The sequence below is a fragment of the Thermobia domestica genome, chromosome 2, assembly GCF_964235325.1.
Source record: "Thermobia domestica chromosome 2, izTheDome1.hap1.1, whole genome shotgun sequence".
Classification (NCBI taxonomy): Eukaryota; Metazoa; Arthropoda; class Insecta; order Zygentoma; family Lepismatidae; genus Thermobia; species Thermobia domestica.
In genome coordinates this window covers 327,044,071-327,188,249 of record NC_137455.1, presented here as the reverse complement: position 1 = coordinate 327,188,249, position 144,179 = coordinate 327,044,071, and the positions used below count along the sequence as shown (strand labels likewise).

At 36.2% G+C, this 144,179-nt stretch overlaps 2 protein-coding genes and 1 long non-coding RNA gene across 3 annotated transcripts; 1 reads left to right on the top strand and 2 right to left on the bottom strand.

Moving 5' to 3' along the window:
* Positions 1-15,947: 15,947 nt before the first annotated feature.
* LOC145678684 (uncharacterized) lies at positions 15,948-32,254 on the bottom strand. Its single transcript, XR_014130425.1, has 3 exons — positions 32,176-32,254; positions 26,329-26,410; positions 15,948-16,779 (listed from the first exon to the last, which is right to left on the bottom strand). It is a non-coding gene; the product is annotated as an uncharacterized LOC145678684 (long non-coding RNA).
* Positions 32,255-35,619: 3,365 nt separating this feature from the next.
* Positions 35,620-112,343, bottom strand: LOC145679518 (aminopeptidase Ey-like). The gene is made up of 11 exons (XM_081750097.1): positions 111,771-112,343; positions 110,755-110,910; positions 100,667-100,972; positions 94,226-94,412; positions 88,928-89,084; positions 70,995-71,260; positions 66,519-66,735; positions 57,512-57,789; positions 48,735-48,934; positions 38,630-38,797; positions 35,620-35,837 (listed from the first exon to the last, which is right to left on the bottom strand). Exons 1-11 carry the CDS (start codon positions 112,235-112,237, stop codon positions 35,693-35,695), a joined length of 2,547 nt encoding a protein of 848 aa, XP_081606223.1. The 5' UTR covers positions 112,238-112,343; the 3' UTR covers positions 35,620-35,692.
* A 19,398-nt stretch (positions 112,344-131,741) lies between these two features.
* LOC145679517 (uncharacterized) lies at positions 131,742-132,116 on the top strand. Its single transcript, XM_081750096.1, has one exon. It carries the CDS (start codon positions 131,742-131,744, stop codon positions 132,114-132,116), a length of 375 nt encoding a protein of 124 aa, XP_081606222.1.
* The last annotated feature ends 12,063 nt before the right edge of the window (positions 132,117-144,179 follow it).

Genomic DNA, 144,179 nt, shown 5'->3' with positions numbered 1-144,179 from the left:
AGGAAAAGTGGTCACAGTGGAGAGGGAGATGTCAGAGTGAGGTCTTTAAAACTTTTTGAGGCAGACTGTAAATGAGAGTGGCATTACACGCCTTTTTGTGCTTGCAATTCTCCACAAAGAGTTACCTACAGATAATGGAAGTCTCATTATGTCGAATAGCTGTATATAGATGGTTGTGATAGGCGCGTTGAATTTTATGAAATGATGCTTGCATTGCATGAAGATCGTCCAGACTTGTTTGAAGAAGCTATGGAGTGATGAATAATGATGAGCAAATGCAAGACCAAAACCAAGACCCAGGTGGTCTTTGTTTTGCACATCCGGTCTTGGTCTTGGTCTTGCACTGGAACCCTTGGTCTTGGTGTTGATCTTGCTTGCAAGAGTCTTGCAAGTCTTGCTTTTAAGAAATCTTATGCTTTTCATAGGTAAATTTTACTCTGGATATAAAGGATAATAAATTTTACAATGCGCCAATAGTAACGGAAATAAAATGTATGTTTCCAAATGTAATATAGTTTACCTTATTGTAAGTATGATGATAGTGTATAACATAGGCAATGACCTTCATTTTTTCAATAGGTGCCCATGCCTCACTACTTATAAAATAAATCAGAACGTTTCGTAATCTTTTTTATCCTTTTTTTTTAAAAAACGGATCCAATACTGCACTGGTTCCCAAGCTGAGGAGGCTACCCCTGAAACGCATGGAAGAAAATCAAGACGGCACATATTACTGTAATACCATGATTTTTAAAATTATTTTTACATTCTAAAAGAGTCAGATTTTTTTCTTTTCAACCACAATTAGCTAATCTTTGTATTGAACAAACTTCCAATTAAATATCGAGATTTACTGATTCCAATATGTACTATATGGGACAGAAACATAGACATTACGCAAAAGTAATGAAAAAATTGGAGGATTTCGAAACGTGGGCATGGAGAAAAAATTAGAGTTAGCTGGGTTGAACGGAAAACGAATGTGAAGGTGTTACAAATAGTAGCAGTAGGGGAGAAAAGAACAATTTTTGATGTAATTAAGAGGAGGAAGAGGAACTGGTTGGAACATAAGTAAGCTGCGGAGGAACTGTATTATAAGGGACGTGTTAGAGGGTATGTTGAAAGGAAAGAGAGGGAAGGGACGAAGAAGACTGTAGTTGAAGAAATGTATTAAAACAGAAAATTGCTAAGTCAACATGAAGAGGCTAGCTGAGAACTACCGTACATCGAAGCTTCTCAGTTGCAGCAAGTAACGTGCCAATTATGGCAGAATAGCGATGATGATGATGATGATATGTTTAATAATATTGCCCAAAAAGAGAGAAAAATAATAAAATAATAATAATAGTTACAATTAAACGTCAATATTTTAGAACAATTTGAGTGAAAACTGAAAACGACTCAACTATCTATGTCTTTTGTGTAAATTGGATTTATATAAATACTTTTGACTTACTTTGCACATCAGGGGTTACTTTGCACAAATTATGAAGAGTTTCACAGTCCTCTGTCGGTAAAACCATGAACTATAAAAAGGAAGTTTCAACTGCCACCGTAATATAGAACATCTAACTGTATTTTGGCTATAATGTTGGCGGGTTAACAGCAGTTCTAATTACCCGGAGGGTTTGTTGTTGTAGAGGTGTGGAAAGCAGCCATTGTGAAGGCCGACAAAATTTGAACGTTATCATCTACTCAGTCAATTTAGTAGAATACTACTGCGTATAATGGGACTTTGGTGTAATGGTTGGAATTGAAATGTGAAACGCTTTAAAGTCAAAAAAGTAAAACTGGAAGAAGGTGGTTTCATCCTCTAATCGGGGTTACTTTGCATCGGTCCCAAAGACCCCTTAGATAGGAAATGATTACTACTGAACCCACTGTATTCTAACTTTAGATAAATTTAATATTTAGATAAATGCTGGATTGAACTTCTTGTTGGAAAATAAATTATGAACAGTGGTGAATCCAGAAAAATAGTTTGAGAGGAATCACACTCACAAAGGCTTCATTTTCTTAGAAATCACTAGTCTTTTGGGAGGCTTGAAACTTATACGCATAGGAATGACTAATATTAAATTTTGTAAAAGGAAATCATGCAATTTGGGTGGGCTTCCACTGATTATGGTTGGGATGATATTCTTGGACATAAAGAATAACCAAGGCAAATTAGGTCACAGGGATTTTTTTTTTGTTCCTGAGGCATTTTTGTGGGACATATGCTAAACTATCAGAATGTGGTTCTTGTGCCGGTACCAGAAAATACATAATTTTCTTTACAAATATTGGTAATTCATATTAAGTATCGATACCGGTACCATCATTCTAATATCAATATTTGTAGACTGCATGCAGTTTTGTGTAGAAAGAAAAATTTATAAATACTGAAGGGAAAATATTGCACACAAATGTTATGTTCATATGTTGAACATACTTTTTTGTATGTTGTGCAAAGTATCCTCGCCTATGGGGTTGCTTTGCACCAAAGTTTATATTTCAGTAACTATGGTCATACTGAATGTTTACTAATGAACTTGCACTAATGTTTTCCCTATATATATCTAGCTACTATATTTAAAACTGAAGCGTTCTAAATAATTACGTTTGTAAGTTACATGCGATTTACTTTAAAATTCCTTTAATCTGGTGGAAAGTAATCCTGTCTTACGGTATATTAGAAATACAAAATAACGACATAAAACTCCAAGTTATTTGAAATAACTGTACAAAATCACTCACACTTGGGAATATGGGTTATTTATTATTGTAAATGTTATATCGCTCAATCCACGATGTGCCATGTACCTAAGGAGGCTAAAAGTTATACTGATAAACAATTATTCAACGTGTAAGCATCACCCCATGAAATCAAACTTGCGGTCACATGCACTAAGTATTTGATGTGATGAAAATGTTATTTCGGCCTTAATTTTATGAACACACATTAACAATTTCCAATAGATGTTTGAGCCTCGAAACCATGGCCATACTCATATAGTCGGTACCTATGGTGTACGGAATTACCGATGTTCAATACTACATTTCTCTTTGTTTTTGGGAGATCACCGCTAATGTGTTTTGAAATGAAATGAAATATATAGTTTAACATTTCACGTTCATGCACCGAGGCTAAGGGAGACGATGATGATGAGAAATGAATGAAAAGGTGGAATGAAGAAAGTAGGAGAAAATGGGAAAACCCCAAGAAAACCCACGCCCATGGTGTTTGTCCACCGAAAATGTTCACATTGCGCAAGATGACACCTGTGTGGCTTGAAAACGAGTAATAACTACAGAAAACGGGAGCCGATTTAGAAAGCGACATACTGTAGCTATATGCTACAGAGGCAGATCGAGTCACACGGATTGCATAAACTACTGGGAACACATTCAATCCAGCATCTTTTTTTTTATTGAAGCCAAGAAATTCAAGTGGAAGATGTAATGATTTTTTTCTTTTTTACATTCTCAAAAAAAAAATAAATAAATAAATAAAAAATAATATAAAATAAAATAAGTAGTACTGGCACTTGTGCAAGACTCTTGGTCTTGGTCTTGCAGGTATGGTCTTGGTCTTGGTCTTGCATCGCGATTCCAGGTCTTGGTCTTGGACTTGCATCGGGATTCCTGGTCTTGGTCTTGATCTTGAATGCAAGACTCTTGCATAAACTTCAAGACCAAGACTCTTGCGCTCATCAGTGGTGATGAAGTTGTGTTTCTTGTAGGAGAGTTCGTTAATTATCTTAATAGCCATTATTGGGCAGAAAGTGATCTCAAAGAGACAGTTGAAAAAATACAAGGCAAGCCTAAAGTGACATTATAGTATGGATTAAATTCTTCCAACATTATTTGACTCTATCTATTGAAAGACACTATGAATGTCGAAAGATATCTGGAAATATTAGAAAATGTTGTATGACTTAACAATTTATGAATGGGACAAGTCACATGACCTGTTATTTATGCAAGATGCAGCTCCCCCTCATTACACCTTGCCTGTAAGACAATGACTTGATGAACGCTTCGCAGGACACTAGATAGGTCACCGGGGTTCTACAGAATGGCCAGCGCGAAGTCCAGGTCTAACCCCATGCAATTTCTTTTAATGGGGGTTGGATAAGGAAGAAGTGATTCGCAGCAAACCAAAAACCCTTCGCGAACTTGAGAATAAAAATTGTGAGGTCATAAGTGATATTCCTGCTGAGGTCTTGAGGAAGATCGTAGCAAAGGTACGTATTCGTTTGAGACAGTAGGGCCTATCTAGAAAATATGGAGCACACATTAAGTTTAAGTTTTGAAAATGTACTGCTAAGGTATATAATAAACTAAATGTGTGCAAAAAATTGAGTTTATATTTACAATATTTTAGGAGAAAAGAAATATTTAAAACATTGAGATACTTTTTGCTCATCCTGTAGTTTAACGAAAATGTCCGAGATAAATCATTCTAGATAAAAACGTAAACGATTGAATCATGTTTTTCATGTGTTAACGCATATTCTGAATCTGCACAGGTTATATAAATATCTTACTGTACGAAGTATCTCAACATTTTTTAAATCATAATATCAAAAATAGACATATCAAAAATCGACGAAGAACTAACATATAAATACACATTATGAAATTTTTGTTTTCACCGTTTTCGTAGAAGAGTTATTATCTCTAACTTTGATGCTTAGAGAGTGCCATATGCTTACATTTATTTGTTTCATTAGCACTTAAAAAAGTTGAGTTGAGTTGATTTTGAGTTTAACGTCCATTTCAGCATCGAGGTTATATGAGACGGGACCTACTGATTAACGAGGAATCCGAACCATATGAGCTCCAGCCGAGAATCGAACATGGGTTTCCCACGCAAAGGTTCGTACGCTAACCGTTTAGTCACGAAAGCGCTCTATACCATATTTTGTATATCAATCCTTCTTTACATATGATGAAAAATATTTCCACGTTTCCAAGAACTGCTTTTATCCGAAAATCTTGTGGTATAATAATTTTAGTGATATGTCACTGAGACTGGTGCATTATGGAAGACTAGCAAGTGAAAAATGTCTCATGCATGATTGGACAATTGCACACTTTAGAGGTAGAATTTTCTTTCAAAACATGTAACTTTTGTTACTGACAATGATAAGTTCAGTGGCGACTCTTAATTTATTTCTTTATTCATACAAATTTCTGGATATTATATTCATCCATGGTTTTTAGCTCGTCACGTATGAGATGACATCCCTCAGCAAGCACACTATCCGGGTAGGAGGGAAGGAACTAAGGAAAGGCCTGGGACCTGTATGTTAGCTACCTCCTGGTATTTGCTTAATGTGAATGAAAAAAAAAACAGGAAAAAACTTCATTCAGGATGAAACCAGAATCAAAACGACCAAATCTCCAATGGAAGCATCCAGGGTCATCACCACTAAAAGAATCCAAGGCAATCCACACAAGTGTAGGAAAGGTTATGTTGACTTTCTTCTATGACCAAGACGGCCCTCCCTTCTGATAGACTTCCTGCAGCATGGGACAACAGTGAATGCTCAGCGTTACGCTCAAACATTGACCAACATTCGCTAATGGGGCGTTTACACTTGGTCGATTTAGTCGCACGACTAAATCGACTCGCTGTATTTGCCACTAAATCGAAGCAACTAGGCCGAATCAGATCGATGGATGTGTTCAATTATTTCAACCACAGAAAATAGAACGTCTTCCAATTCAGTTGCCAGTCGATTAGTCGCCTTCGATCAACAAGCGATTAAGTTGAAGTCCCGTTTACACGGTCGATTAAGTTGAAAGTGACTTCAATTCAACTGAATCGAACGCAAATCGACTAAGTGTAAACGTCCCATAAGCTATCAAATCGAAACCACCAGGCAAGCTCGCCCATGGGGTCATTTTGCTCCGTGACCCGAAAAAGCTGTTAAACGTTTTCGACCAACCATCCTCATCTCAAATTGTACCCGGGACCGCTCGCATCAAAGAGCAGTGACGGCTCTTGAGGGAAATCACATAGGTAAAAACAAAAAATAATTCCTTATTGCTTCTAAGGAATAAAACTCAGCTAATATTCTCATTCTTGCATACAACATGTAATACATTATGTAAACGCTGTTATGTTAATTATTATATATGTGAAGTAATAAAAGGTTATTTTTTTTTTAAAACATGTGACTTCTTTCAACTGTAGCTACTGGATAAGTTTATATAAAAATGCAACAAGAAATGAAAATGAGAAAATCATTCTATTGAAGTTAAAGGAAATTACTTTGATCCCATGTGCAAAAGAATTTTGATTGTTAAATCTAGAAAAACTCTAGAAGAAAAAAACGAAAGAAGAAATCACTTTCTGAATGTTCCTTCTATCAAAGACAGAAACATTTCTTGAGAAACTATTATTATTTCACCACGTCACTAGAAACAAGTACAGAATAACAAAGATATTTTTGACTGTAGTTCGTCGTATTCGGCCATGAATTCCTGATAAAATAAAAAGAAAAAGAAAAAAATGAATACATGATGTATTGAATTTATATAAATTTGGATACAATTTTGAATGAATGTCATTTACCAATGTTAAGGAAGTCAATCGTTTGAAGAAGAAAATAAAAGAAAAAAAACTTTACAAAGAGACCCCTTTTTTCTTTTGTTTTTCTTTTGAGACATGAAGGAAGCAGAATTTTTTAAAAAATATTTTCTTCCAGTTTTATAAATAGACCGGAAGACTAACATGGCCACTAAGTCTTTTTTTTGTCTGTTTTAGAAGTTTCTCAACAAGTGTGTGTGTGTGTGTGTGTTTGTATTTGTATATATGTGTGGGTATTTGAGTGTTCGTCTATATATGTGTGTGTGATGAATGGATGAAGAAGTCCTTCTGCCATTGCGAGAAAGAGGAAGAAGAAATAAAAGACCTCCCAAAAAAGATGCATGACGTCCAAGTATATTTTCATTTGTGCTGTTGGTCGTTTGTCTTGCTCCATTAGGCATCTTTGATAGCAAAACAAGAATTTCAATGAGGAAAAGGATACGACGAGCTTCATGAGAGGAGAGAACCACAACGGGAAAAAGGAAAATGAAAAAGAAGAAAAAATATTTCTCCGGATCTCTCGTAAATTCACACACACAGACTATGAAACGAAAAAAAAAAAGTTCTATTCATGAGTGAAAAGAAGCGTCCGAGAAGAACGAAGTAAAGAAAAAAGCATTATTCGAATAGCCTGTGGAAAAACAGAAAATCCGAGAAGAATGAGGTTTAGAAAAAAGAAGTATTGTATTCGAGAGAGTAGCTTATTTTTTTTCTTTAAATATACGTATTTCATTTGTCTTACAAATCGTTCCACTGTGAATCTTCTTTAACTTCCGTTCTATACTTATATTTTCTCTTTTCTGTAGCCTTCTGTTATGTTTGCATATAGATGTTACTCTTGTTTTACTAAGCAATACATTCTTCCTCCTCTTTTCTCTTCTGTTCTTTACACAGAGATTTAAATAAAGCTAGAGTGCTCTGTGAGAAAAAAGGAGAGAAAATAATAGGAAACAGCAGAAGAAAAGGACGAAGCCACACCACGAAACAATAACATATTTCTCTCGGAAATTCTAGGAGCTCAGAACAAAAGTGTTATAACCACACAAAATTCAAAATCTTGGATATTTTCTGCAATAAAATGTCGCAGCGCGGAAAATGTTCCTGTTTCAGTTTCCAAATTCCTTTTTTCCCTGTTGTTGTTTTTGTTTATATTTTTTATGGCAAAGTACAATATATATATATATATATATATATATATATATATATATATATATATATATATATATATATATATATATATATATATATATATATACAAATGTTTATTTTACGCATATGATCTCACATATTCGTATATTCGTCTGTGGAAGAACTTATTGCTTGGGAAAAGTGTAATTTTCGCCACTTTGAGCAGAACGATCTGTACAAAGCCAGAGCTAAAAAGCTATTGAAGGCTGCAAAAACGAAGCTCAAATAGCGCTGGAATTTTTTTCTGTATTATTTTGTTTTTAAATTGTTTCTCTTTTCTTTCAGCAATTCAGTGTCATTATATTCTTTTGAGATCCATACAAAAATGATATTTTCATATACCAGGAAAAGAAAATCATAAGCTCATTGCTTAGGGATGCAAATACATCGACCCGTTTTATAAACAAAATAATTTTAAAACCATTGAAGGTTAAGGAAAATTGAAAGTTCTGTATTTTAATAAATACAAAGGTGAAGAGATGAGTGAAAAGACAAACAAAAATAAAAAGTTGTTCAGGATTCCACTGACGATTCAGATTTATGACTGTACTATATTGCACGAACTAAGGAAGATCTAAAAACGGATAGAAATGTTTCCTATTGGTGGAATTACTTTAATATTTGGAAAACTAGATTGGTCATATAAACTTATTGTAAATTGACTAATTAACTTGAAGGACAACATTTATTTAACTGATATAAGAAGTTCCTCATAGGCATAATAGGTATTGGCAGATCACTTGCTGCAACTTAGAAGCTTCCATGCTCCACAATCTTCTGCTAACCTGTTCGTCTTCACATACAATTTTTCTGTTTTGATATCGTCGATTAATTATAGTCTCCTTCGCCCCTCCCTCTTTTTCCTACCACCATACCCTCTAACACCTCTCTCATGATAAAGTTCCTTCTTAACCAATATCCCAACCAGTATCCCCTCCTCTTCTTAATAATATTTAAAATTATTCTTTCCTCCCACCATTTTCAACACCCTCTCATTCATTTTCCGCTTGACCCAGCTAATTCTCTCCATTCTTCTCCACACCCACATTTCGCAAGCCAGTTGTTTTTCATCATTTTTGCGTACTGTTCATGTTTCTCACTCATACATGGGCTCTTCTCTCAATCCACCTTTAATCCTCTGCTCTCAATTTTGCCAACAACGTATTGCATTGGTATTTGTATCCTGAAAGGTTATAAATGGTTACCAATACATGGTTAAAACACAGAATAACTACCTCTTTAGCGTACTTGTATGTTAATTTAACACCAATTTTTTTTAAGGCTAGCCGAAGGCTAGCATCCTTTTAGAGGGCTACACCCTCTTTTAGGGAAGGGAGTTAGGAGAACCATTATGGGAAGAAGGTATGGGTGGTGGGCTATGGGTTATTATTTATTATTATAATCTTTATTTCTTAAACATGTTATTGGAAGGACATTATGATCTTTACGATCATAAACATACTTGTAGGCTAACATAAACCATGGAAACATAAATCATGGTTATACGTGAAAAAAAATACTACATATATAATATACGAAATATAGGATACATAATACTACATATAATATAGCAAGAATGGTAAAGAAACATACATAATATGGCAAGCGTGAGAAATCAGACAACAAATGTGAAGGTAGTGATAAGCGATATGTGGAAGTCATGATGAAAATGAAAGATGAGATGAAGTGCACTTGACGCCACAACACGACACAAAGTGTTAGAAAGACGAATGTGGTTATCTTCTGCCTAGGGGCTGCTCTAGGCTAATGGAGACGTGGTGAACCCTGTTAGTGAGATGGAATTACTGTGCATATGATGGAAAGACATGCGGGAGATGAATATGCAAACGATAATCTTGGAGAATCTGTAGATCGAGATGGTTGGGAGGGACTGTGTAGCAATATAAAGTAAAGAGAAGGTGAAGTGGGGTATGATAGTACCGTGCAGGAGAGGAGTGGAGTGCAAGATGATGCATAGTTTCAAACAATAGAGGATGGTGATGTGTGTAGCGTTGAGTAATGAATTTTAAACGGAGAGTTTCGAGATGGTAGGTAAGAGTAGGAAATGATATTAAAGAATAGAGGTCCCGAGTTGGACTCGGGAGAGAAATACGGAAGGCGATGCGGAAAGCATGTCTCTCAAGAATGGCTAATTTCTGATAATGTGAGTAAGGAGTAAAAATCCAGGCTGGAAAACCGTAAGTAAGAACTGGGCGGAGGAAGGCCTTGTATGTGTTAAGAACTATGTGTGATGAGAGACCCCAGGTTGTGCCAGTTAGTCGTTTCAAGAGGTTGAGGCGGTTGTAAGCTTTAGTTTTCACACGGTTGAGATGCGGTTTCCACGTTAAATGATGATCGAATAGTATGCCTAAGTATGTAACGGTTCGGGTTGGAACGATGGCTGCATTATGAACATGGAGTGACAAAAGAGATGGATTTCGGTGGACCTTGGTACGTTTTCGGGGCGGTATGAAAACAATAGCTTGGGTTTTGGTGGCATTAATCTTAAGTTTCCACTTAGAACACCAGTGCGTGAAGCGATTGATGGCTATTTGTAATGAATGATTGATGTTGTGTATAGTTTTGCCAAGTGCGAGAAAAGCTGTATCATCAGCGTACTGAAAGAGATGGACGTCAGGAGGAAGATGTGGAAGGTCTGCAACGAAAAGAATATATAATAGTGGGGAAAGGGCGGAACCTTGAGGAACACCGCACATGGGAAAAATGGGATGTGAGAGTTGTTCGTTAATGGAAATATAAGATATACGACAGTAGGGCGTGTCGATTTTTTCAATTTTCAAAATCCTAAAATGAGGGCTGCTAAAAAGTTGAGACTTGACATTGTATTTCGAAGCATATATTTACAAATTCGATATAATGTGGTTTTGCTAGGTAAATATCAGTCCAAAGTTTTGTCATTTTCGTTCCTTTTTTTTACAGATTGACTTTTGTCGTTCATAGATGGCGCCAGCGTTGTATTTCATTTATTAAGCAGAAATACATGCTTGTTAAGATTAGTTTTATCTATTTGCACCTTGCTGAATTACAGTTTTAATATTATGTCAAATTTATATTCTACAATTATTAAATTAGATACATTTTCAATTTTAAACGGGTGCTAAAGTTTTTACATTTATTATATATTAACTCCAAGGGTATAAGATTAAGAGCTTCAAATTTGAGTGTAAACTTTTTCAACTAGTCCTTATATTAGTGCTTATAGTCAACTAGTCGTGGTTTCTTGATGTTTCTTTACAATGACTTCTAAGACAAAAACAAAACGTAAAACATTTACACATATGAGTAATTTAATTGGAACCGGCAGAGAATTGTTACCCTCTGAACTTCCCGTCATTAAGCTATGTTGTCATGCAGAGCATTTGGTATGGTATCGGCTTGCGTGCCATAGCTGCCATATCTACTGCCGCCCTTATGGATGTTGGCTTGATGACCGACAAAGACCAAAGGCTTGTGATTAATTACAATAAAGTGAAGAGAGCACAAGAAAAAAAATAATGAAATCCGTAGACCAAGAATTTGATTAGATCTGTCAGCAAGGTATAATCGACTGCATCTTCTTTGACGGCCGTGAATATATTACGAACATTATGTTGGTAGCAGAAAATTCAAATCACCAGTTCCCTGGGATTATATGAGAACAACACTATTCTGTTTACAGCGAGCCAGGTGGACGTTATCTTTATCATTTCATTCCTCAGAAAGATTGTGACAATAAAAAGCAAGCTGAAATTTTTGCTGATAATCTTGGAAGATTTTAGAAGGGCATTGATAAAATCTTACAAGCAATTGGAGGTGATTCTACTAACGTCAACACTGGTTGGGAAGGTCGTACTATGCATTGGGTAGAAGTCAAACTCGGTCGTAAGCTAAATTGGTTAGTGTGTGCTCTTCACACCAGCGGGTTACCTTTGCGACACAGTCACAACATTGGATGGCATAATTTTGTCTAGCAATCAGTGGATAGGTACTATTGGAGATATGCTAGACGCAGTTACTGGACTTGGAATCGATCCTTCATAGCAAAATCTCTCAATTGGAGAGCCTCTTATTGCGCTGAGTGAAAATATCGTAAAAGATTTATCTACAGATCGAGCATACGGATATCAGATTACACAGGCCTTTCTCACTGGAAAACCTCCATGGGATCTGGCGCTTCTTGAAATTGGTCCAGTCAGTCATTTAAGATGGACGTCAAATATCTCATAAGTCTTAGGCGGATAGTGAAATACATTGTTAGTGTCTATTACCCTGCGTATTGAACATCAAAGTCAAGCATTGCTGATAAAAAGGGCCACGCCACATCTTGTTTCAACTGTAGTGACTTAATATGCAGAAGAAGATTGTTGTGGATGCTGTACTTCAAAAGATACTTAACTTAAGAAGTGAGGCAGTACACGGAAATCTCTCTGTACGTCCGAGGAAAACACCTACTATCGACCCCAATGCCTCGTTCGTGCTAGAGATGATCGACTGGTCTAAAGGTATTTATGAACCTCCCTTGACATGCAAACTTTCAACAGTAGTAGTAAAGAAAATAGTAGACGTTCCGATGTAAGTACCACAGTGGCCAAATCACGCTCAATCTATAGAAAGGTGTATGAAACAAGTCACAAAGGCAGCAGCAAAAGTCTATACGCATGGGAAACGTGAGGAGTACATGATAGTTCAAGAAGCAATGCCACAGATGATGCCCTAAAATGAATCAAAACAGGACATAATGAAACTTTTTTTGTGAGTAATTTGCGCGTTAATAGTATTGCTTAGTTGTTACTGTTTTTTGAATACATCTATATTAAATAAAACAATTACAGCTTTATCACAAAATGTAACACAGATGTAGCATATATATAGTAATACTATAGTAGTATGTAAGAAGTGTATAAACTGTATGATGCAGCAGTTACAAAATAATTCATTATAATTGAAAATTAATAGTTCGTCAATGTGGTTGAGTAAGGTATTTAAAAATCAATGGAAAAAGTGTTTCTCAAAATTTGTAACAGAAGCTACACACTTCAAACATGGAGAATGTTACATGTTTTTACTAAAACAACTATAAAGTATAATAATACGTAATCAAAATAATGCTTTCTGTTCTTAGTAACTGCAATGCAATAATATAGGACCTTATGCAGAGACGTTCTGAAGTGTGATTAGTGCCATACTAAAGAATCCTACTAACATATGTTTGTTGCAGTAGTCAAGCTTTTAGTATGACGCTAGTCTTATGTCAAAACGTCTGTGCATAAGGCGGATAGAGTCTAAATACAGTATTTCAGTACGTAGGTCTATGTGTGAAGAAATTTTATTGAGTGTTTTCTCAAAGTATTGGATATGTATACTCTTTCTTACTGTACCTCTAGCATTATTAATATGTTTGATGATTAATAAAATGTTTCGTACGGAAAAATAATTTATTTTATAGCATTGCATGGCATTTTCGAAAGTATTTCAGTATGAAATTCCGAAAACTGCTATTGTGCTGTATTCAAATCTTGATTTACCTAGCTAGAATTTATTTAATCACAAAACTAAGTACGGATTTGAATTTCTCATACCTAAAAACATACTTTTAAGACCCCTCATCATGAAAAATTGCAAAAAGTATATTTCACCCTCAAAAATGACACGCCCTAATACGACAGACAAGAAAATGATAAATGAGGCGAATGTATGTCATCGGAAACTGAAATTTTATGAGTTTATAAATTAGCGCCAGATGCCAAACCTTGTCAAAGGCTTTCTCAAGGTCGAAAAGGACGAGACACGAGGGTTGAATGGAGTTGTAATGGTTGGTTATGAGCGTGGTTAGTCGAAGGAGCTGATCATTAATGGAGAATGAGGGACGGAAACCTGCTTGATGAGTCGGAAGAAGTTGGCGGTCTTGTAAATATGGATGGAGGCGTTTCACCAGAATGCGCTCGAATATTTTGCTCAGTGTGGATGTCAACTGGATGGGTCGATATGAAGAAACATCTGACTGTGGTTTACCAGGTTTGGGAAACATGAGTGTTTTCGATACTTTCCACTCCGTTGGAAAAAACCCTGTGCGTATTAACACCAAAGACATGTCCTTCCTAGCATATCAGAAGTAACTAGTATTTGTAAGTGAGAATTTTTAATTAGATGTTATTGTTTGCAACGAGCAAAGTTTTACGCAGTATATTTGATATTTTCGCAGTATATTTTTCCTAACGAATAACGTAACATGTTCTGCTGTAATCATTCACGAAAATAGTTTTGTAAGCCTATGAACCGTCTGACAACAGTTACATGAGTAGCAGTGCTGCCACCTGTTGTTCTTATCTCCTAGCACATAAACAAACAGATGAGAACAACAGGTGGTACAATAGTTCTCGGCTGACGTTGCCGAGTTCTCACCATTATTCAGTGGTCATTCGTCGAAAAGTCTCTATAACACCGCCTGGCGGAAAAATGACAACTGCCATCTAACGTTACGACGGTGACAGCCACTTCGCTTCCGCTTCGGTGGCCTTTCGCTTGGAACCGAGAGCGCACCGATGCCGGCAGTCAATTTTCCTTCACTTCGGCGGCTATCCGCCAAAAGGCGACAGCGGACCAATGATAGTTGGCGGCACGTTGAACAGGAAGTACAACACTCCACATGAAGCACTTTATAAGTCTTTTTTTTTTCCTCAACTCTTTATTCAAGGTCCCACAAAATAGTATTTTCTTTAGTACTGTAGTTCTAAAATTTTCAGACGCTGTATTGTGTTCATGTATGCTTGTCATAAAAGACAGAATAAATTTTTATTGAACGATGTAAAAGGCAGATATTAATTCAATTAAAATATAAATGATTCATTATACTTATTTATAGTCTTAAAGCATTTCATGCTATTTTCTTGATGACACTTCTTACTTAAATCACCACTTCTCAATGGTTCTATCAACTATTTACGGTATCATTCCATCCATTCCTGCTGGGTGCGTATGCGCTTCACTCCTCCGTCCCATGGCTCCGCGTCCGTGCGTCTTAAAACCACAAAAATCCATTCGTTATAAGCAGGTCATAACAAGATTTGCATCCAAAAAAGCAGACCACATCCGAGGCTTATCTTTCTACTGTGCTCGATGGTAAGTTTTAAATACCGGATGATCGGCCCGGCAGAACCGCCAACCTGGAAGACCAGTGGCTGCCTGCAGTTCCGAAGAACTGGGCGATGGGGACCTCACATCCCCAGGCCAGGTTATCTTTGGAGTCATGACCCAATTACATAAGCGGGGCCGCGGTGGCTCAGTGGTAGAGCGTTCACCTCTGGTGCTTGGGGTCCAGGATTTGATCCCAGCCTCCGCCAAGTGAACTTTGTGGTGGACAAACACTGTGTGCGTGGGTTTTCCCGGGGTTCTCCCACTTTCTTCATTTCACCATTTCATTCATTACTCATCATTACCGTCTCCTTTAGCCTAACCGGCATAACCGCGGGACGTAAAACTCAAAGATTTCATTTCATTTTTTTTTCAATTACATAAGTATAAACAAAACAAAAGTAGAAAATACACTTTAATGAATATTACGCTTTGAAACAGAAGGTACACTCTAATGACTAAGAATAAGCAGAGGGTATACGGCGTGTACCCTCGACTACAGCCCTGATTTTCTACCTCCTAAAGGCTCTTTGCGCCATTCTTGTTCTTGCTTTTATTTCATTGTCACAATTCATATCATCAGTAATAATACTAACCAGGTATCGAAAACTATTGTGCTGCCAAAATGTCTTGAGCCGTGGCAAAAATGCGAACTAAAGCTCACACCCTCACACGCCCACACGCGTTGAGCCAATAAGGGTTCAGCTGTTGCTAAGCGAGAGAAAGTGAGTGGAATTCCTTCATTCTCAGCAGCGCTTGCGACGGAAGACTAGGGATCAAGTCAATGCGGTATATTTATAGTCACCTGTTGTATGGGTTGTATAAGAATGTTAGTACGTTCTTTTCCCCATACTTTCAGACGTTGAGAAGGTATTCTATATTGAGATTTTGTAAAGGGCACTGTTCCTCAAAAATTGGATCCTTACTATATATTAGAATTAGGTATTACAAACAATTAAACACACAAAAGTATTATATTAGATTTTGAAATTTTATTTGAAAAACCTTGAGGCTACAAAAATCTAAGAATATAAACATCTAAATGCTCATAATACAGATACCTGACAAAATACAATTAGAAATAATCATATAAAAACGATAAACGACGAGTTATTTTCAGTGCATAATGTACACTCATGTCCAAAATGATTGTCTCTTATCTATAATTGTCTTCTTGTAAGAATATAATTTGATAATGATTTTGCATGGTATTTTTAATACTGATACTATGTGTATAATCGGGAAATATATATTTGTGGTAAATTTCATAGAAAAAGAATTATAAATACGAAAATTAGAGCGAGTGAAACAAAATGTTGCTAAATGGACAAGAAAGTTTTATTTTCGTTTTATTGTTCTTGTTTACTGCTCTTTTGACATGAAATTTTCCACATACAATATATTTATAGACTTGCGACAATAATTTTGGACATGACTATACATAGAAATTTTAATATTAATACTTATTTACAACAATATAACTGACAAATGATCATACTATTACTCGTAAGATAATGGGTTATAAAATACAATATACAGTACGTCAAGAGTAAACAGTAATAAGAATGGATATCCCTTAACAGCAACTAACATTAAAAAAAAAATGGAAATTTGCATGAAACAGAACTGCTTAATATGCATGTTTATGCTTGTAGATACTATGTACTCTTCCTAGACCAAACACTTATGGTCTATTCTCACAACGAATTTTGCAGTGGCTGAGGAATTTTATTTATTTGAGCTTCCAGCCAATCCAAAACAATCTGATAATTCTTATTCATCCAATGAACTTGACTTTTCACTCGTATAATGTTCTGCTGCATTAGAAACGAACCCAGAGCAAGTATACGTTTGTTGTTTGATGCGAGACTCTCAATCTAAAATGAAAAAAAAAAAAAAAAGACAGAATTAAAAATTTTAAGTAATCTATATATTATATAAAATTGAAAATCACTTTGTTTGTGACTCTAAATGTCCTGAATCGCCCGACCGATCTCGATCAAATTTGTAACATGGATGACGTTCGAGGCTGGGCTTGTTATAGGCCAGTGGTGTCCAATTGTAGTGAGCCTGAGGGCCATCACCGCCTTTACTAGTAAGATGGAGGGCCGCAGCTAATAATAATAATAATAATAATAATAATAATAATAATAATAATAATGACAATATTATTATTATTATTTTTATTATTATTATTATTATTATTATTATTATTATTATTATTATTATTATTATTATTATTATTATTATTATTATTATTATTATACTACAAAAGAAAAGAATAAAAATGTATTTGAAATATTACATAGGCCTATCTATTCAGTGTGACAAATGAGGGTGACTAGCAGCGATTACAAGGACTGGGATATCTACATCCATTCCTGTTGTTGCGAGTCGAAGGAGATTTAGAGAAGAATAATCTACAAGACAGCTTCTGAAGCGATTCTTGATGCTGGAAAATGCACTTTCACAGAAACAAATGCTACCAAACATTGACATTGTTTTCCGACCAAACTCACAAAATTAAGAGAAACGTGTTGCCATGGATGCCCGCACCTTTCTGTTGTACAGAAACGCTAAATGAATGCCTTATTTCGAAAGAATGGAAACATTAAAAGAATGAATATACGAAAATAGTATCAGTAATAACAATCGTAAATCGCGATTGCTCTGTGGGCCGCAGTAAATGTTTTGGCGGGCCGCCCTTTGGACAGCAGTGTTATAGGCTATTCACTTTGATGATAGAACTGAGGAGTGGAGAAGACGACCCGCTCGGGACAGTAATGCTCCCAGATGTATGTTTTTTTCGCGCGCTACTCTAGCCAGCTGTTTTACGCGCTATCCTAGCCAGTTGTTTTAAGTTGGTCACAAAATTTATATCATGGATTACAAGGGAAACAAAACGAGCCCTAAATCATGGAGTACAAGGGGAACAAAAGGAGTCCTGCGGGGCTTCTAACCCGTTCCTACTGCCACTACTACTTATCTGTACAAAAGCAAGTAAATCACCTTCTTGAGTATTATTTTCATATTATTTTAATTTAAAACGTGTTATAAAAATGTAAAAAAAAAAAACTTTCCTCGGGCCGGGTTTGAACTCACGATAAAAGAGACTTTTGTTACTAAAGATATGCCACATTGACTTGATCCCTAGTATTCCGTTGCGAGCGCTGCTAACGGCTGAAGGAATTCCACTCGCTTTCCCTCGCTTAGCAACAGCCGAACCCTTATTGGCTCAAAGCGTGGGTGTATGAGGGTGTGAGCTTTAGTTCACATTTTTGCCACGGCTCAAGACATTTTGGCAGCACAATAGCATGTAACGCTAACCCACTCGGCAACGAAGACCGACAACAATACACCTTTGATTTCCGCTATTTGAGTGCAACGTGGCAAGAAATGGATAACACCAACCAATCAGAACTGTGTTTTTCGTTCCTACTTCCGGGAGCATTACTCTCCTGAGCTAGTCCTGTGAGGAAGGGGGAGGGGGTATTAAAATAAATAAAACTTAACAACTCCTGAACCACTCGACCGATCTTGATCAAATTTTCAACTTAGATGAGGTTCAGGCCTGGGATCGTTTCTATGATTTAAATTTGAAGGAGCAACGTAGGGGAGAAGGAGGAGGGGAGATATATAAAAATCAATTTATATAAGACTGAAAGTTATTATTTCTGTAACTTAATAACTCTTGAACCATATGACCGATCTTAATCAAATTTTCAAGATACATGAGATTCGGATCTGGAAACATTTCTGTAATTTCATTTTAACGGTAGATACTAGGGGAGGGGTAAGGGAGGAGGACGTATAAATAAAAACTAATAAAACCTAATAACTTTTGACCACTCAACCAATTTCGATCAAATTTTCAACATATACGAGGGCCGGGCCTTGTATGTTTTTAATCGTTTCACTTTGACGAGCCAATCTAGGGGAGGGGGAGGGAAGATATGCGTTAAAAAATTAAAATTAAAATGACTGCCTTTGTGACTTCATCACTCTTGAACCACCCGACCGATCTCAATGAAAGTTTCAACATACATGAGTTTAGGGACAGGGATTACTTTAGGCTATTCACTAAGACGGTGCAACGTAGGGGAGGGGAGGGGTAGAGAAATTTAAAAATGATAAAAAATGATTGATATTAGTGTTGAATTCGTAGTTTTTGGGGTCGATGAGAGAAACAGTGACACATCTGATGTTGTTTCAATCTAAGTTCAGCCCTGGTTCTTGGGGAGGGGGAGGGTACAATGGAGGGGAGCGGGATAAACATTTAAAAATGATCGAAAATGACTAATATTAGTGTCGAATCCATAGTGTTAGGAGTAGCTGAGATTAACAGTGACAATTCTGATCCGTGTGCCGCAGCACGGAGGATGGGGAGCTATATAATAATAATAATAATAATAATAATAATAATAATAATAATAATAATAATAATAATAATAATAATAATAATAATAATAATAATAATCGAAAATGGCCAATATTAATGTCTAATCCATAGTTTTCGGGAACATTCAAATGGACAGTGACATTTCCGATCCGGTTTGAATCCAAAATTAGCCCCGCCACTTGGGAGAGGGGAGAAAGAGATATATAAAAATGATCGAAAAAATCCACTATCGGTGTCGAACTTGTAGTTTTCTGGGTCGCTTAGATGAACAGTGATACTTTCGATCCCGTTTAAGTTCAAATTCAACTTCGCAATTTGGGAGAGGGGGAGGAAGAGATATTTAAAAGTGATCGAAAATAACCGATATTACTGCTGAATCCACATTTTTTTGGGTCGCTAAGATGAACGGGACACTTTCGATGCCATGGCCAGTAACATGGGGAGGGGGAAATCTCTCTCTCTCTCTCTCTCTCTCTATATATATATATATATATATATATATATATATATATATATGATCGAAAATGACAAATATTGGTGTAGAATCCATGGTTTTCGGGGTCGCCGAGATGATCAATGATCTTTCCGATGCCGTTTAAATCGATGTCATTAAAAATGAAAACAGCATATTTCACGGGTACTAAAAACATGAGATACGAAGTTGTGCATTTAAATTTTCATTTCAACCCAGCGAAGCGGCTAATTATATGCTAATTGTTTCTAAAAGAAATAAAATTTTAGACCGGTAATGACGGGTTACACTTTATTTTAAAATATTTATATATTATCATTATTAACATTATAAATAATTTCAAATGTATTGTTTTTGTTTATGTTTACATAGCAGTAAATAACTTAACATACTTGCGAAAAGAGCTTCAAACACAAACGGTAAGTTAAATTTCAACGACACAAACTTAAAGATGTTCTGAATTTCAATGTTTGATCACTTGGTTTATGTTTGGTTTGGCATAGGATACCATTAACAGAAGACACTCTTTTCTCTCCGAAGTTGAACATTTGAGTTCCATAATTTGTATAGGTGTAATAAGTTGAGAAAATGTCAATTTTCTACGTTCATTTAATTTAAAAATTGTAAGTTATCCAAAATTGTTGTATACATAATATACTAGCATCAATTACCCACCTCGTTGGGTTAAAATAAGAAAAAAATAGTAATATGTTGTTAGTCAGTCACTTTTTATTATTACTAAAGCTCTCTGATATTGGTTATTTTAGATCATTTATATATATATATATATATATATATATATATATATATATATATATATATATATATATATATATATATATATATATATATATATATATATATTGCATATATACAGGGTGGCCCATTTTAATCTTTCCACGGAAATATTTCAAAAACGGTTGAACATAAATGATCTGAACAAAAACTCAAATAGGAAATACCATGGGGCAACGCGGTGCCCTCCAGAGCCGCTCTTCAAGGAGCCACGGGGCTCTTTTAAATGGAAACATGGAGCGAGTAACACCTCGTTCGATAGATCTTTAAAAACTAAAAGAGCGACGTGACAAAAGATTTGTCATAACGATCACCGTATTCAAAATGGCAGCCAAGATATGTTACCTATATCAGATAAACGTCCAGTACCACTAATATGAAAACGGTTGAACATAAATGAACGAAACAAGAACTCAAATAGGAAAGCCATGGAGTAAATCGAATGATGTTGTCGCGGTGTCCTCCAGGGCCGGCTTTTATGGGGGCCCAGGCCCAACTTAGAAATTTTACACGAAAATATTGGTCAAGTGATACCAAGTTCGATAGATCTTCATGCACTTAACAGCGTTGTGGCAAAATATTTTTCATATGGGTCACCGTTTTCAAAATGGCCACCAAGACATGGTGTCTGTATCAGATAAAACATCCAGTACCACTAATATGAAAATTGTTGGAGATAAATGAACAGGATAAAACTCGTATAGGAAATCACAGGAGGTATTTATCATTTCACGCTCGAGAATAATCCAACGGAGAAAAAGATTATTAAAATATAAGTGACATAATGCTAAAGAGGAAATCTAATTCTTAGAAAATTATCTTTCCGATCTCCCTCTGTAAGTTTGTGAAGCGGGAATGAATGGTAAAATCTCAAATGAGAACCCTACTTATACTTGCAATAGGTATGGTTTGTCTGAAACACTTGGGTATACAAGTGACTGGTACTGTAATGAACCAACATTGTACAGACGGCTTTTGACCAACGTTTGTACACATTGTTCTAAAATTGTATTGTTCGACAAATTGGTTTCCCATTGCAGTTGTTTCATTTTTGCACAAATCATTGTCAGTAATCAAAATGAAAGGTACCATTTAACAAGAATTTTACCTACTTTTTTCCATTACAGACATCTATCTCTTATAAAAACACATTTCAGATAATTTTGTTGTGTAAATACAATTTGAAAACACCTAAGGTTCTCATTTGCAATTTCACCGTTCCTTCCCGTCCCACTTCCCACTTACGGAGGACGTTGGAACGATGATTTTTTAGGAATTAGATTTCCTCCTTTGCGCTATGGCACATTTACTCTAATCATCTCCTCTGTTGCAACATTTTCGAGGCGTGGAATGATAAATACTCTTTGTGATTTCCCATAGGAGTTTTATTCTGTTCATCCGTTATTATCTTCAAATGTTTTTATATTAGTGGTACTGGACGTTTTATCTGATACAGACACCATGTCTTGGCAGACATTTTGAGAACGGTGACCCGTATGAAAAATCTTCTGCCCCAGCGTTGTTTAGCGTATGAAGATCTATTGAACGAGGTATAACTTGATCCATATTTTTGTTTAAAATTTCTAAGTTGGGCCTGGGCCCCCATGAAAGGCGGCCCTGGGGGGTATCGCGGCAACATCATTCGATTTGCCCCATGGCTTTCCTATTTGATTTTTCGTTTCGTTCATTTATGTTCAGCCGTTTTCATATTAGTGCTACTGGACGTTTATCTGATAGACCTACAGGTAACATATCTTAGCGGCCATTTTGAATACGGTGATCGATATGACAAATCTTTTGCCACATCGCTTTTTAGTTTTTAAAGATATATCGAACGAGGTGTCACTCGCCCTATATTTCCATTTAAAATTTTAAAGGTGGGCCCCGGTACTTCTTGTAGAGCGGCTCTGGGGGGCACCGCGACCTCACCATTCGATTTGCCCCACGGTATTTCCTATTTGAGTTTTTGTTCAGTTCATTTATGTTCAACCGTTTTCGAAAGAAATATTTCCGTGGAAGAATTAAAATGGGCCACCCTGTATATATATATATATATATAAAATATTTCAATGACCTTGTCAGAGCTATATGCTCCATTTAACAAGTGGCAAATAAAATAATCGATGAGCTAAATTACAATAAAAGAAAGTATGCAAAATTCTAAGAAAAATTTGCAAATACCAGACAAATTATAAGAAAGATATGTAAATACATTAATATAATGCAAAAAAATGATGCTAGGAATACAAAAAGTAGAAAAGAACTAATACAGATAATACAAAATATGTGTAAATACATAGAAAATGAAAAAAATGATGAGGCAATGATGGAAATACAAGAGTGAATATTGATATATAAAGTTTAAAGCACATAGCTACATTGAACATTGTTAACTTACAGTAATTTCGAATTATAGATACATATTGAGCATAAGGCATAGAAAAATCAATCTTTATACCTTCATAATTAACTGATTGTGAAGATTACACAATCTAATTGCTGGCGAATGTTATATTGAATGATGTTTGACCTACTTATAGAAAATGGTATATGTAATCTTAAACATACAGATTTAACATTTAATTTAATATATTGCAAAAAATCTTGCACATCGACAAAATAATTAATAATCTTATACAATAAAATATTTTGTGTCTGCAATCTACGAGTAATTAGCATAGGCATAGAAAATTCTAACAATAAAGCAAAATAACATACTCTATTTAATTTAGCCGATCTATTATACTTTTAAAAATAGAAACAACAAAGAAATTTATATTGAACACGTTCTAAGTCATCAATGTGAGTTTGAAAATAAGGACTCCAAATTTCAAAAGCACATTCAAGTTTACTCCGTAAAAATGTGTAATACAAAATTGTGATTGCAGAAACGTCAGTCATAGATTTTGTTGTTCTTATGATAAATCCTAGACTTTTATATGATTCAGAAACTAAACATTTCAAATGTAAACTAAATGACAGTTTAGTATCAAATGTAATGCCCAAATTAACAACAAAATCATTATTACCCAACAGAGTTACATTGATACTATAAGCATGTTTTCTGAGCATCTTTTTCTTAGTAAAAGTAATGACGGAGAGCACTTATTAATATTAAATGGTAAATTGTCAGTTACACTCCACTGATAACAAGAATCAATATCTTGTTGCAGATTGTCAGAATCTGTAATTGAATTAATCTGCTTGTAAATTTTTAGATCATCAGCGTCTTAGCCCCTTCCCATCCCCAAGTTGTGGGGCTGTATTTGGATTTAAACGGCATCGAATGTGCCACTGTTTATCTCAGCGATCCCGAAAACTATGGATTCGACACTAATATCGGTCATTTTCGAACATTTTTATGTATATATACATATCTTCTCCTTCCCCTCACTTAGTTGCAAGGCTGAATTTGGATTTATCCGGCATTGGATACGTCGCTGTTCATCTCAGCGACAGCGGAAATTATGGATTCAACATTAATATCGATCATTTTCGATCATTTTAAAATATCTTCCTTGTCCCTAGATTGCAGGGCTGAATTGGGATTTAAACGGCATTAGAAGTGTCATTGTTAATCTCAATGACCCCGAAAACTATGGATTCGACACTAATATCGGTCATTTTAAATCATTTTTATATATCTTCACCCTCCCCAGATTGCGGGACCGCATTTGGTTGAGTTGAGTTGATTTTGAGTTTAACGTCCCTTTTCAGCAGCGAGGCTATATGAAACGTGGACCTACTGATTAACGTGGAATCCGAACCACATGAGCTCCCGCCGGGAATCGAACCCAGGTCTCCCGCGCCAAAGGCGGGACCGCATTTGGATGTGGGCAACATTGGAAGTATCACTGTTCATCTCAATGAGTTTGAAAACTATGTATTCAAAACTAATATAGATCATTTTCGATCAGTTTTATATATCTCCCCCCTCTCCCAGATTACAGGGTTGAATTTGGCTTTAAAAGGCAACAGAAATGTTACTGTTCATCTCAGTGACCCCAAATACTACGGATTCGACACTAATATCGGTCATTTTCAATCATTTTTATATATCTACCCCTCCTCATCCCCTACGTCAAAGTGAAATGATAAAAAAAAAAAAATATTCCAATATGTTGAAAATTTGATCGAGATCGGTCGGTTGATTCTAGGGGTACGAAGTCACAAACATAGTGACTAATTTTTACGTATATAAATCGTATTTTTACGTAACGGCAAATTGTGGAGGCGTTAAAATATTAAATAATACTTTTGATAAAGTGGATACTTTCAAATATTTAGGATCAATATTAACAGACGAAAATCATATTCACGAAGAAATTAAATGTCGACTAAAAGCAGGGAATTCGTGTTACTATTCGGTTCAAAATCTCTTGTCGTCGCGAATTCTGTCGAGGAATTTGAAGCTTAAAATATATAAAACGATAATCATGCCTGTTGTTCTGTATGGTTGTGAAACATGGTCGCTTACTCTGAGGGAAGAACATGGACTGAAAGTATTTGAGAACAGGATCCTGAGAAGAATATTCGGACCCAAGAGGAACGAGAATGGGGAATGGCGGAAGCTTCATAACGAGGAACTACATAGTTTATACGGTTTACCCAACATTGTTAGGGTCGTCAAGTCTAGGAGGCTTAGGTGGGCAGGTCATGTAGCTAGAATGGAAGAAAGTAGAAACGCTTTTAAAGTCTTGACTGGTAGACCCATAGGAAAACGACCATTAGGAAGACCTAGGCGCAGATGGGAGGACAATATTAAGATGGATCTCGCAGAGATAGGAATACAAAGTAGAAACTGGATGCAATTAGCTAAGGATAGAAGTCAGTGGAGAGCTTTTGTGAACGCGGCACTGAACCTCCGGGTTCCATAGGCCATAGAGTTAGTTAGTTAGTTATAAATTATACCTAAAATAAATGAATAAATCGTTTTGAAGGATACAAGGATTATCATATTCCTCGATCTTCTGCAAATACAACAAATACTAAACAATATTAGCCCATCAGAATACAATTCAAAGACCTAGAATAAAATGTTATATGAAGTAAATGATACATTAAGACATTAATTTTCAAATGATGAGTATGCAGCATTGAAGCATGCTTTTACTATAATCAGAGAAATGGCAGACAGAAACAGACAGAGCAAAGAAGGGGAAGAGGGGAGACAGAAGAATGATCTAAAGAAGTGTTGCCAATGTAAGTGGAAATAAAGTTCCACAAGTGAAGACTATGCAAAACTACCGATGTTACCACCACTTTTATTAACGTCATGTATTGCGCCTGCTTATGTTAGTTTTTTTTTTCCCAAGTGCTTTACGAAGAATGGGAAACACAAACTTACATCAGAGTATCCAGTCGGTAATAACAGTGTTGAGGTCTGTATAATCATTTCCGACCAGCCGTTGTATGAAGTAGAAGTACAGTCAGAGAGAAACACAAGAGGAAAGGAGGAGAAGACATGAGAAAGGAGGATCAAATGAACAAGTGTTGCCAGTGTATGTGTACTTTTGAATCTACGTGTAATTGTGCCTACGAAACCAGCGACAACGATATCGATGTTCTTGTCTGCTTATCAACACTGTCTTTTATCAATGTCAAACAACCAGCATGCTCCTTCCCCTCTTTGTGCGGTTTATTGATAAATGAGAGAAGAAAGCAGTTATGTTATAGACCATTCAGTTGGAAATAAATTATCTCACATAATAATAATAATAATAAACCAAAAACCTTTATTGCGCCTTAAGACTTACGTACCTCTTGGAATTCGTATTCAGTATTCAAGAAATCCGCAATTGCATTGAAATACTTAGCTATGATTTCTGAATCGGAGTCAAAACTGGAAAAGAAGAATAAAAATAATTTATGAATTTATCATCCACAATTACACTAACCCATACATAAATTTACGAGTAACAATGTGAATTAACGTGCGAAAGTAAATTCATGTTTAATTGAATCATAATCACCCAGTTCTTGCACATTATGTACCAATAAATTGAAAAGGGGTGAGGGAAAAAAGTCATGCGCAAAGAGAGCGCTATAATAATGTAACGTAAATTAGTCGTGAGTGGGAACCCTTCAATCATTATGTAGATATTCATGAAACTACAAGCTTATGTTTATTCATATAGGACTATATCATTAATTTGTTAATCCAGAACATAAGGTTCAACCAAAGTGAATAAACTTTCATATCGGACTTCCGAAGAGAAATTAATACAAAACGAATGACCGTGTTTGTATAACTAGAATTCCCAGTCACGACTCCCTTTTCGGTTTTATTCGAAATAGGAAAAGAAAAGATAAGGAAAGGGAGACGAAGATAGGATAGGAGGAGAGGAGGAAAGATAAGGAAGTGAGAAAAGGAGAGAAAAACTATTACTGGATATTTTTTAGGAATACAGTGAAGAAAAATGAATGGTTGTTGAATCGAGAATTCTTTACAAGTAGGGCCTACTATTGAGGATCTATTACGAAGGGGATCAGAGACACAGGTTCACTCATACACCCCAGACCTAGATCCAGGTGGCCTCGACTACTGGGTTATACCAATCCGGCCCTGAGAGAGATAAGAATGTTTAATTTAATGGTTTATCTGTTATTTCCGAAAAAAACTCCACTAGTGTCCAGTACTTGATGTACAAATCCTGAGATCGATCGTATATTTAAATTGGCCGAAGAAAAAAAATGTTGAACTAACATATATTCTTTGTAGATTATGGATTCGGAGATTCCCAAAAGATGATCGTTTGTTCCGGCTCTTTCTGTTCTCTTTGCTTCCCCTATAGAACCGATTTAAGTTAAGTTAGTATTCATCTTTAGTAAGTGTGATTGTTAACTACTGTTTATCACAGACAATTACACATATATTACGGAAATTAGTACAATGAATTAATATCAGCGTTACAACTTAAAACTAAATCTACTATTCAATCACACACACCTTTACACAGGACAATGTATAAACCGAGTTATATTCAGTTAAGGTAAACTAAACTAGCTACTTTTTATAAACATTTATTTACATCTATTTAAAAAAAAATTGAAATAACAAAGAAAACAGAAGAAAATTATGGATACATGAATTGTTAAAATTTATATCATTAACATGCACAGAAATGCGTTATTACGCAATAGTATCATGTAGTACATTTTTATATATATTAATGAGTTTAATTACATTAATAAGGAAAAAAATGACATTTTAGATATTCTAGATTCAATTTGAAGTAACTACATATCAAAGAAAAGAAAAAAAAATCCATCACGAATTTATAGTTTTATTTGAATAAAAAAATCTTTAATAGAGATTTAGTTGAGTCTCTGCCTCTTAAGAAGAAATTTCGACATTTGAGTCCTCTCTCATACGTCGACAAAGACGTTATTAATCAGTAATTTCATATGCACCATTTATAGTGTTCATATTCACTTTTGGTCGGTCGTCAGAAAGAAAAACATATGTATCTAAGGGAGAATATATATATTTATCTCGTTGCATCACACAATACACTCCACAGAGATTTAGTCCATATTCACAATTACCAAATAAATATTTGACACATTAAATCTTTAGATCAAAGTTTATACCTAATTGTAGGGAGCAATCTTTCGTTACGAATCATTTTGGCGAATTAAGTCTTCGGACCAAATCCTAGATCCTTTATACTATTTGGAAATGTATCGAATTAGTTATAAATCAAATTCGGGAGCACCAAAATTTTATTTCATTTTCGAATCATAGAGATTTGGATCACTGAACTGGTAAGAGCCAATAGTTATATTTTCAAGTCGTATAGGGGGGATTTGGGGCACACTGTTCCATAAATTATTAGGTGTATTATTCCACAAGAGAACTTCAATTCCGGATTTAGGGTTATTATCACGACCTGCCATCTATTTTATTTACATGCAATTTCAATAAAACGTAAACAGTTAATGGTTACATGCATTATATTACGAAATCTACAAAATCTTACCGTTTACATATTACGCGGCAGTACGCTACAAGTTATGCGTTACTCCTATCGGGTTTTCAAAACTATGACAACCTCTAAACGTCCGGGGTAGATACCGAGCCCTTCATACACATAACTTCATATAACTTCATTTACTTAATTTCACTTTAATATCAATTTCACATTTCGTCTATAATTATCTTTTAGCACATATATTTCTTTCATATTCAATAAACTTTTACACTTTTTGGCTCCATGACCCCTACAAACAAATTTTTATAAGGTTGCTACACTACATATACAGTCCCGAAATTTTGTAATAAATTGAATATATTATTGTTCGCGTGTAACGATCAATTCAACATTTCATAAATTTACATCGAAAATGAGGTTTAGATGAATATAGCAGGCACGTAACATCCCTATATATATATATCTATATATATCTATATCTATATCTATCTATCTATCTATCTATCTATATATATATCTATATCTATATCTATATCTATATCTATATATATATATATATATATATATATATATATATATATATATATATATATATATATATATATATATATATATATATATATATATATATATATATATATATAACAGAGGTTACTCTAAATGTTTGGGCCCAAAAGTACTATAACACCATTACTATTTAGGAAGGTCAATAGAAAGAAAATAAGAAATTGTAACCAGTTAAGCGAGAATTTTCAACGGTCAATGAAAGAGAAAACACACACACACACAAACAATAAAAAAGAATTTAGAATGCAATGTTATAGTGTACCGACCCATCCATCACTCCCGTAGTGGGTCAAAAGTTATAGAAGTTCCTCAGTTGCCGTAAAATACTAAATACCTCCACGAATTGTATCTCTCGATGTCTCAGTCGGTAATTTAAGTTAAAATATTTATACTATATAGTCTATGTTCATGAATCTTAGAACTGTGGGGGGGGAGGTTGAAAAAAATCTTAAGGTAGAGCGGAAGAGAGGGCAGATAGAAGAATATAGTGGCGCCAAAGAAGAGAAAATTAAGGCACTACTCACTACACAGACAAGTGGTCGACTCTTAATATACAACTACTCGTAGCCAAAATATTCTTACGTGCCGAAAGGGGGTTGGCTCACTCAAATGATTAGCTCATGGAGAGCCTTGTTGCCAAGGTGCAAGTCTGTGGGCCGCAAGATCCCAATCCCAAAGGGTCCGCTTGTAAGATTGAAATCCGACCTCTGTATCCGGCCCAGACCAACAAGGTAAGAGGAGAGGGAAAGGGGACCAGGTAACTGCGTCCCCAATATTGAAATCTCTAAAAAAAAAAACATCCGACCCCTCAGAAGCTAATAAGTTCGAGGACAGTAATGAAAACTAAGGTAAGAGTGATAAATAAGATACTCCTAACTAATGATTTGCCAAAATTAAAAAAAAAAGCTGAATTTTGTACTGGTGATTTATTTGGCAAATCTCACCAGTGGCGTCCCCATTCGCCAGGATGCCAAGTCTTGAGATGTCGATTAATTCCGATAACTAACTAATTAAACCAAGAAATAAAACGAGAAAAAATACTTAAGGGGACAAGGAAAGTTCGACATCTGGGTACGATACAAAGTCTTCCGTACCAGTTAATTTGATTTGCATTATCCGACCTGCCGTCTTTATGAACACTGTATGATAATCCAAGTAAGTGACGGGAAAAAAAATCTCGTAATGTCAATGGATATTATAGCTACAGCTAACCGAAACGTAATTTTCAAGTCCCAGCTTTCTCTAACAACCGTTTTGTTTCGTAATCAATCAGTGATCCTTTAGAATCGATTTCTGTATGATGCTACCCCCCTACTGTCAAACGAGATTCTTATGAGCAAATAGTATTGTTATGAGATACCTAACTACGAAGCAAAATATAATCCAAACTGCGTATTACTGTCAGATAACAAACATGGTCGCGTGATGCCTTAGTGTAGGGGTCGAAACGCAAAAGGTTTATAACAGCATATTTATTATATATATATATATATATATATATATATATATATATATATATATATATATATATATATCACTCCACGGATAAAGATACACTGGGCTCAATACGTAGGCATATGGGTGTCCCATCATATATTTACTTTTTACTACATTATATTCATGTAATATCTACATTATCATTTTACTCATACATTTATTCTTTCTCACGACGCCGTACTTTATAGACACCCTATTTCCTATACCTATGCGCAGACTATACACACGTTACATTGTATACATTATACTTCTTCACGCCTCGATCACTACACAAAACACCCTCGAACCTAAGACTCTCTTATCACACACCATATTATATTACATCGCAGTAAAAAAAAAAAAAAAAATCATATACACGTTCACTGAAAGTAAAATTATTCACGATAATACTATTTAAATTTGATAAGCGTATGAAAGCAACAATGGAGTTTATACTACAGCCACGGGAAAAGAGAATTTAATATTGTAATTCCAGAACGGAAAGTAGCATCATGCAGGCTGACTTTAGTTAACGATAAGGGTATTCTTTATTTATCAAGAAATTTCAGTTTCCAAACAGAGCAGAATGTTATAGCTTTCAGAATGGTTCAATTTCATTCCATTTTATATAAATGTCTATTTATTTGGACTGAAAACTATGTCTACTTGGTGTAAATTAGGAATAAAAGATCAAATTTAAACAAACTGAATCACTAATCCATATGATGACGTAACGTAACCAATTGCTAATACCAAAAGTGAACACAATGGCGCTGCTAGCGAAACAGTTTACCCGTGTACTATAAATATAACCTTTACACTACGATTGAGGATACGATATTATGAATTTTAGTTAATTATAAAGACTTTGAGTATAGTAATATGGTTGTAATAGATTCACAGACAAACGATACACTGTCCTGATACCAGTAAAACACTCATTCAAACAGACACTACTTGCTATGCAATCATTAAATCACACAATACATATACTAAAATATTAAGAATTAAACAAACACTAGTAAATGAACATGCTGGTTACGAACATTGCCCTGTATATTTAGGTTTCACTATTTTATACCGGCTCTATTACACTTCGAGGGGAAAAATGGAAGAGAAAACGGGTCCAACTGACCCTGCCGAAAATCAAATCATATTTATAAATGTTCAATGCCCAGGGGCACGTCAACAACTGTTATTAAGGGGCCCCTTTCCTGAAGGGGAGAAGGACCCTAGCTAAAACGCTATTTACCCCATCACCGCTGGAAATAAATCAATTTGGAAGGAAATAGGAGCCCTTGTTTTTAATCTAAGCGTGCATGTTAGAGTCACACATCACAGTATCCATCCAAAACTACTGAAAAGCCACGCTAATACTAGGTGTGAGCAATAACCCTAATACTACAGAAAATTCTTTGCCGTCACTGTCACTCACACTGTTTGAAAAGTAATGATAATTTTGAAAGAAACTGGCCTTGCAGATATCTCGTAACACTATTAGCAAGACATGGCGTCCAACAGAACTCACATATATATTTCACTGATTTGGATTATTTCCGGATGTAATCTAGTTCCTCCAGGCTCCTATTTACTGCCACTCAGTGTATATTTTGAATAAAACTAATGTTACCTTATATTTAATCTATATTCCGGTGATTTTTCCCAAATCTTTCGGACAAGCCACTATATCCTGTTCTCCTCAATAGTTCAGCTTCTGGGACGAGAGTAATTGCGCCCAGAAAGATAACATGGGTTGATTCCTCCAATCAGAACAAAGCATTTCAGCCCCGGAAATACAAAACGAATAAAAAAAATAGTAAAATCTGGATATAACCGGATCTGTAGGTGAACATGGAATCTTAAGAGGGGTGAGAAGGGTTTAAATTACCTTGCCAAATTTTACATTGGTCGGAAAATCCGAAAATTTATATCCAATGGTGGGACTATGTTTCCGTATAACGTCAGAGCGGTGTCAATTTACATGTTCAGAGGCGGGATTTACGATTTATTAAAATGTAAATAAAGATATTATTGCCTAAAAATATAGTTTCTAATGAAATATTTCAATTCGTTGTTTTAATTTTGAATAGAAGAAGATAAATACGTAATTTAGTTAAACCGAAAATAAAACTTAGAAACTTCAATAGGTACAGTACTTAAAAAAAAAAAAAAAAAAAAAAATTGGGGTCCTCCCGACAAAAATTTCCATTACACCGACTGTAATGACACATTACAAAATTATAAATCTTAAAACAAGCGTGTCAAATTCGTGGGCCGCATATCGTTCTTAATTAAACTTTTCTTGCCTTCGGTTCACTCCGAGAAAATAATATTTTACTTCACAAGATCTCATGATATTAACCTTCAAAATTTTGACTTTTTAGAGTCTTTAGAAAGGTTATATTCTCGGATTCTTTATCATACAGAAGTGCTTTGTTATCGTGCTTCACCCTTCTAGAAATGTTCTAGAAATTTGCCGCAAAGATACTTTAGAAATCAAATAACAAACACTAGCTTACTGCTGGATCCTTTCTGGTTACGAAATCTTTGATTTATGTTGATATTGTAAGATTTCAATTTAAAACTACAAGGAAATTACATAAGTATTACGATCATAATTGCTTAGCTAAAAACTTCCGAATGCTTTGTAGAAAAGCAGTTATAAAAACGAAGATTTGATATACTTATCAACTTGTCCTAACACAGTAAGAACAAAACAAGTTCAAAAGAACTTGTTTTTATGGAAAATGTTTGGCGACAAGCTTCAGTGTTTGAAGACTGTATTCGAATAAATATTCCGTGATTTTAGTTTTTATGAAAATGAGCTTCCCTTGCTTTCTGTCATTTTTTTTTTCAACTGACGCGGAGAAAGTGCCAACTCATTTACAAATTGAATTAATATAGATTCAACTCTTAAAGCAAAAATTCATTGAAGTGGGTAACCTCGAATTTTACAAATATTTGCTTGCGTGGTTGCCAGAAACTCTCAAAATTTGCATCACTCATGCTTTCCATGTTCGGTACTCGCATCAATGTGAACTACTATACTCGCTTATGAAAAGGAATCAGCTCCCAGCAAAATCTAACCTAACATACATCTATCTTATGTTCTTAGGATCGCAAGCGCAAGTAGAATGTCTCTAGACATCCGAAAACCAAAATGAAGATATCAGGTGTTGGGTAATAAACAGTAGGTATCTGTTTACTACTTGAATTTCCTTATGTTCCTTCTATTTTTTTTAAAAAGAACTTAGTATTTTATGTATTACTCATTTTTTAAGTAGTTAGGCACATCAATAAGTATGAAAATGGCTCTTATTCTCTTGTGGTCCAAACTATTGTCCAACGATAACAGTTTGGTTCGCTTGGGATACTGAATTTAACACGACTGTCTTACATTATCTGTTTACTTCAGTTCTCTAATTTTCATACATGATTTAGAACCACAAGAGAAAGAAAGAAACTAGCAACCATACTATGTTGCAAAATATATGGACAACCTGCTTCAAGCTTTATGAGTACAAATAATAAAAAAATTATGATAATAGTATAAAAAGATGTATAACAGATTGAACATATCTTATATATTCTTCTTCCATTGTTAAAAATGATAATTTAACAGCTTGAGAACTACGAATATTTTAACTCTAAATTCATCTTAAACATGAAACAATGTACGAGGAGGAAACACCCCCCCCCCCGAAAGAAAAACGGACTGAAAGCGCGCGGCCGTTCTTAGGTGTAGTAGAGAGTTCTCAACTGTTCAACTGTTCTCGTTTGCCGCTTGCGAAATTGTTATGAGAGATTTAAAAGAGCAAGAACTAATTATGTTAGAAAATTTGTTTCTTGCTTGCAACGGAAGCTTACCAAATGCTTTTAGAGGCTTCCAAGAAGGATGCTATGAGCGAACACAAGTTTTCGAATGGTTAGATAGGTTTAAACATGATGAGATCAATGTTGAAGATCATGCTCCTTCTTAGCGTTCTTCATCATGTCAAAACTACGAAAACATTAAAAAAAATCGTCAAAACATCAACAGAGATCATTGTGGCACATTCGACAAAATTTCAGAACAGATAGGAGTGAGTTGGAGTTCGTACCAGCGGATTTTCAATGAGAAATGCGTTGTCGCTAGGTTTGTCGCAAAAGAGAAGCGTTGTAGCTAAGTTTGTTCCTCGCCTGCTCACACAGGATCTGAATATATGGGCCCTCACGAGTGGGCTATTATTCCCTACCCTCCGTATTTGCCAGGCCTAGTTCCGTGAGACATTTTTTTTTCTATTCCCGAAAATGAAAAGATCTAAAAGGGAGGCGTTTTGATGATGTGGAAGCTGTAAAAAGAGCTTAGCAGAGGGCACTGGACGATATCAAAATTGAAAAGTTTCAGAGATGCTTCAAACAGTGAGAAGGAAGACTGGAGAATTGCATCGCATCTAATGGAGATTACCTTGAAGGAGACTGAAAGTATTTTGTAAAAGACTTAATAAATTATTTTTTTAAAGAACAAAAGACCGGTTTATTTTGGGTCTCCCTCGTACATACTGAAAAATAAATACATTTTCCTTACATTTGGAAGACCTACTATCAGGAGAGGAATTTACTCCGTTTTGAGGAATAGAACTTACTCATATTTGCACTTAATTCAAAGACACATTTTGCCTGATCTTTAAGTGCGGAATGAGCAAACTTTAAAACGGGAATAAAGATTATTTATAAGATTTGAAAGTTGGTTCCTTTTGGAGATTAGTGTTCCGTTAAGCTATATGAAACGTGGATATAGCTCAATTTGGGACCCAAATCACGTGTTTCCACCAGGAACCGAACCCATGATTTCCTGCACAGAAGGTGTGTATGCTAACCATATAGCCACAAGGGAGTTAAAGGTATAGATATCATTTAGAAAATACCATCAAGGAATATCATATTGAGGAGAGTCTTATGTTTATTTTAACACTAGAAACCACATACATATATTGCATGTACTTTGAAACACATTACAGCAGTTATAATATTTCTGTTTTAGCTTAAGTCAGAGCAGACAAGTACGGTTATTCTTTTACTAAAATCCTTTTGCAGATTTCATTTTACAAATATGTTTTTGTAACATTTAGTAGTGTTTAAGTAATTTTAAAAATATTTTGAACTTACTACTCGTAAATCCTGTGAATGTTTTTTGTGAGGAAATCCTTAGCTAAGTAAAAGCCTAATACATTTTTTGCCACGCCTGAAAATAGGATTTCACAATCCTGACGCCTAATATTGGAGTCTTTGGAAATACTCCATTCTAAATACCTATAGAAGATACATAAAATATAATTAATAGAATGCAAAATATCATTAATGAAGTATTAGTGATTGACAGATAAAAATACAACAAGAACAAAAATTTTATTTGCAATCTTGAATCATTTAATGATTTTACTCTTTGCTGCACAAATGATTTTATATTTCTAATTGATAACTTTCTTATGTTGCTTATCGTTAATTTCGTAAAATTTTGCTCTTGTTTCATTATCACTTTCTCTGTTTTTACTGTATTTTGAGCTATTCCTTGACCCTCGTAAACTTAGGTAATTTTTGTAACGCGAACTATCAAGAGGAGAGTCATTTTGTGCCCATCTAAGTATATCTCGCAAAATAAACAAATTAGAAGCTCTTACAAAAATCTACAGAGACTAAAGCCAATAGTGCACAGGATAAGAGTAACAGGTATCTAGGAGTGCTTTGTAATGTCAGTTACATCTCCTACCAATGGAGGGGAGGGGGAGTACTTTCCGCCCACCAATTTAAAATAGCAAATTTATGAGACATGCTAACGTAAAACTCTCAAAATTAACAGTGCATGGAATAAGACTAACCGCCAAATTCAGAAAAGGCGGGATATTGCTATTTACTATACTGCCATCTAGGAGTAACACTACTAAATGCCAGTCATGTCTTCTGCCAACTTTATGTCTACCAACTTAAAATAGCAAAATAGAGACACACTAACGTTTAATTTGAGTCACCGCAAGGTATTCGCTTTAGCTAGACATGTTGAGCAATAACATATTTTCTTACAATTTTAAAGAAATAATTAGAAGAGTAATTACAAAAAAATATATTGTGGTGGGCACAAAGTATCCTCCCTTTGATAGTCCGAGGGTTAATTGACAATAAAATAAATTATTGTTAAACTAAGTATATTATAATATCCTACACGTGGTTTATATTTGTAAACATCAACACTTGCTTCTTATTATAAACAAAACCATGTGTTTTTCTACTACAATTACTACATGAAGCAGATAACAGGAATTCTTGTGATCACCTGGTCATGTAACAGAAGAAGAACACGAATGCCACCGTTGCTCAGAACAAGGCTATAAAACTCTATGCAACCAATCGACATTAGTTTCGACTGATCAATTTCCCTCCCTTAGCTTGTCTGGAGCTCTGAGAGATCTAACCTAACCCAAACATCCTAGCTTGCCTTAAGCTCTGAGGCCTCCTGCCCACTTAGCTTGCCCGGAGCTCTGTGGAAACTCAATCACTCTCTTAGCTTGCCTGGAGCACTGAGAGAATCCTAAACCGTAACCACCTAGCTTGTCTGGAGCTCTGTCGGATTTCAACTTCTCTTTGATTGCCTGGAGTACCGAGAATTCCAAAACCTCCCCCACTCACCTTACCTAGAGCTTTGTGTGGTAATCCCTCCATTGGCTGCCTGAGCCTAGGGACACCCATTTTATCCAAACCACTTAGTGAACTTTGTATTGGTATTAGGACCACATGTAAGTACTTATATTGGTTTTAGTTATGCTTTACATGACAGGAATTTTATAACAAAAGGTTGTGGGAGAAAACTAAATTCCGTGTGGTAATTTGATTTACCTACTACGTTATCAAGGCGATTTTACAATATTATTCAATTACAATTACATATAGCATACATAGATAAAATGCTCATTTTCCTAAAGCTGCTCGCTAAGCTCGTCTACACTTAAAAAATAGTGGAGATTAAAAATGCTATAGAATATGAAAATATAGAATGTAAAGCAGGTAGTATCTAGTAAACACTACATAATAAACTACTATTTTCAAAGTTTTTCTTATAAACGAGAAATTTAAGTGCAGTTTATGATGCCATAATGTTGGGCACCCAAATTTTCTCAAGGTGTTACAAAAATTTGCCAAAATATTTTGGGAATAATTTCTCACATCACAATAAGATAAAAAAAAAGGTTCATATGGATCTGTGGTCGGAAGTGCATAGTTCCGTAGTTATGGGGTGCCGAAAACGTAAAAAAATCAACTTTAAAGGCCCATAGTTTCATTAATATACAACCGATTGTAGTCGGGTCAAGACATGACTGAGGAACTAATATGTGAAGTATCCGAATATCGATTTTTCAGAACCTCCGATACTTGTACAATCATTCTTTGAGAAGCTGTTTGGGAGTACTTGATCACTCTTCACTACCTCTAAACAATTGATGTCCAAGTACTGTAACATTCTTAAATATCTATATTTGGATAGTTCAGTGATGTCTTGACCAACTACGGTAGGTCTCATAGTATTGAAGCTATGAACTTAAGAAAATTTACTTGTTTTGCGTTTTCGGCACTCTATAACTCCGAAACTATACATTTTTGAGCACAGGCCCTATGAACTTCTTTCTTATTTTGATGTAAGGAATCTATTCTCAAAATAATGTGTCAGTTTTTTTGTAACACCCTGTACACTATGGAAAAGGTTTTGAAAAACAATTATTATTTTATGCAAATATCATTTTGTAGACATCATGTTTCTTACTCTCTAACTTTTCCATGTTGTTCATTGTCTAAGTTATACACTAATATCCAAAAGAGAAAGATGTGGACTTTCCAAAGAGTCTTCTGTCAAGTAGTATTTGAAAGTATGTTATGTTTAAAGATCATCAATGAAACTGGCGACGCTTTGACATCATAAATTCCTACATTTACTTTTTTTGTGTGTCTTGTTTGAGTTAAATGTTAACTTCACCACTTAACTCTCAGAATGTTAGTAGAATATAAATACTAGGTAAATATGATATGTTTATTTCAAATAGATGGAAACTTTTTACCTTTGTATGAGCCATAACTCCCTAGTACATCCAAGACTGATGAGAATGTTTTCTATCTCAACGGCTGCGTTTGCACTCAAGTATCTCTCCCAAAGGAAATTCCATTCCTTCTCTCCACCATGTTTGATGGCTTGGCAGTAAAATAATGACCTCAAAGTTGGAGGAATTCTATAAAATAACAAGATGTGTTGGATAAACATATAGATTAAAAGAAAATATCATTTCTGATTGTTTCGATATATTTTAAAGATCAAATTTATTTCCTGTCTTTATTGTTTTAAATGAGGTATTTAGTGCGCGAGTGACTCAATTCTAATTTTTGCCATTTCGGACATATTTTAAGATCTTTGGCTAAAGCTCCTTTCAGTTATTAAAAGATTCATGTCCAAATATTGTAAGTAGCTTTTATGTAGAAAGACATTTCTTCCTTATAATAATAAATTGCTCTCGTCCGCCCCAAGTTGTAAAGCTTCTTTTCCATCACCGACCATGTTCAATATGATATCCCAGGTGATTTACAATTGCACGACATCAGAGCTTCCATTGAAGAAGGCTTCTATTTCAGAGAGCCTGATACAGTTTAGCTCACTTGTCATTGCATAACTTTCCAGAATCTCTCAAGTGTTGTGGCTCGGAGTTTTATTATATTCCATTTTAATAAATCGAATTCACAAAAGTCCATAGGTGATGCATCTGACAATTTAATATGAATGTGTTTAAGTAGGATAACTTTGATACCTCTCTCATGTTCCGCACGAACCATGAAGCTATCGTTGTTTTGGTGGTGTAAGTGCTGCTCTTATTTTGGTGGTCTCATTGCTACACAAAGCAGGGACTTTATGGTGGTATTTTGGATCTAAGACCTGATGTATATATTAAGGTGTATTTAACTTTATATTAAATGCCGCTTTATCTAAGGAAGCTTCCTCTTAGTACAGAAACACGCCACAACCATAAACCCTTAGAGGAAACTTTCAATTCACGTGCGAACGCACTGTGCGTGCTTCTTTTCGTTGATAGGACAGTAGTAAATCGTACCAACCAGTTCTGATCTGATCAAAGAGACCAACCTAATATATAAAGATAACATAATGTCAATAATCCCTGCTAAGTAGCGCTCATACATACGCCACTCTATATTGGGCGATATGTGTTGGTATTAGAGAATGATTTTAGCGTTGTTGTATTGTTTCCAGACCTCAATCCTGTCGAATGAATTTATTAGCGGTTGCTGGTGACCATATCGGACGCGCTGTTATTTAATCTTGCAGTAATGGATTGTCTTTGGTCTCATATTGTCGTACTTTAGCAGTGATATAGATGTAGAGTGCTTTGCGGATCTGGTTGTTTCTTCTGTGGCCTTTGATTGGGCGTTGTGTCTTTCGAGGGTGTATGTATATACATTACGATAGATATGTTCATGTATCCCCTAATTAGACACTGTGCAGTTTTTGGAATTACACTGTTTTATTAATTTTCCTATAGCTGTAACTCACGTCGGCATGTGTTACTATGTATCCCTCCAAAAACGAAAATATTTTTGGAAGCATAATGATCGCAGAGATCCTTATTCCCTCCTAGCTTGTAGATAACTGTCTGATTCACATGTGACGTATACGATATTGTGCTGGGACAAACGTATTACCTCTGACGGTGTGTAATTCACTATCACAAGGGTGAAACGATCTTTTGTAACGTAAAAACAGTTTTTTCTGTATCTAAACGGAGCGTACAAACTTAATGTCTTACAACTTTCGTAACTGGATTTGAATTCCTCGTGTTCTGAACGCTCAGAATGCTATTCGTGAGAGAAAATTGAATACTACCGATTACAGCAAGTAAAATGAGATCCCAGCTCCCACCAAGTGATCTTTGTGAAGGACAACCAACGTGTGTGTGGTATTTTCTCCCTATTCTACCATTTCTTTTTTCACTGTCTTCATTTCATCATTATCATTCATTTCATCATCATTTAATTTAGCTTTGTTGTATAATCGTGGAACATTAAAGTAAAAGAAAAAAGTTAAAAGATGTTCTTATTGACTGACTCATCAGCAACTAGGACGAACTCCTTAAGTTAGAAATTTGAAATTTGGACAGTATGTGTATGTACACTCATGTCCAAACTGATTGTCGCATATCTATAACTGTCTTCTTGTAAGAATATAATTTGATAATGATTTTGCAGGGTACTTTTAATACTGATACTATGTGTATAATCGGGAAATGTGTATTTGTAGTAAATTTCATAGGAAAAGAATAATAAATACGAAAATTAGAGTGAGTAAAACAAAATGTTGCTAAATGGACAAGAAAGTTTTATTTTGCGTTTTATTGTTCTTATTTACTGCTCTTTTGACATGAAATTTGCCACATACATGTCTTTCCCGATTATACTCATACTAACATTATAAGAAATTCCGGGCGAATTCGTTATCAAATTATATTACTACAACAACATATTTATAGACATGCGACAATAATTTTGGACATGAGTGTACATAGGATTTTTGACTTAAAATATCACTAAGAAAAGACTTTTGGAAATTCGATGTGGAAGAGAGGGTGATTGCAATTGTTATAATAAGAGGTGCGCATCTTGGAATTCCTTAGAGTTAGTGACATGAAAATAATTAAACAGGTGTTTCAGCGTTTATTGATGTTCAACTCAAAAGGGAAGAGAAAGGAAATTTCTTAAGATTAGCGACATGAAAATACTTAAACAGGGTTTATTGATGTTTGATGTAGGAGGGAAGAGAAAGGGATGCGTGTTGTTCACTAAAATGCCCATTTCGAAGTGTTCAAATTTCGTGCGAGATTTCGAATTAAGACGAATTCTATATGAAAGGTACAGAAGCTAAAACGAGAACCTGTTCACAGTAACACGTGGGACATTTGATAGCAGTGTCATAAACACATAAGAAAAAAGGAAAAAAAGAGACTTGAAAATAATACTTAATATTAAGAGACTTAATCGCTGCGAAATTAAAATGTCGCTAATTTTACAGTAATTATGTAATATCTTCAAATAGATCAAAGATAATCGAAATGTGGAACAAGAGCGCGTTAGGAAATATTACATTTGCAGAGGTACCGTTATCACGAGTCACCTAGTATCTTTCTACCTGCAGCCATTTAGAAGCGCGAAAATAAATGCCGATTTTCTAAATGACGGGAAATCGGAAGCAGGTAAGTGAGACGTGATAACGGTATCTCATGTAAAATAATATTGTCTAGCGAGTTCTTGTTCCACTTTTCGGTTATCTTTTAACTATTTGAAGATATCACATAATTACTGTAAAATTCTGTGGGTACATGCAAGAACCTGATATGTGACATTTTTGTGAAAAGTGAGGTATCGCCATTTATGAATTCTCCAAAAGTCATTCGACTTTCTGAAAACATGCAGAGTTGTGGGAAATTTATAAGTCCACCAAAAGTTGGAGCGCTCACAACGTCAGGAATTAATGGATTAAGGTTCTGCACTACAGCGAAATTAATCTACCGCTAATTTTAGAGTTTTTCTGTAATATCTTGAAAACAAACAAAAATATTCGAAAAGCGGAAACATACTGAACTAGACAATACGATCATGCATCTGATACCTTTAGCAAAATTCACCTATCTGCTTTTGGTATGCCGCTATTTACAGAACCCGCAAAGAATGCTAAATATATCGACAGTTCCAAATTGAAAGTGGATAGGTGAATTGTGGTAAAGGTATCACATGCAAAATCATATTGTCACTACGTTTCTGATTTTCTAACATTTTACTTGTTTTGAAGATATTACAGAAAAACTCTAAAATTAGAGGTATTTAATTTCGCTGTAGTGAAGACAATTAACGATTGTATCGTGCAAGAACCTGATATGTTTCCGCAGAATTCTATTCTTCCTACTCTTGATGCTAACGACATTGTAGTGGCCGCAGCAATAATGGGAGATGAAACAGCAAGAAATAAACAATTGTCGGATATGAAAGAAGATTGTATAGGTAATTGATGTTCTGTTTTAATAGTTATTTTTAATAATATTTTGTAACATGACTCACGGCCAAATCGTATTCCCGAAGGGACAAAAGAGCACATTCGTAATTTCATAGGCAGTGTTCCCAAATACACTGAGAAAAAAAATTGTAGGTGGCGTACTTAAAAAGATAGGTTACATGCGTAATTCCTGTAGTTTTTGGACTTAACGTACAGCAGACGTATAACTGAAAACGCATATTTTATAATACTTTCTGTATAAGTGTTCCATTTATACGTACTTTCCGTATGAAACAATGTAGGCGGTCAGGATCTCACATACAAATGGACGTATATAACATATAGCTGACGAAGGTAACATAAGTATATGTATGTGATATACGGAAAACTGTTAGATGCCAGACATCCTGCAACGGCATGATGTAACATCTAAGGGCAGTGCCTATGTAGCATACAGGTAACGTATGCTCCGTACTGATTTCTATAGTAAGCAAGAGGATACCATATAATTGTACAATATACCGCTGTCCGGAGAACGGATTTTTCTCTGTGTACGTAAGCCATTATACATATTGACACAATCTTAATCGATATTATCTTTCCCATGGATTAAATAAGAAAATTCTCTGCGATACGTACGTCCAGTGTGCAACAGAAAGAGCCATTCCGCCAGCAACATTCCGCACTTTCAGGGAGAATTTCGTGAAAGATTTTAAACTCACTTTGGACATCCCAAACTGGATACATGAAAACGTGTGATAAATTTGTTATAGACATCAATAGTGCAAGGGATGCATATACACAAAAGACAAGTGAGCAAGAAAGGGAACTTCATTTAGGAAAATCTGAAGCCGCTCAAACCCAGATGGAACATGATTTTCGTGTTGCAAGAGAGAATTCACATATATGGATAATAGCTTTTGATATGCAGCACGCACTACCTACACTACATATATCCACTAATGTTGTTTGATATTGTAGTTAACTTTGGACATATAATCTAGGAGTGTATGACGTAAATGGAGGATCTGTGCATGTCATGCCAGAAGATGTAGTCAGCCGAGGTTCGCAGGATGTAGCCTCATGTCTAATGTCCTATATAAAGAATAATAATGAAGTACTTCAAGGAAGGAGGAAACTAATAGCATGGTCTGGTTATTGCGGCGACCAGAACAAAAGCAAAATATCATACATTCTGGTACCACTTAGTGCACGACCAGCGATTTTTGATGAGGTAAAACACAATTTTCCATTACCTGGTCATACTTTCCTATATTGCGACAGGGATTTTGTAATTATTGAAAAGAAGAAGAGGTCTATAACAGCAGTATACACTCAACATCAGGGGGCCGACATTTTTAGAACATCGAAAGCAGTCAAACCTTTTCAAGTAACAGAAATGATGAGAAATGTGTTCTTTTCCCTTGCTCCTGTTCTTTCATCATTAGTCTTCCGCAAAGAATATGTTAAAGATGAACTAGTTTATGTACAGAAAGCTTCCAAAATTAGAATTACCAAAGAGAAACCTAGTATAGTCCATTATCGCGTACTCCTACTGTGATATAACTAATTGGGAAACAATCAACTAATTGACAAACCAAGCATGACCAGCGCCCAAGTCTCAAGAAATTACCTGCTCTGTACTTCGGACGAAAACTTGTCTGCTGCGAAAGTAGTGCGAAAGCTTCTTATTTAAGTTCCACCAGAATTTCGAGACTACTACGGAGGTATTCAGTGTGTTAAACCATCGCCCAGAAAATTACGGTTTTCTGCCAGTCAACATACAGAAAGAGATCTAGACATAGAAAGCGAAATAGAAACGCTCGTAGAGAAAGATAGGGTCACAACAGGGGTGTAGCCAGCAGGTTTGTGTAGAGGGGCCCGTCGTTTTTGAGGGGGGCAGCTACAATGTACAAAGCCAAAAAAAAAAAAAAAAAACAATGTGTTGCTGCTAGTGTTTTTGAGGCCTGAGAGAAAGGAAAATTTTGGTTTCCTTCTGAAAAACTAAAAACACTATTTTAGCTTCTTCTTCTTCTTCTTCTTCTTCTTCTTCTTCTTCTTCCTATTATTATTATTATTATTATTATTATTATTATTATTATTATCTCCATAAATTATATTTAAGATACTTTTTATTATGTTTAATCAAGAACTACTGTCCGTGACCAAACGCTATACTTTTGTGCATAACTATAAAGGTAACCAAGAAAGTTCTGTCCCTTTTCGTGGAGGTCTGTGTTCAATTGGATCTCACACCGTGAGTTGAATGCGAGTGGAGATAAGGCGAAGGTCAGTTGTTGGTGTGGGTATATCCAACATACTACCTGGTTGTGGCAATTCAGATACACCGTGAACTTGCGTAAAGACAGAGGGAACATGGGGCATCCACAGAGCGTCATAAGAGCATGTATGCTGAACAAGTTCAAATGGAGTTCAAACGCCGCTGTAGCGGGACAGAAGATATGCCAGGCCTTTGGTGTCGTGACGACGCGGAAAGTGCAGCGATGGTTTAACAAGTTTAAGGACGATGATGAAATACCAGAAAACACCACGTGCCGGAAGACCAACACATGTACAAAGAGGAACTGGGACTACAATTCAGTGTGTGGAGAAACCATTCTGCAGCACATCCATCAACTTGGGAAGCACTACAAGTTGGGTCGATGGGTCTCACATGTTTTGACTCCGAGCCAGAAGGAAACGCGGCAGTCGCCTGTGTTTATTTACTGTTTCGGAGCCATTTCTGGACAGGGTGTTGACTTGTGATAAAAAGTGGATTCTATTCGAAGCTCCATGGCGCCGTCATCATTGGTTAGCATCCCATGAAGCGATTCCAAACAGCAGAAACCAGTACTGTACCAGAAGAAGGCCCTTCTGTATGTTTGGTGCATCATGCATCGGGAACTGCTACCAGCTGGTCAGAGTATCAATGCAACTGTGTAGTGTCAGCAGTTGAGCTGTGCTCAAGAAAAACTCAAAACTCTGGAGCCATCACTTCTGAATTGCAAATGGGTCCTCGTTTACGGGACAACGCTAAGTCCCACATGGCTAGGATGACTCAGGATACCATTCTCCGCCTTGGATGGGCAACAATATTGCAACCACTATATTCCCTGGGTATTGCACCGTCCGATCATCACCTGTTCCATTCTTTGGACAATCACCTTAGAGGACACCAGTTCAAATACCTAGTAAATGTCCAAAATGCACCTGATACCTTCTTCGTTTCACGGCCCACCAAGTTCTACCGCGATGGATTCCATGGCCTCCTAGAACGTTTTCAGAATTTCGTCGATGCTGATGGGGACTATTTTTGATCTTCCAGGTTAGGTGATATATCGATGTTCGAAGGTGGTGAGTGAAAAAGCAACAAAACTTTTCTTGGTTACCTTCATATTTAAATTTAAGACCTTGTATACAGAACCTATCTACACAAGATTGATTTTCTTTGAAATTTCACTTAATTTCTTTACGGTTTCCTGACAAAAATATTTATTTATTATTCGTGACTAAAAAAACATGATTATTTTATTACATGAGTAGAAATAAAAGAAAGAGCGAATGAAATCCAAATTGAATTAAGGCATTGTTTCTCACCAAAGTTTCCATCCTCTATGTCTTTTAAAACATTTGTTAAAGCATATAAAATATACTGTACTTACAAATCAGTTTAGTACCTTTGTTTTATGGCTGTATTTATAGTACCTTGTTGAAATGTTTGTCTTCAAACTGTCAAATATAAATCGCAGTAAATTGTGCAATCTGCTGTCACAAAAAGTATCCTATTTTTCGATCGGTATAAGGAAGAGATACCTTACTATTTTTCGATCGGTATGGAAAAACAATATTTCTCCATACTATTTTACAGTAAATTATTAATTGTCAATAAACTTTGTTACTTCTAAATGAATGAAGCGAGATAATTTTCCTATGATGTTTTAAAAGCTGGTCATTTGGGAGGGGCCGGGAAACCATTTGGGGAGGTCTGGCCCCGATGGCCCCCCTTGGCTACACCCCTGGGTCACAATCAAGAGTAATACCACTATCATGTAACATCAGGTTCATGCACACTAACAAGGGACATGTTTCGGTTCGAACGCGAGGATCAATATAAAATTTGGTAGACATATACAGAACTAAGTACTGACCACTGTAGGGGGAGTCATTCCCGTGTAAAATTCGTTTTCCGCCGACAGCGCCAGCTATCCTTCGAAACACTAGCAGTTAGATTCCGCGTTTGGCGCTGCGTGAAGATCAGTCATGTTCGTTAGTGTGAGGTAGTAAGCTCCAATCCGAGTTAGGTGTGGTAGACTGTGTGCAAAAATGGGACGGGCTGTTGGCATTAACCGCCTTCAGGTAGTCGAACTGTTAAAAGACAAACTAACGCGCAAATTTAAGGATCAGACGTCAGTTGGAGTGAAAGATGAGTCATTTGCGACATTCTAGTTCAATGTAATTATCAATGAGTACGGAAATGAATTAGAAATGATACACAAATCGACACTCTACAGATATTATGAATTGTTCGTGACATAATTCTCGCTTGTTTCTAAAGATTTTCAATGAAAGTCGGCGACATTTTGAACTCTGATAAGCCAACTTCTTTTGCCGCTTGGAAAGCCCAGCACTGTCAATTCCAGTAATGTACTGATACACCATGCTCTCTGACGATTTCACATTTCACTGTTTGCAGTTTCATTTCCCGATTCCTTTTGAATGAAGCAAAGTTCGAAGACAGCGCGTATCCATAATCCGAATATTTTTGCAGTTATTTAACGAAATAAATTTCTTATGTCGTTCCAGAAGCTTCGTATACGAGTTGTATCCTCCTTCATGATAATCCTTGTAGATACTCCGGATTTTCTCTTCCGTAAACTGCAAAAAACATCTGTAGTTTTCAGTTTTCGTGCTGGAGATACGTCGTATTCGCTTTGACTACTGTCTTGTTCCCACTATGGAATACTGTCTTATTCCCGTTCTGAACTGCTATCATAGATGTCTTCCTGAGCTCTGCCATTTTCTTCATAATATCTGTAGAGTGTCGATTTGTGTATCATTTCTAATTCATTTTCGTACTCACTGATATTTAAAGTGCACAAAATATCTCAAATGACATCTTCCGCTCCAACTGACGTTTGATCCATAATTTTGCGCCTTAGTTTGCTTTTTTTTAACAGTTCAACTACAGGAAAGGAATTAATGACAACACCCCGCCCCATTTTTCCATACTGACTACCACACCTAATACTAATTGGAGCTTACTACCACACACTGACGCACCTAACTGATCTTCACTCAGCGCCTTTAACGCAGAATCTAACTGCTGGTGTTTCGAAGAATAGGGGGCGCTGTCGGCAGAAAACGAATTTTACACGGGAATGACTTACCATACAGTGGTCAGTACTTAGTCCTGTATATGTCTATCAAGTTTTATGTTGATCCTCGGGTTCGAACCGAAACATGTCCCTTGTAAGAACTGTCTGTCAAAGGTGCCATTTTTCTTTCCAACAATTGTGTACGAAATGCATTGGCGTACAAAAAGACAGTGATTTGTGAATATTTTGTTATGATCATTTACTAAATTATGAAACCGCAATTTATTGATCAAAGCAATAAATGTAAGTATTATACCCCGACAACTTTGCAGCTCTTTATTTCACAATGCTTTAAATGTGAAAAACCAGCAGGTTCATGCATGCACCCACAGAATTAGCAGTATTTTAATTTCGTCGTGATAGGGGTCTCTAAAGGAGAATAAAGGTCATTTCAACTTTAAAAATGATGAGAACCAAAATCAGTGGCGTACCCAAGGAGATTTTAAGACTTCGGGCTTTTAACTCTACCCATGAGGAAGATTCGCAAAAATAAAATTCTTCATATTAGTATAAGCATAGAAACACTTGAAATCGTATGAATTTGGAAGCTTGAAGAACTTTTGTGTACATTATTGACCAAAAGTATATCTAAAAATATCTAGAAGTCATTAAAGAAAAAAAGTATAAAGCATCTTTATTAATACGCCTTTATCTTGATCCAGAAAATCTGTCAAAGGTTTAGTTTCGAATCACTTTAAAAAATCTATAAGTAATGAATTGAAAAAGCTGGGAACAACTACTCACGGATTATTGAGATCAGGGTCTTTCTCCTTCATCCAGAAATTAAAAAGTAACTGTGATCTTTCGGTGCAGTCTCCAATGTCTAATTCACATATCCATTCCAACACATTTTGCCTGTGACGATCTTCCACTAGGTCATTGTTATCTTTTACTGTATATCCCACCTGTTCATACAACGGCATCAGAAGATCCGTCATGAATTGCTGAAAATTTAGATGATTAAATTATATTGGATATCTTTACTTTTATCATAAGCAATGCTTAGGAAGATACTAATACAGGAAACGACAAGTCTGTATATATTACAAGTCTCTTCTTTAAACTAATTTAAAATAACTGGCTAAGTCGTCTTTTTCAGTTAACTTAACTGTAATAAGTCGTTGGCTCGTAATTTTATATTAACTAGCCTTCGGCTAGCTGAGAACTTCTCCCACAGACCCAGCCTTTGCTCGGCCTATGGCCTCGCTACTCTTAAACCCACAATTTTACCGAATTTCAAGTTTCTTTTCCTATTTCAACTGTTTAAAAGATAAGATTTTGTATCCCAAGAAAACGCCCATTTAAATAACATGAGAATTTTTTCAATCCCCCTTTAGAATTCTTAAAAACTAAAAGTATTCACGTTTGGTAATTTTCCTGTGGGTTAGTCCCGAAAGGCTGCAATCGTGCCAAATTTCATCATTCTAATCCTGCCGGAAGTGCCTAAACATTGTAGGGCGTAGATGTCCCATATAAATAGCGTGGGAAAGATTTTGCAGTTCCCCATCCCAGACAACACGTACGTGTACGACACATGTGCCATATCCATGCATAAGCCGTACATGTGCACATGTTCTTTTGTGTGGATGATGAACACATACATAACCAGTGCATAAGCGGTAGACGTGAATTTACGTGGATGAATCACACATACATAACTCGCGTATGTGCACATGTGCATTTGCGTGGGTTATGCACACGTATATAACCAGTGACTATGTGGTGCATGTGCACATGTGCATTTGCATGGATGAATCACACATTTATATAACCCGTGCTTAAGCCCTTATGTACACATGTGTTTTTGCATTGATGCAGCGCACGTACGTAACCCGTGCTTAAGCCGTTATGTGTACATGTGCATTTGCATGGATGAAGCACACATTTATATAAACCGTGCTTAAGCCGTTATGTGCACATGTGTATTTGCATTGATGCAGCGCACGTACGTAACTCGTGCTTAAGCCGTTATGTGTACATGTGCATTTGCATGGATGAAGCACACATTTATATAACCCGTGCTTAAGCCGTTATGTACACATGTGTATTTGCATTGATGCAGCGCACGTACATAACCCGTGCTTAAGCCGTTATGTGCACATTTGCGTTTGCATGGATGAAGCACACATTTATATAACCCGTGCTTAAGCCGTTATGTACACATGTGCATTTGCGTGGATGCAGCGCACGTACATAACCCATGCTTGAGCCGTGCATGTGCACATGTGCATTTGGGAAGATGAAGCACATTTAAATTACCGGTGCTTAATCCGTTGTGTGCACATGTGCAATTGCACGGCTACTGCACGTGTGTATGAGACGTCCATAATACCGTACAAGTGTATACTTTTACTTTCATTCTTTTACTCTCATTTTCATCAACAATATAAAGTAACCTCCAATTTTAGTAGGTGTCGTTTTTCCTCCAGGCGGTGTTACACAAACTTTTCGACGAATGACAGCTGAATGATTGTAGAAACTCCATAAATTCCGCTGAGCTAGGATACAAGATCAACAGGTGACAGCACTGTACTGTTGTAACTACTGTCGGACAGTTCATAGTTTTACAAAATTATTTTCGCGACCGATTACAGCAGAATATGTTGCGTTATTTGTTACTTGGCAAATATGTCAAAGATACTACGTAAACATTGCTCGTTGCAAATAATAAACTCCAAAAGTAAAAGTCTCACTGACAATTATTAGTTACTTGCGATATACTTTGAAGATGATGTCTTTGAGTTAAGGACCTCCACTCAGCTAACGGACCGATCATAATAATATCAGCATACAAACCACACTACAATAACCTTAACCCATTGGACCTACAAGCTCTGCGTCAACTGGGACAACGGATTCTGCTAGGAGGAGACCTCAATAGTAAACATCCGGCGTGGAACTCCAACGTGTCAAATGCAAACGGAAGGATCTTACATCAAGCCCTCAATACAATAGATTTTACTCCCACGGCTCCAACGGAACCCACGCATTATCCAAGAAACGGCGGGATGCCTGATGTACTGGACATGGTACTGACAGCGAACCTGGGAATCCTAGGTGTACCTCAGGTTACCCACGGCCTCGACTCGGATCATCTACCCGTTCTACAAACGATCGCAATCAGCTACCACTTCACAACTCGAACCCTCCCAACCCTGCGCACAACAGACTGGGACCACTACAGATCCTTGCTCAGCGACATGTTAGATCCACGCCGGACCATAGAAACAACTGAAGACATAGAGGCCACCACTGCATCCCTCACCGCAGCCATCAACTCAGCCTTTGCCATCGCTTCAACCACCTCAACAACGACTCATCCATCACACCACACCACTCCAGAAGAACGACGCACCTCAGCCTTGATCCACCTGAAGCTTTGGGCACGGAAGCAGTGGCAACGTACCAGAATTCCCCAGTTCAAAACACTTTGGAACCACCTAGTTTTTAGGGTCAGGAAAAGGCTCCTTCGAATCAAAATCAGAAACTGGAATCTCCACCTCCAGGAGCTAGAGGCACCCAGCAGGCAATTCTGGAAATTAGTGAAAAACATCACAAGACCAGAAGCAAACTCCAGAACACTCACACTTCAAACTCCACAAGGAATAATACACGAACCGGAAGAACAGGCAGAACTCTTCGCCCAGGCCCTGGAAACCACCTTCCAGATCAACGCTACCAACACGCCAGCAACCACCACTGCAGCAGTATATAGATCCTACCACCACACCCGAACAGAAGACCCACCTCCTCCAGAAGCCCTCACAACACCGCGGGAGATACAAGCAATCATCAAGAGGATCAATGCACACCGGGCTCCAGGTCAAGACCGAGTGACGCCGCAAGCACTGAAGCACCTCCCGAGAAAGGCCCTGGTCCTACTCTGTAAGTTGTGCAACGCTATTATGAGAACCGGACACTACCCAGAAGCCTGGAAAGAAGGAAAAGTCATAATGCTGGCCAAACCAGGAAAGACAAGATCAAACCCGGCCAACTACCGCCCTATCAGCCTGCTCTCGCATACCAGCAAGGTGTTTGAAAGAGTACTGCAGAGCAGACTTCAGCAGTTCATCGAAGATCATGACATCACCCGGACCACCAGTTCGGCTTCAGGAAAGGACACTGCGCGGATCAGCAGCTGGTACGGGTGGTAGAGAAGATATGTGACAGATTCAACGAGGGAGGCCACACCTTGGGGCTTTTTCTCGACATAGAAAAAGCATTCGACAAAGTATGGCACGAAGGCCTCTTTCACAAGATGATGCTCCAGGGCACACCACACTACCTTCTGAGAATCATCAAATCCTTTCTACGTGGAAGAACCTTTCGTGTTGCCCATGCAGGACACCTAACACCCCCCAGACCTATCCTAGCTGGAGTCCCCCAAGGATCTTGCCTATCCCCAACCCTTTACGCCATGTACACGGCGGACATTCCCACCACCCCCAACACAGCGGTAGCAACATTCGCAGACGACACGGCAATCTTTGCCAGCCATGGGAACATCAGATACGCTGAACTATACCTTAGCCGACACGCCGAACTTCTCCACCGATGGTCTGAAGAGTGGAAGATAAAAGTCAGCGAACAGAAGACCTCAGTTGTAAACTTCACAAGAAACAGAAGAAGGGTTCACGTCAGGATCACCATGGCTGGAACAACCCTCCAGAATCGAGATGATGCCAAATATCTCGGAGTAGTACTGGACAGGAAGCTAACATTTGCTCACCAGATACATTCCATCGCCAAGAAAGCCAATCAACGCCATCAAGCCTTGCTACCGCTACTCCTCTCCCCATCCCTCACCCTGAAAACCAAACGCCATATATATCAGATGAGCATTCGTCCCATCATGATGTATGCCCACCCTGCATGGCAACACGCAGCAAACACGCACCTCAGCCAACTACAAGTCATACAGAACAGAGTAGCCAGGGCCATCACTGGACACTCGAGAGACACTCGCCTCGAGCAAACACATGAAGATTTGGAGCTCCCATTTCTACATGACTACCGAATTCACAGATTAGTCAACTTCTGGAGGACAGTCAGAGCCTCGCCACATCAACACATCGCAACTATAGGAACGGCAAACCCAAGAAGACGAACCTACAAGATGCCGCACCCCTAAAACGCACATCCACTAACCTGACATAGGAACAACAAAAGAGGAGCGCGACAGTTGCGTCCTCTCTCATAACAAATACGCACGCAAAAACAAACGACAGTCAACAACACAAATGTATGGCAAGGGCCCAAGCCCGGTACTTAAAACAACCACAAAAACCGCCAAGAAATCTCTGCTCTGCTGCTCTCTGAGTTAAGGATGGTGTTACTGCGTAAGCCACCAAATATATAAACTCTGTTTTTCATTGCATCTCGAATATGCTTTTATATCACCTCTGCACTACGAGAAAATCACCTGTGTCCTACATGTAAGTCATCTCTGTCCTAAATGTAAATCACCTGGGTACTACGTGTAAATCATCTCTGTCCTGCATGTAAATCACCTGGGTACTGCGTGTCAATAACCTGTGTGCTACATATAAATCACCTCTGTCGTACATGTAAATCATCTGGGTAATGCATGTAAATCATCTCTGTCCTACATGTAAATCACCTGGTTACTGCGTGTAAATCACCTGTGTCTACATGTAAATCGAATTCGTGCTACTTCTAAATCACCTGCGCAATAGGTGTAAATTACTTGTGCAGGACGTGTAAGTGTGCATTGCACATGTCCTGTGCACGTGAAGATGTTGAATAGGACTTGTGATGTAAATGTGCATCACATGTTTATACAGATGATGCACATGTTGCATCCGTGCAATTGTACATGTACTATACGGGTACTGTACGTGCATTGTGCTGTCTGGGATAAGACCATTCTACAGTTGGAATTTTTTATTTTTAGCGATATATTTGGCTAACTTTAACGAAAACGTACAAGCGTACCGACTTTCAAGTTTTTGTTCCAATTCGAAGTTGTTCCCTATCTAAAATATGGGATTATATGTAAAAAAAAAAAAGTGCGTTTAAATAACATGCAGAATTTCTTCATCCCCCTTTAGACGCCCTAAAAATTAAAAGTATTCACGTTTGGAAATTTTTCTTCCGAAAAGCTACAATCATGCCAAATTTCAACTTTTCACGTCAAATGGAAGTACCCCTTTACTTTATGCCAGTCAGTTCATGTAGTTTTATATTTAGTTAGGATAGGATGTGCTTTTATTAAACTAAACAGGTAGATTTAAGTCGGTAAATTGCCTGCACAATTTAACACTTGAGAGTGAAACTAGCGATATCTGTTAGCACGAACGTTATTATTATAGTTATCGTGAAGTATAGACGAGATGTTTGCTGTTTATGATCAGGGTCTTACTGTAGTGCTGCAACTTGCTCCACGCAAATCTAAACTTAGAACTTCGATTTTATTATTTATATTATATTATTATAGTTGCCTACAACAGCTTATTTCTTTCTTTCGTTTTCTTTTTTAGAATTTAACGGATTCTGTACTTTCCGTAGAATGTTGTTCATTTGGATCGGGTCTCTATTGATTCCTACTTATATAAAGAATATTTACGGTACCGATTACATTGCTTAAGACTATGATCTACACTGGACAAATAGTTTATTGCTATAGGTCTATTCAGTGGCATGTTTACGATCTTGTTTCGGGTCGGGCTTTGCTAAGTTTTTTGGGGGGGGAGGGTTTGCCTGAAAATGTAAAAATTCTGCAAGATATTTCATATACTTGACTATAGTAAGTAAGATTTCGGAGGGGGGGCTTAGTCCCGGAAGCCCCCCTAAATACGCCACTGGGTCTATTCAATCATATTCATGGGTGACTAAATGATAGATTAGATCAGTGGTTCTCAACCTAATTCCTGGGGGTCGCGTTGGCTCAGTGGTAGAGCGTTGACCTCCGGTGCTTGGGGTCCCTCATTCGATCCCAGCTCGCGCCGTGTGGACTTTGTGTTGGACAAACACCGTGCTCATGGGTTTTCTCGGGGTTCTCCCACTTTCTTCATTTCACTCATTTCTCATTATTACCGTCTCCTTTAGCCTAACGGGCGTAATCGTGTTACGTTAAACTTAAAGATTTCATTTTTTTCAACCTAATTCCTGTTACGACTTCCATTTTACCACATCCTCTTGCCACAGACCCCTTTATAATTTCTGGTTTGAAATAAACTTTGTGGGATTTTTAATATATCTATTGCGGAGATGTCACGATATGAATCTATTTCGATAATAGTAGAATCAATTTCTTGTATATAGTGGATACAGTAACTTTCCTAAAAGCGAACGGATTAAAACCAAATTTCATGACTTCATTCATAATACAAATATCGAATCCGATACGTCAGACTGTGTCAAAATGGAGGCCTCTTGAAATTTTTAAAATTTCATAACTCCCTTATTTTTGGATCATATGATGAAAATATAAAGTGATTTCTAATTTTGGTACACAGTCCAAGTTTGTTAAAAAAAATATGGAGTATTTTAAATAACTTCTTAATGTGTGTCACGAAGATTAAACTGGACATTGCCGCACTAGTGAAATCACATCATGCTTAGGTATCTCATTAGCTTCCAATGTTAATTGTATTTCGATATGCATGTGTATTTTTCCGGTATTTCATATGCAGATCTCATTAGTTTCATATCGTGCCTCTTTCATTTAAATTGATTTTTAAACAACTCTGCACCTGTTGAAAATGTTTGGTAGACCTATTATTTTGTTGTTCTTAACAGTATGTATAAAAATAAAAAAATGTCTATCAGAGCAAAATTCAAATTAATATTTAAAAATATTTTCCGGTATTAGATTCTAATTATATTTATCTCGTCTGTTTATCTTCGCGATCCCCATGAAACCTCCTAGCGACCCCTATAGGGGTCCCAACCCCCAGGTTGAGAAACCCTGGATTAAATTAATATTATTATGATGTATAATATACTTATTTCATTGTTAAATCTAAGTTAATTATACCTCTGCACTCAGGTTCATCCTGCGGCGATAGTTCTATCTATTCAATTAAAACTAAAATTTATGAAAGAAATTTACTTCTTATGAGGGAGGAAACCCAGAGCATATAAATAAAAAGCGCACGACAAGTTTTTCACGCGATATTATACTGATTTGAGACTTGAAATTTAAGAAAAAAATCCCCTATGTAGTCGGTAATTGTTTGATCAGGTGTACCTCTACCGCCAGTAGCATAAACTACTCAGCAAAGATGACACATGTGTTACAGTCATCTATCTGAGAAAAGCTTAGAAATGTAGTTCGTTTTAGTTATGAGCTGAAGGACAAAATCCAAGTGAAATTCAGAGTACAATGTTGTGCGTGTATGGAGAAGACGGTATGAACCGTAACGATATTTCAAGGTGGTATAAATTCAATGAAGAGAGCAGTGTGTACCTTGCGAATTTGTTACATGCCGGGCGTCCAGTAACAGCGCAAAGCAAATAATATGTTGGCCACTGAAGGGGAATTCATAATGACTGGGGAATTCATCTTCGAACATTTTATAACATGTTCAACATTTTATATGGATGAGTTTATGATATGTTGCATAACGAACTGAATATCGTAAAGTGAGTGTTCGGTGGTTGGCAAAGAACCTCATGTACGTTCATAAGGGGCAGCAAATAATGACGTGCCTGAACCACCTGGAATGGCACACCAAGGAACACGTTTTTCTGCAAGCTATCGTTACAGGAAAATAAAAGAGCATTTATGGAATGAAAACATACCAGTTTTTCACCAAATAAGAGATTCAAGGTGAATCAATCTGCAGGAAAGTGTTAGTATTTTTATTATGAGACATGGAAGAGATTATACTGGTGAATTTTCTAACATGTGAGCTCACAGTGAATGCTGTACCGTGTGAAACAACATTGGCAAAGTTGCATCAAACACTTAGTGACAAACGGCCTAACATTAACACTAGAAATGTCAAACACTTTCATGAGGGTGTACACACAATGCACACAACCATGTTGCTGCCTCTGTTCGTGAAAAACTTGTGAAGTTTGGGTAGGAAATGCTCGAGCAAGCACCATGCAGTTCTGTTCTGGCATCTTCAGACTATCATAGTTTTGGCTCGATAAAGAAATATTTGACCGGCCAGTATTTCAGCCGGGGGAAGTCAAAAAGATTGTGGGAATACCCTTAAAAGACGGATTTGTATTAACAGAGTTTTGAAACTTATATCAGATTCAAGAAATGCATTGAATCACTTACCGCCTTATGCAGAGTCGTTTTGACGTATGCTTAGCATCATACTAAAGGCCTGACTACTGCAGGAAATATATGTTAGTATAACTCTTTAGTATGACGCTAATCTTAAGTCAAAACGACTCTGCATAAGGCCTTTAGCGTCTAAATTGAAAAATAATAAGCCTTTACTTTAGATATATGCTTGACGTATTACCTATTACACTTTTCTTCCACATAAATTGTTATGAATTACTTATTGATCTATTCTCATATGATGAGTATTTTTTACCTTAAACACACCGTACCCGGGAGTTCTTTTGAACATCAAGTGAATAAATGCAAGATTGTTGAAAGCCGCCAGCCATAGCAAATGAATGTTTTGTCCCTTTATTCTCAGTAACATGTTCAATGGAACACTGTATTTCAGGAGCCCTGCTCGAGCTAATTCAAAAGCATCGTCTATCAGGTAGGCCTTGTTTAAGACTGCTTCTTCGAGCGTAGGATCACCAACAAATCGCTCAGTTAATAGTATCCAGTTTTCTTCATCATAGTTCACTCGGAATAAACCTAGAAAAGGAAGCAATATATATCTTAAATAGATGTTGAAATATGTAGTTACGGAACACATGTGCATATCTGAAAAAGCAATGCATAAGTAAATGCAAACTGATATTTGGATATTACCATTCATTTAACGTCACCCATTTGATATAAACTAAAATTATTTGTATTACATATTACAATTAGCTTACACTGAGTGCACATGAAATCAAGCCGGTGGCCAGCCCAAAAATTTAGGAGGGGCCCCATCCAACCATAACATAGTTCATTACCATATTATAGTTCATTTGAAAGTCAACTGTCAAACTTTTAGGGGGGCTAGTGAGAATTTAGGGGGGCTGGCTCCCTAGACCCCCCTGGATACGGAACTGTGTCCAATACATTAATTTTTACTTTCTTGACCTGTTGAGTGAGGACTTCTGTTGGACGTAATCTATAAGTTGTTCACGGGAAATTGGTTTCCAGAATCGTTTTCTCGCTGGATGACCAAATATAGTCAATAAGTTATGCAAAGTTTCTAACTGGTTTATGCAACTTTTGGATATATTCTTGTCAGTGAAATTTGGTCTCTCCAAATAAGGGAGACTGATTTGTTAGTGAAGAACGTTGCAAGAAGATGTTCATGAAGCACTGAATTAGTGTCTCTACTTTATCTTGCCACATTATGCCCTTTAGGCTAAAGAAGACGGATAATCAATGAAAGTAATGAGAGTGAAATTAAAGTTTTTGTGCCTTTCCACCATAGGAATCCGAAACCCTTTGCACCAAAAGTGCACTCCCCAGACACTAGTTCAGCAGGGGCGGACTGAAATGGTTGGGATTCAAAATTTCAATATACTGAAAGGACAACGAAGAACAACTAAACTAATTTCCAGAGATACAGTGATGCTATACGCTCATCACGTCATTGTGTCACGATATGAACTTATTGGCAAAGTCAATGTATTCTCTCAGTTTCACCAATTTGCACCAATGACTTTTGCTTGGTAAATAACAATAAGATTATAAAATTTGTTTATTGAGAAGTCCAACTCAATGAAATTGGTAACTTGTTAGGGAAACTACTAACAGAAAAATACAAGAAATAACAAACATATAGGGTTAAAAATATGAAAAATTCCAAGTTTATGAATGAAACAAGCATTTTTGACAACACGATGACATAGTTGAAGGAGTATTCGAAGATTTCAAGAATCTTAAGAAATTTTAACATAGATATGTAAACTATGTAAGGACAGTTGGACGAAACATTCAGCCGTAGAAAGAATGTCTATTCATGAGGTTTCATTGTAAATATTTTTATGGGCAGTTAATGTAATCCATAGGTAAATGCGTTTACATACCGTCGGACTATTATCGTCAGGAGAGCGATGAGGCAGAAAGGGTGGCTTCATTCATCATTCATTTATCACCAGTTTATTTGCATGTTCTTTGCCTGTTTTCTCAGTTTTGAATTCCATAACAAAACTCGCGGGTGTTTAATGGGAATTTTGTATAAAAATTGTCAGTGGACGTGCACTATCTTGACCGACCTACTCATGTATGGGTTTAATAATTTGTTTATTTTTGTATAGAAAAAAAATTACTATTTTAGATATTACAAAAAATAGAAATATTAAGATAAAATCTGCAACATTTTCTTTGTTCTTATTTGCTTTTGGTTGTTGAGGTTTTCTGGCTGTTAACTCTTTATTTTTGTTTCTTTTTTCAGAGCTTTTGTCGACGAGCATGATCCACCTCCTATTCTCCTTCGTAACGTCTCCCACGCTGATCCCATGGTACCTGTGGGATTGCTAGATCATTAACGTTAGTTCTCCTTGCGAACACCACAGTGTGGTGTTGCTGCAACAACATACTGTTTTAAATTTAAATATACTCAAACTCTAATCATGGATAAATTTTCATCAATTTCTCCACGTTCCCAGAAAGAGGTAAAAGCACTACAACATGAACAAGATGTATCTGTTACTAAAAATATAGTAGAAAAGATAAATCTGGCGACTCCAGTAGTTTGCTATATCGTGATAAAGGAGAAAGAAACAGATGACAGTAGCAGTAGTAACTCTAACCATTTCATGCATTAAGACCTCTTCAACTTTCGTAATAATAAAGTTATTGCCGACACTGTAATAGAGTTAACGAAACTGGGGTTACTGGACAACTTAGCATTATAGTGGAACCACATCACCTACTAAATATCGGTCGAGAAGTTATCTCTTGTTGAGATTTTCTCAATTCCGCAAATAAGATTTCAGAGCTGTAAGGCCATGTTTTTGATGTTGCTCAGATCAAAAGTAAGAAGTCAGATAAACTGCTTCTAAGTCAGTCACTGACTCTTACTTTTAGTCTGCCCACAATCTCAGAATTTGTGAATGCTAGATGTTACCGTCTTAATATGACCCGGGAAGCCATAGTTTGGAGCTGTGTACTGTGAGCAAGCCTTCTTTTTATTAATTGCAAGAACAGCTATTCTATTTAGCCTAGAGACTGTCCAGCCTTTCAGGATAAAAGTCGCATTCTTGAGCTGATGGATGTAAAGAAAATTCCGTGTCACATTGTTTACTGACACTGCCAGCAATCTTTCGCCGCAGATCCAGGCTTGTATCTGTGGGCTGTTATACATTGATGATTTTGTTATTAATTCCTTCGTGGTATCACTCGACAGCTTCAACTTACATTAAATCATGTTCTTCGCTCGTTCAGCGAGATAGGTATTCGATTTTCTGGACAATACGCTCAGTGTGTACACTTCTGCCGCCAAAGAAATTGCTTTGTTGATCCAGATTTGTACTTTGGTGTCACTCGTCATTCAATACGATCTCTTAGTTGACTCAATATGATCTCTTAGTTTGGCTTTTGATTGTTGGTTAATATAGGCACTATACATTTTTAATCTTAAGTAGCCTTGTCTCCGAACTGTGAATTTACTTCGTGTACTCTCCGACAGCACATGGGTTTTATCGTAGTCCAATTCGGTCTAAGTTGACTATGTATTTCCTACTCCATACTGCATACACCGGCTCACCCCTCTTTGCTGAAGTAGCCTGAAACTGTTAATCGAACTTACGGTTTTTGCACCAGCACTGTAACTAGGCTTTCTGTAGATGCAAACAAACCATTGTTAAACTATCATCACGACACACTTTTCATAAATTATATCTTCCATGACCATCTTTGAAGCTTTCATTTGCATGATAGCCACATTTATAACCGGTGGGCAGCATTGTTCTCGGGAAGGACGCCCATGGAATGTGCTTATGAGAGTCACTACAAACGAAATTTTGTGTCCATCATTTTGTTTGTTGGGAGTTTGTGTTTCTCCAGCATATTTTTTGATTCGTCAAGGTTCTTTGGTTATTGTCACACTCCAAACACTACACAAGTACCAAGAATTCCAGCAAGGGTTCAAAGTATTACTAGAACAGTACTAATGTGGTGTAAATTGATTGCTCCGAAAGAGATAATTCCGTTGGCTAAACCTTCATCACGATCGAGGAGAGCTCAACATTTTGTCTGCATCGCTTGTGTTCAGTATTTACTGCTGATTTAACAACAGTTAAGCTTGGCCTCGATCATGTGCTTCAACGTTTGCTTCTCATGAGTTTATCTGCACTAATTCGCAAAGCTTCGTTAAAATATCTTTAGCAAACACGCCCTCCTGCAGGATACTGTGATGAGATGTCATCAGCTATAGCAACAGTGATGTTTTATCGTTGTCTGCTGGATGTCGGGACATGTCAGTACTAGGAGAAATGATCATGCCGACACAGAAGCCGAGGATGCATCATTGACAGGAGTTACAATGGGGGCAGCCTTTCCCATGTTCCTATCTCAGTGGTTATTTTCTTCAACGGATGTGCTCTCACTGGCAAGCAAATGGAAACCAGGCTAACTAAAATAATCTTCATTTAGTAAAACATCTTTTGATCAGTTTGCAGACGTCATCCTTACTAGCCGTAGAAATGCAGTGATTCTGACCCGCTTGCGCATAAACCATTCTTGTCTAACACAACACTTATTTTGTGCGCGGAGCTATCCGGATTGTGAAGATTGTATTGTCCCACAGAGTATTCTGCACATTCCTCTAGATGTTCGGAATTTCAGAGATATTCAGAGCGTCTAGGAGTACGTGGAAATAGTTTACCTAGGAACGCTTTCAGAGGTAGCATGATTTTGAGTAATATATTCTCATCTTTATTAGTGAGGTTGGAATTGCCAACCTCTCCTAAAGTTTTTCTCTTTAGATTTTCCTTTATTTTGTTTTTTTCTGTTATATATTTTCTACTTAGTTTTTATTTTTAAAACCTTTTCGCGACCATTGTTTTAATTTTTCAAGCTTTGATTAACATTTTTTAATTTGCAGAGCTTAACACTACGCTGGTAACGTTGGGCCTGTGAGACCCAAGCCTTTACAAAAAATAATATAACTTTAGTTGACTACACTCGAACTGCTACATCCTCCCCCTACCTTCCGCTCCTAAGTTGTAGTTTAATCATATGTAGCCTGTTTTAGTTTTCGCTTGGTCATTGTTCTGTGCCGCTTGCTTTTTCATAGAGTGGGCTAGACAGACCCAACGTTACCAGTGATGTTATTTTTACTAGCACGATTAAATGATATTAAGTAGCGATTTTAGAAGAGAAAACTTCATATTTCCGTGTGTTGATTTGCATGTTTTTTAAGCACTTGTCGTATAGTTTTATATATATATATATATATATATATATATATATATATATATATATATATATATATATATATATATATATATATATATAATATTCAAGTGAATCATGGCCGAAAGCTATGAGGCATATGTTCAAAGAATAAGGGACATGTTAGAGCAAGAACTAAGTGATGTAGCTTGCAAAGAAGATGATGATGGAGATTGTGATCCTGACTTTTGTTTGCCTAGTGATTATTATACTAGTGATGAAGGAGGAAACAGTGATTGAAGTTTTGATTTTGAAGAAACTGTGCACAAATATTTTGTAGGTAGAGACAAGGACACGAAATGGAGGAAGAAAAAAGGAAATGTGAATATTCGTTCTCGTTCTAGTAACATCGTGACTGCTCGTATATCGATGTCTAAAGAATTGATACAGAGCTAGTTGATGCAGAGAGCACAAAATAAACGCACTCCTACTGATCTTCGAAAATCAGCTGCAAGATTATGTGGATTAACCCTTGAAGAGCATGCTTCTATGCAGCGAGAATTGAAACGAGGACGTTGCAACATGTGTAAAGACAGCAAAACCAGGTACTTTTGCCAAAATTGTGGTAAGTGGATTTGCCTGGATCACGCAAGAATGTTGTATGGTGAATGTTCAGATCATTACATGTAAAGATGCCAATAAGAGTGGCTACAGTTTTTCATAAATTCGATGGAAATTAGTGCAAAGAAAAGTTGAAATAAAGTTAAAAGACATATTTTCCTTCAGTTTCAAGTAATATCGTCATTACCTAACACTTTTCATTTTTTGTATCATGTCTGGAATATTGTTTTACGTATTGAATACTGTGTTTAAACCAAACCTAACTAAATAATAGCTAAATGAAAAACGTTCGTTAAATACTTTCATAACAATAAAAGACATATATTAATTTTGAATTTGGCATTCAAAATAAATTACTGTACTCTTTCGTTTAATGTAACTAAAGATAATTTCGTCAATGCAAGCTCGAAGTAATAAAATATTCTTCTTTAATTGATTTCAGTGCGTAAAAACTTGAATGGGTCCCGTAGACCCAACGTTACCATTTATGAAAGTTTCCTGAACGTTACCACTGTAGTGTTAATTTAATTGCTTATTTTCATAACTTTTGTTTTGAAATTTTAACATACGTCATGAGTCAGTCAGTAGCATTATCGTCTCCTACAAATAGCCTAACTACTGACGTCCCCATTAAACCACAACCTTAAATTATTATATTTATGAAGTGCGAGGTGAGACAAAAAAGATTAAGTACATAACTTGAAAAAAGATTGGAGTTGGCAACAACTGTTTTGGTGACGTAATTCACACCTCTTCTCTATCCATTCTCCCAGTTTGGACTTAACCGGTTGTGACAGTTGGGAGTATTGCATCAGTGAGTGAACACGTACAAGTGCATTCTGCTGGAAAAACTGAACACCGAATCAACATTAAGTTTCTTGTGAAACTTAAGAAACCAGCCTCAGAAACATTTGAAATGTTAATCGAGGCTTATGGAGACGATACTTTGTCTCGGGCACATGTTTTTGAATGGCATAGACGGTTTTTGCAAGGAAGAAACAATGTGGAAGATGATGAATGTTTTAGGCACCCAAGGACAGCGATTATAGACCAAATCATTGCCAAGCTCGTGAAGTGATCCCGGGTAACCGAAGATTAAGTTTTCGTGCAGTGGCGGAATGGTTTACTTGGACAGGGAAGCTGTTCGACGTAGAATTTTCACATTTTCAGGCAAAGCCCCCCCGAAAGTTAGCAAAGCCCCTCCCGAAACAAAATCGTAAATACGCCACGGGTAATGTTTATTGTCTTCTCCGACATTAAGGGAATTATAATGATTCAGTGGGTTTCCAGTGGTCAGACCTGTTACTCAGCAATACCACATTGAATTACTAAAAGGATTTTATGAAAAAAAAAAAAAAAATTGGAAAAAGAGCCACAGTTATGTAGTGATGGATGGCTGTTGCAACAGGGCAATGGACCCGTTCACAAGGCTATATCTGTCAAACAGTTTCTAACAAGCAAAATCATTACTATGACGGAGATCCATATTATTAACAAGATCTGGCTCCCTGAGACTTTTTATTTCCTAAACTTAAATTTTGCATAAAGGGAAAATATTTTACCCCAATTAAAGCGAAGCGAAATCGGAGAATCTTTTGAAGGCCCTACCAGAAACCACGTTCCAGAAATGATATCAGCAATGACAACACCGAATGAAGAAGTGTGGTAATGCTTAAGGGGACTACTATGAAGGTGATAGCATCACAGTTAACTAATTTTGTAAGTACACTGATTTATTGGAACAGTCTCGTTTTATTTTTGTGTATGTCTGTCTTACATTTCGTACTTTATAAATACAGTATACAGGCACGTAGTCAAAGGGGGGTCCGGACTCCCCCTTCGGAACCAGAAATGAAAAATTAAGGAAGGATGAAACAAAAAGAAACGAAAAAAAGAAGAATAAGCGTTAAAAATATAAAGCTACAGCAAGCGTTTGGTTACTCATTCTTATGAGGAGCTTTGTGTGGTGGAAACGGGGGGAAGGGGGTTACAAGTTGAAAATGGACATTATTGTAACAGAGCAGTCCGAATTCCATTTATCTCCATGCTAATCCTAGGGACTACAAATGACGATCGGTAACCCGGTTCGATCAGAAGAACTTAAGAAATGCCCACAATCACCAATAAAATGAGACTGGCAACATAATTCTAGTTACACTTGTTAAAGAAATTTTCAAATTCGCGGCAACACTAATCCATTTTATAGGATGTGTTTACCACCGAAAGAGATCTCGTTGCTATCTTTGACCGCATTAATCGAATATAAGAAAACGAAGAAGGAAGAAGACAACAAGAACCGAGTTCGAATGACCTCGGAAGACTATATCTTTTTTCAGTATTTTAAAAATATTCTTTTACTCGAGATTTCTGTATAGTTTGTTACTTACTAATATATCCCCATTTCATTGTCTTAACAAACCAATATGGGTGTTGCCAGTAAAATATTTTGAATGATCGAGCCCCTGGTATGATAACCACAGTATTTCGTCACAGGCCCCCCACCTATTATGAAATCCTGACTACGTGCCTATTATATGTCATCAATATATTTAAAAATACCTTCAGACGTTAATTAACGATATGTAAGTTAATCTTCTACTGTCTCCTACCCTAAGTAAAAAGAATGAACATGATTAGACAGCTTGATGTTTATCAAGGAAGCATAATATAAAGAAAACCTAATCAAATAATACAGTCCACCAGCATCTATAGAGGCGCAATGATGGGATTGCAAGTCCAATTTTTGCCTTTGTGCAGGGTGAGTCGATAGTCCTATTACTTTCCAGGTAAGATAATTTTATACTTACTTATTTGTAGATAGTAATGTAAGTGCACTATGTTTCATTGTAGGTACCTTTCATTGTTATGTTGTATTGTTTGAATTTAGAGTATTTTGTTATTTCTATACGTAGTTGGATCCATGGTCAATGAGTCATTGCAAATCGTGGAGGAACGGATTGGAACAAACACTAGAACTCATGAGCGAATTTACATAAGCTAATCAAAGGTAAACATCTGAATGACAATAGATGCTAGTAGGTTTAACAAGCTTCTCAAATCTAAAGAAATGATGCTGTGATTGGAAGAGCTCTTTTGAAATAAACTGTAATACTGCGGAGAATTTCACATTGTATCTCGAAGCGAATCATCCTTTGTTAAAAAATAATTGCGAACACAAAGATACTCTGGAATAGCCTCCTCAGTTAATATGTATTTTCTATTATTATACTCTATCACTTCAATTCCTTCAACACCCATATTCATTGGAATAATAAAAGTTTCGATATAGAACAACTTTCCATGTAGAAATCACGTTTTCAATATCAATAGACATAAAAGAGTTGTCCTTGTCAGTATACATGTGGATATACTATGCAAGAACAGAATCAGGGTATAATTATTTCCGAATTATTAAAAGTAATTTGAATTACATTCAGCAATGTTAGAAAACGGGTTCTTACCAGAAGCTTTAATGTTGACGACAATCCATTTGCTTTCTATTGGCAATCCCTCAATTATTACTTGTTCCCCTAAATTGTTCATCCATAGTTTGGGCTTTGTTGTCAGGAAATCCTTTTCGTCTTCGTGCGTGAATGTCAATGGAATCCACCAGAAAGATTTGTCTGCTGCCACACCAGTAACATTCTCCGCCTCTTCCTCAAAGCGGAAAAATCTTTTCTGAAATATATGTATAGCTTTAAGAAAATGATTTAACGTGCATATACCGTAAATACGCGAGTAATTTTCGCATCCCAATTTTGCAGGGCATTTTCTGTATATTTTATTTTCCTAGCGTAATTTGCGCACGCGAGGATTTGACAGTGATTTGTAAGAAACCACAAGACTTCTTAATCAATTTTTTAATGTTATTTTTCTTCAAATTTAGAATTAGTTGTTTGTTGTCAATTCTTGTTACAAAGAAAATGTGTACCGTTATTTTCGTGTTATTTTGACTGGGGAAAAATTAGATGATGTTCACTGATATGGCTAATTTTTTTCCCCGCATAATTTACGCACCTTTGTTTTAAAACAACTTTTTTCCTCTAAAAAAAGTGCGAAAATTACGTGAGTAAATACGGTATATAATTATGGATATTTGAGATTTCAATGCTCATATATTTATACAAATGAAACAATTTTAATCTCCCAGAAGACGTGATCACTATGGAAGTGGGAAAGTCGACTTTGCAATAGAGTAGATTTGAAGGTTTAGCATTTAGAGTTCTTAAGTTTTCTACATGTATGGCCATTTAGCCCATCACGTATATAAGGGATGACGTCTCTCGGCAAGCACACTATCCGGGAAAAGGGAATGAAGAAAGGATTGGGGAAGGAAGGAAGCGGTCTGGGACCTATAAGTTAAATACCACCCCGACATTTGCCTGGTGTGAATGAGAAAAGCCCAGGAAAACCTCATTGATGACTGGCCTGAAAAAGCGGTTTTACACTTTTTCGACCGAGCGCCCCCACTGGGAATCGAACCTGTTACCGCTCGCACCGAAGGCGAGATATATTTGAACGTCCCAGACTAGATAATAGAGTAGATATCGGTTCTTCGATATCGAGTTATCAGCCTCAACATCAGAAAAGTCTCATGTCAATAAGGGTTAGTCGGTGCCAATAAATATTTTGTCCTTTGAAGCTAACAAGGGACATCACCCAATTGTCCGACTCCGATTTCAATGAAATTTTTATTGCTGATAGAGGACATGTATTCATTACTTGTGATGACAGAAATTTTTGCCATCCTGTATGTTTTCTATTTTTTAATAATTTTTAAAGGTTGTGATGTGGTTAATAGAGATTACTACAGAAGTCCCTTACTACCCTCTGTAAATGGAGTGTTAATGAAAAAACAACCATGTAGATACGTATAGGTCCTAGGGGGAAGTCGTATGGTACGTATGACCTTGACGGCAGCCATCTTGAAATCCGCCACTTTGAATTAAGGTCAAGTTTTTTAAATAAGAATAGGGCAATATGATACATAATTTAGGGCTAGAATTTAATCAGGAAGACAATGGTGAAGTTACTTTTAAGATGCGTTCATTTGGTGAAAAGTTACAGGCATATTAATTGTTTATACTTACTATCTCCGTAAGTACCTTACCTCCGCTTCTAACCCGCGTATTAATGATAATAAGTGGATAAAGGTTTCGGCAATGCATATTATGGCTAGTGGAAAGTGATACGATAGAGGTATCATTGACGGCAGCCATCTTAAAATCCGCCATTTTGAATTAAAGTGAAGTTTTGAAAACTGAAAACCGTAGCATGTGGCACCAAATTTTAATAGTAAATTTTCCCCAAAAGCCAATGGTATGCTTATTTTTGTTCTATAGTTAACCAGTATGAATTTATGACTCTTTTAATGTGCACAAAACGTCCATTATTCGATCTTTCAAATTGGCAAAACTCCTAATTTTCATCGCATGTTTTAAGATTCCAACTGGCACTTTGGAATTGTTTCCATGACTCATGTTTTCTAAATTTATTACATTTTTTCAAGAGTTGCGATCTATCAGTTCATGTATAGTGTTGGGATAAGCATTCAGCAATCTTTCTGAATTTTCAAGCCTTCTCATGTAATTATTTATTTCCTGCACCTGCCCTTCAGAAACTTGTTTACTGACATGAATCATCGCAGAATGAAAAAACTCCAGTTTTGCATTCAGGTAATACCGGAGACGTAGCTTGTAATAGATAGTAGATGAGACGAGAAATAAGTTGAAAATTCACTTCAAAAAAGGAAACAAAATGTGATTGTTGTGTAAACCAATTGTCTTTTGTTTTGTTTTATATTTATTTGTTTATTGTATATTTATTTATTTTCTATGGCAATATTTTAACTGGTCAGACAAAAAAAGTCATTCGTTTTCTAGCGATAGTTGTGGAAGGTTCATATTTGTAAGATTTGTAATCAGTATTGATCGGGAACTCGATTAAATTAGACCTCTTTATAAACAAGTTACCTGTTTTCATATTTTGTTCACGGTACAAACAGCGTGTTGGGAACAGTCATATTCTGACTCTTTGATATTTCCTGTCATTGCTGCTGTTCCTTTAAAGTTGTAAAGTTTTATTTATTTTAAAAAAATACTGTTTGTCGTTTGCGCAACATGTAGGCTTAATTTTGAGTTCGTGTTACATCAATTTCTTATAATTTCATTTGTATTTCTTTACTTCACATAGGTCCATAGGTTTCTCATGTACTCTGGGTTAAAATAAATAATTACACTGCCTAGGAAATTAATAATTACATGGTAAGTCTTCAAAATTCAGAAAGATTGCTGGATGCTTATCCCAACACTATTCATGAACTGATAGATCGCAACTCTTGAAAGAAATGTAATAAAGTTAGAAAACATAAGTCATGGAAACAATTGCAAAGTGCCAGTTGGAATCTTAAAACATGCGATGAAAATTAGGAGTGTTGCCAATTTGAAAGATCGAATAATGGACGTTTTGTGCACATTAAAAGAGTCATAAATTCATACTGGTTAACTATAGAACAAAAATAAGCATACCATTGGCTTTTGGGGAAAATTTACTATTAAAATTTGGTGCCACATGCTACGGTTTTCAGTTTTCAAAACTTCACTTTAATTCAAAATGGCGGATTTTAAGATGGCTGCCGTCAATGATACCTCTATCGTATCACTTTCCACTAGCCATAATATGCATTGCCGAAACCTTTATCCACTTATTATCATTAATACGCGGGTTAGAAGCGGAGGTAAGGTACTTACGGAGATAGTAAGTATAAACAATTAATATGCCTGTAACTTTTCACCAAATGAACGCATCTTAAAAGTAACTTCACCATTGTCTTCCTGATTAAATTCTAGCCCTAAATTATGTATCATATTGCCCTATTCTTATTTAAAAAACTTGACCTTAATTCAAAGTGGCGGATTTCAAGATGGCTGCCGTCAAGGTCATACGTACCATACGACTTCCCCCTAGGACCTATACGTATCTACATGGTTGTTTTTTCATTAACACTCCATTTACAGAGGGTAGTAAGGGACTTCTGTAGTAATCTCTATTAACCACATCACAACCTTTAAAAATTATTAAAAAATAGAAAACATACAGGATGGCAAAAATTTCTGTCATCACAAGTAATGAATACATGTCCTCTATCAGCAATAAAAATTTCATTGAAATCGGAGCCGGACAATTGGGTGATGTCCGTTGTAAAGAAAGTATTAAGAAGAAATCTGTTGGAATATGTGAAAGAAAAGTGATGTATGTGGGTATATCTTGCGGAATGATTGACATTAATGTCAAGCATTTATGATTTTATTACCCAGTGAAGATTTCGTAGCAAGGTATATGCATTACTACGTAAAACCTAAGAAGCGTCATATAATCAATTTTCTTTTTATTTTACCTTTATATTAAACACGTTATTTTCAATACATTAGTTCCTTGGATACTGAAATAGGCCTATATGTACTGATTGGATTATGCCGTATATTTTTCAGTTTCTAAAGACCACTGCTTAATATATTACACTTTTAACGTTATCATATTACACTTTATTACAATCCACGTTTACTGGTCAATTAATTCATGTTGGACATACTCTTCAATTATAGAAAGAAAAAATTAATAACCAAATGTTGATTTTCCCTTAATGAAAACTCGATATTTTTCCAATAAGCAACTGATGATCCTCCAATCTTGACTCCTCGAACCTTCAAAGTGGTACTTTCCTGACGGGAGCTCATGTGGTTCGGGTCCCACGTTAAGCTATAGGTCCACGTTTCATATAGCCTCGCTGCTGAAAGTAACGCTAAAATCAAATCAAACTGGAGTTGGCAGTGGTATTATATGCCATAAAACTGGTCTCCCGATTCTTAAACTGATCGCCGTTTTATCGGCATGGTTCTTATAGGTATAGCTACAACAAATTTTCCCTTTTATCTTACCTGGGTGGCGACTGCTGTTCCAAGCTGATAATTCCTAACAACGGTGACGACAGGAAATCCCATCTGCAGCGTCCAGCTATCCATGATCATTTTTACGGTGATTTCTGGCGGCAACATTTGATCTTCGAAAGCACTTTTTGTCAAGTATGCCCACAAATCGTCCTGCTCTGCATTGCTGTACTTCTTTTCGAATAAGTATTGACTAATTCCTTTACGAAATGTAGGTTCGGTGAGAAAATTGTTAAGCATGCGCAATATCAAGCAGCCTGAAACATTAAAACGTAATGTGTATATCCGAATTTGCAGTTACTTCAAATATAAAATACGTGCGTATGTTCAAATTTTACATAAAAGAACTCAACCTAAGTTAATTTCCCTTGACTCAATTGACTCTGGAGAGAATCAGTTACACAGGAATGCAAATAATCACTCACCTACTCGTCCGGGGCGAGTGGTTCATCGGTGCGGGCGAGTTTTTAAACAGTAAAGACCATAAAAATCACGACTGGAATGTGATTGTGGGCTAGTAGCTTTTTCTTGGGCTTGTAAAACTTGATTGCTTATTTGCATCCCTTAATTATAATATATTAACAGCGTCTACATGTTATTGTGTTTTGATAGTGAAGTCTGGGCTGTGGAGTAGTGGAATATCATTTTCTTGAATTTTCACCACACATACACAATGGTATTCTCTTTCAGATGTTTTTATATGTTAAAGATGTGAAGATAGCTGTTTCCTAAAAGAGACTTCTATCTTCATTCAGCGTCAACATAACTATAGAATACTTAATATAAAAATTACGACACGAACTGTTCTGTAGTGATAATTTTAAAATGTTGCTCATATAATCGAACTGGTTCATAGGTATTCAAAATGTGCACAAACGTGATTAATAAACTTTATAGGAATGTGATTAATACATTTATTTTCATTTCAGAAATGCCTCGATAATTATTACAGTTAGTTTTGTCGCCTTTCTTGTGAATTGGAACGATTGATTCTTTCCACTCCTGTGGCAATTCTTCCTTGTTCCAGATAAGGAGAATGAGTTTGTGTATCTTGTTCCACAATTTTTCTCCTCCCGCTAAAATTAACTCAGCCGGAATTTCATCTACGCCCGGAGATTTGTGTTCCTTTAATTTCTTTATAGCGGTTTCTACTTCTATTCGGTTGGGTTCTGGAATATACGGTTCTGCGGTGTGTATCTCCTTTTCTCCATGCGCACTAGTTTTTGGTTGCTTGTTAAGCAAATCGTCAAAGAAATCTTTCCATCTATTTAGGATGCTATCCGTATCAGTGAGAACTGTACCATCAGATTTCTTTAATATCGGGTGTTGCAAAATAAGTGTTACAACTCTTGGGAGGTGAATCCTGCCACTGAGACAAGAAAAAAAGTTCTCTTGAACTTTCGGCTATCGGACATAGTTTCAGATCTACAAGGTGCCGAAAGCGTGGGAAAATGACTTTCGGACGCCAATAGTTCGGAAACTATCCAACGTAAAGAAAGCGGGTAAAAAATTCACTGAAGAAGTCATACCTGCTGTATTGAATTTTGCATGTTTCACAATCCTACCATGCACGCGCAAGGGATTCCCCAAAGGAACGTAGGGAGTCCCGGATAATCTGCTAAATGAAAATCGGTCGAAATGGATATGAATTGATGGGGTTTCTACCAGGTAACAATAATTCGTTTGTATTAAGTCGATATCTGGAACAAATACAAAATGGCGGACACTTTCATGCCCGTTGTGTGTGGTTGCATAATCGCCAGGTATGGATGCACCATGTGGATTAACAGTGAAGTTCTGAGTATTAAGTGTAGCGAATTTGTACTCAAATGCTAGACATCTGGAGTGTCGGTAGAGCACAACAGGTGGAGCAGGGTGATTCACATGTATGGAAACACGTAACGAAAAATGCCCAGAAATGCACTCATACTCAGTAAACGTGAGTTCAAAGCGTCGGAAATGTAAAGATTAGCATTAAGAACATGAAAGTCAATTCACCAATAATATTCCCTCAAACCGACGCAATATGATGTGCACGGTTGCATACCAATAACGATGCAACAACTGAGGACGAGTTGAAATTGTGCAAAGGCACTCACTAAGAAACTGAGTAAACTAAAGGAATGTCTCTAGTGGGATCTCATGATCGATATTGAAATGCGGACAATTTGTGTGTTGATATCGATATGTAGCCAGTGGAGAAATGTCAAAATGTGCCACTACTGCTGGGACACCGTTCCGCGTGGGAAAAATAGGAAAATAACTACTTGGGTGTCTTGAATATGAGGCCGTGGGCTGACAGTAGGATTGGAAACTGCGACCACGCGAGCGAAAGCGAGCGCTCTAGCCCTGAGGCTCGAGAGAGCCTGACTTTCTCTGTATACATTTCTTTGAGGAGTACTCACTTAGTTTGGTAAGCGCTCTTGTACAGCCTCCCGACATGCTTGTGTGTTACATTTTGTTACTCCTACTGCACAGTTGTAAACAATCAGAGCTTTAAGACGTTTCTTCCTATTTCTCATGTCGTTTTATTTTCCATATGTATGGTGTTCCAGCTGTAGTGTTACATGTGCCAAATTGGTTCATTTTCGTCTTTGTCTTGGCATGTGTTCTGTGTGTAAGATACATATTTCTGGAGGTATTTTGATATCGAGTACGTCATATGTCCCAGAAGACGTGAGACATGATACAAGTTTGTTATTTTCACGTTCTATCACACTTTGAACCATGGATTAAGATATTTCTTTTCCTATGTGTCGACTGTGGGACATTGTCCCAAACAAAGGGGGACATTGACACAATCTTGTTCTAGTTACGTTCTACCAAAAAGTGCGCCAGATGTAATAGCAGAATATACAACGTTATTTTCATAGTTTTCGCATGTGAGACGGTGTTCCAGCAGTAGTGGGACATGTTGACGTTTGTCCATTAGCTACATGTCGATCACACACATTGGCCACATTTCAATATCGATCATGCGATTCCACTAGAGACATTCATTTAGTTTACCCAGTTTCTTAGTGAGTCCCTTTGCACAATTTCAACTCGTCCTCAGTTGTTGCGTCGTTATTGGTATGCAACCGTGCACATCCTATTGCGTCGGTTTGAGGGAATATTATTGGTGAATTGACTTTCATGTTCTTGACGCTAATCCTTACATTTCCGACGCTTTGAACTCACGTTTACTGAGTATGAGTGCATTTCTGGGCATTTTTCGTTACTTGTTCCACACATGTGAATCACCCTGCTCCATCTGTTGTGCTCTACCGACACTCCAGACGTCTTTCTAGAGCATCTGAGTACAAATTCGTTACACTTAATACTCAGAACTTCACTGTTTCCTATCATCCGTACCTGGCAATTATGCAACCACACACAACGGGCATGAAAGTGTCCGCCATTTTGTATTTGTTCCAGATATCGACTTAATACAAACGAATTATTGTTACCTGGTAGAAACCCCATCAATTCATATCCATTTCGACCGATTTTCATTTAGCAGATTATTCGGGACTTCCTACGTTCCTTTGGGGAATCCCTTGCGCGTGCATGGTAGGATTGTGAAACATGCAAAATTCAATATAGCAGGTATGAGTTCTTCAGTGAATTTTTTACCCGCCGTCTTTACGTTGGATAGTTTCCGAACTATTGGCGTCCGAAAGTCATTTTCCCACGCTTTCTGCACCTTGTAGATCTGAAACTATGTCCGATAGCCGAAAGTTCAAGAGAACTTTTTTTTCTTGTCTCAGTGGCAGGATTCACCTCCCAAGAGTTGTAACACTTATTTTGCAACACCCGATATTTAAGCACGAGGTTGATAGCCTTTCTTAAATTCGCTGATCCCCTTATACATGTCCCGGAAGTTTTTATTTTTACTATTATCTTCAAGTTCCTTAATTTTAGCTTTCAAAAAATCGCGTATCTTTGTTCTAAAAGTTTTGGAAGTTTCTCGTCTGGTATCTGCGAAATTTTGTGTAGCTACGTCATTCGAAGTCATTCGATTGATATCCTATAGCATATACGGTGTTACACCGAAAGTTCTTCAATATGGTTATTCATGTTATTTCTCATGTACAGTCACGACCACGGCCAATCTGGGGAAGTATTTAATTTTCCTTCACTTGGTATACAGATGCAAATCCCACCAGCTTGGCAGTGGTTACGGCTACTAATGAAATTGTGTTCCAATGGACCTCATTGAAAGAGATGCCTATTTTTGTTATGGAATTTCTTTGCAGTTGCCTACGCGGTTATCTTAGCATACCCACATCAGGTTGAAATTCTTTGTAATAACCAAGCTGTAATTTACTGTTTTTCACGTAAAATATGTAGAGTATGGTTTCTTCTGCCAGTGGCACATGTAGTGTACATTTGACATAATAATGTAATACAGGGTGCGGCACGTAAAACCGGCCCGTAAAGTGAACACATAAAATGAAATGTAATGTATTGAATATGATTAACTACAACACATAAATGAAATGTAATATATTGAATATGACTACTCACCTTCACAACAGGTGCTGAAAGTGTCCTCCGCCCACTTCAACACACATGTGAGCACGATTGAGGAGATTCATATATAACCTTGTCAGTTCTTGTGTTGTAATGCTATTGGTGACATCCTGGATCCTGGTCTTGAGTTCTTCAATTGTGTGTGGATTTGTTTCGTATACTCTTCCCTTTAACAGTCCCCATAAGTAAAAGTCACACGTGGACAAGTCTGGTGACCGAGGAGGCCACAAGCCTTTGCTGATTGTCCTCTCTGGTGTAAACATCTCATGCACAAGGGACAATGATGCAGCTGATGTGTGGCATGTTGCACCGTCCTGCTGAAAGTAACATAACTGACGCTCCTCTTCGGTCAAGGGTGTATAAAACTCCTCCAGGATTCCCATATACACGTCACTGTTCACTGTCGTCTCAAAGAATATGGGCCCAATAACGCGTGTGGTGGAAATGGCACACCAAACACCAATCTTCTCATCATGCAAGGGTACCTGGTGGATTGCGTGTGGATTTTCTGTCGACCAATACCGGTTGTTTTGGGAATTTACGTACCCAGACAGGTGGAACCACGCCTCGTCACTCATGATGAGCATTAGTGGATCCAAGAAACCACTGGCAACATTGCTCAACAGCCATGAACAGAAATGCACCCTCTTCTGCAGGTTAGGCTCCTTCAGTTCTTGCACAACACTTATCCGGTACGGTTTTAACTTCAGTCCCCTTAAAACACGTCTGCAACTTTTCTCACTCGCATGAACCTGTTGACTCAATCTCCTGGTTGACTTTCGAGGACTTCTTGTCATTATCTCCTCCACCTGCATCTTTAATTCAGGTGTGCAGACAAATGGTCGTCTGTTCCTGGGAGCATTTTGAACCGATCCTGTACGCCGCCCTTTTTCAATCAATTCCTGAATGGTGCTTTTTGCTGGCACAGAACGTCCTGGAAATTTCTCCTGAAACAAATTCTTTGTTTTCACAAAAGATCCAGTGAGAATGAACTTTTCAACAATGGCAACACGCTCGGGTATCGAATACGGCATTATCACACACTGACAATCACCCGGCTTAACACAACGAGGCCTTTTTCTCAACTGGTTTCGACAAGTTTCACTGCCTGCGGCTGCTCGTGACTGCTGCAGGTCACGTAAGTCGACCCGACCTCGACACGCCATTTCTTGGTAGGAAGGTAGATTATTTAAGTGTTGCCAAAAACACAATATACCAGAATATTACGACGGGCCGGTTTTACGTGCCGCACCCTGTATCATATGTACCTTCAGAAAAGAATAAAGCAGATGAAGCCTCACGAGCCCTGGGCTCGATCCTGCTACTGCCCTCGACCAATCGGAACGCTCCACCTGTCGAACAGGAATACAAAATCTGGGAGCCAGGTGGAAAACCGGCAGCTCACGAGAATCGAGGGTGAAAGGAGGATCTTGCTTAGCGCGTGTGGGGACTTCGATTGATTTTGCCTGTTTTCTCTTCTCTGCTAGTTTAACCCCTTCCCCTCGAATGCGGCGAGAGCCCCGACATTCGAGATTTTCCTTTCTACTCGTATGTCGGGGCTATCCCGCAGTAATTTTGACGCTTTAATTACTCGCATGTCGACAGAGCCCCGCTTGTATGATTTAGTCGACAACTTCTGCCATCTTTTGGCCATCTATTCACCTCCCTAGATATCGATTTCAGTGATAGTGGTAGCGAATATTTAGATAATGATAGTTTGAGTGAAGAAAGTAGTGGTGATAAATCTTCCGATTCCAATTAAAACGATGACCAAGTGACAGGTGATGTGTTGACAAGGGACAATTGGACTCCCTATGGTAATAATGATGCAGATTTTCCAAAATTACCCTTCACAGCAAATTCCGCGTATAAACCACCAGTTGTTGGAAGGCTAACTACAGAAATTGAATTTTTCCAATTATTTTTTAGTGACACTTTGCTTGAGGAAATTACAAATGAAACAAACAGGTATGCTAAGTCTAAGATACAAATTCCACTACAAGAAAGGTCCATTTGGTCCCCTTGACATGACATGACAGTTCCTGAACTGAAGGCATTTAGGGTGTAATACTAAATATAACACTAAATCCTAAACCAAACGTACAAGATTAGTTTTCAAAGGAATGGTTGGACAAATGTTCATTTTATAAGGATATTTCCAACCGCGATAGTTTTGTTTTTTAATTTTTTGGATGTTTCACTTGTGCCCCCAACACCTCAGATGCAACAAGGTGTTCGTGCAAGGGGTTCAAAGATAATAAACATTGCGGAACATCTTGACAACAAATTTAGGGATTTTTTGTGCCAGGACAAAATGTAATCATTGATGAAAGTACAGTAGGGTTCAAAGGGAGAATAGTTTTTAAGTGCTATAACCTACAGAAGCCAACCAAATGGGGCTAAGAGTATTTGTATTGGCCGACTCAAGTACTGGATATATCTCAAAATAAATCCGAGCTGTACAGCTTGTTGCGTCAAAACAAATTCGAGGGGAAAGGATTAATGCATTCCTGGTCGAACCATGGTTTGTTCCTACGTATTTCCGCATTTCGCAGTTACTCTTTTGCTGAATTTGTAGTGTTATCTCTAATTTCAATCCAGTTATCCTCAACACTAGTGCACTCCGAATCTTTTAAAGCCGAGAATCTATTCGAAACTTCAATTTGGTATTCCCCTCTTACCTGGCTCTCTTCTAATTTCTTTAAATTGAATCTCTCCGTTTTCGGACAATAAATATTACCTTTATTTAACGATAATCTCTCTCGTATTATCGCTGCTACCAGGTAGTGATCAGTGTCACAATCAGTCCCTTTAAACGACCGGACATCAACTATGCTAGATTGCCTTCTTCTATTTACTAAAACGTGATCAATTTGATTATGTGTTTTTCCGTCTGGTGATGTCCAAGTGTATTTATGAACCTCGCGATGTGGGAATTTTGTACTCTTCACGATTAGATTTCTGGATGTTGCAAAGTTCACGAGTCTAACACCGTTGTCATTACTTTCCTTATGCAGACTTTCGTCGCATATAATCGGTTTGAAAATATCCTCTCGTCCTATCTTCGCATTGAAATCCCCTAATAGAATTTTCATATGATATTAGGACTCTAAAAATGTTAATAATACCTTTGGGCACAATCAACTACGACAACATTCACCTTTAGGGTAACCAATGGAAACGAAAGTAAAAATGACTGATAGTCCAACGGAGAATTCTAAAGGGATAATGATAAAAAAAACGAAAGCAAAATTTAATCGTATACTGAACAATCGCTCGCTACTGCAGAGGGTCGAAATGTGATAGAAAACGGTTGAGTTGAGTTGAGTTGAATTTCAGTTTAGCGTCCCTTTCAGCAGCGAGGCTATGTGAGACGTGGACCTACTGATTAACGTGAAATCCGAACCACATGAGCTCCCGCCGGGAATATAGAAAACGGTCCCTTGATATTCAACATCAACGAATACTACCAGGAATCGTGTCTTACTACATCTCAGTTGGTAATTCAAGTTCAAATGATATATGTTAAATGGTAGATATTTGTCAAGTTCCAAACTCGGGGGGGGGGGGGGGAGAAAGGTTGAAAAATGAACTCAATTCTCGAAGAGAATAGTGTGATAGATAGAGAAGAAAAAAGAAAAAGCGGCGCACCAAAGGAAAATACACTAGTACACTAAATACTACAAAGATAAGTGGTCGAATTTAGACATATGACAATTCACAGCCAAATATATTTTCATATGCCGAAACAGGTGGCCTATTAAAATGCGTGGTCCAGCGGGGTTTCTGAGTGCCTAAGTACAAGTCCATGCTTTCTAGGCAACTATCTCACAAGGAATAAGCCTTGTGGAATGATTGACTATTAACCGTTTCCGGTACCAATTCACTCAGATTACGGCCGGTCCAGCCGGAAGGTTGGTGTAGTCTCTAATTTAGAATTTCTAAATAAAAAATCTCCGACCCCACAGAAACGGAGAAGAGTTACGAGTATATATGGAAACTAAAATAAAGTCGATAAAATAGAGGAAGTCCTAACAGATATTTGCCAAAATTAAAAATATTAAATAATATAAATTTTGTACTAGTAAGTTGTTTGCCAAATTTTTACTAGTCGCTACAAGTCCGTAAGGGCCCTAGCCAGTAGCTGCGATTGGACGTTAAAAGTGGGGGGGGGGGCAAGATAGGATCTGAATATGTGTATATCAATGTTAGTATTTCTGTTTTTTTCTAACACTATTTGATGAAAGGTTGTATAACTAATAGGATACTATCTTTTTCAGTTAAAATACCGTATATCATGTTTCATATTTAATTAAGTAAATTGACAAGAGCAATGCACATAGGTACTAACCCTTGATTCCTTGCTCATGAACATCTTAGAATTCTGTCTGGAAAATTGTGTGATCAGATTATTTAATAACATATTTGTAAAACAAATAAATAGAAGGATATTATTGATCATACTAATGAATAATAAGGCTTATTTTGTAGAAGTTATATTAAAACGGGATTAATGAACAACTTACATTTTTAGTTCCACAGTTGCCATTAAATGTATGTTATTACTCTTAGACAATGAAAGACAGCAAATACCACAAGCATATGCTGAGACGCATGCAATTAAAACGCAATTCCTCCACGCTGTCAACTCCACGGGAAGACAAATAACCAATTAAAACTTACGCAACGACAAATATTATATGGTACTATTGTTTTTCTATGAACCTATAATATATGCAAAAACTTTACATTTCCAAACGAAACCATTTTAAATTATGGCTTTTTAAAGGTAAATTATTGAATTTCAGTCAACCAGCTACAGCATCATCCCTATTTATCCTAGGATCATCGTTAGTACCTCATTCTCTTCAGAATAGAACAAACTTTCAAACGGTTCCATTTACATCTTCTTATAATGTCCCTAAGGCGGAAAACTTTAAGGGAAGTCTGGATTTTTTCTGATTTTTCAAACTTTGATCCCCTCTGGACACCCTTTGTTAACGCACAGATCTCAAAATCAACTGAAAGATACGAAGGGGTGTACTAAATATGTACAAAAATCTCAAGCTTCTATCTTGAAAACTAAGTGTGGGAAAATGTTTACCAATGAGCTAAGAACATTCCCACAATGCCCCAAAAGACCCGAATGTAATATAAAATTTTCCTGAGACATCCCTATTTATCCTGTGATCACTATTCGTACATCATTCCCTTCAGAACAGAACATACTTTCAAACGGTACCACTCACATGTCTCCACCATGTACCTGAAGTGGAAAATCATAAAAATGGATTATTTGTTTAAAAAATATTCCTTCTTTGTACCTTTTTGCCCCTCTGTACCCAACGCAAAGATCTGAAACAAATTGAAAAATACTAAGGGTGTACTAAATGTGTGTGCAAAATTTCAATCTTCTAGGTGCAAAAGTAAGCCCGCCAAAAACAATATCTCTACAATACTGTACTCCAGATTCTTGTATAAAAAAGGATCTCAGGTAAAAATTCAATGAGACATCCCTATTTACACTAGAATCATGATTCGTACAACAGAACAGCCTTTCAAACGGAACCATTCACATGTCTCCATCATGTATCTGAGGAGGGAAAATCGCGAAAAAAGAGATCTTTGTTAAAAAGATATCCTTTTTGCACCTCTGGATCCCCCTGTTTTATCGCAAAAATCTGAAAAGAATCTGGAATATATTAAGGGGTGCACTGAATGTGTTTGCAACATTACAATCTTTTAGGTGTAAAAGTAAGTCCTATAAAAAGTAATAAAAAGTCATAACAAAAAATATTCTTTTAGTTATGTCGCATCACACTCTACGTCTCGACGCAGAAAGGCGTGAAAGCATATGTAACGTGTTCTATAATGCCTCTAGGCTTGAGAAAAAGAAGTAAAAAGCTTTTTTAGTACTTTTTAAATCGAATAATGAAGATTCTAGCCTATCACCGAAAAATAGATTATATAATTTAAAAGAGTTAAGTGGTCACTTCAAAAATGTGGGGGGCAACTGCCTCCTCTTGCCCCCCTAATCGCCGCCCATGGCCCTAACCTTGAGGTGTCAACTAATTTCAAACATTATATACTAGAAATAAAAGAAATGAAAATTTATGGATATTGGGGTTTTGGGACGCTCTGGTACGGAATAGCGAGATTCTACTGTAGTAAATTTTCTATATTATTTTATCGTATCTACTTCGTCACCTCTCCACTTCGCCACCAAACAGAATTGAACTTTGCTTAATCAGATGACGTAATTTTTTTCAAAGTTGCGGAGTAGTATCGCAAATATAAGCTGAACGCATATATTTAAACTGTACAAATTCTACAAACAGCTATTATGTTCTGTGATTAATTGAAAAATATCCGGAATCATTTGCAACAAGACCACTATTCACATCGTCAGACTGGATGATCAGTTAGTACGTCCAATTACTATTAAATGTTGAGCCACGAAGTGAAAATAGAATGCACCATTTTCACACGACACACTATCCTCACACAAAATTCTGACGTAATGTTTAATGTACTAAGCATTTAGTATATATATATATATATATATATATATATATTTGTTGCAAAATAAGTGTTACAACTCTTGGGAGATGACTCCTGCCGCTGAGACAAGAAAATGTTCTCTTGAAGTGTCGGCTATCGGACATAGTTTCAGATCTACAAGGTGGGAAAATGACTTTCGGACGCCAACAGTTCGGAAACTATCCAACGTAAAGAGGGTGGGTAAAAAATTCACTGAAGACGTCATACCTGTTGTATTGAATTTTGCATGTTTCACAATCCTACCATGTACGCGCAAGGGATTCCCCAAAGGAACGTAGAGAGTCCCGGGTAATTTGTCAAATAAAAATTGGTCTAAATTGATATGAATTGATAGGGTTTCTACCAGGTAACAATAATTCGTTTGTATCAAGTCAATATCTGGAACAAATACAAAATGGCGGACACATTCATGCCCGTTGTGTGTGGTTGCATAATCGCCAGATACGGATGCTGGCCAACAGTGACGTTCTGATAATTAAGTGTAGCGAATTTGTACTCAAATTCTCTAGGAATACATCTGTAGTGTCTTTAGAGCACAACAGATGAAGCAGGGTGATTCACATGTGTGGAAACACGTAACGAGAAATGCCTAGAAATGCACTCATACTAAGTAGACGTAAGTTCAAAGCGTCGGAAATGTAAGGATTAGCGTCAAGAACATGAAAGCCATTGCCAATTCACCAATAATATTCTCTTAAACCGATGCAATATGATCTGCATGGTTGCGTACCAATAGGACACAACACAAGGATGCAACAACTGAGGCCAAGTTGAAATTGTGCAAGGGGACTCACAAAAAAACTGGGTAAGCTAAAGGAATGTCACTAGTGGGATCGCATGATCGATATTGGAATGTGGCCAATGTGTGTGTTGATATCGACATGTAGCTAATAAACAAATGTTCACATGTCCCACTACTACTAGGACACCGTCCCACGTGCAAAAAATAGGAAAATAACTACTCGGGTCTTGAATCTGAGGCCGTGAGCTCCCAGTAGGATTGGAAACTGTGACCCGCGAGCGAAAGCGAGCGCTCTAGCTCTGAGGCTCGAGGGACCCTCACTTTCTCTGTATTCATTCTTTGAGGAGTACCCGCTTTGTATGGGAAGCGCTCTTGTACAGCCTTCCGACATGCTTGTGTGTTTCATTTTATTACTCCTATTGCACAGTTGTAAACAATCAGAGCTTTAAGACGTGTCTTCCTATTTCTCATGTCGTTTTATTTTCCATATGTATGGTGTTCCAGCTGTAGTGTTACATGTGACAATTGGTTCATTTTCGCCTTTGTCTTGGCATGTGCACTGTGTATAAAATACGATTTTTTTGATATATTTTCCTATATTTCGAGTACGTCATATGTCCCAGAAGACGTGGGACATTACACAAGTTTCTTATTTTCACGCTCTATCAGAATTTGAACCATGGATTAAGAGATTTATTTTCATATGTGTCGACTGTCGGACAATACCTCAAACAAAGAGAGACATTAATACAATCGTGTCCTAGTTACGTTCTACCAAAAAGTGCACTAGATGTAATAGCAAAATGTACAACGTTATTTTCCCAGTTTTCACACGTGATTTGGTGTCCCAGCAGTAGTGGGACATGTTGACATTTGTCCAGTAGCTACATGTTGATATCAACACACACATTGGTCATTTCAATATCGATCATGCGATCCCACTAGTGACATGCCTTTAGTTTACCCAGTTTCTTTGTTAGTCCCCTTGCACAATTTCAACTTGGCCTCAATTGTTGCATCCTTGTATTGTGTCGTATTGGTATGCAACCGTGCAGATCATATTGCATCGGTTTAAGGGAATATTATTGGTGAATTGGCAATGGTTTTCATGTTCTTCACTCTAATCCTTACATTTCCGACGCTTTGAACTCACGTCTACTTAGTAAGAGTGCATTTCTGGGCATTTCTCGTTACGTGTTTCTACACATGTGAATCACCCTGCTTCTTCAGTTGTGCTCTACCGACACTCCAGATGTTCTTCTAGAGCATTTGTGTACAAATTCGCTACACTTAACACTCAGAACGTCACTGTTGGCCAGCACCCGTACCTGGCGATTATGCAACCACACACAACGACCATGAATGTGTCCGCCATTTTGTATTTGTTCCAGATATCGACTTAATACAAACGAATTATTGCTACCTGATAGAAACCTTATCAACTCATATCCATTTAGACCAATTTTCATTTGACAGATTATCCGGGACTCCCTACGTTACTTTGGGGAATCCCTTGCGCGTGCATGGTAGGATTGTGAAACATGCAAAATTCAATACAACAGGTATGACGTCTTCAGTGAATTTTTTATCCGCTCTCTTTACGTTGGATAGTTTCCGAACTGTTGGCGTCCGAAAGTCATTTTCCCACGCTTTCGGCACCTTGTAGATCCGAAACTGTCTGATAGCCGAAACTTCAAGAGAACTTTATTTTCTTAAAATCAATACCTTATGGAAAATTACAACTGGCACATATATGTACGTGTGTCCTATTATTTATTCACACTCACTACAATATATATTATTACTAGCTTTATTAATTTATATTTATTCTCATTTATAACATAAACTTCTATATAGACACCCTATTTTATCTTTCTGCCCTAGACTGTTCAAAGCAGTCTTATCATATATAGTAAAATCAACAAACTACTAAAGTACACTAATCAATCCGCGTGAATATGTATAAACTGATACTAGATTCTTTCAGTACAAACTACAGTATATTTCACTTCATGGCTTCATATCATTTTTATATGCAATGAAAATTCAACATCATTAACTATCCTCTTAATTAAATGCGATTATATTTTTAAAAGTGTCAATAATGCTATCGTTCACCGAACGTAATAAAGAGAGAGAATTTGAAACTGTAGCCTGACAACAGAATAATGCCAATAGACAAACTTCAGTTTAATGATAAACGCAAAGATTGATTTTGTTAATAATTCGATTACCGGACTACATAAAGTATTGTGCTTTTAAGGGAAGGTAAACTATAATGTTATTCGTATACATCTCTATTCATATGGACCAGAACTAATATTTATTCATCAATAATCACAAAAGAAGGGTAATTTTCAAGTTGACTAGATCCTTAACTTTCGGAGTAACAAAACACTAGCAGCGAATAATTCTCAGCCCGACACGAGATGGCATTGGTAGTATGTAAACAAATTTTGCACTATTAAACACGCTTTGTACTCTATCATCGTTAAGGGGCCGCGGTGGCTCAGTGGTAGAGCTCTGGTGCTTGAGGTCCCGGGTTCGATCCCAGCCCCCGCCAAGTGAACTTTTTGGTGGACAAACACCGTGTGCGTGGGTTTCCTCGGGATTCTCCCGTTTCCTCCCACTTCCTTCATTCCACCATTTCATTCATTAATCATCATCACCGTCTCCTTTAGCCTAACCGGCAAAAGCGTGGGACGTAAAACTCAAAGATTTTCTATCATCGTTAACTATAAGCAATATACTATGTAGTTACGGTACTGAATTACTATGAATGTGCTGTGCGAATTAATTTACCCATTTAAACTGACCAAAAGAGATGAATAATTACATGACAATACACTGTCAGTAAATAAATAAATCATACTTTCACTCACACATTACTTTTACAATCTACGCACTCAGTTACACACATACATGTTACATTCCAGATAAACTAAGAAAACAAATACTAACACATATGTTAAATCATATTATCACACAACACAACTGTACGTAAATCAAACAAATCACTAAATTTCACCTTCCTACACCGGCCCTATGAACTGGGAAAACTAACGAAATAATCATTGCCCAATGGCCCTTCTATTAACTAAATCATGTTTCCTAATTACATAATTATATTAATGCCTCGGGACGGACATATTGAAACAATTAGTGAAAAAGAAAGATATGTTCCTTTCGTGGTGAGAAAAGAACCCTTACCAAAGTTCATTAAACTCATTTAAATTAGAAACTTTTGTCAATTAAAGAATAAATGAGAGCCCCTGTGCTAACTTACACTGATATTATGAAATTCAACTTATCTACAAGGAAGCCTACAAATACCGCGATGTTAATAATAATATTAATAATAATAATAATAATAATAATAATAATAAACACATATATTACATATGCAGAACTGTAAGTGGACAGGATATCGTACATTACACGAATTTGGAGGGGTAACAAGGATATTTTAAATATTTTAATTCGCTGAATCTTCATTTGAAAATTACTTGAAACCGAGAATTAATACACTGGACTGTAAATCCTGTCCATCACCATCTATATGCACCAACATGGTGTCCCTGACTTAAACACTCAATTTTACTGTTTTCAGTCTATTTTATGATATAATTTCGATATTCTTTGGGACTCCTTGAGCTTCCGAGCGTTTATTTAACCATTTTTCGCGTCTTTACGTAAGTTTTGCAGCTTCTCCCATCAAAAAATTCAATTTTTTCAAGAGCCGAATTAGCGTGGTGTGACTTCAAATTCGTTCCAGATAGAAAGACATGGAGACGCGCCATAATACTAAGGCGTCAGAAGTAAATCCAATCAAAGCAAAGAATTTTGGCAGCGGAAAGTATAAAACGAATACAAAATAGTAGAAACTGGATAGAACCGGATTTTGAGAGGATATGGGCATCTCAGAGGGACGAATGGGGTCTAATTTATTCTGACAAACATCAGATTGGTGGACAATTTCGGAAATTTCTGTCCAATTGCTGACCTATGTTTTTGTGTCGCATTAAGATGTATAATTTCAATACTCATCCATTTTGAAATGCCCATATACAGAGTTTACAATGAAATAATATATAAATGGAGAGAATATTCCCCAGAATATAATTCTCTGTGGATTATTCCGAAGCTCCCAGATTAATTTTAGTTTGAATAAAGAACAACTGAATTTACTACATAGACCGAAAATTATGTATTGAAAATATACAGTACACGGTCGTTCGGAAAGTATTGGGTCCCTCGAAACAAAAATTTCATGACTTTGACTGTAATGGCACATTACAACCAGGTTGGTAGTTTTCATTTATTTAGTCTTTGAAAGTAACATCACGCAAACATTTCAATCACACCAAGTTTATATTAAACACGCAGTTAGATATAACAATAGATTAAAAATTGTAGAGATTATGCAATTTTAAACTTTATTACAGAACTAATATACTAAAAATTTTCCGAACCATTTGGAGAAGGTAAGCAGCCAGAAATTACATAAGAACTTAAGTAACAAAGGGAAGTTCAAGATGGACGTAACACAGATTTGAAGGTTAAAAATATGTAATAACGTAAAAGAATTGATTAAATACAAATCTTAAGATAGATTAGAGTTATTAATGCCTTACGATGTTACTATTCTAAAGCCGAAAGACTGGATACATGGATCTATTTTTTTACTGCAAAAAATGGTGAAAAATAACTAAATTAGAACAATTATAGGATTGAACTATATTCATTGAGGATAAATTTATAAAAGAAATTATGAGTAGGTATTGCAGATAGTTTCTTAATGTTAAATCACGAAAGTTATTCTTTGTTACAAAATTTTACTTAATCCTTTTAGGATTTCCACTTTTTGAGGTAAATTTTAGACTTTCACTCAAATAGCTACTGCTTCCTTAATATTAATCGTAGGACTATGGTTCTTACCTCGTGCTTTTCAGGATAGAGAATACTTTAGAACAGTATCACTCACTTGTCCGTATTGTATACCAGAAACGGGAAAATAGGGTAAAGGCGAAAGATTTTTCGAAAAAATCTAAAGTTTTGCGCCTCTCTAGCCCGGGTCTGGGTTTACATACGGATCTGAATTTTTTAAGAAAGAATACGTTGTTTTGTACGTAATACAAGTGCAGAATTTTAACCTTGTATCTTGAAAACTAAGGTCGGAAGAAATTTTTGAGTTTCAAGGTGATCCATTTTTCATATAAATATATACATATTTATAAAAATACTTCAAAACTGTTCTGGGACATTACGATTTAGCCCTAGAATCGTGGTTCAAACACCATTTTCTTCAATACAGAGAGTCCTTTCCAACGGTACCACTCGTATGTCCGTAACATGCGCCTGAACAGGAAAATTCGGGAAAATCCCGGATTTTCTTTCTGAAAATCCCGCGAACATATTTTGCCCCTCTGGTCCGGGCCTGGGTTCACGTAGTGATATTATCTTTTCTTTTAAAATTATGTACATAATACGTGTGCAAAATTTCCATCTTGTACCTTGAAAACAAAGAGCGGAAAACATGTTGAAAGTGTGAATTTAGGACATATATATATATATATATATATATATATATATATATATATATATATATATATATATATATATATATTCACTGCGTCATTCATATTTGGCCTAGAGTCGTGATTTAAATGTATTTTCTTCAGCATAACAAGCCCTTTCCAATTGTACCACTTACATGTCCATATCATACATCTGAATTGGAAAAATCGGGAAAACTGGAAATATTTCTGAAAAAAAAAATCACTTCCTTGGAATACTTGTGCCCCTCGGGTCCGGTCCTGGTTTCGCGCAGGAATCTCAAAAAGATTTTGAGAAGTATCCAAAGATACACAATCCATGTTCAAAGATTCTATCTGGTGTCTATCTGGTCTCCGCCCCCAATTGGCGCCACCAAGTTAGCCGTCTCGTTCCAAAACTCATCGGAGATGTTCATTGGTCCATCCTTGACTTGACTAATAAAAAACCCGGCTTAAATACCGGTTATAGAACCTAAATAAGCGGTCAAAGTCGATACTACGCCATGGTAAATGTTACCAAAAATCCTAAAAGAGTTAAACTTGTCTATTACCTTTGTCATAAGATATGGCGTCGAACACCTGAGGAATGTCACCTGGATGAGCAATATTCATTGACACTGGATGAGATGTTTTGTAGGAATCCAAACTAAATACTGTCATCAATAAAACGAGGGCATTTCTTTCCTCTTGTTTCCACGACGGCTCTAGCTGGAAAAATTAACGAATATGAAAGCTATTGCTTATAAACAGGGTGTCCGGAATGGGAGTGACGGTTTTTAAAAGTGTATAGTTTTAATATGGTCAGAGATACAGAAGAAAAAATATTCATATTGGAGGAAAACTCAAAAAGTTTTGTTCAGCAAATTTTCATACTTGAACAACTACCAGTGACGGCGCTAGTATCGTCAATAAACAGAAATGGCGTCGGCAGTCGAAAAGGCGTAATGCGTATGGTGGTTTCTTGAGACAAAAAGTGTGCCCCTGGACTTCTTCCTGGGGTACACTTTTCGTCTTGGACACTTCAGATGTTAACAGAATACGTGGAGAGATATTGAGTTCAGACTAGATATTGTAAGAGTTACAAATGGAGCTGAAGTGGAATTACACTCAGAATGACTTGTAAGTAAGACCAAATAAACTTTTTGAGTTCTCCTTTAAAATGCATGTTTTTTTTTTCTTCTGTATCTCTGACCATATTAAAAATATACACTTTTAAAAACCGTCAGTCCCATTTCGGACACCCTGTATTTAGAAACTTTTGTTAGCTGACAATATTATTAAAACATTAATGAAATAATAAGATAAATTATTATAGAAAAATATAAAGATTAGATGTAGTTAGACATTGTGGTAATGGTGAACAATTTTAATGGAGTAAATTCAAGTTTTTAAAAAGTGGTTCAGGGTACATAAATAACAACAAAACTATGTAACTTCGCACAAAGATATTAAAAATCTTTGTAGATCTATTGTCGCAAGTACAAACACATAGGTGAAAATGGAACTAATATATTAACATGAAAACACAGCCATGAAAACAAATATTTTAAATATTAGCTAGAAATGAAAGGTGCCCAGTGTATTGAGTGAAATTACGAAAGTTAATTTTCAAACATAATTTATCAATACAGTCAGTTTTAAAACGCGAAGAAAACACGCGTGTGACGATGGTCGTAGTTCGGAAAAATTTTAATGTTTTGATATGTTTCATGCTAGATCTCAAAAACTACGCATGGTGCAGCAATTAGGCTCGCATTTGTTTGTTTTTAGTTGTGAAAAAGCTTGCAATTGGCGTTTGTTCCATCTTTCTCGCTCCATGATCATTGCCACGTCTACAGAGTGAACAATTTATCTTGACAAAGAGGGGGAAAGGCGAAACTTTGCATGAAGTAACTATAAAAAGGAGGACATCTTTGTATGTATTAAACAGAAAGACTCAACAAATAGAGTCGTCAACCAAATTTAAAGTTATATTTTTTCAAGTGGCACTACGTCAGATTATACATATTTCAAATCAAAGTGTCAAACGTAAACTTAAAATACCAGTTTTATTATTCACTGTTGCAAACTAAGGATGTTATAGTATCACAAACATCCAAAGTTCGGAAGCCTATAACGCAAATATAGCATAATGGAGATGCAGAGGATAATGCACAACGAAAGTACATTAGGGTTGGATACCATGGTCTTTGTATGACTTGTTTCGAATGAATAGGAACGAAGTTACCAGTGCTTGAAAATTTTTTTTTTGAAAGCATTTCGAAAAAAAATATTAAGTTCATATCTAGTTACTTGTATGGTTTGTAATGGATGTGTAAATTATTTTGCCGTTTACAGCACTTCGATATCTCAAACCGTTCCGGAGACATTATAAACATTGCTGAAGTTTGCAACACTTCTTAAATTGCGAGAACTTGTAATTACAGCTACTAAAAGATATTGCTGTAAAGCATTAGAAGAGAAGGAAAACAACAATCATTTTAAATATTTTCCACAAATACGCCATTTTCAGCAGGGTAAGACAGATAGGTGTAACACAACCTTGTGAACACGTTAAGTCCCACAACCGTCATTGGCTTTCAATGATATTTTGTTGATACATTAAGTGCCTTAATACCGCGGTCCAGTTCGACGATGGATGTCATGGGTATAAGGTGGAGCTAACCCCCTCATCATATAGACGTGGCAATGATGATGGAGCTAGAAAAATTGAATAAACGCCACTCGCAAGCTTTTGCACATCTAAACACAAACAAAAGCGGATCTAATTGTTTAACCATGCCTAGTTTTTGACGTCTAACATGAAACATTTCAAAATAATGAAATTTTTTCCGGGCTACGACCATCGTCACGCGCGTGCTTTCTTCGCGCTTTTACCATGTTCTCACTTTTTTCTCCATGCAATATCAGTCCTGATTCTTTTGCAATAATTTATTCACATACATAATTAATTTGTGCCCTAAGCAGCAATTTTTTTAGCACTTTGCCCTCCAGAGATATTACGCCCCAAACTTGGCATCAAAACCACAAACTTCCACTTTCGGACGCCCATAAGTTTATGGTGCAAGTAGTATCATAGCTGTGGATATTTCTGCAGACTCTTTACATGCAATAATATTCAGTACAGAACTTATGAACCCTCCACTTTATGCCATTCCAAATTACAGTAGCTGGGTTATAATGTCATCTTTATGTCTCAGCAGCAACAAAACGATCCAAAACCAGGGTCATCATCCTGCAACACACTTGGAAGGCACCGAAGGAATTTGAACAACTGTCCGTATCAGCAAAAAAAGAAAAGTTTCCTTATTAGTGAAAACACACTCAACGGAAGAATTAGCATTTGCCGCTCAAAGTAGTTTACGTTTGTCTGAGAGAAGAGATGCAGTAAGCTTTTGGAGTTTTGTTTCACAGACCTCACGCACCAAGCTTTTTGCCACTTGCCATTCAAATTTTGGACATTGTTATCCAGCCACTTACAATCTCGTGATAAAAATGCCTTCGGTATACGATTCGATTTCTGCCATTTTTGATACACTTTACTATTACAGTTGTTTACTTGCTGCTGAATGTACTCATTTTCATCTGTGATTGTCTTCTACAATTCCAATCTGTTTCAGACATACTTTGCAACTGCAGCATTTTTCGCAGTTAGGGTTTTTTCCTCACGCCAAATATCAAACAGCTCTCTCCGGGATATAGCCATCGTATCTGAAATTATTAAACACATTATCAGGTTGCAGTTTGCTGCAGCTAATGTCACTATTATTGCATACGAGAACATTTATTTATTGCACACAAACAAATTTCGAGGTGGATATAGGTGGATATCTTTATTGTTTTCCCTTAAAATGCAATATCACATACCTTTTTGTACGAACAGCAACTTCCGATGTTGTAAGCCGGTGCTACTTGTGGTAAACGCATTTAATTTTTCAGCCAATTTCTATTTCGATCATAGTACATTCCTGCAGCAGCAAATGAAGCAGTTCTCTATTTCTAACAGTCGAGCAAACGCTGAGCACGATGGGTCGACTTTGACTCTCTAAATCTGACCACCATTAGTAATACCTGCTACTGTATCGCAACCCGTTTTTTATACGTGCAAAGCCACCTCCCTGCAGAACGTCATATTTTTCTACTGTTGTTCCTGTCCTCTGTGATTTCTTTGTGCCTAATTACGGGTACGATAGGCGCAATTCCAAGCAACTTGATTTTGGACTTTCGCACAGCTAGATTGTGCATTTCGTGCAGTGTGCATCGCACACTGAAACTAGCTAAACATTTTTTCCCATCCTGTTTATAGGAAAAGATGCAGTTAATGCACTTGAGTTCTAATTCTATCCTGTTAACTGTACTATGAGAGATAATTCAAATCAGTGAATGCAAATTTTGTACAAAACATGTTCTGCTAATAATTTTTTAAATGCTTATTTCATACAACTGACCATTGCTTTAGAAGGAACTTGCGTACTACTTGAATTTTATTTTTGTATTTTCTCTTATCATAACGCATATTTTTCTCACTTTATCCTCTGGATGTTAATTATGAAAAATCTATCATGTCTATTTGACATTTAATATCATCTCTGGAAGTTTATAGAGTCTTGGGCATCTTGCTTCAGTTCATTCTCGACTTTAGAAGTGATGTTTGATATACTAAACTATTCTCGTGTATGATATTTCTGTAAATAACTTCCTAAGTGACTAATATGCGAGTACTTTTATCAGTATCGCTAATCAAGGTACTCACTCAGGATACAAGCTTAACTAATGATTCGGGTCTCAATTTAGATAATAGATGCTGGTTTATACAGACTCAGTGCTAAAAAGACATTTAGAATGCAATAAATCTAGTATATTCGTACCTTACTCAATTACAATATAAATAATACAAGTATTCGTAGTTTGAACAAAGCGTTTGATTAACAGTTTGGAAAGTAAAGCAAGGGTAAACAATTTTGAAAAGGAAGATGGATTAACAGTTTTGAAAGGAAGCAAGGATTAACAGTTTTGAAAAGCAAGAACGGATTAACAGTTGTGAAAAGGAAGAAGGATTAATAGTTTTGAAAAGTAAGAAAGGATTAACAGTTTTGAAATGGAAGCATGGATTAACATTTTTGAAAAGGAAGTACGGATTAACAGTTCTGAAAAGGAAGAAAGGATTAACAGTTTTGAAAATGTAGAAGGATTAACAGTTTTGGAAAGGAAGTACGGATTAATAGTTTTGAAAAGGTAGAAGGATTAACAGTTTTGAAAAGGAAGCATATATTAACAGTTTTGGAAAAAAAGCAGGATTAACGGTTTGAAAAGAGAGCACGGATTAACAGTTTTGATCTGCCATTTTGCAAAGTTCTGGATGTTAGATTGGGGAACCAAAGAACAGTGTTGATAATTTTCCAAGATATTGATTGCAATAAAAGAAATTATTCATAGATATAAAAAAATGTTTCACTGCTGATTAACAAAAGTATATACTTCTTCCAAACTTTTAAATCCTATTAAAGTTTCTGTTGTATACACAACATTAACTTAATAACATTTACATTTAAAACAACTACCAAAGTAAGTGATCGAGTTTCATTGTAGGTATATCTACTGTACTAAATATGGTCAAACATTTACTTATGTGTTCAATATGAATGCAGAAGTGTGACGTTTCTAGTAAAGCTTTCAGGCATCTATGAGTTTAACATTCTTCAGTTAAACTAATGTCATAACAAATCACCTGAAGATGTATCCTCTGAAGTAGTGTAAACAATAAACCATCGATGCTTTAGGCAACTCTTCAAAGAAATTTTGTAACTATGTAATTATACAAACTTAATGATAAAAATTATTAAACTTACAAAAGGTAAACCGATAAAATTTTCAACGTAAGTAGCAAATCCTTCATTGAGCCAGAGGTCGGTCCACCATTTGAGAGTGACAAGGTTTCCAAACCATTGATGTGCGAGTTCGTGAGCAATGACCAAGGCCACACGTTTCTTCCCATATGCCGAAATAATTGCTGGGTCAACCAAAATAGCGGTCTCTCTAGGAAAAAATAAAAGATAGGAAACACAGTAAAGAATAGTTTAATATATAGTAAAGTCGAAGGTTATTAACGTGTCAACTGAACTGCATTTGTAATATTGTTGTTGAATGGGCTGAATTTAGTATCCCTTTTAACTCTAGAGGTATATGAGATGTGGATTTACAGTTGAGGGCGAGATTAGAATCAAAGTAATAATTAAAATTTCAATTTTCTCCACTGGGAATTAAATATCGGGATTCCATGCGCAAAGGCGCTGGCGTAATCCATTAGCCCAACACGAAGAACAATTTGTAATATTGTATCGTGGTTCAGGTTAAGCATTCCCCCCCCCAAATTTTCTTACTTCAGTGATTTTTAAATACATTGGATAAGTACGTTAAAGTCTTTAATAACCCGACAAACTCTTCAAAACAGCTAATACCACTACACCTAACGTTCAAAATATAAATAACATAATTTCTGCCCGAACGAAAGTTGAACATACAGTAACTCTTAAGTGATTGACTGAATGAGATTTTTAAGTTTTCGGTTTTATATATATAAAGGGCGTGTATGCTGTACGACTTCAAACTTCGGTCAAACGCACCTGCAGTGGGCCGAATAATATGCCAGGCCATTAGTGACGATGTCGTGACTCGTGGACAATGCAGCGGTGGTTTAACAAGTTTTAGGACGGTGACGAAAATCTCGAAGACACACCACGTACCAGAAGACCAATACATGTACAAAATAAAGATCTTCAGGCAGCAATTGAGGAGAACAGTGGTCAGACACGTGAGGAATTGGGACTACAATTCAGTGTAAGTGGAGAAACCATTCTGCAGTACCTCTATTAACTTTGGGAGCACTACAAGTTAGGTCGATGGTTCCCACATGATTTGACTCCGGGCTAGAAGGCAACGCGAGCAGACACTTGTTTCTTTGCTGCTTCGTCTGAGGAAGGAGTCATTTCTGGACAAGGTGTTGACATGTAATGACACGTAGGTCCTGTTCGAAGCTCCACGGCGTCGTCATCATTGGTTAGCATCCCATAAACCAGTTCCAAAACAGCCGAAACCAGCACTGCATCAGAAGAATTTCCTCTTGTGTGTTTGGTGGACTGCTCGCGACATCGTGCATCGGGAACTGCTACCAGCTGGTCAGAGGATCAAAGCAACTGTGTACTGTCAGCAGTTTAGCCGTGTTCAAGAAGAACTCAAAACTCTGGAGCCAGCACTACTAAATCACTAAGGGCCCATCTATTACAGAACAACGCTAAGCTCTACGTGTCTAGGATGACCCGGGACACCATTCAATGCCTTCGATGGGAAACACTATTGCATCTGCTATACTCTCTGGACATTGAACCGTCCGATTATCACCTGTTCCATTCCTTCGACAATCACCTTAGAGGACGCCAGTTCAAATCCCTAGTAGAGATGCAAAATGCACTTGATACCTTCTTCGCTTCACGACCTACCAAGTTCTACCGCGATGGAAGCCATGGCCTTCCAGAACGTTGGCAGAAGGTCGTCGATGCTGATGGGGACCATTTTTGATCTTCCAGATACGTGTTTGATGACATATCAATGTTCAAAAGTGGTGGGTGAAAAGGCGACAGAACTTTCTTGGTTACCTTTATAACTATACAGAAGTTGTTTGCGATGCATGGAGACGAAATTGCCCACCTTGCGCAGCATTACCAAACGCGACGAAAAGGAATCTGTCAGTCGTGTGGATACCTTAGAAAATTGACTCTGCGTTACAGGTGTGGTAAGTACATATCTAGATAAATATTGCCCAGAATAAGTGCTTATTGAGAAGGCTACATAACTGCTCTTTTCGACGTAAACTATAACTATAGTTGCATAATGTATGGAGTGGCACATAGTGTCCAAAAATGGAATATCCCAGGCGTTGAAAAGGGTAGGTAAGGCGAGGCGTGGGATAATTCCTGTGTGGCAGAGAGGCATACCCCAGGCAGAAAGAGGCTTTATAGATAGATAGACAGAAGGATAGATATTAATTTCATAATTAATTCCTCCAACAATGCTGGACAGATGTTGATGGTTTTAGGTATATGGGTGGGCCATGACCTAACTTAGATCTTCATTACATTAGTTTCCTAGAAGAGTTTATCCTAAGAGGGATAGACGGGTTCAAAACTTCATGCCAAAAATACAATATCTGACGAACCCGTCATATGAAAGATGAAATTCCCTATATAAACTGCTCATTAAAAATAAAGGATAACATGCACCAGCGTTTTCGAAAATTTCCGTTTAAAAGAGAAAAAGGCATTCTCTATGCAAATATAAATGATATAACGATAATTTGGTGGCCAACTCTTATTTATTTATTTTTATATATTTCTGGGCATTGCCGGCATCTGTAGACTTAACACCGTAACGTATGAACGACGACGTCCAAAGGCGTGCACACTATGCCGGGAAAAGGGAAGAAAAGAAGGGGCCTATATGCAGTGGAGCTATTCTAATTTTCTAACATCCGGTTCTCTCTCTCTCTTTATGTGCGCCGGTAGAACCCAACTCTGAAACATGGTTATTTAGATAGACAGTGTACTAGTTTCTCTGATAGTTCTGTAACCGGAGTATAGTTTGCGAGATATTGGCTTGTAACACTTATTTTGAATCACCCTATATATATATATATATATATATATATATATACAACGTTTTGTAAAACCAAAGGTGCCGGTACGCTGGACATCAGGTTAATAATGGTTAAAATGTTGCATTTTTTTCAGGGTAATAATAATAATGACAATTGGCTCCTATTGTTCAGACTTGAACCTCTACATGTTTGTGGGGCCGCGGTGGCTCAGTGGTAGAGCGTTCACCTCTGGTTCGATCCCAGCCCCCGCCAAGTGAACTTTGTGGTGGACAAACACCGTGTGCGTGGTTTTCTCGGGGTTCTCCCGTTTCCTCCCAATTTCTTCATTTCATTCATTACTCATCATCACCGTCTTATTTAGCCTAACCGGCATAACCGTGGGACGTAAAACTCAAAGATTTCATTTTTTTCTACATGTTTGTGTGAAACAGGAAAGGAAAACAATAAAAACTTTGATTTTCAACTATTTGGTATTTTCGAAGTTTCTCGTCAACCGCTTTTTAAGACAGAAGAGGGAAAAAATTCCGTTCACATTCAAAATGTTCCGGTATATCATACCGTTGAGTACCTTCAGAAAAAAACACTATTACGACGGATAGGTAGTGAATAGATATAATTTCCCTTGTGACATGTAGCGACCTAAACAGCATACTAATAGAAGGTGGTGTGACGAAATTATGTACCACTTCGAATATCTTAGAAACGAATTGTCCATGATAAATGGTTGCCAAAAAAGTATTGAAAAAGCCTTCATCCAGCAATGGATTGACAATTGTTGATGATGGTCTGCATGTGTGTGAAATCTGTATAAATAACCCTTACCACTTCACTTGTATAATCCCAGTTCTCATTCTTGATATCAGAGCATTTGAGATTAGGGATTAAACGCCTATAGCTTGTTCTCAGAGATCGTATGTTTCACCCTGTAGCTGTAAGAATTTCTAAGAACAAAGACATCTAAAATAAAATTTACAGTTCACTCCACCCTCCATTAATCTTTTAGTAAAGAGCAAAGTAATGTTCTTCAAACAGGTTAATTACTTTTGGCTGTAAAAAATTTATATTCTACAAGCTCTCCCTTCCAGCTGAAATTTACAATACATACGCTTGCTATGCTAATAGAAATACAAAAGGTATAGGAATCTTATCTGCATGGTTTATTATCGATTTCCGAAAATGGGTTCTGCTAAGTGAAGTTGGCAGCGGGCATTTTGTTCTTGATATAAATTGTTTATAAATCATGAACAAACAAAAATGTTATGAGAACAATCGTGAACAAATGATCTATGGTTTATTTTCGATGTCCAAAAATGAGTTCTATCAGATTTAGCCACATAATTTTTTTGACATTTTTCTTTTACTCTTGGCGAGGTTATATATGTTTGTGTGTGTGTGTTTATGGCTGGGTATCGTATAAGGAACGGTTCTGCGAACTCAAAATATTTTAACAACCGGTTCCAGCGAACCGGTGCGAATCGGCTGAATTGCACCATCGCCTATATGTTAGATATCATCCCGTCATTTGTCTGGTGTGAAATAGGAAAGCACAGGAAAATTCTCACTCAAGATGATTGACCTGAAAAAATGTTATTCCTTTCTGACTCAGTGTTCTCACCAAGAATCGAATCTGGGATTGCTTTCGTCTTTGGTGAGGGCGTTAGCGACTACATTACGCGGGTCCATTCAACTTCTGTTAGACCACTACACCCAATTTGATGATTTTTGGTACATGAGTGGGCCATGGTCTATCTTATGTCTTTATAGGACAAGATGATATGTAAAGGGCAAATGCCCCATGTTCTTTTCAAATAACACTTCTGTCCAAGTTCCATTGGAGATTTTGCCTCGTACAGAAATTCGAACTTGGGTGCTGAGAACGAGCGTTAAAATTCAATCAACCGAGCACAACAGTACTTTATTTATTTTAAAACAAACAACAAGATCAGGTGTTAAATTGGAATGAAAAAGCTGGTTTCATATTCGAAGTGTTCCAGAATTTTTCTTTGCATGAACAAACGCAGTAACAGCGTTCTTCTGGAATAAAGGTAAGTATTTAATGGTACATTTGGATGAGAAATGTTTAGATGATTGTACACATAGTGCGTGACTTAAAAAATTGCAGTAGTTAGTCTACAGGGGACTCTTGATTCAGTCTTTCTGCTCTCATTTTTCCCAGGATACTTTGTAGTCGTTGAGTCACATGGAGGTATTTCCAAGGATGTTATAAAATAGAGTATCTGCCCATATCACAAAATCGTAAAGCCATACGTATGCTATGATTGGTGATTTTCTTATCTGTGAAAAGTTATTTCGGGTAATTTCTTCTCACTCCTATTTGTACACCCATACGTGCAGCATGTAACCATTGTATAATATAAATCTGAAGCAATGACTTAAATAGAAATAAACTACAGATATATTACATGAGGATCCCAATGTTTTGTGCCAAAATATATGGTGGAAACGAGAGTAGCCAATCAGACGTGCCAGTGCTAGGTTGCTTTTCGGCTTCATTCAGTTAATAGAATGAAACAGATTCTCTATTTTATAACATCCTTGGGTGTCGACAGATATCGTTCAAGACAACAAGTGAAATACTGCATACGTAATTAAGATAGTTGGTATATAATGTTTCAAGATAGGCAAAAAGTCCCTCCACATGACGTCACGGACAGGGAACCAATAAGAACGTTTAACACGAAGTGGGACTACCTGTTATTTTATATACCTTGGTTAGTCTATGTGTAAACAGTTTAAGATAGATTTTGAAGAAGTAATGTCGAAATGGTTATTGAATACGTAAAAGAAACGTCGAAATGAAGTTTCAGAATACGTAGAACTGGAAATAAGATCAGTGACTGACAATCAATAAATGATATTGAATTTAAAGGGTAATGAGAAACAATATAAAGGTGTATTGTTCAAGCAAACTGTTCCTGTTAGTGTCGAAAATTTGTGTTAAGTTTCTTACTAAACTTCCACTCTTAGCGTAGATGTCTATATTTTTCTTAACGGTAATCTATGATTTCGTTAAGATCATTATAGGTAGGGTTACCATACGTCCAGTTTTGACCGGGACTATCCCGGTTTGAAGACTCTTATCCTGGTATTCTGTTGGTTTATATTTTGTCCAGTCATGGCAACCTTTTCACCCCTATTTTATGCTCCCTACCCTCATTACAATATTTTGAAAGACATTTATTCCATAATCCCCCACTTTTTCAATAATGACTTATAAATGGGTTACGTTATATTAGGGTACGCTTGGTTCCGTTCACTTACCTTAGTACATTAGTTTGGCATGGAGGGGGCTTATCGGAACTTAATTCTTCTAAAATATTATTTTTCTTATCACTTACTTTTACATTACCAACTAAATGTATAATTTTAATTTATAGTATACATGAATATTGGCAAAAGCACCACGTCACGGCATTTGATTCATTTATAATATTTGGATCTAAGATACGTACTACTTTTCTTACCTACATTACTGATACAGTCATCAAGAATGTAATAAAAATAGCTATTGTGCTTCTTAGTTACATTCTACGGATAGAAGAACTGAAAATTAACCTCCCTCAAAAGTATCCTTGTTGTGAAGAATATGGTAACCTTAATGATAAATGAAGAAAAATACCTGTAAGTGATAAGTCCCCAGTTTTCCATGGCTCCTTCTTTAAAGTCTGGAAGAGCAATCATGTCTTGCTTTGGCAGTGGGTAAGTTACGTTAAAATAATCCTCAAAATGTTTCAGCAGTTTCGGTCCTATTTCACTAGCGTATTGGGCGTGGTGAACAACATCTTTTCTTGCCCAAATTCTGAACTGAACAGTGCCAATGCCTGATTCCAAGAACCCAAAATCAGTTATTGCAAATGCCAGCAAATACGTCGACATAGGTACAGATTCTTGAAAGTGATCCCATGACCAACCTGGTTTGTTTTCACTAAAAAAGAAATAGTTATGTAAACTCTAGTTTTATAATATATTTTCGATTTTGTCGTGATCAGTTCAAAATAATCATTTCCGGATGACGGATATCTAAATAGCGGAATCCGGTAACGGATGATGTCTGTTACCTGAGTACTATCTGTCATCCGGATTTATCTGTGATTTATATCCGTTATCCGTACACAATGGGCATCCTTTCCTAAGTGAAAATTACCAATTTCTTTCACAGTAGTGAAAGCATAATCAGTCCTCGATATTTTGCTATCTTTTGTTTAAAGGACACTCTTTATGCAGTAAACACATTGTTTTACCAAGAGTTTCATCTTATAATTTATACTACAGTGTTAGGTATATTAAAATATGCCTATATACATTAATATTAAAGTATCATGTTAAAATATTTTAAAGTATTATGTTATCAGTTTTTCGAACTATAGGAGTTAAAGTTTAATTAAAACCTTCAAGTATTTTCATATGGGTTGCATACAACCATAGACATTACCACTACATTTCTAAAGGATTTTAAGAGAAATCGGGACCATATTTTGTATTATGCATCTGTGTCGTTTACAATTTCCTACTATAGTGTCAAAGTACAGCGCGATAGCCCAATAATAGTATATTTACTAAAACGATGAAGTCTTCTTAAAATTAACTAACAACCATAATAAAAGTTCAAACAATGGTTCAGTTCTGAAAGGTGTTAATTCGCCCCGTGTTTCATGACTCATCCTCCAAAATGCATCTACCTCGAAAGGCAATACATGATTTTAAACTTACACCATATGCACACGATTCGTATGCATCCCAGAGTTTACGGAATTATGTCTATGACCTGACATCCAGACAAAATTCTTCGAAAAGCAGAATTGTCCCATAATTTGTTGACATATGGTTAACACTCTCATTTAAACATATACGGTAATTGCCGACAGTTCTCATAAAAATGTCATACCAATTGGCTTGGGAGTACTGCTGTCTTGAGAGAATAGTGGCATTAGAAGACGTGGAAATAACTAAAAATGAGTTATTTGATCTGGCACTGATTTCCTATGAAACAAATTATTATTATTATTATTATTATTATTATTATTATTATTATTATTATTATTATTATTATTATTATTATTATTATTATTATTATTATTATTATTATTATTTCATGCTCCTTTAAAATGCATAAGAAAAAGTACAATATTAGATATGTGCATATTGATATTAAGGTATCATGTTGAAAGCTGTTATAGTATTATATTATCAGTTTTATGAACTGATAATATATTCTCGCAGTAAAGTCAAGAACTGAATACCTTTTTATTATATCATGTAACTGTGATGAAAAAGCGTTCCATTATTTTTTAAAAATTTTTTTAACTCTATATATACGCGGTCTAAATGACTCATCTGAACTTGATCAAACTTTAAATATACGAATGAAACATACCTCTGTGCTGACCTTTGATTACCAAGTCATTGATGATCAAATTTGGAATTTCGACTTTAAAAGAGTATAACTTGACAAGAATGACTTAAAATCAGGTGCAATTGGAGTTAAAGCTAAAAATCCATCATATACTCAAATGCGAAAGCAATAGATACAAATGATTTATTCTTGATTAGATGTGAATACTGGTATGAGTAGATGTGAATACAGTTTTGTTATTAGTTTATGGGCAACTTTCGTGCAATGTCAGTGTCTTTAGATATCAAATCATTGCTGTTGAGCATGAAGATCGTACGAGTTCTGCAGAATTTATCCGATATTGACCGAATCTTGTATGGAAGTAGAAGTTAACTTCCTTAGTATCATGTGAAATATTTTCCTGTTGCTAACTTGGTTTACAAGTTATTCGTCATCAAAGTTGGGGTTTATATTTAGTGATATTAACCTTTATTTTACGGCTTGTCAGTACACTGCCAGAATAGTAAATCCGTTCTTTCCCGCGTGGCACTGTACTGACACAGGCGAAAGGTCTAGTTTGACCCGCGAGCACACCGGTTGAGAACCAACGTTTTTGGTTCCTTTCACTATGGACTATCTCTTCATACAATAAGGCACATCAGTTAAAAAAAAATATGTGTGCTCGCGGGTCAAAGTAAACATTTCGCCTGTGTCAGTACAGTGCCACGCGGGAAAGAACGGATTTACTATTCTGGCAGTGTACTGACAGCCGTAAAATAAAGGTTAAAGAAAAAAAATAGTTGCTAGTTAGAAGACTTACAACGGTATGTTGTATATTTTTACTTGTAAATTATTATTTACTTCTAAATTTGGGCCACAATGCATTTTAAATAGGTACTAGGCTGAATCGGCTATTAGAAGAAGAGAAAGAAAAAGAAATAATGTAGTTATAAGGTTAATATAAAAAGATTATTCAAATGTTTTTATGTAATCAAAATCTAGATGTCGTCGTCATGACGACATAAAATAAATAGAATGATTGAATAAAAATTAAGCAGACATCTTAGAAATTTGTGTGATTGTAAAATGTACACTTCTCTTATATATTTATTAAACTAAGTGTGCAAAAAGATAAATTGATGTATTTTAATGGCTCAATAATTAAAGAACCGTTATAGACTTAGGGGTGAATACATATTATGTTCATTTATTTACAAATGAGAGAAACTTGTACTTTTCAGAAAATAATACAAAAATATCACAGGTGGATATCTATGTAAATATAACAACCTTCTATGACAGCCCACCGAACATGGATAAGAGATACATTAAAAGCATAAACAGTTTGTTGACATGATTAAAAGTATATAACTCTCCACAAAGAAACCGATTGGTCAGTAAATTACTGTTCTACAAAATAAAATGAAAGTAGAGTCATGACCCACTAACCAGTGGAAGAACACTACTATATAAACGGATAATTCTTTAACAGTCATCTTTTAGGGTTTAGTATCTCTTCAAATTCTTGAAGACTTTGATTCTGTTCTTGGACTCTTCACAGAAATACAGATCATTACATTGTCAAGTTGTAATTGTAGAGAAAATGGCGCACCTTTGGACTTGTTTAACATGTTTACTCTTGATTAGCTGTTGTGAGTAGATGTGAATACAGTGTTGTTATTAGTTTATGGGTAACTTTCGTGAAATGTCAGTGTCTTTAGATATTAAATCATTGCTATCGAGCATGCAGATTAGGGATGGTACCGAGACCGAGACAGACCTCTATAAATCGAGACGAGACCGAGACAAGACTTAGGTTAGTCTCGAAAGTCTCGGTCTCGTCTCGAATATTGATATTGATAGATACTAAAATTACCTTCACTCAAAATTTGTTTCGTTGGTGTGTTAATAATATGAGAACGGTTGACTGATGTACAGTGGCGTATTTAGGGGGTGGTTATCGGGCTCAAACCCCTCCCGAAATAAATTTGTGATAATTTTTAATTTTTTGCATTGTACGTACAACACAAATGTTTCTTACGCGTTCCTCAAGCCTCTCCCGAAACAAAATCCACTGCTGATGCAAATAGAATTCTCTCTCTCTCTCTCTCTCTCTCTATATATATATATATATATATATATATATATATATATACACCCGGACCCAGTATATGATCAAGGGAGGGGCTAAACCATGGTTTGCCGCTTTATCCAGTGCAAAGAAAAGGATTGAAGCTCATTTTGTCCAGTGCATACCTGAGCGTTAAGAGGGGCTATAGTCCCGATAGCCCTCCCCTAGGAGGATCTGTGATATATATATATATATATATATATATATATATATATATATATATATATATATATATATATATATATTAAAAATGCTGAAATTTTGTACCAAGTTTGGAAATTCTTCTTGATACTCTGCAATATCACTAGATAAACAAGCAATGTTGCTAAAGCAAAATAAAGTTGTATTTTCTCAAATTGCGCTACGTAAAGTATTACATATTTCTAATTTAGTTATTTAACAAAACCACAATAGCCCATACATTATTTAGTGTAGATTGGGAATCTCTGATAACTCAAATGGCATGGACGGTGCAATGCGCATCAACTGTACCTTAGCGTCAAATACTTTGATCATGGGATAATATACAGTATTTCGAATGAATGAAGGAACAAAGTTACAAGAAACGGAAAATTTAAATGTTTCTAAAGATTTTACTTCGAAAACGCGCTGACATATCACTTCTCATCATGCAGATGCTTCCAAAACACTATGCTTATAACGCCATTTACAAGAATTGTTATTTCAAATCGTTTCAGAGATAATAAACACATTAGTGGTGATTGTTATGCTGCTTAAAATGACGTATTTGTATTAAATTTTTATAATGATTATTGTTTTCCTTTGCTTCTATATATGAAAGAACAAATAAAGAAGTTGAGGAGGAGAAGTTCGGGTTCTGAAGAGGCAAGGGCACAAGAGATGCAATTGGATTATTAAGGGCGATCGGTGAAAGATTTATAAAAAAGGGAAAGAGGTGTATGTTATATTTATTGATCTAGAAAAGGCTTTTGACCGCGTGAATTGGGAATTGTTGTTGAGAGTTCTAACGAAGATAGGGTTGGAATGGAAAGATAGAAGACTTATAAGAAACTTATACATGAACCAACAAGTAAGTGTTAGGATAGGGGAAGAACTGACGGAAGAGAGTGCAATTGGAAGGGGAGTTCGACAAGGATGCTGCCTCTCGCCAACACTATTTAATGTCTATCTAGAAGAGATAGTGAAAAAGAGTTTACATGATGATGATGGTATTTCGGTAGGAGGTAGAATGATAAGATGCATAAGATTTGCAGATGATATGGCGCTTGTTGCAGAATATGAAAAGAAAATCAATAAAATATTAGAAAAAATGAGAAAGGGCTTTGAAGAATATGGGATGAAAATAAATGTTAGAAAGACAAAAGCCATGGTGATTGGAACGAAGGGGTCTGTGTCAAATATAAAAGTAGGAGGGGAGAAAATAGAAGAAGTGAATAGTTTTCGATATCTGGGTAGTATTCTTAGTAATAACATGAAGTGCGAACCTGAAATAAAAGCAAGGATAGGAATGGCGAAAGAAGCCTTTAGGAGGAAGAAAAGTCTGTTTTGTGGGACCTTGAAGAAAGAGTTGAGAAAAAGACTCATAAAATGCTTCGTGTGGAGTGTTGTACTGTATGGGGCGGAAACGTGGACATTACGTAAAGGTAATGAAAATCGACTGGAAGCCTTCGAAATGTGGGTGTGGAGAAGAATGGAAAGAATTAGTTGGGTCGGGCGCAAAACGAATGAGAGAGTGTTAGAAATGGTGGGTGAGAAAAGAACACTTTTAGATATTATTAGGAAGAGGAAGAGAAACTGGTTGGGACATTGCCTAAGAAGAGATTGTATCATGAGGGACGTCCTAGAGGGTATGGTGTCGGGAAAGAGAGGGAGGGGGCGAAGGAGACTACAATTAATGGATTATATAAAAACAGAAAGATCATACGCGAAGACGAAGAAGTTAGCGGAGGACCGAGGAGCATGGAAGCTTCTCAGCTGCGGCAAGTGACCTGCCAATAAAGGCAGAATACCTATGATGATGATGATGATTGCTTGTATAACATTACAACACTAGTTTTTGGTGGTTTTAATTACAACAAGTCGCAGTTACATTATTTTAAGCAGTGTTGCCCACTTAAATAAATTGCTAAATATTATTCTAAATATGTGCAAATAACGTAGATAAACTGCAAAATATTTTAAAATTACTCGTAATTTGTTTCATGGTGTAAGAATGCTTTCAAGAGACGACGTTTTTCATAGTCTTTGGGCTACTTATAATGTTAATGTTTAAGTCTTCGTTCCAGCAATACATGTAAATCCAAATTGTAACTGAAATTAAATGTAACTGATACATTTTCAGTAACACTAGTTGTTCCTCCTAAGCCTTAGGCCTGGTGTACACTTTAGATTAAGACCGTGCTTAATTAAAAGTTCTAATTACACCCTAATTACATTTCACTTGCTTTAGTTTGACTAAAGACCACCTCAAACTCGATCCATACCATATAGCTACATGCAATTATTCAAGGACTTACAGTTAGTAATACACAGTGTTCACTTTTGTTTTGTTTTGTTTTAGTTTAACGTCCCACAGTTATGCTAGGGTGGCTAAATGAGACGTGGAGCTAATGATTATAGTGGAATCCGGACCACTTCGGTCGTTCAACTTTACTCCTACCGGAAATCGAACTCGGGACCACGCGAACCGAAATCAAGAGTGCTAGCCGCTAGACCAAATGGGAGTCCTCACAAAGCTCACATTATGTTGATTTAAATCATTCAGTCAGTGTTGCCAGATCTGAAGATTAAAAAGTAGCGTGTCTGTACTCCGAAAGTAGCGAATTCGAACTATTTGTAGCCCAAATATATAGAAATGAATACTGATGGTGCTAATGAAATAATTTAATATGAGCTGGAAAGTGTGATGGACGTATTGCAAGAATAAATTACGATCGACGGACGAAAACAATTCTAGACTGGATACCACGAGACAAAAACAAGGTCCCACGGACTGTGTAACTTGTAGGAAACCTCCGCATACAAGAAGGTGTGACGAAATTAAGAGCCACTGAGGAGTAACCTGGAAAAGAATTGCTCAAGTTAGATAGTTGCGGAGAAGACTTCCACATCCATCCTTCATCTAGCAATGGATTGATAATGAATGGTTCATTATGATGATGGAGATGATTTTATTATATCTGGAACTCGGAGGTAAACTAAACCAAGTCATAATTTCGTAATTTTACAGAAGCAAAACACCGGTTCCTCAACTAAGACTAAATATATAAGTTTTACTAGGTAAGGTAGGGTAAAAATGGATCCAAAATTTAATGAAAATTATAGAGCGAAAAAAATATTTTTGGCTACTCAATCCATCATTTTGCAGTAAAACTACGAAAATTAATACAAAAGAAAACTAGAAAGTTAAGAATCACTTGTTTTGGCGAGTGAGAAAAAATAGATGCAGATAACTCGAATTAGGTATATACTTATATAATATGTACGTGTGTCCATGTTTCGCAAGTAATTTTTAATCAATATAAAATTTCAATGTAATGAACGCAAGATTAGTTTTCTCGAATAAAGATTGCATGCACCGTTGAGAGCTCAGGAATAAGATTAATCTATTTTACGGCACTGGATATGTGTTTACGTAATGCATTACGACCTTATGAACTTGTATAAGAAACAGAATGCACTTAAAATGAGACGCGAACTATGCGAAACATCGGATTTTGAATGTAACTTGTTTTGTGATCCAACTCGAGACCTCACATAGCAAAGATGAGTGTAGTAGCTCCCACCACAAGGTTCAGGACGTTCGTGTTATAAAGTGTCAATTAAACACGGAGATGTAAAACGGTAATATAGCATTTCATCAATTTCAAACAAAATACGTATATTGTAGTAATAATTTACCCTATTTGTTAAGATAATGAACGTTATATTTTGTTTTTTAAAATGACAGTCAAAGCAGAATGTATTGAATAATAAATGAGAAATTGTAAAGTTTCAATTTCGGTACGTTTAAATGCATTCGTGCTGCTATGTGTTGCGTTATCCATTAGGAGGTACTGAACAATTCTGATTCAGAGGAAGGAAATAAACTTCTGTATAGTACTGGAGTTAATTTAATAGAGTTTAATTGTATAAGCAGTTCTGAGGCTATATAAAACAAAGTTTATTGCTGAAAGTGAAATATGGGTTCTATTACGTTTTAGCGTGATATACCCACTGATCATTGAACCTGGAATACGCGCATGGAAAGCATTCGCACTAGCAAATTAGCTACGAAGAGCTACACCATACCATAATTCTAAGTCAAAATGTAAGGAAAAAATAAGCGGAAACGACAAACTGCACGAGAATAATTCTTTCACTATTTTAATTTTACACTATTTATTTCGAGACTTTCGAGACTTTCGATACTTTCGAGACGAGACCGAGATTTGGTACTCGAGACCGAGACCGAGATCGAGACAAGCATCTGTTGACCGAGACGAGACCGAGACGGTGATTTTTTACTCGAGACGAGACCGAGACCTTTATTTATCAACCGAGACGAGACCGAGACTGTACAAAGTCTCGTCTCGTCTCGTCTCGATACCATCCCTAATGCAGATCGTACGAATTGTGCAGAGTTTTTCCGATATTGACCATGGTAAGTGTTTTTTTTTTACCATGCTGGAATGGTTGTTATTCTGATTTGTTTTCACTTGGCAAAATCCTCAATTTATGGGTTAATCTCCCAATATTTTTGTGACAGACAGTCTCTCTCTCTCTCTCTAAAAAGGATTAATTTAAAATAGTCGTCCCTAAATCGTTAATATGCTATATATATATATATATATATATATATATATATATATATATATATATATATATATATATATATATATATATATATATATATATATCAGCCAGAACATTATGACCATATCCAGCTTTAGATCGTAGATCAACAGCAATACGGTTTGACATGCAAGCAATGAGGCACCCCATTACACGTATTACACGTCACTTAATTCCGGTAAATTCCACGATGAGCTTGGATCTGACGTTCAGTGACATCTTAATGGCCGGATTAAGATAGGATGAGTTCGAGGGCCATTGCAGCAATTGAAATTGACCAGCTTCTCAAACCACTGGAGCGCAACATTGGTCTTTTGACAAGAGACGTTGTCCTGCTGAAAGATATCGTTTCCAGCTGAAAATATGGCCGATATAAATGAGTATACGTGATCAATAATCACCTGCCTTTAGTTAGGAGCCATCATGGTGTCCTGCACATGAATTATCAAGCCTTGGATGACCATTATGAAGATTTCCTAAATGGAATGGAGTAATCACCAGCCTGTCGTACTAGTGTGCACATCTTGAGCAGGTGTTCTCTAAAAACGACAGATTCTGACACTGTCATCGATGTGAGAAAGGTAGTATAGTGATTCATTATACAATGCAATGTTGTGCCATTGACCAGCTGTCTAATAACGATGCCCAATCCAGTCGGTATGGATGATGCCATGCAATTACTTGTTTACAAAGTCGTCTGTGAAGGCCCACATCTACCAGTGCATGGGCAACTGTGTGCTCACACACACTCCTTCTTTTTAAAACATACTGTTAAAGTATGTTGTTAATTGTGCCACAGTTTGTGCTCTATTCTGTTGTACCAGCCGCTACAGTATGCAACGTTCGACTTCTTTAATGAGGTGTGGCTACCACTTTCTTGTGTTCTGGTTTTGGTTTCACCGTTCTTTCCCCACCTTTGAAATGCACTAATCACGGAAACTTATGAACACACGCAAAGTTGCGCTGTTTTCCGAGATGCCCGTTACCAGCCAACTGACATCACAATCTGGCTTTGTGAATAGCGTGCGCACCATTGGTACGGGAGACTGGTTAGATTTCTGACAGGAGCTGATGTGGTTGTGTTCATTTGTTAAACTGTAGATCCATGTCTCATATAGCCTCGCTTCTGAAAGGAGCATTAAACACAAATCACACCCAAACTTACAATCTGGCCCCTATCAAACTCTGATTTATCGCCGGACTTCCCCATTCTAAGCACAATATTACCTTGACTGAGTGAGTGAGATCGACTTTGTTCAAGAAGTAGCGGTGATCGTACAGTTTTAGTATATATCCTGGTCAGTGTATATATCCTGGTATTATTATTCATAATGCGTGTATATACTACAATCTGCATAATACGTTGCATAATATCTAGGTCTATATCTATACCTATCTAGTTATTTATTTATATACTAATGTTACTTACATAGGCTCTGTGCTTTGAATTGGCATATTACTTAATGCGACGAGGTCATTTCTTCTTCCCAAAGTTAATTTGAATTTCGCCTTCAGTGCTGGTTCATCAAAGCAAGGAAAAGCACGTCTTGCATACGTTGGCTCAAAATTTGAGGCTGCCACCCACCTGTAAAAGCAATCTGCCAAAGTTTAAGAAGTATTTGCCTTTTTAACCACATTTTTTCATTAGATTGAAATATATTTAAATAGAACTTAGAATCATGCACTGTTACGGAGATCACGTACAGAGGAATCCCTGTTCATCCTAACCTAAGATCAGAAATTTCCGATTGGCTCATGCAGAACACTGAAGCGCTTCTTTACGCTCGGAGAAGCGACACGGAGAAACAGAATAGGCCAAGAAGAAGGAGGAGCGAGGCGGGAGGGAAGTGTAGACAAGTCCCTGTAGCATACGAGTAGTTATGAATCTATAAATAGTATTCTGTAAAGCATCAACACCTCCAGCAATAATCTTATTTGCTTATGCTAAGTTGCACGGCCTGTTCACGGTCTCTGTAAGTCAGGTTTATTGAATATTGGAGGAGCATTGACATAATTCGGCATATCCTTAAGTTCAACTGGAAAAAGATGGATATTATTTTAATGATGAAAATTGTTGATCAGAAAATAGGATTGGGCATGAGCTAGCGAAGACTGAAAATGATTGGTCTAGACAATCAATCAATCGAGCGTAGCATAATCATATCCATAAGCATCATATTCTCTCCCTCTAATTGATTTCACTAATTCTCTTATTATCATTCACTTGAGTTTATAGAAAATAATCAATTTTCTTTACCAAAAAGCATAACCCTAAAAACTTAACATCATACAACATAAATCTGATTTAGTGAACAGGACAAAGAATGAAGTATCTACTCATAATGAAGATTTGCTTCTGTTCTTACACTAGTACGATTCCTGTTTAGTGCATGTGAATGAATGTATTACTTACGATTTCGTGAATCAACTATGTTTTCAACTCACCTTTTTTGATTGACCGTACGATCTGTGTAACTACTCCTGTAGTAACCAACAAGAATATCGTTAAGAACTCCACTAAATGACAAATGTAAAACGTATTTTGATCCTGCTTGCAGCGGCTGGGTGAGGGTTATTACATAAAATTCGTTGATTTCATCTAACACATCACTTTTGATAGCCATGGGCAGTGGAGATGGAATAATCGTATAAACAGAGATATCGTTGCTGTTGATTATGAGATCCTTCGCATGTATTTTTATAACATCTGTTGGTTCAGTGCAAGTAACAATAATGTCTTCAAAACCTTCAAATGTAAAGTTCTTTTCTTCGAAATATGTGGTAATAGTTATTTTATATTCTTCGGGAATAATATTTCCTGGAAGTCTATAAGGAGCTGGATTAACAAACTGACTGTTGGCTATAGGTATAGTATACATCAAAGACAATGCCAACACATACACAGTTGCCATGATGTCTTTCTGTCAGACGTTCTAGATTTTTACTAAATATTTTAACTTCATTTGCCTGTAAGAGTAAAGCAGTTTACATTAGAACAAAGTTGTAATCGGCTAGAGAATGTAGGAAGCACTTTACTAGGAAACTAAGAAAGGTGGAACTGTTTAAACACAAGCATTTTAAATTATGATCAAAGTTCAAAGGTACCAAATAAAAGATGCTTTATGACTAAGAACTTCCACAAAATTAGCCATAAGCTTTATATGTTACTAGCAAATGAATCATTACTTAGTATTTTACGGTTTCCCATCTCAGTTCAAAACTTACTTCAAGTAGTATAAATGAATGATAGATTTGTATTTCAACATGCTTCGTTTCATTATCTACTCACGTACAGGGATATCAAATTTCATACAACTAAAAAAAATTACACTTCATTTCAAGTATTACTATTTGACAAACAATACTCTAACAAAGGTATATAAACGTTAAATAACTTAATATCACTATCAAGACTACGAAGGAGGTGGGTAAAAATCGGTCTTTTTTCGCCTATAATAGTCATAAAAGGTAAAAGTGTTCATAAAAGCTGGTATACAGTATAAATATGAAGTTCAAGCATTAAACGTTACATATCTGTAAGATGCATATGAAATATATTGTAGCAAGTCACATAAAGAACTCCAGAAACAAAGCACAGTTGTTGACATTCTGCCAGTTTAGACACTTTTTCAAGCTTGTAACAACAATTTGAGTCTGAGAATTTCATGAAACAATGATAGATCTCCTCTTTTCGTAAAGAATAAAGTTAATATCCACAGCAATCATGTAGTGGGATTCATGAAACCCCTCATACTAAAATTATTGTTAAAGTTGGAAAAAACGTCTTAACTGTCAGAATACCAACAGCCATGCTTTGTTTCTGAAAAAAAAAAAAACGTCTAAACTGTCAGAATATCAACAGCCATGCTTTGTTTCTGGGGAAAAAACGTCTAAACTCTCAGAATACCAACAGCCATGCTTTGTTTCTTGAGAAAAACGTCTAAACTGTCAGAATACCAACAGCCATGCTTTTGTTTCTGAGGTTCTTTACGTATCTTACTACAATACTTTTCATATGCATCTTACACAGATGTATCGTTCAATCCTTGAACTTCATATGATATACTAACTTTTGTGAACCCATATATTTTTTATGACTATCATAGGCGAGAGAAGGCCGATTTTTACCCACTTTTATACTAACTCAGTAAAGAAGTTTATACCTCTATAAACAACATTACTACTTCAATCTTTATTCCTTGATGCTCCGGCTACTCTTGTTAATAACCAAAGGTTTTTTCAGCTTAATTCAGTTTCCTTTAAGAGGTTCAATTTATTAAGAATATGAGAGTACAACTCCGTATAAGAAGTATCCTTGCAAGAAGACTGTACTGCCAAGATACAGTAGAGCGTCGATTATCCGAAGTAATTGGGGGACATAGGTGTTCGGAAAACTGGTTTGTTCGGATAATCGAACTGTACTGTACTGTACTGTACTTCTACAGCCAGTGCCAAACCGACAGAAGTGTGCTGATTGTTGAAACACAGCGACTGGCGGCTTGGCCGGTCAGCAGCGCCTTATGAAGGCCCCATTAGAAGCAATGTTCCGCCAGCGGTGGCTCAGTGCGGCGACTACTGTGGGAAACTTGGTTTGGGAGTGAGGGGGATGATGGGCGGTAGGGTGGGACAGTAACAGGTGCGAGCGAGTACACAGTTCGGTTAAGCGGTCGTTCGGTTGACCGACGTTCGGATAATCGACGCTCTACTGTAATCTTCATAGCCTCGACGGTAAGCCTATTTCTCTCTTTTGTTCACTAGGATTGCATCAAAGAAAATATACATTCAAAGTTGCTGGAGTTGCAAATCAGTACTGTGCTAACTTCAGAATTTTTGCACTTACCATGACATTGTTATCAGCAGTGAAATAAGTAGCCCACTTTCCTTACCACAACGTTGCAGAAAGTTGATATCTTTCGTGCTCTTCCACAAACCTACTGACATACAAGAAATCTTCCAAACATTTTGTGCAATCGACTTTCATTTCTTTGGTTATAACAAACCGTACTGCACACTTACGAATGCTCATTTAAGAAATTATTTATAATAAGTAATCTTGTTTTGATCAGTTTTCTTTAAAAACTCGGACAACTTAAGATATTTTAAAAATTTGCCCGGGTATATTTTCCAAATAAAAGGAAAGAAAGAAAAAGAGAAAAGAGAAAAAAGGATTGAGAACATAAAGAGGATGATTGGTGATCTTATATAAGTTATATGAAGAAGCCTTGTACTATATTTACGTCAATTAAATTTAGTTTGTGCAAATGGGTAGATTCATATGATTTTAATCTCAAAGCAGGACAATACCAAAGTCTAATGACTTTATGACAGCGATTCAGAAGAATCTTATGATAATATAGAGTTAAAATTTTTAACCGCCTCTTCTTCCTAAGGCGTAAATGTCACGACTTTGTGTCAAATGCAGGGTTAGCCCTGTAACACGTTTGAAGACTGTTGAATAGTGCAAAATTTTAATCCCAGCTTTACCCTCCTTAGACACTGAATTTAACCATCCTACGGGGGCCGCGGTGGCTCAGTGGTAGAGCGTTCACCTCCGGCGCTTGGGGTACCGGGTTCGATCCCACCCCCGCCAAGTGAGCTGTGTGGACAAACACCGTGTGCGTGGATTTCCTTGGGGTTCTCCCGTTTCCTCCCACTTTCTTCATTCCATCATTTCATTCATTACTCATCATCACTGTCTCCTTTAGCCTAACCGGCATAACCGTGGGACGTAAAACTCAAATATTTCATTTTTTTAACCATCCCTCGTCTGAAGTTTAAGCTATTAGGCACTTGAAGTAAGTTCTTGAATTGAAAATTCTAATATTATTTAAATAAAGTATTAAATATCTCTAAGTATCATTTAAATTCTGGACTATAGTTAATTGTGCATCTGGAGCATATGTGCCCAACTCCAAGAGTTTGGAGTTCCTGGGCTTTAATCTCACGAAATGAGCGTAAGTTTGAGTGAGTGCTAGTTTGAAATTATTTAAGATAATGCCAAAACTGGTCTTTTGAGAGCTTCGAAATGACGTTTTGAGTACTCATGATATCAAGATATGGCGAGCCGCGTGATATCGAGGTGATATTTGGCAGTCCTGCAGTGTCAAGAGCAGCTCCTGGAAAGCCGCCTGTAGCCCAAATCTGCAGAGTTTTCTTTTAAATGTGATCGATTTTTCTCTCTGTACAGTAGCACAGGCAGTAGATTTAACAGTGGGAAGTGATCGAGTAGCCAACTGTCAACATTGGTCCCTTACCGGACATTTGCCAAACTAACTCAATTGCAAACGTTGATTCCACGAAAGAAGTGAAGATATGATTGGGAGGGAAAGATCAAAATTGTTGGATAAATGAAGATATACAAGGGAAAATCAATAAGTCATTGGAAAATCCAAAAGATGACACTCGTAGTATGAAAAGGGTTTGGTTTTAGGAAGCGTCATTCCTCACTAGACTGTTGTTAAAGTTTCAGCAATATCCTTCATGTGGTTTCATTGTCATAGTCGTTTGAAGAAACAAACTTATGTTTATTTAGAAAAATGGAAAGAAATGTGTTTCGTGCGGTTATTAAACACTTCTTTCTAAAACATTTAACATTGAAAGAAATCAAAGCCGAGATGCATGAAGTTCATGGTACACTCATGTCCTCATGTCCAAAATTATTGTCGCATATCTATAAATATGTTTTTCTAGGAATATAATTTGATAGCAAATTCGCCCGGTATTTCTTATAATGTTAGTATGCGTATAATCGGCAAAGACATGTATGTGGCAAATTTCAAGTTAAAAGACCAATAAGTAAGAACAATAAAACGAAAATAAAATTTTCTTGTCCATTTAGCAACATTTTCTTTTACTCATTATATTTGTCGTATTTATAATTCTTTTCCTATGAAATTTACCACAAATAACATTTCCTGATTATATACGAAATCGAATTACAAATATATATAAAAACTAAAGTCTTATACGTAAAACTTTAACAGGCCTAAAGCAGATAAACAAACTAAATCTATTTATAATTCAGTTCCTTTTATCTTACCTGCATTCGATTATTCCTCAGGTAATTTGCATTTGTGCTACATGAGTAGGCCTACTACGTGTTTTATTTTATCGTTACTTTTAAATCAAGCATAAGCAAAGTTTGTGAACAAACTAGTTGCCAAACATGAGAATTACACGCATTTTGTTTATATTTATATTTATATTTACCTATAAAAACTGAAAATACCATATTGCTACAACTCTGGAATTTATAAACAAGGTAGCGTAGGAGAACGAGGAATGTTGGTTTATTATATGTAGTAGTCGCATATGTGTTGCAAAAGAGCATTCTCCACATATCATATAAATAACTTGCTGCAAGCTTAATGGCGGAAGCAATGTGCTACGAGAGATATTTCATAAACGAGATTTGAGAAATACGCATACACACACGAATATTCAAAGATGGAACACACATACATATGAATATATGGAATGCAATTTTGTATGTGAATCATGTATAGAATAAATGTCTAGCTTGAGGTCTAAAATAAATGTCTAGCTTTTTAATATATTTTATGGCGAGATGACAAGTGACGGAAGAAAAGATCTCAAGTCAACAACCGAAGTTTGAATCGTATAAAAGAAATATGTGGGAAAAGGTCGTTATTTGATGTTTTGAAAGAGCAGTGATATCTATATTATAATTTTAAAAGAAATTAAATTAATGCTTAAATACTTAAAAGTATATGTAATAAAAAGGTAATTAAAATCTTTCATAAAACATAAATGCATTACTTTGCTCTTAATTTATTAGTATTTATTAATATGTGGAGAAAAAATTCGCTGAGTTTAGTTTCAAGTTCAATGTCGTACCTTTAGGATAAAGGACTTGGATGAAAAACAAATTATTAATCATGGGAAACAAAAAGCATGGATGAAAAAACATGGATGAAAAGATTGCAATCATGACCAATGATTAATTTTACACTGCGCAGAAAATAATTTTAGAAACGATACAAAAAATGGGTCAAAAGATTGCGATCTTGGCCAATAGGCCTAATTAGTTTTTGGATCTGGGGGAACAAAAAATTTTAATGGTCCGTAAATTGAGTTTTCGTATTTTCTATGGAATAAGCACATCGTATTGAATTAAGTGATAGTTTGGGGCTGACTACAATATGTTTATTTATTTATTTATTTATTTATTTATTTATGCTTATATAACGTTTATATTTATATAATATATATGTTTATAATATATAATATATAATATATGTAGTCCTACAGATATAAGGCTCACAAGAAAATGTTTGATTGAAATATATTGGATCTTTTGATCCAAAAATGTGGAATGAGGTTATATCAGAAAACGGTGGAACTCCGAGAAAAACACAGATACAATGTTTGTAACGATAACATTGTACGTTGTATATTTTTTTTAGTAATCGGGGCAGAAGTGCTATCTTTACAAGCACTAACTACAAAGTAAAAGAAGAAGAAAGAATAAGAAAAATGTAAGTAATATATGTGGATTAAGCAAGGATGTTATAAATAGAGGATCTGCCCATATGTATCTTAATCCTATTAAATCGATGAAGCCAACAAACAACCGAGTATAGGCACGTCTGATTGGCTACTCTCGTTTCCACCATCGTCTGATTGGCTGCTTTCGTTTCCGCCATGATTGTTGGCTCAAAACATTGCGATCCTATTGGGCGGAGTGGGCAGAGTAGGGGTGGAGAAACTGTGACGTATGGCTTCAAGATTTTGTTGTAAGGGCAGATCCTCTATTTTATAAGATCCTTGGGATTAAGTAATATATTTATTAGTATGTTGCTATGGTGATAGTATTCCTTGTCAAGGATATATCCTAACTACATGAGCTGACAAATTATTGAACATTTCCTGTAGGGCTACAATGATTAAATTTGGCATGATTGTAGCTTTCCGGAAATAACCGACAGGAACATTATCAAAGTGAATATTTTTAATTTTTAGGGGGTCTAAAGAAGAGCGAAAAATTTCTCCATGTTATTTAAATGGGCCTTTTTTGACTTATAATCTCACGTGTTAGGTACTTGGAATTGGAATAAACTCTTGAAATTCGGTATGCTTGTACGTTTTTGTTAGCGTTACGTAAGTTAATTATCATAAATAAAAATTTCCAACCGTAGTGTAGTTTTATAGGGAACTGAAAAATCTTTCCCATGTTATTTGTATGGGACGTCTTCTACACCCCAAAATGTTTAAGGCACTTCAGACATGATTAAAATGATGAAATTTGGCATGAGTGTAGCCTTTCAGGACCAACTGACAGGAAAATTGCCAATACTGAATATTTTTAGTTTTTTAGGGGTCTAAAGGGGGATGAAGAAATTCCAATGCTATTTAAATGAGCGTTTTCTTGGGATACAAAATCTTATCTTTTAGATAGTTGAAATAGGAAAAAGAAACGTTAGACTTGTGGGTTCAGGAGGTGCGAGGCCGTAGGCCGAGGAAAGACAGTGTGTGGGGGTGAAGCCCCCGGATGGGCAGATTCAAGAAATATGAAGAGCAAGTTCACGAAATTCAGTGTTGATGCAAAGGGCGATAGATAAGAAAAGCGAAGCTGTACGCCGAACAAACGGGGGAGTCTGGGGGCTGAGCCCCCAGCTAGCCAAAGGCTAGTTTATAATATATAATCTGGAATTCTCGATTTAGCCTTTCTCCTCTCATTTTTCCAGGATACTTTGATGTCACGTGGAGGCACTGCCAGGGTGTTATAAAATAGAGCATCTGCTCATATCACAAAATCGTGAAGCCATACGTCACGGACATACGTATCCTATGATTGGTTATTTTCCTACCTGAGAAAGCTTATTTCGGGTAATTTCTTCTTACTCCTATTTTACACCATGTAACCATTTGTTTAATATAAATCTGCAGCAACAACTTAGTAAATAAAAATAAACGACAGACACACTACATGTCTACGTATGAAGATTGCAATATTTTGAGCCAACATGTGCGGCTAGGATGAAGATATATATGAGCAGATCCTCTATTTTATAACGTCCTTGGGTATCGAGAGGTATCGTTCAATGGAACAAGTGAAATACTGCATACACAATTACGCTAGTTGGTATACTGTTCCAAGATGGGCAAAAAGCAAAGTATTTAAAATAACAGGTAGCCCCAGTTTGCGATTAGAGTTCTGATTGGCTCTCTGTCCGTGACGTCTTGTGGAGGAACTTTGCCCATACCAAGTAGCGTAATTGTGTAAGCAGTATTTTACTTATTATCTTGAACGATGCCTCGTTATACCCAAGGATGTTATAAAATAAAAGATCTGCCCATATGTATCTTCTTCCTATTAGGTAACTGAGTGACCGTCATGTATGTTGGCTCAAAACATTGCAATCTTCATATGTAGACATGTAGTGTGTATGTTGTTTATTTTTATTCAGATTTATATTACAAAATGGTTACATGCTGCACGTATGGGTGTACAAATAGGAGTGAGGAAAAAATAACGTTTCACAGGTAAGAAAATTACCAATTATAGGACACGTATGGCTTCATGATTTTGTGGTATGGGCAATCCTCTATTTTACAACATTCATGGCGATATCTTCACGTGACGTCACCGTCCGCAAAGGATCCTGGAAAAAATGAGAGCAGAAAGGCCTAATCAAGAGTCAACTGGGGCAAAAGTTCTTCCACAAGACGTCACGGACAGGAAGCCAATCAGAATGCTAAACGCGAGCCTTGATATATAATTGTATGAGACATCATTATAGATAGACGTATAATTGTGAATTTTAAAGTAATACAAGCTATTATCTTAAAATATAGAGTTGTGTAAAATCGAGATTGGTGTATATTTCTTTAAGTTATCTTCAATATGAGTATTATTTAAAATATATGCGAATATATGTACGAACTGAGGTATTGTGTGGTTATATGTTTTCCACCAAAAATATATATAGCCAAGGTCCAACTACGGACCAGTCGTAGTATATAATAATAATACAACTTAAACCGTTCATTGGTATAGCTACGTTAATATATTTGTCACTTACATTAAACGGTTGAGCCATTTTTGTCAACAACAACTTCATAGAGTCAAGATATATAGGATATCCACAAAGTCTGACCCCGGACAGGTTCCATTGTTTGAAGAACTCCTGATAAGTGGACACCAAAGGGCAAGAGTCAACGCAAAAAGTTCAAATGAAAAAGTATGTAAAATTGTGTCATCCGTAACGACAGAGATTGAACTTGCAGTTTGACCTGTTACTATTCTTTATACTCTTTGGTGGATCGATATAGGATGATCTGCTTGGATTTTTAGCTTAACGTCCATTTCAGCAGGGATGGTATATGAGATGTGGATCTACAGTTTAATGTGGAGTCCGAACCACATGAGCTCTCGCCGGGAATCTAACCCAGGTCTCCCACGCCAAAGACGAATATACTAACCGTTTAGCCACAAGGGATTTCTCGATATGGAATGAACATTACCAGTCATCGAGCTTTTAATCATCAAATTGTAGGATACTGGAAACGTTTTTATGAATCAATAAAATGTCTTGACACAACAAAATACACAAATACAGTTGTCTATACAAATGATGTGATACACAACTTATTTTTAATAATTTAGTGTTTATTACTTCATATTGTATGTTCTTCTAGCTTGTCTTTTAAATTAAAAGTAAGTTTAAAATAATCAAAGATTTGTGGTTGTGGTGAAAAGTTACCGTGAAACGGCATGCCACATGACCTTCATATTAACAATTTTGGACCTGAATACATTATGGTGAACTTCAAGATGGTCTCCATAACTATATTACTCAATAATACATGCAGTTCTACCTCTATTACCCCTATTCAAAATATTGTCTCATTTCCTCCAGCTGTTCCCAACCTACAAGAGTCTATAGTCTATTACAAACCTTTACCTTACATTGTATGCTGTAAATGCATTCAAAATTTACGTCGGTTGAGACATCATTTAATATTATTTAATTGAGCTATTTTTTCTCATGCGTTAGTTTAGTCTGATATGGAACCATATTAGGGAGTGAGACTAAAGAAAACTCATGAGTCGAAAAATAAAGATCACCCTAATATATAAGGTGAGCTTTTTAACTTGAGATTCCAAAATATCTTGAGAAATAAGCATCGAATAAAAAAAAAAAATCATCCACAATGATATATATATTAGAAGGAGAAATTCACCTGTGATAAAAATAAACCCCTCATTTCCTTAGTGGTGGGAGGCAACTTTGAAAACATAATGGAACATTATTATTATTATTATTATTATTATTTAGAAGATTCGGATTTTTGGAGGAGAAATAAGTAAATTTTAGACTAGACTTATTTCCGACTCGTGATAAATGGCGCGGTGCTCAATTGAAACTAGTTTGGGGGCTCCCATGTTTCATTCCAGAATAAATCTTACAAATTAGATAAACCCAGTGCCAATAGCTATTTTGTCTTAAAACGCAGAACAAGGCGTGAAAGATGACTATGCATTCGACATGAATTCTTATGATTCAGATATTACAATGCTATTATGTACAGTGTGCATTGATAATCGTAGTTGAGTACCAATTATTTTATCGCCTGTATCTTTCGGTTAGGAGTGTCATTTGGGGAGCAAGGGCGCCGATTTCTCTGTAACTTTGGGGGGGGGGGCATTCATAATATATATAACAATAAAATACATATGAAATATATATTTATAAAAATACATGGGGGCCCACATAAGCTTTGGGGTGTCCCGGGCCCCCTCGGCGCCCTTGTTGGGGAGGGCAGGAGGGGTAATTGTTCACGCTTTAGCACAATCTGAAATGATACAGCTGCTTCTCGTACTCGTGAAACTAGGCAAAATACAGGGTGGTTGTAAATTCAAAACCCATTTTTAACTTAGACTACCCTAGAAACTAGCATCAGCTCTAACTGGCGTGTAATACTGTTTACTAATGTGAGATTTACCACTTATGATTTCAGAAGTTGATCAAGTGAAACCGGAAAACGGCTGGCATAAAGAGCGTAGAAGACAGAGCTACGATTGCCACTAGGTATGAAGTTTGGAGGTCGGTGGTGCAAGTGCAGAGATGATGGAGGCAAGAGCGAGGTAGGAATGCAAAGATTAACTCTAAAACAATAAAAAACCATCACAATTTTCATTATTGGTCATATTTCGATCCAAATATAACGGTGGGAAATATGCAATCAAGACCTGCAAGGTACGTCTCATTGTATTCTGTCTCCTTTGCTTGGAATTTCTCATTCGAGCTTTTGGCGCTAAAAATTATCAAAGGAAACTTTTGTAGCTATTTTTTTAGCAGGCCAAAACATATAAAAAAAGGCAGCCTCCCCCATCTTTCGTGGCTGTGCGTTGTAGGAGTTCTTGAATATAGGATCTCGGCCAGCCAGTCCGCTGCACTATTAGTGAATGTGCAGTTTGGAGAGATCCCTTCTAGTTAGTTACTGTAAGTTTTCAGATTAGAGATTCTGCTACAGTACAGATGTCCGCTAAAGTAACTGGCTTTGGCCGTAAGATAGCTTAAACAATGTTAGGGAATTAGGAATTAAGTTTGCTTTTTAGAAGTTTGATCCTACGCCTATAACAGAGGCTACTTGGGTCATTTAATGGTTGATTAGAATGGAAGTATTTAAGCTTTCTATGGGGTCTTTGTCGAAGGCGAGAGACGTCGAAAAGACTTAGGTATTGGTTCCGTCCTTGTGGTGGAGGAACTATTATTTGAATCCGAATGCGTTTGGGTTCGATCCCCTGTGTATGCATTTATTAGTACAATTAGGTGCTGTGAATTATTAGAAATTTTCTCACTGCAGCTTTCATGCAGGAACGTGTAAAAGTGAGTGTTGACCTAATTCCTCATTCCTTGAGTGCAAGAAAGTTTAGTCACAGCCGTGGAGTGAAGGCTGAAAACCTATCTTAAGACCAACCTATCCTACATATATAATTTAGATAGATTCCTTATTGTAGACCTAATTTGGAGTCGCACAATCAGGGTTCTGCCAGACTGTGTCCTGTAAGTCAAGGTCCAGTCTTTGAATTGTAAGGAGTAAGGGCCAGAGTTAAGTGATTACTGTAACCAGTATTTCCACAGGTCCATCCTTAATTAGAGAGATTTGAATAATTATGAATTAGGAAAATTAGAAGTTAGCTTAAATTCTTTTTTTCTCCATTAGTTATTGGGGAAGGCAAGCAGGAGATTTGGATGCAAATAGGGACGGAGTGGCGTCCTGAGATGATAGACATTATTCTACCTCCAAAATTAGAATATTTATTTGTAATAAATAATTAATCTCCATACTACTTCCTCGAACTTTTCATTTAATTTCTTTGATACGAACCAATCCTAGACATAACGAGCAGGTATTTATTAGTGGACGTATATATAGATACTATATATTTATAGAGTAGATGGTAGTAAATGCGAATTCAGGTTATTCAGTGAAGGTTATTCAGTAACTTCATCTCAAGTGGAGGCTGAGCCAATTATAGATATTTAATTTCTAGTTGCATATATTACAGCTGTAGAGAGTTCTGTCAATAAGGGTCAAAGAGAAATAAGAATATTTACCGTACGGACACTCTGTTTGACAGCAAGAACTTTTTCTTCTATTTTTTTCTTCCAGACCAAAGGTAACCATCTGGTGTGGAATGACGTCTATCAGATTCATTGGTCCGTGCTATGCAACGTTATGAATGGTGAACGATACTTGCATATGCTTCGGACTTATGCATAGCCTGTGATTCAAGAATGGGGAAATGGAAGGGAATTGCTGTTCATACAGGATGGAACTCCGCCCCACTATGCATGCAACTTCAGTGAGAGCATAACTTGACGACAATTTTCTTGGCAGATGGATTGGAACTGGGACCGAAAGAATGACCTACACTCAGCCTCTATCTAATCCCATGCGACTTTTACCTTTGGGGTTGAGTTAAGGAACAAGTGTACAAGTTAAATCCAAGGGATATTAACAGTCTTGAATAAAATTTATTATATCCATGAAGTGTTTGCAAATGTTTCAGTTGAGATGTTAAAAACAACAATGGATTCTGTTCCTAAAAATTTTAAAATCGTGTGGAAAATGCGGGTGCTTACGCTGAATTGTAACTTAATAACCAAATAGGACACACTAGTAATGTATTCAATGGAAATAAAACTGTGATAGGTTGTTTACTTTTTGAAATATTCATTGTTACATATAGGTACTGACTTTACAACCACCCTGCAATTTAAAAACAACAAACGAACGCAGTTTAAAAAAATGAAGTAACAACAAGAATGTGGTAAAAAGAAGTATCCAATTGAATATGGCATCAGTACTACCTAAAATGTGAAATAAAATTAGACATGAAGAATAATACAAAATAAATGACTGAAGTGACTGATAAACTAACTTCTTGAACTATCACACTATAATCGTCCTCTATCAAAGAAGTAAGAGTCAAATGTAAAAAATAATATTGGATGGTTTCTATGATACTGTGTGTATGGACCACCGTAAGATACAGTCAATGTAATGCTTGATAGCTAATGTGTTCACATCAGGGTGCGAATTACCGGGAGGGATGAGGGGGATTTTCCCCCTCAATCACATTTTGTTCCCCCCCAAAGAAGTCAGCTGAAGTATCCCTACCGGGGATGCTCGCTTTCCCCCTCAAACTATGCTTAGTATAACTCCAAATTTCACTGATTTTTGTTATTTCTTGTAAATTTAATCTTCTAGCTGTATTTCGAAATAATCGATGTAAACTGTTCAGTTTTGGTCATTTCTACTTACCACCTAATTACCCACTATTTTCAACGTTGTTTAGTAGAACTATTTTATTATGACTACGGTTGTTACTTGCAACTGTACCTTCGTACCCTTCAGTTCGTCATCGTTTGTGAATTTGAATGTACTAATTGCGTATAACAAAGCCACATATAGATTTATAAATGTTCTTAGCGGTTGGCCAAGAAGAAGTAAACAAATAGCTTCTTCTACCATACTTGGCGAAGTTCGGATATGTCATATTATCCTCTATATTTGTATCGATTATCATCTTATTTTAATTTTTGTTATAACATGTTATTTTATTTTCCAGTGTACTCTTTGTTAGCACATGGTCTTCATTCCCTAGTAGGTTGTGTGTATGCAACTCAAAAGTTGCATTTAATTTGTGATAATTAGCATAGTAATCACTGCTTTTACAGTTTACGGAAATGAACTTTTGAAACTGTACTCAAAATCTGAGATATAGGTATTCTCTCGTAAGTATGTGTTAACGTACACGCTTGGGGATACGCTTCTAGTGAGCAGACATGTTAATGAAGATGATTTTTAGGTGAATAAGCGAATAATTCAAGATTTGTTTCAGCATTTATTAATACGACTGGTTCTCCGTGTCATTGTCCGTGTCTGTACAAGCATTTCAACTGGAGCGGGTTTTTTAAAAAGTTAATCCTTCATTTTTCCATCTTTTCGCTGTACAGTTTGCTATCCACGCAATTAATGTTGTCTGAAAAACTTCAGTGTAATGTTTTACTTTATTTGAATAACGTTGCATTTAATAACGTTGCATAGTGAATCAACTCATCTTCAACCTAACAGTAAAGTAATTTTTAAGTGTTGACTTTCCGTGCCCATCACGGAATCGATATTTGGAGAAAAAAAGTCGTGATGAGCACAGCTTTAGCGGGAAGTAGAAGCACAAGCTCGAAATTTGAATTGAGAAATTTTAAATATTTGGCCTTCGATTTGACCTTGATGTGAGAAATCGGGACCAGCAACAATCCATTTCTTATTTGATAGGCTAATATCTAGATTTTCTTAAAAAAAAAGAAAAAAAAAGTCCGGTTTAACTGATAATTTTAGTGGTTTTCACAAGACAGAAGTAGGTTTCTTTTCGCAACCTGTATGTATTAATGCAAAATGGAAGCTTTCAATATAAGTGGAAAAATTAACATATGCTTGTGATCATGGCTATCGCTCAAGCCTAATTAAATAAACCTTAGAGAGCTACGGGGACAAGAGTGAGTACAACATTAAAACACGTTCAGAAAGGTTTACTGGGGTGTGTGTATGTCAGACAATATATATGTGCATAGTTATTGTCGGTAGATTTATTAAATTAATAAATCTCTTATTTATTACAGATGTCACACACACACACACACACACACACACACACACACACACACACACACATATATATATATATATATATATATATATATATATATATATATATATATATATATATATATATATATATATATATATATATATATCTGGGGGGTAAGGCATTTATTGTCTCATTTTGAAATTTGAACCTCCAGACTATGTCCTTTGGCCTAATTTTATCCCCCCCAATATAGATTATCTAATTCGCACACTGGTTCACATGTTTGATTTAATTTAATTTAATTTATTGACATATAACACAACAGGCACAGGCCTAATTACAGTGTTACATAGTATATACCTTATACAGATTATATAGATTAATAGAACTATTGGTAATAATTACATTTGTCTTACAGAATTAATAGACTTCTTAAAACTACTTACATCCATTGCCTTGAAAATTTCTTTAACTAACCTGTTGTAGGTTGCACTAACACTCCATACAGGATATCTGCGTAAGAGATTTGTTTTCGCTGTCATAAAAAAAAAAAAAAAAAAATCTCGAAGCAGTGCGCAATTTAGTGGATGAAAGAGTTTGTGTAAAAATAGTAAGTCAATATTTCTTCTCAGTTCTAATGTTTCAAATTTAAAATTTTCAACAAGGTTAATGTAGCTTTCAAATTTCGGGTAGAATTTTGTTTTCTTGAGTGTAAGAAGCTTTAAAAACTTATTTTCAATACGCTCAATCAAGAATGAGTATTTCTGTGTATTAGGGTTCCATATAGTTTCGATCTGACGTATGCATAATATAGCAGAATTAAAGTTTGGTCATTTTGGAGATCTTTACTGACTCGATAAATATATCCAAGATTTTTGTAGGCTTTTTTGCAAATAGTTACATGACATTTTCGATTTTCATCTTTTTTTTTTTTTTTGATAAATCGAATATATGAAGATCTATTTTTGGTTTTGATAACACAAACCGGTTTTCGGTATTAAAATCGAAATAGATTTTCGGTTTTGCAAGTAGTAAACAGGTTTTTCGATCTTGAAAACATAAACTGATCCAACATCTGTTATAAAAATCGAAATTGAATTTCGGTTTGAAATAATAGTATGGTTTCAAAATCCAACAACCATTCGTCGTTTCTCCATAACAACAACAACAACAATCACTCAAATAAAGATGCTCGAATTAGAAGGAACGGAATTTCCATTCTTTCCATGTTTTTAAGATTAGCATTCCCCTAGTTTTCAAAACATTTTCTATATAACAAGTACTTGAAACGAGAAATCTCAAACGCTAGCGCTGCTTGTCTATAAATTTTTCCTATGAATGTTCAAGTGTCCCGTCCAATTAAAAAAATTACATATTCAATCTCACACAGTGGCTCAGTGGTAGAGCGTTCACCTCCGGTGCTTGGGGTCCTTGGTTCGATCCCAGCTCGCGCCATGTAGACTTTGTGTTGGACAAACACTGTGCTCGTGGGTTTTCTCGTGGTTCTCCCGTTTCCTCCCACTTTCTTCATTCCACCATTTCATTCATTCATTTCTCATAATCACCGTCTCCTTTAGCCTAACCAGCATAAACGTGGGACGTAAAACTCAAAGATTTCATTTTATTTCGAGAATTACACAACATACTCAGCACCGTAATAAATCTCTTCAGAGCTCCGGGTCAGGAAGGAATTTTTGGGGCAATCCAATCATAGAGTTCTTTTGAAGAATAACTGTTGAAACTTGATCTTCTTGTCAAAGGTTATAACAACAGATCCCACTGAATTGATTTATATATGTGGTTCTTCGATTAGTTCTTCTTTCCTCGAGGCCTCTAGATCTCTTCTTCTGAGAGCCACAAATGGGTAACACTTTTTTTTTTAATGTCCGCCTACCAGATCATTCGATTTCAACAAAGATGTATTACACATAAAATGTGTAATATATCTACTGATCATTTAATATAATATATTGATAATCAGTTTCGGTGAATCCTTTGCTATTTTACATTCAAAGGCGCATCCTAAGCTGGCTTCTTGCAGGATATTCTGTACAGTACAATGTGAGCTATATTATTTGTTTTAGTATTTAAATGTTTTCTTACATTTTAAACATTACATACACTGAAAAAAACACGGAGTCCAGATTTAAGGAGAAAACTAGGATAATATGCTTTCTGCTCGAAACACCATGACAAGATGGTGGTTTCAATCGTAATACTGGGTGAAACCTCCTTATTTCCTGTGGCGAAGTACGTCAGTCAGTAAGAGTGATGCTTATTGTTTTCACAGGAGTAATTGGTGCTCTCACTTACTGACGTACATTGTTAGAGGAAATAAGACTGTTTCACTAGCAGTATTACAATTGACACCAACATCTTGGCATGGTGTTCCGAACAGAAAGCATATTATCCTCGTTTTCTCCTTATTTCTGGACTTTGTTTATATGTTAAAAATACAGGATTGAATCAGATAAAGTTTGCTGATAATATGAAACTTTAAAATTTACAAATCTCAACACAAAAACAACAACAGAGTTATTTAGACTTTTAGCAATATGTAATACGAGTTTAAACAGTGGTTGCGAGGCGGCCGGGATCACTTCGTCCGGGGAGCCCGATGCGTTGGATCGCTTGCGCCACCGATTGTTACGGCTCTGAACATATTACTACTGGTTAATACTGACTTTCGAATATTCAGAATAAACGGTAGAAAGAACCTAAGGAAATACAAAGTGGGGAGTGTGATTTATGTGTATATTTTTTAGATAATCCAAATTTGTTTACCCACAGCATATGTAAAAACCACTAAATTCTGTTCGAGCAAACCAAATATATCGAATTCTAATTTTGTGCTACGATACCAGTATACCTCTTCTATAAATACCATCATTATGAAGACTCTTATATGTCAGGTGGGGAGGACTGCGTCCTACAGTGAAATTTAGATCTGTCGGTGGTAGTGCAATACCAGAAGGGCCAAGACTATCGAATTGGTCTAAACGGAGTACCCAGACGAAGAGTATTATGGGAGAATTGAGCAATTCTTCAGTAGCCAAGCTGGCGAAAATCATAGCGATTGGCACAGCAACTTGGACATTCATTCCAAGCGTGATCAGGGTGACTTTAACGGTTGGGATACTCCGGTTAGGAAGGTAACGGGACTACTCCAGCCACCAGTCTATTTTTCCCTAGTCTTCTGACAGCAAAAAGAGAGCATGTGTAGAAGAGCCTTTCGCAGGTTAAAATATAGTTCCGGATGTATTATATCCTCCATTCGGATCTCGGGAGAAGAATGTCTTAGGAAAGACTATTGGAAGAGAAAGTAATAATGTGGGGAAGATATATACAAAAAGAAGACAAGCAAGAACAAAAAGTTTAGGATAAGGACATGGAATGTACTTGCTATGTTACAGGAGGAAAACTACAAAATCTTAAAGAAGAAATGAAACAAAATACTCTAGATTTTGTAGGAATTTGTGAAGTTAGATGGGAAGGTAAGGGGGTGTTGAAATGTTTTACTCAGATAGTGAAAAGGGAGATCATAATGGTGGAAGAATAATTCCGGGCAAGTGTTTGAAAGAGAGGACAGTGAACGTAGAATTTGTTCATGATAGAGTTATGTTAAGGCTTAAAGGGAAAAAGAAGGATCTAGTCTCGATGCAGATATACGAACCGACGCGACGACTTCGTATACAACTGAGGAAGTAGAGGAAAATTATGTGAAAAAAAGAAGAAACAATAGACAGGGATAAGAAGTATGCATGCATAATTGTAATGGTAGATTTTAATGCAGTTGTGGGAGAAAAACACGAAGATAATGTCGTAGGCAAATGTGATTAAGGCGAAAGAAGTGAAACGGGAGAAGGACCTGGCCGATTTCTGTAGACAGAATTTACTAGTCATTGAGAACCCTTTGTTGAATCTAGTTGAACACTAGTTGAACACAAGAGAAGATAAGCATGGAAATCCTAAATAGACGGCCGAAGATATGAGATAGGCTACGTAATGATTTAGGACAGGTATTGGCATAGCTTGAAGAACTCGAATATCTTCCCCTGGACCGACATTTTCTCTGATCATAACCTTGTGTTGGTGGAAATGATGCTCAACTGAAAAATGTATTCAGAAAAAAGAAGGCAACAAGATGTTCAATACTGAAAAGTTGGAAAATGAAGTAAAAAATCTTTTCATTGAGAAATTGAAAAAAAAGTCCACCGAGGAAAGGATAGGAGAAGGTAGTAATAGACGGTGGGGTCATATTAAACTTTGCATACAGCAAGATGCAGAAGAAGTAGTAGGTTACCACAAACACTAAGCAGCTACGAAACCATGGATTACAGACCAGATGTTGCAGAAAATGAAGGAAAGGAAAGCGAAAAAAAAAAAAAACAGGTTGATACAGAAGAGGGCATAAAGATGTACTGGAACTTAAGCAACGAGTTACGGAGGGAAACAGAGCAAGGGAAGAGTTTTACATAAGAAAATGAGAAGACATAGAAGAATTAAAAAGAGTTGGGAAATATGAGCAAATGTACAAGGAGGTGAAATCTATTTAACTTCGAAGGAAACAATAGGATATTATGATGGCAGTAGAAAATATGAATGAAAAGGTAGTCAGCGAGAGAAGTGAAATCTTCGGAAGATGGAAAGAATATTTTGAGGACTTATTTGAGAATAGGGATAGATTGTGTGGTCTAGATGTTGAAGTCGGAAATGAAGTAGGCAAAGACGATCAAGGGTTTAGTATTCTTAGTAATGAGTTTAAGAAAAAACTATATCCGAGATTTTGGGATGGGAAGGCAAGCGAAATAGATAATATACCAATCGAATTTATTAACCCCTTCAGTGTGGGTGGCGAGTTAACTCGTGTCTTCAAAACGCACCTGCTGTGCGGATGGCGTATATATACGCTTTCATTTTGCCTTGGCTATTTTGTATTGCGTATCGCGAATATACTTGAACATGGTATGAGTACTGTTATCCCGACAATATTTACGCTCAGCTGGTGAAATTAAAATAGAGTTTGTGCTTCGTCATATACAGTTTTCATTCTTTGTTTCGTTTGAGAGCAGACAACACAGTAATGGCTTCAAAACGATATTTCAACGATGCTGACATCGAGGAAGAATTATTAATTAGTGATTCTCATGTAAGTGATTTTGAAACAGATTTAGAATCAACAGGTTTGGAGTCGGAGGAAAGTGATGATGGCGCTTTTAGTGATAATGACAAAAACTTACACTTTTTACAGCGGTTTGCATCTGAAAATTACGCACTGAAGGGGTTAAGAAATGGGGGGTTCCGACTCTGCAATGAAATATATGAAACTGGAGAAAGGAAACATGATAGAGATGACTAAGAAATCAAACTCAGAGAGATGTAAGGATTATATGACTGTTAGTCTCATAACACATGCAGCAAAAACTTTACTTCGAATACCGAACACAAGGTTGTATGGAAGAACAGATCAAACATTTGTGAAGGAACAGTTCGGGTTCAGGAAAGGTAAGCGCACAAGAGTTGCAATTAGATTATTCAGGGTCTTCGGAGAAAGGTTTGTAGAAAAAGAGAAAGAGGTATGTGTTGTACTTATTGATGTAGAAAAGGCTTTTGGTTGTGTTATTTGTGAATTTTTGTTGGGAGTTCTGAAGAAGGTTGGTTTTTAATGGAAAGATCGAAGAGTCGTAAGAAATTTATATATATGAATCAACAAATAAGTGTTAGAATATGGGAGCAAATGACAGAGGAATATGCAATTGGAAGAGATATTCGACAGGGATGCTAACTCTGACCTACATTATTTAATATCTATCTAGAACAGATAGTGAAAGAGAGTGTAGATAATGAGGATGGCATTTCGGTAGGAGGTAAAATGATTAGATGTATACGGCTTACAGATGATACGGCACTTGTAGCGGAGAATGAAAGGAACATCAAAGTAGGAAGGAGTCCTAGATTGTTAATAGCTGAAGCAGTAATATCCTCAATGTTATTGTACGTGTAGCGTACCCTTATGATTGAATTACAAGATAATATAGTGAATAGTCTCGTTTGGCAGTGAAGACGGTGAGTTTCTAAAAATAAATAAATAAAAAAAGTGTTTGAGCTATTACCTCTAGTGTGAGGGATCTCTGCTTCGATTCTGGACCACATGAGTTTATCGTGGACAACATCGTGTCCGGGGATTTCCTTAGCGTTCTTCCGTTTCCTCCATCAATTCTTTCTAAATCAGTCACTGCCATTATTTATCCGTCTCCTTCAGTCTAAAGGGAATAATTTTGAAATATTGTATTAAAAAATATCTTTTCCCATACGCATTCAATAGTAACAGCGGAAGTAATTAAATATATAACTTTCGGTTTCAACAGAAGAATTAGGGTAGAGACGAGACTTACCCTTGGGGCATTAGACTATGAATATTTAAATTCATATATTTTTTTAAATATACATATATATATGTATACAGATAAGCAGAATTATTCCATGAATTTCCATGCATACACATGATAGTTTCACAGTTAAAAAAATAAACAGAAGAAAATGGAAGTGAAAAGAAAGCATTTATTTACATGCTCCCTACGAAATATAAGCGTGTAATATCCTGCTCCTTGTTTACATTCACATATTTTTAACATTATACATAAGATATAAGGCGGCAATATACGCTATTAAACATAGATAAAACTTTGATATTAGCTTTTCTTTGCAGCTAAGATCTAATTAAAGATGAAAGAAAAAAAAGAGGAAAAATATTAATTTCTATGAGGAAGATGCAAGAGAAGCGTTTTACATGCTCCAGCAATTTATCTTTTTCCCGTTTGCTTTACTTTACTTTTCTCCGTTCCTGACATCGGAGCAGCACCGTTCATGTCTTTTACATTAAAATGCATTTTAAGAAACAGCTTTTGAAAGATTAAGATTTAATAACTACGTTAATTAAAGGCAGAAAAGGATAAAAATTGAAGATTTAATCAAAAGGAAAGATTATATATATATATATATATATATATATATATATATATATATATATATATATATATATATATATATATATATATATATATATATATATATATATATATATATGTGTGTGTGTGTGTGTGTGTGTGTATGTATGAAATACAACGTTGAAAGTACATGGGATAAGAAGAAACATTTTGTTGGGAGATTAACATCTATATTATGAAAAAATCTTGAATGTCAGGTGTGATATAAATATAGAATGCTTCAGATGAATAAAGTATATTCTCATTTAAATTCAAAATGTTAATGGTTTAGCTATAGACCAGCGTTTCCCAACCTTTTTCAACTTGCGGCACACTATGGGTGTAACTTGAATTCTCGCGGCACACTCATAGATTTTATTATATTTAAATATAAAATACAATGGTATTTTTTTCTGCGATTACTGATCTCCTCACAGAGAAGAAAGCTCGGTCACTGGTTTTCCACCATGGTAAATCATTATGCTTATTTTTCATTCTAATTTAAAAAAAGAAAACAATTGCAATGAAATATTGGACTTAGGTTTTTAAAAATACACTTTCTTTTTCGAAAACTGCATTCAAACTTTCACTAACGAGGAAGATCACTAAATAACGAACGAACAAACCAATCTCTTTTACTTTTAGAACACAAATGTAGGTAACTCGTATGCATGTTTGTTTTGTCGAAAGGATTGAATATTTTAAAATTTGAAGTTACGAAATAGTCTGCAACAATAAAGAAGCAATAATGACCATAACGTCATAACAGTGATAAGAAATACGTTTATCAATATTAAAAATGTACAGAAATGTAACGCGGTATGAAACTTAAAATTGTAGATTCATATTAGAGGTTCATAGTAATGTGAAATACAAATATATATTTTTCCCTATGTCCTGCAATTTAATTGCTATAGAATTAATAATTTTGTCTCGATTTACTCGCGGCACACCAGCGGCCCATTCATGGCACACCGGTTGGGGAACGCTGCTATAGACAGTAATTACCAATGCATTTAAAAATGTCAATTTACATGTTTATTACGTATCCAGAATGATTGACACTTTAAACATTTGCTGCAAGTTATAATTTCAGGATTGTCAGATGAAAAATAAGATATTAACGTATTTCTAAATAATAAACCTCTTTCTTCTGATTACTAATACCATTAAGAGGTACGAATAGATTGAAAATATTTGTCAATGACACCTATCAATAACAATAACATCTGTCAATAACAGTTCACCTATCAATAACACCTATCTTAGATCACTATTAAACTTTGTATATTTTTTGGAACGGAATCTCTTTCTCTTATACTATGATGGACTTGCAAGTTGTTCAGTGCTATTAATACAGTGTTATTACAAATGATCTTCCCGATTACATAGAAACCAAGACAAATTTCGCTTAAAACACCCTGACACTTGAAAGTGTGGTATAAATAGAAACGGAAATTCATAAAGTTTTGTTTAGCATTCAGTTCAAAACATCCTGTCACATGTGCTCAATGTGAGCTCCCTTTACCACGTGACACACTTCTAACCTGTATGTAGTCCATTTCTTGCAATAAACGTTGAAATATAGGACAATTCACTAATGCAATGGCCTCTGAGATGCAAACACAAGGTTCCTGGATGGCAGTTTGTAAAGATAGCCAATTCACATGTTATTTTACAAAAATCCAAAGAAAAAGGGTCACAAGGTGTGAGGTCGGGCGATCATGGAGCCAACGCAAACGTTTACTATAATTGCTAGCAGCACACTTCCCTTGCTTACTAGCGAACGACCGTTTGATTTTCGCTTACAGATGCATTTATTTGCTTTCATTTCAGATACTACTTTTCGAGCTCGTTGAGTGCATCTTCACCTAACTTCCTTCTAAAATTACGTTGCACACTGATAATTAAATTGGCAAACGTGTAAATTCAAAACGAAAAACGCCTTTGTGTCTTCATTGGCAGCCATTTTCTCTCCTATCATGCTACCAACGAAAACAATAACTACGCGAGAGTTTTGTCAGCTACTGGAAAGTTTTTAGTTTCCACTGATATCGCTTTCACATGTCTGAGTATTATATTTTTAAATCATGCTCGACCCTGCCATAGGAGCTAAAGACACTGTGAAAAATCCGTTCTCCGGACTGCGGTATATTGTACAAATATACGGAATCCTCTTGCTTACTACAGAAATCAGTATGGAACATACGTTATCCATATGCTACATACGCACTGCCCTTAGATGTTACATCATGTCTGCATCTGACAGTTGCAGGTGACTGACATCTAACAGTTTTCCGTATATCACATGTATATACTTATATTACATTCCTCAGCTGAACTACAGATATTAATCTTTATTTCTATGTTGTCAAGACAGTGGTGATGTATTGGAACCGTATATAAAGTAAGTGGAGAATATTGGAATTTTTATTTTCATTAAATATTCCCAAAATTAATTTGCGTGTGTGTATAATAATTTAAAAAATAATAATTTAAAAAATATGACGTTTAAATTTGTTATTTTTGGCGGTCTGTATTTTCGTGGAAAGAAGCAATATGCCTAGAAAGTCTCCCCCTTTCGAATATGTCTCTGATTTTTCACTTTTCGATTTTACATATTCGTTTAATTCTAAACAATAATTATACAATTTTCCTGACGGCACTATCTCTTTATCTTTGCAGTGAAGTGCAAGACACGGAAACACACAATGCCATATAGTAGGCCGAGATACAGGAAATTAGTGCATTTTATATTGAATTATTCACTGTTGTCTTATTCATTAAGTTGTTTAAATTTATATTTTATTTGGTTATTTTAATATGAAACCAAACTTACATATTTCAACTAAAGAAGGTATATCATTTTTTTCTGGTATCATTTAGTATATTTGTTGTATTCTTTTAAAGTTGCAGTTACAAATTTAATCGTCGTTTTTCACAATTTTTGGTTCATTTTTCCATGTTTTTTAAAAGTCATTTTATACGTCACATATCTATAGTTTTTAGATAATGAACTTCCGTTCCATAGCAATGACCTTTCCTAGTTCTGTTTTCAAATCCATTATGGGTATGAAAAACACTCCACTAATTTTAAAACTTTAACTCACTCAGTATTGCAACGAAATAGACAAAAAAATTACTGTATATTCACCATTTGCGACAAAACGTAATACATGTACTAAATGCCTGGGATTTGTACTTACCTTACAGTGTTCTGGTCTGTACGTACTTTATATTAATAGCGATAAAATCAATTTCTATTGCTTTGCACAATGCCATGCAAAAATGTGATTACCTAGGTATATTCAGACTAGCGTAGCATATCTGGTTTCTCTGTTCTAATTAAAGAATAAGATATTTAGCTGCTCTTAGTTACTTTATCCAGTGTGTGTGTGTGTGTGTGTGTTTGGAATGTTTATGTGTCTTTTGTTTAGAATTTGTTAACGGAAACTCTGAAGGTTACAGTTATTAGTATATTTATGTTTGGTAAATTATGTTAATGAAGATTACTAAGCTTTCTATATCATCTGCAGTTCGTCTTTTGCTTATTGATCTACTAAGTTATTATCTCCATCAGCTGAATTAATTCTTAGTACTTGGTTTATTGTGTTTTTGGTGTGTTCTTCATCATCATCATCAATGGGGATTAATCGAAGTTTGCAGAATCTTAGAATCAGGATTTACTCAAACATTTTGGTTTGCCCTTTTTAAAATTAATTTTATTTTTATTGTAGATTGAGCTAGTTCAGTTAATGAGTGATTAATAGTTTTCAGTTAATGAGTGATTGTTAGTTTTGAGAACTACTTTCGATTGATTATTATGGTATGTGTTATTTTCCTTATAGAATGATAAACGTAATATTTGAGTCGATGATAAACTTCTCCAGTCATGATTTTGTTATTCTCTTATAAATTGTTGAGAAGGTTGGAAGTAAGACGAACTTCTTGACACGTTGTTTGACTTTTGGTAGATATTATTCTATATTTTTGTGCAAATATGAGGTTACATTTTAATCTCTTTTTGGTGTTTTTGGTAGTAAAGATTATGTGAAATTTGTGATATATTCATTTCTTGTATATTTGAGATGCTATGTTTCAGATACACATGTTGATGGGTTTGGAGGTTTCTAAAGGAAAGTTTTAGAAAATAGTTTGTACGTATATTTGATAATGGCTTAGTTTTAAAATGAAGTAGAAACTTCCTGCTAAATTATTGGTATAAATTTTCCATATTGTTTTTATCGTTTGTGATTATGAGTCGTAAGTTTTGGAGCTTTTCTATTTGATTTGTATTTCTGAGTGAACAAGAGTGATCCAAAACTGAGATTGGCTCGGAAAGTAGTTTTGTAAATTTATCATTAATAAGAAGAAGATCTGTAATAGTTTAAGTGACTTAATAGTACGGAAAGGTTTCAGTTTGTTTTATATGGTTATTCAGGCTTAATCTATTATATAAAAATGCCTAAATAAGTAATAGTGCCCAAATAGGTGCAGAGTTTCAGACACCCACTACCTATGGCGCTAGTTGTACATAAACACAAAATGGCGACTCGTTTGGAAAACTGGTCTCGCAAAGAAGTACGCTCAGTTATTGGATTTCTGTAGGCGCAAAAATATAACCTTAGCTGAAATTCACCGGTAGCTGGTACAGGTTTACGGAGACACTGTAATGTCTTGTCAGTATGTTGCAGAATGGTATCGAAAGATTGCGGCTGGTAGAGAAAACGTCACCGACGCGGAGCTCAGTAGCTGACCAAGCACGGCATCAACAGATTTACACACAGCTCGCATGGAAGAGCTGGTTCATGACAACAGCAAAATCACGTTAAGGCATCTGATGGCAGAATTGGGAATGCCGTTCGGAAGCACCTATTAGGCCGTCGCTTCGCTTCAAACGAGGAGGTGAAACACTTTGTGACAACGTGGCTAAACACGTAAGGACAGGATTTTTACCAGGAGGGAATCTTTAAACTCATCCCACGATGGGAGAAGTGTCTCAACCAATATGCAGATTATGTCGAAAAATAACTTAATGTATGTACTATCTGCTGGTTGTATTGGTAGTATAAAATAATGTTCCACTGTAGGCTTTGTAATCTTACTTTCAGGTCACCCTTTCTAGCTTACTTGTTATATTTAAGTACGAACATTTTTACCTCCCCATGCATAGAGTACCTATCCCTTATTTTTTCTTTTTTCTTCTTGTTTTTTAAAGATATTTAAGTGTTCATTTAGGTCACATTGTGAATTTAAAGTAGTATCGATTCCATGTTGGGCCTGCATCTTTCTATATGTAAGTGTTCGTGTTAGTTGACACTGTCTTACATATTTTCTGCATCAAGTGTATCTACGAGGTGTGGCAATTAAATAACGAGACTGCCCACCTCCTGTCGCGCAGGATCGTATGTGGGGGGAAGGTAGCTAATGATATGTTGTTGATCTTGAACCTTCATGAGCAGCCACTGTTTGTTTCATGATTCTGAAAGCTTTTCTTTTCTTTGCAGGCTTGTATGAAGAGGACAGTGTTCTGTAGTAGTGCCAAAATCATGGTGAACAGTAAAGTTGAGCAGTGCATTAACTTCAAATTTCTGGTGAAATTAAACAAGACACCAACGGAATGTTGTGCAATGTTAAAAGAGGTGTATGGTGATAATGCTACGTTACGTGCGCAAGTTTTCGAATGGCACAAACAATTTTCAGAAGGTAGGAAAGAGGTTCAAGATGATGAACGACCCGGCCGCTCTTTCAGTTCAAGAACGGACAAAAACGTTCAAAAATTTAATGAAACTTTTGCGGAAAGACAGACGTCTGAGCATTCGGATGATCACAGACATGATGAACATTAAATAAGAGGCAGAAGACAAATTTTACATGACAATTTAAACATAACAAAAGTGCAAAAATTGTCCCGAAAAACCCATCTCAGGAACAAAAAGAATTGAAAGACCATTTGCTGTGACATCATGGAACGACTCAAAGCAGAACCAGACTTGCTAACACGTGTCATCACATGTGATGAAACATGGATTTTCCAGTATGACCCCGAGACTAAGCGTCAATCCATGCACTGGAAGACTCCCACATCGCCAAGAGTGAGAAAAGCAAATGAGCAAGTCCAAAGTGAAGGCAATGCTCATTATTTTTTTCGATATCAGGGGTATCATCATGACTGAATGGGTGCCTCAGGGTCAAACGGGGAATCAGATCTACTACAAAGAAGTCCTAATCAAGCTGAGGAAAAGAATAAAGAAGAAGAGACCGAATTTGTGGAGGAAGATGCGTGGATCCTCCACCAAGACAACCCGCCTGCCCATAATGTCCTTTCTGTAAGCAATTTTTAGCAGTCAAGCGTATTCCTGTGCTCGACCATGTTTCGTATTCCCCAGACCTGGCTCCCTGTGACTTTTATCTATTCCAAAAAGTAAAAAGTGCATTGAAGGGAGTACATTTTCAGACTGTGGAAGAGGTGAATCGAAAAACGGCAGAGTTGTTGAACAGTGTGACATCTGATGACCTACAGCATTGCTTTGAACAATAGAAGACACGTACGCAGCGGTGTATAGATAGACGAGGGGAGTATATTGAAGGAGATAACAGTCAATTGTAACTTTCTTTGCAATACATCACCAGTCTCGTTATTTAATTGCCACAACTCGTATACTAAGCATGTCATTAAATATGTAAGTATCCATTTAATCCTCTGTGTATTTAAGTAATATCTAGCATGCTTCCTTGTATACGACTGTGTTTCTTCTCATTCATATTATCTATATATATAAAAGAGAACGCACAAAATCCTTTGTCCGCTCATCACGCTAATACGGCTGAACCGATTTCTTTCATTTTTGGGGGGTTGTTAGGATTTGGACCCTAGATGGTTTTTATCATATCACTTTAATTTTCAATTACCAGTGTCTTGAGATAATTGACCAATCAGGTGTCAATACGTACAAAAAATCCTTTGTCCGCTCATCACGCTAATACGGCTGAACCGATTTCTTTCATTTTTGGGGGGTTGTTAGGATGTGGACCCTAGATGTTTTTTATCATATCACTTTAATTTTCAATTACCAGTGTCTTGAGATAATTGACCATTCAGGTGTCCATACGTACAAATCCTTTGTTATTAGTTCATCATAGGTATAAAAATAAACGTATTTATATGCAACCCGCATGACCCTGTGACTCGGCGGGTTAACATAACTGACAGGCGCTATAAATCACTTGAAAGCGAAAAAGTAAAAATTATCTAAGTAACAAAGTTTATTGCGTTCCGGGATGACCGCAGCGAAGCGGGGCGGGTTGGGGTGACCGCAGCGAAGCGGGGCGGGTTAACATAAATGACAGGCGATATAATGTTAACATTAGTGCAATCTTCTATGGTTTTTATCATATCACTTGAAAGCGAAAAAGTAAAAATTATCTAAGTAACAAAGTTTATTGCGTTCCGGGGTGACCGCAGCGAAGCGGGGTGAACGCTGCTAGTCTTGTATATTAATGCATGAGAACTGTTTATATTCGGTATACCCTATGTATTTTGGTCTTTATATATTTAATGACTATTTATGTGTAGTATTTTAAGTGAATTTAAGACGTGTATATCTTACACTTCATATGTTTGTGTACCTGTTTTGCAGTGGCGGATTTAGCCCGGGGCCGGGTACCTAGGTCCCCAAGTTTTTTGAGTGACAAAAATAATTGAAGCTATTATTTATATATTTTTGAAAGTTTATAGTAAACTATTGACATACCTATCATAGTCTGGATTCTGGTTGCCTCCCCCCGTTTTTACCTTCTATATCCGCCACTGCTGTTTTGGTATTTAAGACTGAGAAAATATAATTTCCATTGAGTACTGTTCGTTTACCTTGTTGAATATGGCATTTTTTTCAAGCAAGTGCTTATGACTTCTTTTTTTTTTTTTTTTTTTTTTTACCGTCTAGAGAGAATACTTATGATTTGGATATTATCGTTATGGGTGAACAATGTTCACTTTGATTTCATCGAGTATTAGTAATAAGACTTTCATGCATACTCTTGTCTTTCTTAATAACAACTACTTACTGGTTCGCAATTTGCTCTTGAATTTCGTTTATGAAACGAACCCAGTCAAAAAGATACAAAAGGAGACAATAATATTTAGTACCTCGCAATTCTAACGTAATCCAAAACATAGTTTTATTTTACGAGAAACGAAGCTACAATAGAAAACAAAATTTTACGATAGATCAACACTTGCTATTATTGACTGTAGAAAAAATATTCCTTTATTAGTATTAAGATTATTTATGTATGTAAGTTGGAAGTCTTCTTCTGGTGGTATTAGTGTTAGGACTCTTTTTGTATATATGTTGAAACTCTTGTTCTGTATATAGTTCTGTTTCTTCTTCTAACTTGTTTTCTTTGTCTATTGTTTAGTTATTCAAACTAATCTTTTTCAATTTTTACCTGATACTGATTTCCTAACAGTTGGCTCTATGTTGTATCATTTTCTTCTTTGCTTTAATTATTAGTAGTTTGCTACCATTGCTTATTGACAATTTTAACGTGTTTCAAAATATAGTTTTGTTTTAACTGTCTTAACTTGAGTGTTTTAAACGAAGCTTTTTCTGTGAAAACTAGTGTGAATAATTGTATAAATAAATTGAAATGAAATACTATGTTTGATATTCAAAATATGCATATAAGAGCATTGTAATGTTCATTGTATAAGAATAATAATTTTATTTTTTAATATTTAAGATGTTTTTTGTTTACAAAACAAAAGAATATATATATATATATATATATATATATATAAGGAATAAATGTATTTTACATTTATGTACAAATGATTTCCTAGAAAAAGTGCATAATGCAATATTTAGCGAAGCATTTCTACGGTACATATTGTTAAATAAATCAAAGTATTTAACTTTTAAACTTTAATACATACTGGATTCAACTTATTACGAAATCAATTGTATGCACGAAAATAAAAATCATGTAATGTTACAGCGTATGTTAATACATAACAGTTCGAAAACAGCTTCCTCTTCATTGTATTAATTCACAATCACAGAATGTTCATGTGATTAATATTATTTTGAGATTTTTTTTTAAAAATAAGTATGAACTTTAAACATACAGTTTTAGTACATAGTAAGAACAAAATAATTTATAAATGTTGAAATGTTTACATTTTCTACGATTAATTCTATTTGGAAACAACAATTGAATAATGAAAGCTTTGTGCATAATTTAAGAAACCAACTAAAGTAATAATATTGAATATTACGAACTATATAAGTAATCTTGTTCTGCTTATAAAACTGAAATACTATCAATGTTTTCTTTCTTTTAGTAGTAATTCATACCATGTCACACCTGGTCTGGCCTGCAAAGTTTTTAGATTCACTGTATACCTAACTACAAAATGTGTGAGGCTATTTGGAGGAGTAAAGCATGGAATTCTCGGATTCAGATTACGGATTCAGTTATCAGCTAGTGGATTTATATTGATACAGCTTACTTTGAACACTTCTTGGAGCCAGTACAGTAAATCAGGACCTCGCGTTATCTAGACCAGGCAAATTCTATAGGGATGGTCATTCCTTCGTCCGCTGCGCTTAGTTTAAAAGTTTCAGTTAATTAGTGTTTTCTTTCAGTGTTTCCTAGTAGTAGTAACTGTTTTCTTTTCAATAAAGATACAGAATCCTAAGCTTGTTTGCAAGTAAGCCTTACCTACAATGAAAACATACTAAAGTAGCTGGAAATACAACCAGAATGAATAGAATTTAAAATTTTCAAACATAGATCATAAGCTATTGTATTTCTTTCTTTGAATTAACAAGGATGCAGACATTCATACAAAACAATACTTTGTGTGCGTGTGTGTATTCGTGCACAATGAGCTTTAACTGTACATTTTCTGCGCTCCAAAGCACTCTCCTCATTAGTATAATGTCAAGCATCCGGGCCTTAGTGCACGCAATTGTAAGGTTCGATTTACAATGGGAGAGACTTGAAGTTTGAACGTGGCATTACTCTATAGTCTTATATAGCCTCAGTGCTGAAAAAGGTCACTAAACCCTAACCCATCAACTTCACTCTCAATAAGTATAATTCCATATAATTTAGAAAGCATTTATATCCTATGTTCAAAAAATGACACCCATGGACAGCAGCAGTGGCATAGCTAGAAACTCATCAAGGGGAACTCACACAGCATTACTTATATATATGTTTGTGTGTGTGGGTTGAAAAATCCGGAGTGCCAGGTCACCATGGCAGTTAGAAATACGAATCTGGCGACCAAATAATTTAAGATCACCATGTACGCCTATGTACCAAGTTGGTAGCCATGTTGGAATTTTCGATCGCCAGGTCTCCATTGGTGGCTAAATATTTGTTTGATGATAAACATTTGCATAAATTATATCTTGCAACAAAACTCTATGATCTTGTTACTGGATTCAGACTTCAGGTTTCGTGGCGTGCCTAACAAAGCAATATATGGGAGTCATTACATATACTGGCATGAAAAGGTCAGAATTGGCGTTTGAAGCGAATAACTGACCATGCACAGGGCCAAATAAACACCCAAGACTATACTGCAGCCCCTCCCCTTCCGTCAAAGAAAATATATTCGTAGTTCTTGTGTTGTAAATTGCAATGATCAAATTGTAGGCACAATGAATTCTGCATTTAGTCGCGACTACAGACAATGTCACCTTGAATGCACGTTTATAGGCCGGATCA

Bases quoted from the DNA above. Each gene is read 5' to 3' on its own strand.
- LOC145679518 (XM_081750097.1), bottom strand. From the start codon at position 112,237: ATGGCAACTGTGTATGTGTTGGCATTGTCTTTGATGTATACTATACCT. The intron at 100,973-110,754 runs GTAAGTAACATT...TTTCTTTTTTAG, and splicing joins ATTCAAAGCACAGAGCCTAT to TGAAAACAAACCAGGTTGGT. The intron at 35,838-38,629 runs GTAAAAAGTTTC...TATCTTCTATAG, and splicing joins GAGTTATGGCTCATACAAAG to GTATTTAGAATGGAGTATTT.
- LOC145679517 (XM_081750096.1), top strand. From the start codon at position 131,742: ATGGGGGGTTCCGACTCTGCAATGAAATATATGAAACTGGAGAAAGGA.